The following is a 136,691-nucleotide window of genomic DNA, read 5'->3' as shown; positions in this document are numbered from 1 at the left end:
ATATTTACACAGCAACCTAGTGACTGTCATGTTTTAATAATACATTTATACTTATATTATGTTTATAATAATACATAATACATTTATAACATAAATCAGCAAATTACATTTTTAAAAACACCAAGGCCAAGCCTAGTTTGGCCGGACTGCAACTGGCATCAGCGATATTTCAGTAATGGGAAGGCAGTCATTCAAATGCATACTTTTTATGAGCAGTGCTTGAGAGTAATTTAGATTCCTGGGTAATGTCCTATGTTTAAAAAAATTGAATAAAGAGTGATCTATGTTTTATACAAGAGTCTGAGAATTTAAATGACAAAGAAGCAGGAGAATGACTACTGAATTACAATTATGTGACTGATACTGAGCGCAAAAACAAGGCTTTCCTGTAGCTCACTGTATCCCCGGAATTTGGCTGAAAGCTGTATTTGGAAAAGGTGTGTGTCGCGTGAGTGGCTTAGGGGTTAATCATGATTTCTCTGAATCAGGATCAGAGTGTAATATGCTTCTCCTGCATTCTCCCTACACACCCACACACAGGAGAACAACCTATATACAGCATAACACAACACCAACATGACACTCCCCTCCTCGATTCCACCTCCATCCAATCGCACAACACTCTTTTTTCAGTGAGGATGAAACACACTCTCACCTCTGAACAGAGCACCACACACTCAGCCAGTCACTCAGCCACACACTCAAACCTGTGGACAGTTTCACACACTCACCACTCACACTGTGTCAAACGCTCCCCAGAATCATTCTGGCACTAACATTACTACATAATGATCATATGATTATATGTGGAGCCTCAGGATCACGTCAAAACTGTTTTCTATGCAACAGTTGGTTCTGGCCACGTTTTTGGCTCATGTTTGTGCTGCATCAGAGCTCTGAATTTATTTCACCATAACACACTCCCTCTCATGTTCTTCTGCTGTAATACAACCTCTGCACAACAGCTGCTTTTAGACATCAGTAAAAACAAAGATGAAACAACAGCGAAAACCTTTGAACTGCAGCATTGTGACTAAACTTCCTTCTTTCGTTTCACAGAAGATATTTGAGCAATGAATTACTCTGTTCACCAATCTGACCTTTTACATCTTCACACACACACACACACACACACATACATAAATGTGTGTGTGTGTGTGTGTATAAATATACATATATATATATATATGTATATATATATATATCCACAAATCCACAAAAGAAGAATAAACCTCAACACACACACACACACACACACACACAAATAGGCTCCATCTTTTTGTTTTGGTGCCACAGGCAGAGTTGTAATGTATTTATAAAATGTGTGTAAACATTTACAGCCGTAAAGAGGACAAAGGAGCCACATGAAATAGAGTAGAAAAAAGATGCACACACAGGCGCGCACACACACACACACACACATTTGCATACACACTTGCACTTCAAACACACAGTTTGAAACAGAAAAATCAGTTAATGTGTTAAATGTTTATATACTCAGAAAGACATTACTTGTTTATTAATAAAAATAACAAAACAATGTGCAATCCCTTCTTGCGGTCTTCATTTAACCTGGAGGAATGTCATATTTCACACACATACACACACACACACACACACACACACAAACACACACACACGCAAACACCTTTTACAGTATTCTCAAACATCAGGACCTGACATGTGATATTGTGCTGAAATGTAATCAGGTATGTGTGTGTGTGTGTGTATGTATGCATGTGCATTATTCACAACATTGACTGAATACAATTTAACCACAACACACACACATATTTATCGTTATACACAGTCTAATTGAGTTCAAGTTCAAAATCAGTGTCTTTCTGTTTCAACGCACACACACATTCACACACACACACGCCTGAGGGTATTAGACACATACAGGCTGGACAGCTTTAGCAAGTTTGCATTCGGAACTGCCTGAACAACTATCACTAATAAAACACAGTACTCACACACAGATGGCAGCCTTTCAGGGTCGAGAGATTTAACGTGAGGAGAAACTGTCATTTAAACATTAATTATTATTAATTAATATTGTTGTCTTGTTTGTATATTTTATACAAGTCTTAAAGAACAAGCTTTAATATTCAAACTGGCTCATCTAAATTATCATAAAATATCACCAAATAAACATCCCTCACCATCACCCTCTAAAGAAGTCTTAAACAATCAACAAATAAATAAATATTGCTCTTGCTCATTCTCTCTCCTCGCTTCTGTAAAGTGGCGGATCGCGGTGAGTCCGGACTCTACACAGAATCATTGGTGCTGTGAGGTTTTGTGGCATTTTTACCCAAGCAGCTCTAACACAAAGGTCTCCATTAAGACCCCAGGACTGTGTTGCCTTGTGGTTCTTAATGTGTTAAATTATTAAAGACCACTAAAGAAAAGATGTGTATGTGTATTTCAATTTCTTGAAAAGATGTGTGTCCCCTGACATTTACATAAACACCATTCAGTTTTAAAACCAAGTGAACAGCAGCAACACACTGAGCTTTAAGTTCCTCACATTAAAAAATAAAACTCTTTTAGAGACTTGACAATGCTGACAGTTAATTAAGATCCTTCGCTTTTAATAATTCACTATTTAAACACTGCACTTTTAATGAAGTATCTGTGTGTGTGTGTGTGTGTGTGTGTGTGTGTGTGTGTGTGTGTGTGTGTGTGTGTGTGTGTGTATTTTGTGTCTGTTTGTGTGCTAACATTTGCTTTCACTGCAATAACACACAAAGCTAAAAATGCCTGAGATGGATTTAGCTTTGTTTGGTTCAGACTGAGACAGGGTAAAGCTACTGAAGGGAAAGGTTGAAGAATTGCTGCATGGCTGCATAATACAGATAAAATATTAGTTCACAGCCCAATACACACACAAGTTAGACTCTTTTGGAGCTGCTCCAGAATGTCCCATTTCAAGCTTTTCTATCCCTTGGTTGCACTCACTTTTTTTTGTCATGGGTGCCAAACTGGAGATAGATAACTTGTGTCTAAAACAGCTCCCTATTAACTATTCCCTTATTTACTAACTATACAATGCACTATATGGAACTGAATTCAGGAGAGTAGTGAATGATTTCATGTGGGATTTCACCAAACAACATGGTAAATGATGGGAAATCTGCTATCTGCTAGTGAGATGTACACTACTTTTTGCGGTGCATTGTGGAATTGCAATGAAAATAATGTTTTTTATGAGTTCCTCTGTTAGCAATATTAGCATTTTGTCAAAAGATCTAATGGAAAACTGCTCTTCTGAATGAATTTGAATGAGTTATTTATACACAGGTCATATACTAGCTTTAGCAATTTTACTCCTTTGTTTTAGTGTGAAAGAGACTACACAAAAAAGCCACTTATTCTTCTGTCATTTCAAGACCAAAACTGAAATGTCTCCTTACAACCTCAATAGGGCAGTGTCTATCATAAAATAATGGTTTCTGTAACTGCGTTCCCTTGTGGCAAACGGAAGAATATGTCTCTTTTAAGGTAGCTGAGGTAGTACAGTCCAGATACAGCAGACAGAGATCAGTTACCAGACTGCTGTAATATTCCTTTAACAACACACATTGTCCATTTTCCTGTTCCAACCTATTTTACACCTGTTATAACAGCTACTCTCCACAGAGAGCATCCATTCATTCTCTTTCGTATTCACTCTCTACCACTGTTTCACTCTCACTGTCTGTCTGCCTGTCTGTCTGTCTGTCCTCTCTCTCTCTCTCTCGCTCTCTCTCGTCCTCATGTGTGACTTCACCAAGAAAGAGGACAAAACCAAAACAAAGGCATTAACAAAGCTTTGTATCTGTGCCAAGGGAACTCAAACCCCTACCTATACAGTGCTACTCTTCACGCACATACGCACACAGGCACACACACACACTTACAGATTTGACACAGTGAGTGCAATCTAACCTCTGAGTGGATATCATAACTAACCGGAAATATCTGGCAACCCTAAGCCTTCCAATTAAATGAAGCTTAATTTGTCCACACACACACTACTGAAGGATTAGAAGACATATAATGTGACACAGACAATGATGTTCTCATACACTGACTTACACTCACACACACACACACACACACACACAAACATATACTGTTAAGGGATTAGGGTACATATACAGTGACACTGACAATGATATTCTCATACACTGACTTACACACACACACACTAAATCAGTCACGAAGAAACTGGAGATGAAACAGATGAAGAGAGAGAGAGAGAGAGAGAGAGAGAGAGAGAGAGAGAGAGAGAGAGAGCATGCAACATTAAACAAAAGAGTGTGTCAAGAACAGAGTGTGTGTTGCCTTGCGAATGACTGGCTCCCCCTCCAGGGTGTGTTCCTGCATTGCGCCCAGTGATTTCAGGTAGGCTCCAGACCCACCATGACCCGTAACTTGGTAAGTGGTTACAGACAATATTCAAGAATTCAATTTGATTCATGATTCACTCTATATGACTCAGTTTAATGTACTGTATATGACTCAATAGGATTCACTTTATATGACTCAGTAAGATACACTTTATATGTCTTGGTATGATTTGCTCTATATTACTCTGTATGATTCACTCTATTTTACTCGATATTATAGGCTGCCGTCTGTGTGTGCAGTCCGTTACAGAGCAGCACAGAGGACTGTAACAAAAACACAACTTGGGGTTTAAATGTGTGTTATTCCCAAACACAGCGTACTGCCTTGAGTTGTTTACACCATACGATTCAACACTGACCTCTTGACATGCAAACAGTAAACTGGATGACTGCCCGTCACATGTCTGGAGCAAATTTCATCCACACATCTCTAACCACTCATCAATTAGAACTGATTCTATCTTCCATAAACCAGTGCAGCTGAATGCTGCCGTATGCAATCATTTTCCACACATCTCTTCACATCTCTGACTTCAATAAGTAACAACACAGAAATGTGATCGCATAAAAATCTAACATTTCTCCATGTTCCACTAATCTCACCTCAATCCAGTACCTGAGAGACAGACAGCGAGAGATGGACAGAGAAAAAGAGAGAGAGAGAGAGAGAGAGAGAGAGAGAGGGAGGGAGAGAGAGAGAGAGAGAGAGAGAGAGAGAGAGAGAGAGAGAGAGCAAGACTGAGTGTGACAAATATATGGAGAGACAGAGTGGGTGAGGAGGAGAAGGGGAGGAAAAGAGAAGAGCAGAAGAAATAGATGGGAGTGGGAATGAGGAAGAGGAGAGAGAGGAGAGAAAGACAGGAGGGTGAAACAGAGAACGAGTGAGAACAAAATAAAAGAGAGAAAGAGAAAAAATAAGTGAAGCTGAAAAAGGAGTGAGAGAGAGTAATAGGGATAGAGTGAGTGGGGGTTGACAGGGATACAGTCAGAAACAGGAAGAGAACAAGTGCTTTAACTTCACAAAAGTCAAGTTTGAAACCACACGTACACACACACACACACGCACACACGCACACACACACACACACACACACACACACACAGTACTGTATTTAGGTCTTTAGAGAAGAAGCAGACAGTGCAGCAAACCTGACAGTGGTATTAAATATTAACACAGTTACACAGCACTCGCACAACACACACACACACAGAAGACGAGGAGTGAGAGTATGAAGGCTGTAAGAAAGGAATGAGGCCAGAGAGAGAAAGAGAGAGAGAGATTGCATCACCCTCTCCTGTGCTGTTTACAGTAAAACTCCTCAGTCATAAGAAATATCCTTTTAAACATGTAGCCCTTGAGCAACACACACACACACACACAAATCTTCTGTCATACATGCACATATCTACACATTAAACCTACTAAATGGCTAAACAACACTGAAAATCCATCTTTCACATGAGCACAGTTCCATCGTTCCAGAGCCCCACGCTGGGGAGTTTACGCTCATCTTGCCCTTCTGGGCATGGTCAAGTTGTTTTGTTATTGAGCTTCAGATATGAAGGCAGCACCAATGCTGAACGATATTAACACACCGTGGAGAACAAAACTGCCTTCTGTGTGACGTCTTTTTCATGGGCATTAGAGCTTATTTCACTTTGAAAGCATCAAGTAATTTGTCTACATGTGTTACAACCGCCCATATGCTTGCCTGACATTCCTTCTGTCCAGATCTGTCACCTTGTCAAAGCTTTTGACACAAGATATGATAATGAAGGTTTCGTGTGTTGTACCATAATTACAGAAACATGGCAAAATTTTGCACTTCGAAAAAGAGATCAACTGACGTCTTTAGTCTCCAAATGATTAAAGTTCAGTTAAGAGGAAAGGTAGTGACACAGCTGTAAACACACTCTCTTTCCACTTTTCTGAGTAAAAACTTTAAAGCTGAGAAGTTTAGAAGAAACCTCTAACGTGGTGCTTTTCTACCGATTCCAGTTTAAAAAAGACTTTAATCAGAGCTTAATATGTGTCTTCTGTTTTCATGAATTTTTCACATCTTTTTTGAGAACTTCATGGTACAGATTCTACTTTCTACTGGACTTCACTCCCTAGTATCAGAGCCCCCCCACCCTCAAATGTATCCAGTGTCAGTTCAAAACCCCATCTCTAACGGGAACAGCAGGCTTTGGAATCCACAACAATGGCAGCAGTAACGTTAAGCGTTGTTCACTCATTATCTATTTGCTTGTTGTTGATGTTGTTGTTGTTTGGGATCAAACACAGCTCCATTATCAGTTCAGACAGATCAGTAGAGTTTTTTCCTTCCTTCCTCTCGCTGGATTCTTTCATCAACCACCCATAAAAGGAGTGTTTGAACCATGGTGTAATTTTATGAGCTGCTGGTGTGAGTTGGATAAAAACAAATGTAATCTCTGCTGTAGCTTGGAGATTTCACAGATGGCAAGTGTGTGCATTGCGTGGTGTAGAGTGATATCACTCTCTGGCCAATCAGCACTATGCAAATTTTACACATCATGGTTTAGTCCCTACTCAGCTTGCTTGGAACCACAAAAAGCAAGGACTAAAAAGAACATGGCTCCAGGGACCAGAACCAAATTTACCTGATGAATAAGCAGAATATTTGAGTGGGGACCATGCAGTGGAAAAGCGCCATAAAAAGGCAAGGAATATTTTTTTAGATGTTATGTTATGCTCTTTTTAAAAGAGCCTGCTGTAGTCAATGTGCATGTACAAGCTTTTTCTGATGTTGCTGGACCACAATCTGTTTACACACTTGTGTTATGGGGACTTTTCTTTTGGGTTACAGTTATTGTAGTAGTCGTTATAGTCAAGGAAAGGTTAAAGAAATGCTAGTTAAGATTTTTTTTTTTTGGTGCTCCTTGGACTCCGCAAGTGTAGTTATTTTTATAGCACTGCACTGAAATAAATGTGTAGAGGTCGTTACAAAAACTTTCTGCAGTGTTGAGCCCAGAGTCGCTAAGACAGAGGCTCTGTTCTCTCTATAACAGCTCAGTGAATCGTCACAGTGATGTTGAAGCTGTAATTTCTAAGTAAAAATACCACCTAGTGTTGTTTTAACGTTAGGGTTAGTCAGTGTAATATCGTCATGCAAGGAAACTGTGTGTTTGCGTGTGCGCGCGCGCAGCGGCAGCAGAGATGTTTTGCAGCGCCTCGCTCTGACCCACTTTGCGTGCATTAAAGCCACTCAGAGGCGGCTCTCCCGTGCCCCGCTGTCCTCTCCGGGTTTGACGGAGAGGAAATACCGCACTGGAGCAGGGACCCAGACCGGCGAGCTCGTACCGTTACAAGTTATCTGTTTTTTCCCCTCTTACAGACATGACAGCGCGGGTTAGTGCACTCGCCCCTCCACGACAGTGCAATAAATGCACCGTAAATAAAGCCCAGCTTAAACTAAAGCCTGCGAGATGCTCGTTTACAGTGAACGCACCCGCTGACAGTGAAAGTAGGTTACCCTTAAGGTTGTGCACGAGAGCGCGCGGCGAAACCCGGTACTGTTGCGAGAGAGTTGTTGAAAACAGCTGTTGACATACCTCGCGTTGAGGGCTGGTCGCTGTTCTCGCGCTCCATGCTTCCCTCCAGCTGTCATCCTTTCATTCGCTCCTTCTTTACTCGTTTTTAGCTCGCGCTGTCAGCGTCGCCTCGCGCCGTCCGAGCTCCGACTCATGGAGAGGGGTTTAAAGAAAGAAAACGCGCTCGGGATTAACGGCGGAGTGAAAGAGGAGTGGACGGTGGCTCCGGGGTCTCAGCGCAAACCTCCGTAAGCTGCCGCCGAGTGTAAACACCGGCCTCGGAGGGGATTTTCATTCTCCGCCCGTTTTCAGGCTAACCCCGCCCCCTGCGCTGGGACAGGCTGCCCTCTTATGTTCCCCTCGCTGTGATTGGCTGGTGGCTCATGCCCTCAAAAAGCACGCTGTTACAGAACCAAAACAGTGGATCCTGCGAAAAGTAGACACCAGGTTCTCCAAGCGTTCAAATGAGTTAACTGTAGCCGGACCGTACCAACTCACTCGGAAAGTGTGAATTAAATATAAATATTGTCTTCACTAACTCTAACCTTTCATAATGAGAGTACAAACAGACAGGGTTCTGAAACAACAACAGAGTTCTACAATAGTATGAGGGTTCTAGAAAAGCAGCAGAGTTCTAAAAAAAAAAGAGTTCAAGAACAGCATTGTTCTAAAACTATAACAGACTTCTATGGCATCATTAGGTTTCTAAAACAACATAGTTCTATGACAGCATTAAACATTAATTCTAGAACATCATTGGGCTTCTAAAACCTAAATAAGGTTCTAAACTGCTTTAGTATTGTCGAATGGATTCAGATTTGTAGAACCACTTGAATTCTCTATTGTTAGGGATTTAACATATCTTTAGAGTTGTAGAACACTGCTACAGTTCTAGAATGCCTTTAGAAGTGAATGATTATTTATAGTGGTTCCACGGTAGGGTTCTAGAATGATTTTAGACTTGTAGAATAGTAAGAGTCGTAGAACGGTGTAGATATGAACTGAGGGCCAGTGCTGTTCCAGTTGTGTACAAGTTAACCTCTCAGTTCCTGGAGGCCACAGAACTGTTTACTCTCATCACTGACCGGAATTGGACGTAACTCTGATTTAGGCCTGATTTGTAGTTTCAAAATCGTTATGAACTCAGTAGAATTCAGTAAAAACTAACTGAGCTCGGCGGAGGGGCGGGGTCCACCGTAAAACTGGCGGGAAACAAAAAAACACACCACGCGCTGAGCTGAGGCGAAGTCCTGAAAGTAGGTCAGTCAGTAGCTCAATACTTAGCTAACGACATCATTAGCAACCGGGAGTGCTAAACTCTCTCTCACTCCCTCGTCCTTCTGTCCCTTTAACTCTCTGCTTTTTTTCCCCCTCTCGTATTTTTTTCTGTCATTTTTCTCTCTGACCTTTTACCTTTATAGCTATAGTTGAGTATCGACAAATGTGTTTCTTGTGATGTCACAACCACAACTACTCATAAAAAGTGCGTTGTTTGCAGTTTCTTTTCCATACACAGACTTTACAGTATTTATGTATCAAATCACACTCTCTAATTTCGTTTTCCATTCTTTAACAGTACATGTAAAATGGAGTTCCCAATGGAAAACACACAGAAGAATAAGGGGAAAACATCTGTAAGTGTAAATGTAAGTGTTAAGTGTAAGAGATGGAGGCGAGTGGCGTGGAGAAGTGAAAGCAGTGGAAACCCTGGAGGCCTCAGCAATAAAGTTGGAGTTGTAAACACTGTAAACTCTTGCTGAACCTGATCAGACAGGGACACATCAAAAACAGCTCTGACTTTTCTCAGCATTAAAAAAATCAGCTCAGACAGTGAGCTCTCTCTCTCTCTCTCTCTCTCTCTCTCTCTCTCTCTCTCTCTCTCTCTCGCTCTCTCTGTTGTATAATAATGAGACCCTTGGGTCCCCGGCTGGACGTTGTGTAAGATATGTGAGCTTTATTCAGATCACCGAACAGGTTTAACTCCAACTGTAACTTTACTCTGATCACACCTCCCTCCCTGCTCTCGCACTGTTTTAATTAACCGTTTAGAAATAACGAGGAAAACCACAGCTGGGGCATTTTTCTTTCCTTCCCAGTTTATAAACGAGAAATCAAACTCTTTTTTGCTCCTTCCCTTCTTCTCTCGCGTCCCTTTTCCATCTGGTGTCTGATTTAATTTGATAAAGATTAATGACTTTTAGCTTTAAACACAGCTCTGCTACAACTCTCTCCCTCATTTTATTTATCTCTTTCTGTATCTCTCTCTTTTCCATTTCCTCTCTCTTTCTCACTCTCTCTCAATCCTTTTCTTTCTCTTGCTTTATCCATTGCTTCATTTCTCTGTGTCTCAGTCTCTTATCGATCTCACAATATTTCTCACTATTTTTTCTGTCTCTATTTTTCTCTCTGTTCCTCTCTTCCTCTCTCTCTCTCTCTCTCTCTCTCTCTCTCTCTCTCTCTTTCTCCTCTCTGGTGTGTGATGTTAATTTTGTTTCAAAGGTGAATGTATTTAGCTACACAGCTCTGCTCCAGCACTCATTCTATATCCATATTTCTTTCTTTCTTTCTTTCTTTCCTCTGGTGTGTGATTTTACGTTCATCTCAGTGCTGCTTGTCTGTGGCTTTGCACACTGCTCAACTGAATATGGGTCAGTAGCACAGGAATGAGCGAGCATGCCAGAGTCAGAGAGAGAGAGAGAGAGAGAGAGAGAGAAAGCTTGTTAGATTGCACATTTCAGCTGAGATTTTATTAATGTAAGGCATGTGATTATACTGGTCCTGAGGTGAAACCATGAACCCATTGTGTTTGTTATGATCAGTTATAAACAGTGGTGGACAAAGTACACAAACCATGTACTTGAGTTAAAGTACAGATACTCAATGTAAAATATTACTCCAGTAAAAGCAGAAGTCCTCGATTTAAATCTCCACTTGTGAAAAAGTACAGAAGTATTTAACTTTAAATGTACTTAAGTATCGAAAGTAAAAGTATTATGATGTTTTATGGCTCTGATGTCCTATTATCATTTTTGTAACAAGACTCATGCTTAATCTAAGCATTGTAGGTGAAAAGACTCTTGGTTCACCAGTCTTTTAATAGTGTCATTAATTAGATTGACACTGATGAACACAACAGAAACAATGAATATCAACTGTCACATACACCCCAGGTGGTTCCCCTCCAAAAGCACAGATGTCGCTGTCTCCTGAGTATTAAGCACAATTTATGATTTTGCATCAAACCTACGCCTGTTGTAGCCTGACTCGCACCTCTCCACAAATATAACTAACTACGCGTTGCATCAACGCAGACCGCAGTGACTATGATTGGTCTGCTGTCAGACAAATATGGATCAAGTCCAAAATCCTCCACTACAGAGGCTGGAGACAGCAGCAAATTTATTGGCAGAGATTTCCTCAGACATTGGTTTGGACGTTACAGAATGAATAAAAAGCTTTAACAAAGGAAATAACGATGTCTCCAGAAAAAAAGACAACCCATGTGTGCAACGAGGACCGGGAACACATGGGAAAAATGTGTCTACCTTCCTCTAAAAGTCATCATAGTTTCAAAGTAGGCCTATTGTTTGAGCTATTTCTGCAATTCTGAGCTGTTTGCCTCTTATATATGGTTTTAGTTTATCTGACCTTTTGCCTGATACTTGGTTTTGTTTTTTGGATTTGCTTTTGGATTGCATTCATTTTCAGGTTTTATTTCTGGTTTTGAAACTTGCTTCAAGTATTGTGTTAATATACACTCTAAACCGTTAAACACTTAACGAAACCTGCAACTGATTCTCACCCTCAGTTTGGAGTGATTAATGACTTCTACAGATCCATAAATAATGTAATATCAATGAATTAGTCACTGCTGACTCTAAAGTTATAGTTCTAAACAATACAAATCATTTTGTTAATTCATAACAGTTCTAAGAACTGAAACAAGTGATTAGCTACAGTCTCAAATATTCACCCGAGTTAAAATAAAAAAAAGTCTGTATTATTAGCTACGTGGTTTTTGGCGGAGAAACTTGAGTTTCGCTTGTTTTATTGCTCTGACTGTATCTGTAAGTCTCCTGGCAACGGTGCTGCGCAGAGAGCTGTGCGGAGTCAGGAGATTTGTTCAGACATGTTATGGTTTTACCCACACATAAACCAACACGAACGGCAGATTTTCATAAAGTAATGGAGTAAAAAGTAAGATAACTGACTTTGAAATGAGTTAAAGTAAAATGTTGCCTAAAATGGAAATACTTCAGTAAAGTACAGACACACAAAAACTACTTTAATACAGTATTGAATTACATTTACTTCGTTACTGTCCACCACAGGTAAGAAACTATTAATGAGATTGAGCAAGGCAGCCATTGAAAGAGATGTGGGACAAAAGCCACAGAATCGGCACTACTGTAGAGCTCATAAATCAGAGACAATCAGCAGAGTTTGGTCAGTGATGAAGTGATAAATTGAAAGATGTCCAGAGTCCAGATGTTTACACAAAGCTCTTCAAAACAGTTCAGTCATGACTCCGTCATTTCAGAGAGAGAAGCACTTCAATAAACAATGAAAGAGACCAAAGTGGACCCTCTGGAACTTGTCCTCACAACAGTGGGGTGTTTATCACACAGACGCAGACACACACACACACATATCCAAAATCTGTATAGCTCACATATATATATACAAATATGTATAGCTCTCACACACACACAGATATATATATAAAATCCAACCAAACCAAACTAATCTCCAGAATATACTAAAGCAGTTCCTAAATGTGTTTGAAAAATTATGTGTGCAGTTGAGTGTGTGGGAAGGTTTGTGAGTGAATGAGTGAATAAGTGAGTGTCAAGCCATTTACAAGCCGGAGTGAGTTTCAAGCCAATACCTTGACCTTTTTTTTGCACAAGTCACATTATTTATGATGTGAAGCACTAAACAGATTCTTGTGTTTTGTTAAATCTGAGTGTGTGTGTGTGTGTGTGTTTGTTTGTGGGTATAAGTGACTGTGACTGAGTCAGTGAGTGAATGTCAGTGATAGGTGACTATGGAATTTAGTGAATGACAGTGTGAGTGAGAATGTGAGTGACTGTATGAATGAGTGATTGACAATGTGAATTACATTGAGACTAAGTCAGAATGAGTGCCTTTACGTGTATGAGTGAGCGAGTGTGTTAATGAGTGACTGTGTGAGTGCAAATGAGTGAGTGACTACAAGTATATGTCTGATAGTATGAGTGAGTGATTGACCGTGCAAATGACTGTGAGAGTGATAGTAACTGTATGAGTGAGTGGTTGGCCAAGTGAATGATTGAAAGTGACACGTGTCCTAAAGAACCCGTATATAATGACTGACTGGAACTGAATATACTAAGATTCAAAATATTAACACACCCACACATAAAACACACAGTTACACACCCTCTAAAACAACAATGCTACAATTAGTTTAACCACACGCTCCCTCTCTGTTCCACGCACAACGCCTTATTTACAGCAAATCATAAACAATCACTTCCTCATTGCCTACCAAAAATAATCAACACACTTATAAACTTGCACAACTCTGCATTTTCTAACTGTAAACACTAACAACACCAAAATAAATACCAAATATTAAAACAGTCCTAGAGGTTTTTGGGACTATTCTAAATGTTCCAGTTTTATGGTTTTTGGTAAATACTGAAAGAGAACATATTCCACCAACCACCTCTTCTCCACAGTGGAACACAGTTCTGGATCTTAATGAAACGTCTGTGACCTGCTTTGGTCAAAACCCCACAAGCCCGACAGGAGTGTTCTCCCCCTGTCTAATGAGCGCTGTTCAGAACGCCCGCTTTCAGCACCTGTTCCTTTAAATGATAATGAAGTGCTCGCTGTTCACCCTGACCCGAGTGCACAGCAGTGAGAAACGACTAGCAGAAGCCCTGCTTTTTAGCTGTTTTTGTTCGGTTCTCTTTCTTTTTTTTTGTTCTCATTTTCTTTGTTTATACTCAGTGATCTTGTTTCTCAGCACTCATTGTGTCCATTTTTCTGCTTTTAACCTCGTCTTTGTACTCTCACATAAATCTAGTGCTGTGATTGGACAGACTCAGAGGGGTAATTGTGGACATTAATGTGCACATGCAATGAACATGTGACATTTTTCATATTATGCCTCCTTTAACACAGAATTAAAGACCCAATTGTACATAAGAAGTCCTAGGTAATACTTAGAATGTAGTGAACTCTTACCACCATAAGTCATCTTGCTACTTTTTAAAAATGCAAAAGAAACCAAAAAAGATTTTTCTGGTACAGTTTGGGTGCCGAAAAATGTACAGAGCTGAAAACATGACTTTTAACAGAAGAAGTGAGGGAAAATTCCACTGACACTAATGAATGAAAGAAAAGTCATGGTAGTCATGGCTTGGTTTGTTTTATTTTGTTTTTGTTTGTATGTTTGTGCTACAAATGCGATAAAAAAATAACTGTCCAAAATCTGAAAATAGCACCAGCTCCATAAACACAAGCAGTTGCGTTCAAGAACTAGCACTCACACACACTTTGCGCTCACTCCTCACATCCATTTGTTGAAAGCAAATGAGAGCAGCAGCTGTGCATACTCACCACATCCAGCTGTTAATTTATTCAGGTGTCTCAGAAGAAAATCCACAAGAGCAAGAGTCCAGACAAACTATCCTTTCTTCACTTTAAGGCCTGTGTAGAACAGAGAGGGGAAATGGGGTCGTTAGCTGAATTAGCCGTAGCTCTGTCCCCAGTGCTCACCACTCGGCTTATGGCTTTGTTTACCAGCGCTCTCTCTCTCTCTCTCTCTCTCTGACACACTTCTCATTACATTTCATATCTGTTAATTAATAACTGATTGCACCCTTTTCACTTCCTCCAACACTTCAGAGAAAAGGCCACAAAGCAGGTAAGTTCAGCTAGCATCAAAAACAAACAAGCTAACTTTCCTTTGCTTTTGATCTCTGATCAACCTCAACTAATTATATATGTCTTCATTATTTTATCACTGTATAGTAGATTGGAGGTTAATGTCCATTTGTTGTGTTTTCATATAAACCCCCCCCCCCCCCCCCAAAAAAAAAAAACCACCCACACTTCAATCTCTCTCTCTCTTTCTCTCTCTCCCTGGTCTGTGTTCTGTGTCTTTTCACTTTTAGACAATTGTTTATTCATGGAACTAGAGACTATTCCCGCTAGGTAAAGGAGAGAGCGGAAAGAGTTAGCTGCCTGCTGTTTTGTTTGTCCCCTCTAGTTCTGGCAGTGATTTATCAAAGCACTGATTTCATATCTCAAAACATCCACCTGGCATTGACTCTCCACATCCACCAGCCAATGTGCATGTGCCGCCTCTGTTTTTACATACTGTGTTGATAAAGCTGAAACAGCGAAACAGTGGTAAATCTGAAATAATAAACCACGACAGTACTTTTAAAAACATGGTTCAGACCAAAATGTTTGATCTGAAAACCAGATTAAAACAAAGTCTCAGGGATCCGTCCTGAACGTTCTCAAGAGGTGAACATTTCCACATTTCCCACAAGAACACCTGGACCCTGGCTGTGTGTATGGTGTGTGTCCTGTATACGGTTTGTGTGTTGTATACGGTGTGTGTCCTGTGTGTACAGTGTGTGCCCTGTGTGTATGGATATTGTGAGCGTAGTGTTTTTAATTAAACGAGTGTCTCGAGCTGAGCATTACTCACTGTGGCACAGTGCTGTTTAAATCATGCATTATTCAAGAGCGCAGTTGATTATGCTTTTCAGAAGAGCTATACTACCTTCATTAAAACGTCGAGGGGTTGAATAACAAGAGCGTCGGAATTGATTCGGGACAGAAGGACAGAGGCTCATTCAGTGAAGAATAAAGACTGAAGCTCAAGTCAAGAAGCACCTGAAGCCTCTGAGGGAAGCTGTTGCAAACAGATGCCCCCAATGGGGAGGTTCAGATTTGACTCTGAGATGTGCAGCACGCTGTGCCCTGCCCAGGGTCAAGGAACTGTGTTGGTTTGTAGTGAAAGGTGACAAGGTCAGTGGTCAGACTCATAACGATTCCTCTGAAGCACACACGATTCCTAAGAATGTCGAATTATTATTTTTTTTTTTTATGTGAATACATTAGAACCATCCCGTTATTTACAGGAGGACCTACACATGCGTTCAGTTCACATTCTGTAGAAATAGGCAGTTATTTTGCAAAAAGAGATAAAACCAAAAATTTTCATCCAATTCAGCTGGAAATTCCACTTAAAAAATATACAAATCCTCTGAAGCTGGATAGAAGAAAAACAATATTTAAAGGCATAAATCATTCCCTAAATTTTCTCCCAAATTTATATGAAACTTTAATGGGTCTGCTTTTATATGTAAAATATAACAGACTCTGCAAATAATGCTTTCATGAGCACACACACACACACTAGTGCACTAAGAGCAGTGAATGTACCCTGAGCTGAGGCAGCTGTCCCCAGCACTCAGGGAGCAGTTGGGTGTTAGTTGCCTGGCTTAATGGAACTTCAGCCATGGATATTGAGGGAGGACACAGTGCTGTTCCATTTCTCCCTTATCCACATATTTCCGGCTGTTTGAGGAGATTGAACAGGCACACTTTCGGTCACAAGTCCACTCCTCTAATGACCCTAGTGTTAAAGGAGCAATCTGTAGAATATTTACTGTAATTGGTCATAAAATGTCCAGGGTGTGTGATCATAGATTAAGGAAACAGTTAAATCTAAAACACTACTGCCTCTAACAGCAAGCTGTATATTCTCCTTGAGAAGTGCCCAGTCCGGAGAGGAGCTCCTGTGATCCCACCCTTTGAGGTCCTGCCTGTCATCCCACCGACTGTCAGATCATTTTACCTTCCACTGTGTGGCCAGGTCTACAAACAGTGTCTTGCAGCCATGAAAAGATCGGATCCAAAAAGCCCCATTGCCCTTTTAAAAATCTCCTTGACCAGAGACGAAGTTAAATGAGAGGAAATATTTGCCTTGGGTTTGAAAAGTGGGGCAGTTTACAAGCAGCAACACTACAGAACAGAACCAGAGCTGGCTAATTTTCTACTGAACAAGTAACAGCAGATCATTTCTGAAAGAATACAGAAGTACAGGTGCCTATAGATAGATTAAAAGGAGTAAAGGCCATAGGTTTTGTGTTTCATTTAAAGAAAGAGACATAGTGACATTTGAAATGTGTTAGGACTGTGTTTTGTGTTTTATATAAAGAAGGTGAATAACCTATATTTCTCAATATTTCTCCATGGTGAGTGTGTGTTAAAATAAAAAAAATTAAAAAGTAAAAATTATGTTTGAAAAGCCTCGCATATTCACCTATTTAAGGTGGAACGGGGAAATCAAGCTTGGTAGTACACAGCAAATAACAGCAGATGTGTCCTAGTGTCACGATGTACACTTGGTGTTTTAAATGGATAAAATGGGAAATAAAAAGTGTTTCAAAATTGTTTTTTTGTTTAGCGCTAGGTTTAGCTTCAGATAGCTGTTTAATGTGGAATTCAGTAAGTAGCTGGAGACTCTTAAACTGACCCATTTAAGGTGGAACTAAATGCTTGAATACAAAAAAGGATCTGCCTTCTAAAATGACATTTATGGTTGAAGGGAAAATAACATCAGCCTTGTCTAGTCTAAGTTTTAATGTGGTTTAGACATTACTTTCTTTCAAATGCAGGGAAAATGGCGGTGGCTCTTTATATTTTTGCCCTCCACTTAAGTAGGTAAATGTTTAGTGACATCACATGAAATTGGTTGGTGTGTTTTAAAAGGATCAAGTAGAATAACAGTTGCTTCAAAAAGTTTCAAAAGCTATAGTGCTAGCTTCGGCCCTTAAGGTGGAACAGAGAATTCAAGAGCAAATAACACCATTAGGGCTCATAAACAGACACGTAAGTTGGAACGAAATGTTTGACACTTATGATGGAAAGGAAAATCGATAAATAACACCAGCCTTGTCTAGTCGAGATATTTCAAGTGGATTTGGACAGAAAAGAAATGGCGACCGCATGTTCACGTCTTTGTGTAGGTAGATGTTTGAGTGAAATGATGAACACTTTTCTGTGTAAATATGTTGATTATGGCACATTCTTCTTAGCTTAGTCTCTTGCTTCAGTTTTCCTCAAACTGGTATCCACTTCGAGCTTCACTTCTGGGGAAGGAAATGAGGTCTGTACATCATTTCATCATCTGTCCATCATCAGCATCTCTGTTTTTCTGTGCAAACATGTGTCCAGCCATCCATACATCCACCTGACCTCAACTGGTTTATCCACACCCCTGTCCATAAACCTCTTCTCCCATTTCTCCATTCATCTATGTGCACATCCCTCCATCCGTTCATGTGTTCTTTTCTATAGACACTGAGTTATAATGACACTGAAGTTCAAGTCAGCTCTGGATATTCACTTTTCATCAGTGTCATCACTGTCAGGACAAATTTTTGAGTCATGTCTTTGACTCGATAAAAAATATATATAAATTATAATAACAAATCCCCAAAATATCCTTTAATTTAAACAAAACATACCATTGCATTTTCGTAATCATGATTCTCACATTTCCTAATTATCAATGTAAATATTGTTGTGCTTTTCTGTATGAATGCCTGTGTGTGTTGGTGTATGTTGCAGGGGAGGTGTATATATTTCATAATGACAGGCGTATTTATTCAAACTCATGTAATCATCTCACAAGAGGTCAGCTCTGATATATCCATATGCGTGTGCGTGTGTGTGTGTGTGTGTGTGTGTGTGTCTGCGATAGGTCTTTTGTACACAGTGAAAGGAAGGAAAGGCCCAAACTAATTAATGAAGATAAGAGACTATAATTAAGTTTTCCTGTTTTTAATTTAACATCTTTTATCACTGTGTGAGAGAGAGAGTAACAGAGAGAGAGAGAGAGAGAGAGAGTAACAGAGAGATATTAAATATGATTCAAATTAATAAGTAGGCAGTAAATAATGGGGAAAAGAGTTCAGCACTAATAATTTATCATAAGGAATAACTGTCAATGGAATACTCAGGCTGTTTTATCAGGTTTCTGAAATATGTGAATATATATGTTAACCTGTACTGTGTGTTTGTGTTTGTGTGTGTGTGTGTGCTTGTGATTCAATTCTCCATTATTCATCTGCTCCTACACTGCATTAACTCGCTATGTAGGTCACACCAGAGCACAGCATGACACTGGAGAAACTGTTAATACACACAAACACACACACACACACACACACACACACACACACACACATTTCTATATATTATGTGGAAAATTATTTTGTTACTTTAGCACACATTAAAGATCACACTGGACACTGCTGTCTGAAACTTCAGATAAATCAATGAGCAGCAAACTAACAAAAGCAACAGTAAAAAATACACACACACACACAAACACACACACACACACACACACACACACACACACAAACACACACACACACACACACACACACACACAAACACACGCACACACACATACACACACCACTCCTTGCTTTCTGTCTCTGTTGCCATGGTAACATTGTAAGGTAGTGATGTCTTTTCTGTGGGCTGGGATTAGTCAGCAGTGTGTTGCTCTGACACAGCAGATTACAAATATAACACACATACACAAAATACAGATATACACTAAACACACTGACACTGCAGAATACAACAAAAATAATTAAAATACAGCTAAAAAAATAGCATACCACTTACACATCTTAGACATCTCAAACAAAAATATACACATACTCACACACACACACACACACACTTGTACACACTTAGGAAACATGCCTATATAAATAATATCACGGTTCTATTATGTCATGGCATGACAAGTTCAGAAAAGGGCGGCTTACACACACACACATACACACACACACACACCATAACAAATAGGGAATGCAAAATCTGAGTGTGAATTCACCAGCCTTTATCAAACATATTTCCCAAGAATGCTCTGTGGTAATGGCAAAATTAATGACAGTTGGTAGTAACGGGGGCAGAATACTAGCTAACACAGAAACATAAACATAAACACACACACACACACACACTTTCGCTTCCCTAAAGGCATCTGCGTGTTTTGGGTGCTGCAATATTGATGAAGTGAGATTGAATCTTGTGAATGTAAACCTGAATAATTTACTCGGTGTTGATGCGTTGCTGAAGAGATTGATTTATTTAATATATTTTTATGATTAAAAAACAATAAAGAAATCACAGAGTAACCACTCATTCTGCTCAAACTGAGCGGTAGCCGCAGGCTACCCATATTAACCCATGAAAACAGCAGTGATCAGTCAGTCTGATTAAATCCCTTCAGTTACAAGCAAAATCTAAAGAAGTCTGGTCATAAATCACAGTCCGGTGATGATAAGGGTAAATGTTACAGTGGCGACTGTACTCTCTGACACTGCAGAGCTTGACACTGTACTCTCTGATACTGAACTTGTGGCTCAGGCCTGAGGAGAGGAACAGATTCGGATGGATCTGAGGGTTAAAATCCAATACACCTGTACATGTACAATAAATTGTGACACTCTGGAACAACTGCACATGAGCCAAAAGTCACCATGTCCAGCGCTAAGTGTAGCCTCAAAGGGTATAAAATGTTTCTTCACCCACATTGGAACTGTGTTCTCTGGAGTGAGGGAGTTCCTCAGGGATGAGTTGGAGTGGGGTGTTTGATCCAGAACAGATCACCAGCACCAGCCCTTGACCCTCACTGATGATGAATGATTAATGCAATTAAATAGTCACAGAAATGCTTCAACATCTAGTGCAAAGACTCCCCAGAACATTACAAGATGTTACTGTAGAAATGGGTGAACAAACAATCAATTATTCATTCATTCATTCATTCATTCATTCATCCACCCATGCAGCCATTCATTCATTCATTCATTTGTTCATTCATCTTCTGTAGCCACTTTGTCCTGATCAGGGTCCCCAATGCAGGAACACACCCTGGACATAGCACACTTTTACCTTGTCATTCATACATACGGTCATATTAAAAACGGAGAAAACAAGAATGGAGAAGAAAGAAAACCGAGTGAAAACGACTAAAAACCAGAGCTCCTGCTCCCCGCTCCCACTGCTTTGCACTTGCATCTTGGTGAACAGTGAGCAGCTCATTTTCAGGTTTTGCTTGAGCTATTTCTCTAAAACAGATCACAGATCTATTGACAGCTCAGTCAGAGAGCCGTTGGCCTGGTACACACTCAACCTAGTTCCCTTAATCTAGGAAAGACTGTCTTAACTCGAAATCGAACACAGACACACACACACACACACACACACACACACACACACACACACACACACACACACACACATACACTGTCTTAACTCAGCAGCAGGAATAGAGTGCAAGCTGTTGCTAAAATAGCTTTAACCCAGAAAGCTGTGCTGTATCAGCATTGCTACCTTTACACACACACACACACACACTCACACACACATACCTGACCCTGACCTGCATACAGCACAGAATACAAGATCATTTTACCTTGAACAGCCCCACACATTCAAATTTCGCCCTCTTCCACGTGAATCAGCTGCTAGCTGTGTATCCTTATGACTCAGAGAGGTATAAAAAGAGTGCTTGATTACAGCTAACACTAGCACAATTCCAGCGAGAGCCACTCAGAAAGAGAAAAATAGAAGAGATAAAACAAATTGATCTTTATAACTGGTATCTAGTGCTACGGGGTCATCAGCAAAGTTTGGAATGTAATGAAGATGTGTGTAAATTAAAGGTTGCACAGAAGTACAACAATGTTTGACCTTCATTTTTAAGTTAAAACACATACAAACACACACACACACACAGTACTGATAATGGGCCGTGACAATACACACTGAGACATTTGAGGTTTACTCAAGTACACTTCAGCCGCAGATGTAAGGAAGGAGACAGTGCTATTCCTTCATTTGCCCTGCCCCCGTGTGTCCTGCAGGTCTTAAACAGACAACATGAAGGACAGCTGCTGTGTTCAAATAATGTAGAAAACTGAAAATGGGAACAATTGAGACATGCTTTACCTTGGACAGTACTGATATTTATTAATAAAAATGGAGGGTTGTACTGGGCAGTGTTGGTGTTTTAACACCCCCTTTATGAAGAACATCTCTGACGCAACAGCACATTTTTTCCCTTTGGCCTTCTCCCTCTATCTATCTCTCCAAATTTCTCTGTCCTAGTGATCTGAAACACAACCTCTCTCTCTCTCTCTCTCTCTCTCTCTCTCTCTTTCTCTTCTGTTAAATCTAAGCGGAACAGAGACATAAAAGGAGACAGATTACTGTCCTTTAGTCATATGCCCCCAGGACAAACCAGAGAGAGAGAGCACAGGGGGATTGAGAGATAGAGTATTAGAAGGAGGGAATGGGTGCAGAGAGGGAGAGGGGGGTGACGCGTGTTCTGAGGGTTATATAACAGTGGTTGAGCGTTGCATATGTCATAGCTGGAAGGTTACTGAGGGTGACATGAATACCACACATTCCCTTTGCAGTCATGAGTCTCATACTTCCACTGCTTCACTTGATTAACCTACAGCAGCCCCCCACACACTGTCTCACGACACATCGCATGCAGTTACACATGACACCAGCTCATCACACTCTTTTAGCAAATCATAACTGCTGTAAAATCAAATTTTCTGCCACTTTCCACACTTTATATTAAAACTGAAAGAAAAATCCTTGTTGTATTTTCAAAGTTGTATTACTGTAGAAATTTTGTGTGGATAATTTTCCACTTCGCCACCATTTAGTCTTAGAAACTGGTTGCATATGTAAAATGGAAAAATGGGTAAAGCTTAAAAAGGCACTTTTATTGTCATTGGACAGTCATTATGCAACATGCAATGAAATGTGTATATGCATTGAACCCATTCGTGGCTATGAACACACACACACACACACACACACACACACAGAGTCTTGTCCTTAACCTGACCTTAACCATAACTACTATTACCCTAAGTCTACCCCCAATCCCAAACCCCTAACCCCCAATCCCTAGCCCTAGACCGTAATCCCAAACCCTGTCCCCTAAAACCTAACCTAACACATCCTCACCTAAAAATGTAATGATTTACATCATGGGGACATGATTTTTTGTGCCCATAAGGACAACAGGGCCAAACGGTGTGGGCATGTAAACAGATCCACACAATATCATGAATATCTACGACACAAACACACACACACACACCTTACATCCCAGAGTCAAGGGCGTAGAATTAGTATGGACGGAGGTGAGATGTCCCCACTAATATTCAGCGATTATTGAATTTTCCTGACCAATAATTTGATCCCCTCCAAAAAGAAAAAGAAAAAAAAAAAACAATCTGTCAGCGTCTCATCTTCTCATTAACCTAGAGGCCCGTGTGATTGGCTGTGCCTTTCCCTGCTGTAATGTGAGTCTCTGTAGTTTGGTTGTTAGCAGGGCCAAAACTGGAAGGAAAACTTTCCAGTCATAAGCGAGTCATAAGCGAGTATTAAACTCAGGTGAAACATGGGTGACACATGGGGTCAAAGGCTAGTGAAGATGGCAGCATAAAACAAGAAGGTGAACAAAATGACTTACTTTTCATAGAAAAGTGTAAGTCACTTAAAGTCAAGTTTGCTAATGAAATTAGTCCATCATCAGCAGGTTAAAATCATCTGTAGCAATTCTATGCCATTGCCCAGAGTGGTTGGCAGCTATGGTTGTTCATGGGCACTTCAGCTGTTGATGTTGAGGGAAGAGACAGTGCTCTTCCTTCACTCCCATGCCCCTATTTTCCTACTGGTCAAGAAAATCCAACCACAACCTTTCTGTCCCAAGCCTGCTTCTCTTTCTCTTCTCATTGCATTTATACCTGAGCAGTTTGGTACCTGGCTGTTATTTGGGTGGGGGCCTCCTCCCAGGAAACTTGGGTGGTTCCTGGGGGTGGTGTTGTGGGAGCCAACAGGGGCGGTGTCCCCTCTCTGTCCCTGTGATTTGTATGGATCCCAATGCCCGAGTGCAGTGGCAGAGACACTGCACTGTATAAACAGCATCGTCTTTCAGATAGGACATAAAACCGAAGTCTCTGGAGGGCTTACACATCTCCAGCTTTGCTGTGGCAAAACTCCAGAAGCTAAGTCAAGTTTACGAAATATAGACACTGAGCAAATGTGTGTGTGTATGTTTACATCTGCCTTTACTTCTACACTCTGGACATCAGAGGAGGCCTTGTGTGTCACTGTGGAAGTGAACAATGATGAGTACAGTATTTTTCCACTGTGCAGTGAATCCTTTATTCTCTTATCAGGCGTTTGCATCATAAAGCTTTTGGACTTCACCTGTTTGTCCGCACTGGACTGTGCTGCGGAGGTCTTCCAGTCTTGATAACGATACACAATTACAAATGAGATTTCACAATCCTCTGCACCTTCTATTTATGTCTGGTGTTTTTATTACAAGAAGAAACCCCATTGGTCCAAACTTGTGTGCTTTATGAAACAGTGGCCAACATCTGAAGATACAGATATTGTGTAACCTAACGTCACTTGTTGTTGACTTTTCCGAAGAGGAAAAGAGAAAAAAAAAGGGTCCATGTTTGTGCCCAGCTAAGCTGTTGGAGGAGACTAAGGCTAGACTTTAGTTCCTGGAAAGAAAGCAGGATATAAAGGAGTTAAAGGCTCAAAAAAAACTGTAGATTACAGTAAAGTACAGTATTTCAATACTACAGTGCATCTCCTCATGGCAAGAAGTGCTGAAGGACACCATGAAAAATGTGAATCTGCATACATTATTAGCCCCCTTTCACCCTGTTCTTCAATGGTCAGGGCCCCCACAGAAACCACACAGAGCAGGAATGATTTGGGGAATGGATCATTTTCAGTGCAAGTGGATCAGACCCAGCAGTGTTTCTGTAGTTTATAAACCCCTCAGCCTCACTGCTGGACTGAGAATAGTCTACCAGCCAAAACCATCCAGCCAACATTGTCCATTACACCAACAGATGAGCTTCTGCTTCAGTTTACATCCACAAGGTGAACCAAGATGTAGGAGTGTAAGAGTGGATAGTGAGTGGACACAATTTTTAAAAACCCCAGCAGCACTGCTGTGTCTGATCCACTCATACCAGCGAAACACACACTAACACACCACCACCTCGTCAGTGTCACTGCAGTGATGGGAATGATCCACCACCCAAATTATTATGGTGTAATTGTAGAGAGAATGCACAGTGGAGGTAAGAGAATGGACAGATGGGTATAAAAACAAGAGGGCAATGTTATGGTTCAGGGAATATACCACTGCACTAAGGGGTCAAGATATGTCACAAAGTTAAAGACAATGACAGCATAAATCTTAAATTTTGTTTGTACATATTTTTTAATATAATAATACATTGTATAGAATGCAATAATTGGTGAGAAATCAAAAGTGTCGATGTGGTGATTCAGGAATGCAGTGTGGTTTACACTGTGATAATTTGGTGGAGAATAAATAATTTTAACCATAAACAGATGATTTGAACACTGTAAAGTTGAAAGGAAGTTTATTAATAAACCCTGGAAATCAAATTAGAGATCTATGAAACAAGCATGAGTTCAGTGATGTTATTTTTGGATGGTACAGTTATGGGCATTACATTTGGGTCTCTCCGATATGAATGTCACAGGACATCTCAAAGGACATCACATGTCACACAGGGTTCCGTTTGTGATGTCATAAAGGGATGTAAACAGTAATAGAACAATGGCATACATTCTAGAACTCAGAATTCCAGAACTACATCAAACAGCAAACTAAAGGCCCATTCTGACTATGTCCAATTATCTCAGACATGAAACAACAATGTGATTTTATCATAGTGAAACCTTTATACATAGTCTGGTGAACTTACCATTTAGTTTTAAGCAACGCAACTAAACAACACACACACACTGGGTTCAAACCCCCTACCCCCATCCCCCCACAGAAAAGTCCACAACACAGGGAGTTTGAAGCTCTGTTTCTGCGTGTGGCTCCTCTATAAAAAAGAATGAACAAACTACCAGGTATTCATCGACCCTGAGGATGTTTCTCATTTGTTTGGTCTGCAAACATGACAACAGAGCTCTGATTGGTCAGTCTAATTTTAACATATCTGTACAGCACAGCAAATAAAGCAAACTCTGTCTGATGTCACGGACTCGGTGTGAAAGACCCCATTAACAAACATGTAATCATGTTTTTTTCATCCACACTCAGTGTTAATAGACCTTAATGTGTGATATAGCACAAAGGGTTTGAAAGTTTCTATGAATCGGAAATTAGACACATTTTGGGCCAGTGTTTGAATGGGAGATCTCTTCCTGGAAAAGCATGTGTGGAGCTGGAGGTTGTGTTGGTGGAGCCAACTAAGGGTGCTGTCTTTGTGAACTTTGTGGATCCAATGCCTGGGTGCAGCGACAGGGACACTGTACTGAATAAACGGCCCCACTGACAGAAAGTAAAAGTAAGAGCATTACTTGGAACAGAAACCATGTCTGGCTAAATCTGCCCCTGTGGTCACTTTCTCTGTCCTCCTGATTGTCCCTATGTTTAATAAACTGGCTTGCTTAGTCTCCTCTCTCCCTAATTTCTGGTGTGTGGTGAGGCGACTTGTGCCAATCATCTAGGTGAAAACAGGGCATTGGCTGAGGTCTGTGTGACATCCTAATGTCCCAAAGGATATTGGAAATATAACTACCATTCACCATTTATTTAAAAAAATCCTGCAGTAACTAAACAGATGTCCCACAGGAAACACTTTATTCTTAAAATGCAGACTTTATTAAATATTAAAGTTATTTTGAAATGCTACACTTCACTAAACTATGAGTTTTATATCGATGAAACCCACCGGAGATGGTGCAGGTGACCACACTGATGAGCTCTTTAACCATGTTTGCCACTGCTTCAGTTCCACATGGCCACTCGCTTTGTTAGAGACGTTAACATGATTTTTATGGCTTTGTTTATGAGAGAAGAGGATGGTGTGGTGTGGAGAAGGTGATAATGAAGCAGAATTGACCACAACTTGAGGCCCAGGCTTATCAGACAGAGGTCAGTTATAGGCTTGTGGAACATTTTGCTGTAAATGCAAGAAATCCTACTGCCTTATCTAACAACCCTGAGAACTGCGAGACCCTCTGATAAAGCCTGGCTTGTTTGGTTCATTTATCAAGGGGATTTTAATACAAGGCCAGAAACTACGTGTCCCATGATGCAGAGTGAAACAGAGGGAAAGTAGGTCAGCATCTGACCTCTACTTTCTAATGTGCAGAGGTCGGTGAAGGTGTCAGATTGAAATCAGAAGAGAAAAGCCCAGGAAGGAACCGGGGGTGGGGGGGGTATTCCATTCAGCCATGAAATGGAAAGATTAGAGTGAAGGTGAGGAAAAGAGGAGGAGCATCCAGCGAAGCTCTGAAAAGCTGGAAAGTGGTGATGAGGGGGAAGCATGAACTGAAATAGTGTCAGGTCAGATTTATTTATAAAGTCAGGGAAGGAAGTAATAGTTTGTGAGAGCCCACTTTGAGTGAGATTCAGGGGCCTTTTATACACAAATGGAGATGCTTTGGAAAATACACAGCTTAATTAAAAATATTTTTATTTAAAACTGATATAGGGTGCACTTATTTATCATGAATATTTCATGACTAATGGACAAATAGAATTGTTCCAAAATTACATGGAATAAAATCTATATACATCGACTTCCATTGAAAGTTAAGACGTGAAAGTTACTATTTTGGAGATACATGTCTTTCTCTGGACAGTGACAATATATGAATTAAAAATGAGATATAGCAATGGGGGAAGTTCCACATATGTTCTTTCTTTATTACAGAGGGCATATTATGAACAAATCCCTTGTTCGGTGCATGTTCACATTAATGTGTGGATCTGGAGCCCCCCAACCCACACACTGTGAAACAAGACCACCAAGCCAGTTTTCTGTGTGCTGCCTAAATCAAACAAATACTAAGAGTAAAAACTGAGAAAATAAGAACAGATAAGAAAGAGAACAGAGTGAGTGGCTCGTTATCATTTAAAGGAGCAGGTGCTGAAAGGGCCATTCTGAATGCTGCTTTGGGGTTTGTGGGGTCCTGACCAAAGCAGGTCAGATGTTTCATTAAGAGCCAGAACTGTGTTCCACTGTGGGAAAGAGCAGAATATGTCCCTTTACATTTCTGTTCACTCTTTGTTACCCTGTTTGCACAAGGTGTTGTTTTAGTTCAGAGCAGAAGGGTGTGATTATATATAAAAACATGTAAAAAGGAGATTAATTAATTAATTAAGAATAAAAATCATAAAAGTCCAATAAAACAATTTTTAAAAATGTTGGAAGAGGTTTGTGTGCTCTTTGGGTCGGTGGCCGCCAAAAATTTCCAGTGAAAGTCAAACGCGCAACAAGTAAAACTGATCTGTGAGAACTGAGCCGTGTTCGGTCCAAAAAATAAAAACAACACACGATTACATGATGAGTAAACAGCACCTAACTTTTGCGCTGCCGTTGTTAGAGACAAGGTTTTGCCACGTCACCGGGTCCATTTCGTGGAGGAGCCCTACCAGTGGAAAAGCGACAAGCTTTAAACATGCCGAGCCGAGTCGATCCGTGTAGATTAGAGATGGACACGTGCTGTGGAAAAGCTACATCAGAGGCCTTCGATACATTCATTCATTCATTATCTGTAAGTGCTTATCCAGTTCAGGTGGGTCCAGAGCCTCCCATAGGACTTTGGACACCTTGATCATATGGATTTGTTCAGTTCTGAGCACACTTTTGCACAGTACTGTACACTTTAAATATTTATAAAAACTCTGAGTTGCACCACTGCAGAGATCACTTCTGAGATTAGAGAGTGAGAAAGAGAGAGTGAGAGAGAGAGAGAAAGAGACAGAGAGAGAACTTGAGCATTTATCAGATGTGATTACATGCAAGGATAAGTTGCTGCCATTTTCCACTGAAGCACATCAGTGTCAAAGCGAAATTAGGAGAAAGTCAAATCTCTCTCTCTCTCTCTCTCTCTCTCTCTCTCTCTCTGAAGAGGTTGTTCTGTAGCAGAGCTTTTGCTTTTGTTAAAAGATCAGTGCAAAACCTCAAACCACAGGCATAAGTAGAGCACCACTTTAGAACGGAAACAACACAAAACAACCACAAAAAACTGTGACCACATGAAATAGAGTTTCATTAAAGTAACACTACGTAATGTTTTTACCTCAAAATTACAGCTTCAAAATCATTATGCTGCTCCACTGAGCTGTAATAGGGAGAACAAAGCCTCTGTCCTTGATATTCTGTGTCAGCACTGCATGAACTACACTATGTAACTTTTGGAAGTGTGTAGGACACAGCTGTGAGTGTGTGTGTGTTTCAATGCTTCTTACTTAAAATTGTCACATTCACATCTTTTTAGATGCAACGCACCTTGTTGAACTGGCTTGTAAACACTCATTCACTTATTCATACATACTCACTAACATTCTCACTCAATCAAAAACTCATTAACTCATACTCACATACACACTCACAAACTCATATACTCATTCACTCACTCATATACTCACTCACACATTTACTCACTCATATACTCAACCAGGTCAGTAAGGTTATTTCTTGTCTACACACAATCTTCTAACTTTGATGATACAAATCCATTGAACATAAATTACCTCTCAATTATTTTTAGATTAAAATGTTTTATCATAATTATTAGTATGTTATGGTGACGCCCCCCCACTCCCCCCACAACACACACCTCTGAGAATCAGAAGCGAACGTATGCCAATCTTCAACATCAGGGAGAGGAAGAGTTAGCTTTTAAAGAGACGGCACTCCTCTCGCTGTGTTCCGGCTTTAGCTTTATCTGTCGCTCTGACTCATTTCTGCCTGCATGGTCACACCTCTCCTCTCTGCATGCCTGGTCATGCTGCTGAGGCTAAAGCATGCAGGCCATGTCCCAGTAACCCAGATTCAACAGAACAGTAACAGCACTGTTACCTAACACACACATATACACACACATCCAAATGTTTCTAGGCACCTTTGTAATTAGTACTTTCCGATATGTTAAGATGCACCCATTACTGCCACAGATGTACAACTCCACATACAGCTTGTATAATCTCCATAGGCAAGCACTGTCCAATCAAATAGGATGCTCTGCTGCACCTACACATGAGCCTAAGGTGACGAATGCAAAGATTGGGCTAGAGGGGTATGAAGCCCCTCAGCACTGAGCTGTTACCTTACAACCGCAATTCTTGGTAACACAGAGCTCCATCCAGGACATTGGGAATGAGTTGGAGTTGTTTTTGTCTTCCAGAACTAATCCAGGAATCCATCCTGACCAAGCTAAAATTATGAGGCTGGATGCAATCAAATCCTCACAGCAATTTTCCAGAAAATCTAATGAACAACTTGTCAGAAAGTCTGGGTGTGCTCTGCTCTGCGTGAGAATAAGAGAACAAGTCCTATAGGTTTCTCTGCCCTCTCAAGTGTAACAGTCACCTATTGTGAGACTTGGCCAGACGCCACTGTTACGCCATAATTAGACTTCTGGGTCATCAGGGCATGGCTTCATTCTTTGGATTGAAAGGGTTAATCAACATAAGGGAAATACCACCACATTTTGGAAAATGTTGTTGAGATTTTATCATTCAAAATGAGGGGGGAAAAAAACCTTGCTCAGTGCATCTTTACAATAATGTGGGGATCCTGGATTCCACCAACCCACACCCTGTGAAACAAGACCTACCAATCAGCTTTTTGTGAGCTGTCTAAAAGCTGGGATAAAATGAACCGTTCTGATTGTGCCCCGCCCCCTTGTTGAAGAGAAGGAGATCGAAGAAAGACAGATTAGTGGACATATGGATTCTTGCGCTGTTCTTTTCTCTTCTCTGTTTCAGGTTTGACCCCTGCAGCGCTGCATTGTGATGATGTCTACTGTAAATAAAGCTGAACTAGATTCATCTGGACAAACTGAATGTGTTGCCATTGGTGACAGAAAATACTTCCCCTCACCTCACCTCCACTTCACACCACTCTCACTCACAGAGGAAGGGCCACAGCCCCAAGACACAGCAAATATGTCTGACACCAACAGTGTTTGAGAGACGGCAGAAACATGGGCATCCAATCAGGAGCTCAGCAATACTGGGGGCTTATTAAAACAAAACTGACCAATCAGCAATTTACCAACACAGAACTGACGTATCAGGGGGCCTTCCAATACAAAACTGACCAATCAGGGGGTAACCAATACAGAATTGACCAATCATCATTTTACAAACACTTAATTGGCCAATCAGGAGACAGTCACTAGAGAACTGATCACTAATCACTAATAAAATCTGGTGGTGTGTGTGTGTGTGTGTGTGACTGGGGTGGAGGGTGGGGTGTAGGTGAATCTCTGGCTGCTGTGAGGAGGCTCTAAGGCTTGAGCCCGAGTTAAAGGCGACACATGGAGCTGGCTGGTCTATCTCCAGCAGATGGCGCTTTAGCTCTGAACCAATGGCCTTCCTTCAGGTCTCAGAAGTCCAGCAGAAGCTGGAGAGGAATGACTCAGAATTAAAATGTAGAAGTAAAAATACTCAGATATAGGAATGTGTGCACAAATCGTATTTGAATTAACAAAATAGATTTAAACACTCAGACACAAAAAAGTCCAGATGCCAGGAGCGACAGAAAAATAACTTTACCTAATTTTTTTGAATGTCAGTGAATGCTGTTTTATTTCGCAGGATGAGACTGGACTTTCAGGGATCAACACAAAGAGTTTTATGCTGCTGGAATCTAAAGTGGAGTGCACATTCACCAACCAAAATTTACATCAATAATATCAGCAATGTCAGCATCAATTTTTACACCATGTTAAAAAAAAAGACTACTTAAGATTCAGTACTAGATTTGATCATGTTGTTTCTGAAACTGACACTTATTCCTTTTTTTTCAGATGTCTGGTTCCTATCTTCTCCACTCTGAATGATTCTGACTCTGTATGTTTCTCTGGAACAAAGTGGTTTGCGTCAAATCTCTCTGAATGACCTGGTTCCTATCTGAACCTTTTAATTGAGCAGAACATTTTGTAAAGTAGGTGGAACTCACCTTTAAAGGGAGTTAAACACTAAGCTCCAAAAGTTACAGAAAACACCTGAAGACGGAGAACACGGAACAAGGTGTTCCCTAAGAGAGCGAGACTCATAAATAAATATTGCAAGAGGAGGAAAACATTAAAATGGAAACATCTGAGTCTGACCCACACACTCAAGTTTGTTTTCATGAATTGTCAAGACATTACATAGACTTCCATTCGTATTTTTGGGACCTGACATATGAGACCTAACCTATCCATAAATACTACTAGACTAAATCTATACCTAACTCTTACCCTAAACCTTTACCTAAATTTAACATAAATGTAACATTAACCTCAAAACATGTTTCACCTTTAAATTACATTTTTTACTTTGTGGGGACAGACCTGTGGTTCTCAGAGAAGAAGAAATGTCCCCACAGTGTGAGCGAGTAAAAAGATTTTGGCTCGCCACAATAAGAGTGAAACTTAGTACATACACGTTTGTTTACATGAATTGTGGGGACATTGCATTGACTTACATTCATTCATTCATTCATTATCTGTAACCCTTATCCAGTTCAGGGTCGCAGTGGTTCCAGAGCCTACCTGGAATCATTGGGCGCAAGGCAGGAATACACCCTGGAGGGGGCGCCAGTCCTTCACAGGGCAACACAGACACACACACACATTCATTCACACACTCACACCTACGGACACTTTTGAGTCGCCAATCCACCTGCAACGTGTGTTTTTGGACTGTGGGAGGAAACCGGAGCACCTGGAGGAAACCCACGCGGACACGGGGAGAACACACCACACTCCTCACAGACAGTCACCCGGAGCGGGAATCGAACCCACAACCTCAAGGTCCCTGGAGCTGTGTGACTTACATTAATCTTGTGGAAAGTGTTAGGGTTAGCTTCTACCTAAACCTAACCCATAAACCTGTCTTCACCTTAAAATGTAAAGACTGACGTTGTGGGAATATGCCATTTGTCGCCATAAGGAAGACAAGTGCCCACGTGAGTCTGTAAAAAGATTTGGTGTATGTAAGTATATATGTATATATATATAACTAGATCACACACCCTATGCCTGAGTGAACTTTTTTTTTCTCTGGGCGAAATCGAGGGCATGACGTCACTGCAGCCGGCTCCAGCCATGTGTTACATAACCGGCCACTTTCAGACCGTCGAGTCCTGTACTACCGCCATAAACCCTTCAAACTGGACACACACACACACACTGTCTGACCAGAGTCTCTGTCGTGGTTTTCTGTGTGATTTAAACTCTGGATTCAGGGCAATGTACCGCTGCTCTACTTTCACCACCGAGCAGAACCAACCAGCAGCGCACACACACACACACACACACAATAGAACTCATCCCATATGTATGTGTAGTTTGAGCTTATTTCTGAACGTAAACATGTAGTTTACACCTATATCCAAATGTAACCTTGCAGTTTATACTCATATTTAGACATAAATGTGTAGTTTACACTAATATATTCATGCAAATATGTAGTTTGCGCTAATAATTTATTGTAAATATGTAGTTTGCACTGATATCTAGATGTAAAGATTAATTTAGGCCCTTAATACAAATCAAACATTTTTATGCTAATATAAGTGTATTCTGGTTTGTAAATGTGTACTTCTGCTAATCAAATTATGCTAACACCTGCGTGTAAAGGTTTACCTTGTGAAAAACTCTATATAAAGATCTATTTTGGGGATCGTAATTACAACTGGGGTTTGTGCTAATTTATATATATGAAGTTGTCAGTTATGTTATAATCTCTATGTAAATGTGCATTCCATTCCTATATATAAAATATAGTATGAAAATATCTGTATACCTTTGCCCATAAAGCCCCCAGTAGCCTACTAGGTCATGTAGGATACTTAATTCAAACACTGTTATGAAACTGAGATAAAAGTAACAGCAGTGATTTTTAGGTCAGTGCCAGAAAATAGAGAGAAAAACACAAGAATAATTCTAACAATTACACGGACAGTTATTAAAATAATTCATTAAAAGCTTATAAAACTACTGTCACCATTCGTTAATTTGCATTTGACAAAAACCCAGCCACACACATACATACATATAAATATATTTGCACATAAACACACACGTCTTTCATCTCAACTCGTTCCTAAATCAGCTTTGAGATAAAATAAATGTGAAAAGTACGAAAAACTGAATCCTGTCACATGCACGACCTCGTAACACACTTCAGGGGCATTAGACCACAGTGAAGACAGCGGTAAATTTGAGAACTCACCCTCAAGTCCGTGCTGGAGCACGGTGTCCCCTTCAGACTCGAGCTGGCTGTGACTCTGCGGCAGGAGGAGGGCTTTTTAGATTTTTTACTTTTTCTCTCTCTTGCCTCCTTCTGTGCTTTTCTCGCTCCTGAAAAGCGAGTTACATAACTGGCACCGTTTCTGAGGGCAGTGAGTGACTTTCCTTTTTTTCCCCCTCTCACTCTCTCTCTCTCTCTCTCTCTTCATTCACTGATGTTCATTTTCCAACGCGCACGCACCTCGCTGTATACGTCATCGCCCCCGTCCACTTCTCACGCCCAAAAAAGGAGATGAGTGGGCGTGGCCACAGGGGGAGGATGATGTCTTGATTGGCAGAGAGAGAGAGAGTTTATTCCACCTTTATTTTGAAGCCACGCCCCAAATTCTCTCTCTCTCTCTCTCGCTCGATCTTTTCTATTTCTTCTTTCTCTTCTGTCATTTCTATCTCTCACACACACTTCATCTTTTCTCCCTCCCTCTCTCATTCAAAACTTTAGTAAGCACGAGAGTGCAGCCCTTCTATTTATCCCAAAGTGTGTGTGTGTTTGTGGTTTATTTCTGTCTGTGCTCTGTGTGGGTGTGTGTTTCTGTGTGTGGTGGGAGTCCAGCAGAGGACAGGTTATGTAAAAGGCCGCCGTTTCGTAAGACCTGATTATTTATTTATTTATTTATTTGATTTTTTTTTTGCCTTGGTTGACTTTGACGTAACTAAAAAAGGGTGGAGGAAACTCGGTCGTGACGTCACCAACGAGGCTGCCCCCCCCCCACACCCCACAGACACACACACTAACACACACACTCACACACTTCACCCGCCCTCCGCATGATTAAGGACGGATTCATTCAGTAAATAAATAAATAAATAAATAAATTTAAGGAACAAATAAATGAAATGCCATCGTCAGCATTACATCAGCACTTCCGCTTCATTCCGGGCCAATTTCAGCCGTAGAGATAAAGCGAGAGAGGGAGGCGGTGGAAGGGGGAGTTAGACAGGGAGGGAGGGAGAGACAGAGATAGCAGAAGAGAGGGAGTGAGAAAGAGTAAAAAGAGAGGGTGAATGGAGGAGAGAGCTTCTTTTTCTTTAGTAATAACTGACCCTGTGGTTATGTGGGTCATGTGAAGGGGGTGTGGTCGTATCGCTTACGTCACTGTTCTCATGGCTGATGGTATGTAATAGGAATGTAGTAACTGAAACATGAAAATGTTTAATGAGAAAATAAAAAAGGAATGCATTTTATTGCGTTAGTTAGTGTTTATTTGGGCGAAAAACATTTAAAACTGATACCTTCTCTTAGATTTCATCCTGATGCTCATTACACAATAATAACTCTAAAATGCAACCTAAATAAAATTGATTTGCAGGAAAACTACGCACCTTAGTTTAGCTTCAGCTAATTCTACATCTTGTGCAATGGTCTGAAGTGGGTGGGAAGGGCTGTAGACAGGGGAAGGGCTCAGCTGCGTTTTTTGTTTAGTTTCCATAACAACAAATACACACACACACACTCCAAGGAGACTAACTCTTCATCTGGTGGGGGGTGTGGTAGATCCAGAGCCCACCATAATGACTTAGCACTAATTCACACACTCACCCAGTCACTCACACACTCATCCAGTCACTCACACCCAGGCCAAGAATGGCCATCAGGAGAACCATTTCAGGTTGGCCTGGCCTGTCATCTGATCTGGATGCTTGTGGAAAAAGGCTTTTCATCCTAATATGATGCGAAATAAAGAAATATCGGCAGAAAAAAATGTGAAATGGAGCGTGTTTCCATCCACTTCACTTTTGGGAATACAAATCAGATAACAGCATTTTTGAAATGTATTTGTGTTCTCCTTAATGCTGTTGTATTCTGGGTTTATGCAGCATTTTTTCAATGTTGCATTTTTTAAAATGTATTTGGGTTCTTTTTAATGCTGTTGTGTTCTGGGTTTTTGATTACATTGTAAATGTTGTTGTGATGTGACTCTGGGCCATCATAATTTAAAGTCTGTGGACAGCGCTTCAATCCGGTGCTCTGTACCCAACCAGCCGAAAAATATTATTCAGAACCCCACCCCCTGAATTATGGGCATTTTCCATTCAGGTTTTTATGCACATTTTCATAATTTGCAAAAACGTTGTGAAAGGAAAATACATAGTTTTTTTCTGCAGTGCAGTACCATGTAAAAATAAAAACATAAAAATTATCCACTCTCACACACTCAGTAAAGCTGGTGAGTTTGTGGACAATTTCACACACTCACCAAGTCACTCACACTTGTGGACAATTTCAAATGTACAATTTAGTTTTAAAATAACAAATATTAGTCAACAGATGTTACATAGGGGTGGCACAGTGGCGCAGCAGGGAGTGTCCCAGTCACATAGCTCCAGTGACCTGGAGGTTGTGGGTTCAAGTCCAGTTCAGGGTGAGAAGTTTGTGTTTGCGTGGATTTCCTCCGGGTGCTCAGATTTCCTCCTATGGTCCAAAAACACAGGTTTACTCAAAAGTGTCCATAGATGTGACTGGTGCCCCCTCCAGGGTAGGCTCCGGACCCACTGTGACTCCAGACAATAAAAGAATGAAATATGTTACATATTAATATCCAAGGGTTGAATAGACACAGGGCGGCACGGTGGCACAGCAGGTAGTGTTACAGTCAAACAGCTCCAGGGACCTGGATGTTGTGAGTTCAAGTCCTGACTGTGAGGAGTTTGGTGTGTTCTCCCTGTGTTCGCATGGGTTTCCTCCGGGCGCTCCTGTTTCCTCCCACAGTCCAAAAACACACATTGGTAGGTGGATTGGCGACTCAAAAATGTCCATATATGTGTGTGTGTGTGTGTGTGTGTGTTGCCCTTTGAAAGACTGGCGCCCACTCCAGGGTGTGTCCCCACCTTGCATCCAATGATTCCAGGTAGGCTCCAGACCCACCGCAACCCTGAACTGGATAAGCGGTTACAGATAATGAATGAATGAATGAATTAATTAATTAATAGACACACCTACACTATAAAAAAAAATCTGTAACATTTACGGTAAAATACTGGCAGCTGTGGTTGCCAGAATCTCACCATAAAATATACGGTCACGTTTTTGGCAATCATAAATTTTACATTTAAGGACTGTTTTGTTTACAGTACGGTTAAAAAAACAGATATACACTGTAAAAAACGTGGTATTTACATAAAAATAACAAAGAAACATTGTTTTGCTATAAAATTAACATGTAAATTGTGTGACAAATTAGAGAAAGGAGACTGAGATATAGCCGTATTTAGATATAGCCAAACTGCATCCTGTATTCAGCCCTTAAAAGGAGATATTGCTGAAAGGACTGAAGAAATGTTCGGTATCTGGGTGCCACACGTGGAACACAGGGTGATGGTGAACTTTCCTGACCAACACACGTCTCGACATAATATGCACAGAAACACAAACACACACAGTGATCACCCCAATGCAACCCAAAATCAGTAAGTCTCAAAGACAGAAAAAAACAAAGAAACTCTAAAAATCACAGAAAATATGGAGAAGCAAAGCATGCTAGGAGCTCCCTAATGAGTCTCCGCTCCTCCCAGTCCTTGGACACTTGTACCGTATTCCACTGTTACAGAAACTGTTTTCAACCTTTTTAGAGTTTACAGTCAATTACTGTCATGGTTTTACAGTTTTCCACCGTAAAATTCACAGACATTTTTTACAGTGTAGGTGTGTTGTTGAATGGACACTGGTGTTACTTCAGCACAGCAGGTGTTCATTCACCACTGGACATGTTAGTGCTCATGGTGACCATCAGCATTTTCCCCGTGGACTCCCTCTCTGGTGAAAACAGGGATTTGATTTTGTGGAAATATAAGCAATGTGTTTTATAGTCCCAGCTGCTGGCACCACATGATTTAGACAGGAAAAAAAAAAAACAATGTACAAAATCCACTAAAATGTGAGTTATGTAAGTGTACTCTCTGCAAGGGCTCAGATTTTCCTGAGGAGCCTGTTACAGCTTTGGCAGTTGAACCAAATGATACGGGCCTAATATACTGCTCTAAGTTCACACGCTGATATACTTGCACTGTTCTGTGCATACTCAACTTTTTCCAACCCTCGCAGACTGTTGTTTTGGAACTGAATACACACAGTTTTTTTATATTTAAATTCTTTGTAAAGTCAGACTTTGTGAATAACTTTAATCAACAAACTAATTTATGACAAATACATTCAGGGCCATTTCACAGTGTAATTAAATTTTACACATGTATAATTAATGCAGAATTACTTCCAGTTACTGTGTGTACCTACAGTTATCCTCCCTGTTATATATTTGTTTGTTTCTTTATTTGTTTGTACATTTATTTATTTTCTCTTTATGAAGTTATAACAAGTAAATTGTATCAAATTTTTTTTTATGTTTTTGAACTCAAAAAGCATTAATCAACTACAAACAGAGAGATAGATGCATACATACATAGTACATGACAAAACATTTTAAATGTATAAACCAATTTCCATATTTGCATTTTCTTGTGGTCAGAATGATAAAGCGGATTGTTGTATCCTTTTTTAAAAATTCTGTTTGAACATCGGGTCTCATTACTGCTAAATATTTTATCCATTTTCTACAGTGTTTTTTAAATACATTCATTCAAATATTTACTGAGAAAATGAGCTTTTCCTTTATGTAAATTATTTTAGTTACCTCTATCTAATAATTCTAAATAGTTGGTCTTTCTGGTGGTAGCTATTTCTTAGACTGCCCTGTTATGAAGAGATCAGTGCTGTGTGCAGAGACAAATACACTACTCTCCATAATTGTAAACTTTGCTGTGACTTACGGGAGGCATATGGCCAATGAGTATAGTCGCAGGAAACGTGGATGTAATGTGTTTAAAAGGGCTAGAAATTCTCTGGTCTTTTAAATCTCTCTGTCAATAAATAAATAAATAAATAACCTGGCTGTGATTTTTTGTGGTCACTTTCAGATTTTTTGAGATATTAGGATATGCACACACACACACACGCAGCTGGGGAGAGAGAAAGAGAAAGAGAGAGATGGGCAGGAGGAAGGTGGTCTCCATGGCAGCAGTCGCTAGCCGGTGATTCACCCATGGTTACAGTTGCACAATCAAAATACAGGAAGTGAGCCCAAGCGGTTTCCATGGCAATGCAATGGATGTGTTCTATTTGTGAAATGGGACTGGGCCCCCCAAAACCTCGTCCGGCAGGCAGGGTCATGGTCAGCTTCTCAGACTCCATTACATCGTCCTTCCCCAGTCAAAACACTTCACTTTAGCCACAGACGAGGTTTATTGTGTCTGGAAAATATCACTTTTCACATAAACACTTGCTACTCACTACAGATGACGTCATTTCTGTGTTGCCGCTAAAACAAGGCTCAGCTCTGACTGTCCTGGATGTGTTTAAAAAAATCTTCCTAATTTCTTTAGCCAATTCCACTCTTTAGCTAGGTCTTGCCTGGTCACAGTGTGAGGAGGAGAGTCTAGGTTGGAGCCTAAAGTTAACAGGCTCCAGGGTGTAAAGGGCCAAATCAGGTTAATAAAGGCCCACAGACGTTCACACTGATGTTGATGGAGGAAGACGTTCAGCCACATTTTCTTCTATACTCTATTATTCATAGAGAAGCACATTTCCGCTTCCCTGGTCAGTGTCTGTCCATTCACTGGATCTCTCTCAAAGTCTAGCAGTCTCTCTCTCTCTCTCTCTCTCTCTCTCTCTCTCACAAACACACACACACACACACACACACATATCGGTGAAGTTATTAGTATAAAGTTATATATATATATATATATATATATATTTAAAGCCCCACAAAAACTGCAGCCAAAAAATAAAGTATGGTGTTAATTTGGGCTGAATGACCTTTCCATGATAGTGTATTGTTTGGCTGTAGCAGTGTTTTTTACCCACAAAGTAGAGGAAATGACAGACAAGAAGCATTGTATAACATGCAAGCATGTGTGGTGGGGTGAAGATGGGTCACAGTGAAGAAAGAAGGGTTTAGTTTGGCTCAAACTTACGGTACAATGTACCATACTAAAACAAAATGTGCTGCAAAAGCAAACAAACAGGCACTGACATGTTCGTACAATGTCAGAGTTATGTATACACAGCTATATTCATTCATATTCTATAAATGTTTCATTCTGATCATCATGGGCACAAGGCAGGAACACACTGGGGCATATAAAAAACAAAGAGATTTACTCTAGTTCCAAATGGTTTATCAAGTCTTTCTTGTAGGATTTTGTGGTTAGTCCATTTTGTCTGTGTTCTACTACAGTCAGAAAAATTTTACTAAATGCACAAACACACACACACACACACACACACACACACTGAGCCTAGCCTTCAGAATGACGGCAATGAAAAGATGCATTAGCAAAAAATGTGGAAGAGGACCTCTATAATAAAGGTCTTTTTTTTTCAGCTCTAACAAGGCCTGCTAGTTTTCACAGGCTAGTCGCTAATAGCCCTGATTAACACTTGTGGGTCATGGAGTTATTTAGTTAACAAGTGAAGGAGAAAAATAGAGGGAATGAAAGAGAAGGGCTGAATAAAGGGGTAATTTTCTTTTGAATTACAGCTAATTTTGAGTTATTGTAGTTAGGTTCAGCATTGCTTGATGCTCCATGAACATCATGGCCAGGGGTACTCAAAATCTTTCCCTTAGTTCATGCTAACTGGTCTGAAAAATGGACACTGGGTTCATTCACATTAAAGTTTTTATTGCTCACTTCTAATTTGGTACGAAGATCTGCTTTTTCGGCCTTAATGATTCATATTTTTGTGTGAGAGTGACCTATATTATTTTTCCGTTGCTTTAAAATAAAAGAAATTGCAGCACATTTGTCACAAAGATTTTTTACTGATTCATGTCATCATAAATATTAGCTATATATTAACTAAAAACTATAAAATGTTCTAATTCAAAGTCTGCTGAAAATGTATTCTGTTAAATTGCATTGAGTACTGTGACCTTAGGCTTATACTGCTGCTCCAGAATGTTTACTCTTTTGACAAGAATTTTATGAAAATTACAAAAACTTAAAGCTGAATGTCTGTGTCCACAATATATGGACCTTAAATTCTTTATACGGCAGTGACTATTTGTGCCTGCTAATGTGGTAATTCCAATACTTGTTCGCTCCATTAACAAATTTCAGGTAGTGAACATGTCTCCGATGATCAGCTCCACTTGGATTCATTTCTTTTCTCCATTAAATCAGGGTAGACTCTGAGGTGATACGGAGGGAATGTGATTGGCAGCAGAAAGCGAACGGTGGATGGAACATGGTGAAACTTTGACACTTTTCCTCAGACATGTTCTCAGAGTTTCCGTACCAGCATCACAGACGTCTTCCTGCTTCACTTTTTGCGCCGTCTCTCTCTCTCTCTCTGTAATGTATCATTCCCCGATCTCTCTTGCTGCATTTTCCTTCTTTTTGAAGCAGAGCATTCACCACTGATTTTTCAGCCCTGACTGACTTTGAGAATCTGAGTAAAGTCACAGATGTTGAGCGTTGTTTTAATTAAGACTCAATTTATCTTCTTCAAAAACGTAATTTATTTAAATTAAATAAGAAAAGCCTTAAAACAATAAAAATAACACCATAACAGACTTTCACCTGTGACAACATTGCAATTTAAAGCAATAAACTGAGATTGAACTTAATTTAACATAATTGTACAAACCACATTACACTCTGACAAAAACAAAACAACATTATTATGCATCAATCACCACATTAAGAAAAGAACAAGCCATTATAAACTCCATTCTGACTTCCCACACAGACATGTCAGATGTGATAAAATGGGATTTGACGCTGAGCATTTTTACATTGCGAGATTATGTTGGAAAAGGGAGTGTTCAACTCTTTTTAAACTGTGTGCTTTGATATGAATCTTGGTTTCTAATTGGTTAGATAAATTATAGCCTCTGATTGGCTGCTGCGACACTGAGATGAAAAAAGAGAAGTCAGACCTCGATGTGGTAACCCAATGGGACATGACTAAAAGAATACTGATTTCTCAGATTTCTCTCTGACGTCAGATTAAATCCTGCCATCAAACGTGGAGGCTCTTCTCTTCTCTTAATTGGAGCTTCTTGAAAGATTAAAGAAGCTTTTCCTATGATTTCAAGGTTCTATTGTTCTGGAAGCGGGTGAAACATCTCATGAGTGGTTGGGCGTCTTGGGGAAAATCCTGTAGAAAGTAAACGTACACAAACCCCATCATCACGGCTTTAAACATCTGCCAGGAGGAACATGACTCAGGCCTCGAGGGGCTGCTGATTAGTGACTGCTATTTAATGTCTGCAAATAAAGGCCATTTAAATGTAAATATCCCAAACTGCAAGCTTTTAATTCATGCCATTCCCAGCTACAAGAAAACGAGAGAGCTGCAATTCCCCCAAACGTTCTCTTAAGTGTGTTTAAAGGAAGAACTCCAGTGTTTTTCATCCCTGCATCTATCTGCTACGCCTGTGGTGCACAGCTGATTACCACTGACAGTAACTTTGCGCTTTCCTGTGCTTAGAAAAGAAAAACATATCCATAAACGTGGAAGTCTCTTCTCATAGAAGCACATTCTGAGGAAACATTTACTCTTATTTTTCATGAAAATCTCAGTCAAAGATGACTTTAAGCCTTTAAGAGGAGAGAGAGGGTTTACAGAGGGGAGAAATAATGGCTGTTTCTTATTAGCCTACTTTATCAGTCTTCAAATGATAAAGAAACAGTCTACATGGATATGAATGTTATTTATTTTTATTTGTTTTAAACTAAGGTTTTGGCCTAAAATTGTTTTCTTTTTTTAAACACCTTTGTCACGGTTATTGTGTGGATAAGAAGAATGGATATTTACAAAAAAGCTGATGTCACAGCATCTGTCTCTGTCTTAAACTCAAATAGCTCCTCATTCCCTGTATATTCATTTACATCAGACAGCACTAGATTTCAGATTCCCACATATGAATAAATATAAATGATCATGTATTAGAAATATACAATGCACAATAAAGATCTAGATTCAGTAATTTCATAGTGCATTACGATTAATTTTTGTTTCTCATGCTTTGCAGTGCTTTTATGTCTCTCTTTAAGACAGGGGTGGGCAAACTTATCCACAAAGGGCCGGTGTGGCTGCTGGATTTCAGTCCATTCAGGCCAGAGCCCAGCCAATTTCACTCATTTAATTAGTTGGTCTCAGTAAAACAACTTATCATGTGACCTCCTGGTTGGTTGGGGAAAAAAAATAAAAATAAAAAACAGCCACACCGGCTGTTGCGGATAAGATTGTCCACCCCTGCTTTAAGAGGTACTATGTCCCCCTACTGGACTGGCATGGGAATGCAACCGTTTTCGTATTCATCTGGACAGGGATACTGTCAAACAAAAGAGAGATAAATCTTTGTTTTTGAAACATGCAGAGGTCCTTCTGCACTCATTATTTTAAGCATGACTGAAAACCTCCAATCAGGTGGCAGCTCCAGAGTTAGATACAGTCGTTACCGTAGATGAGTGCTGTGACATCACAACTATAACTATCACTGTTTGCTTCAAGATATTCAGTGTTAAAGCAACACTAGGTAAGATGATTAGGTATTTTTGCTTCTTGCCTCCTACAAGTGCAATTCACTCTTACATCACTGTCCTGAAATCAAAAGAGAGGGTGCAGGGTGGTATCCTACCCTCTTTCAAAGTTACATAGTGCAGTTTTCTGCACTGCTGAGCCCAGAGTAGCAATGACAGAGGCTTTATTCTCAGTTTTACAGCTCAGTGGAGCCTCTCATGATTTCAAAGATGTAATTTTAAATACTACCTAGTGTTGCTTTAAAGCCTCAGCCTGGAAATCGTGGATGTGCTGGTGTTCTTAAGAGTAAAACAGATTGGCACTTAATTTGTAAAATATATCAGTCTCTGAAAAATTGCAATGACATACTTAAATTTTTTTAGCTCTGTCTGCTGCAGCTCTGTCCAGTCTATATCTGTTATCATTCAATTTAAGTCACACTCTACAAACAGACAACACACAGGTCTCAAAATTAAGAAACGGTAAGCTTTGATGAAGCACTGGACAAGGTCAAGAGCTCAGCTTCCTTCTGTTTACTGACAGTTTAGTCTCAACAGTAAACACACATATGGACGTTTAGTTCATTCTCTTCATTTCATTCAAAACCTCCTGCTTGAAGCAATGTGGGAGACGATGGTTACAGCAGATAGTGTGTTTGTGTTAACTCGTCTGTTCCCTCTATAAGGAAATGTTTAACCTTTTGTAAATTCTCTCCCTCATTTGACTTCATCTCTTCTTCTCTCTGTCACTTGCTCCACATCTCCTCCTCTCTTTTCCTCAGTCCTGTTTCCCTTCTCTCTGCTGCCGTGATCCCTCATTCCAGGCTGCAATGACGAACAGCGCCAAGACCATGTGCACAGCAATCACAGCTACGATGGCGGCGTAGAAGTAGCTGTCATTGCTGGAGTAACCCAGAGAGGCTAAGGAAAGGAAAAGAAACTCTGCTCATTAAACTCTGTAAACACAAATCTGAGTGAGTTCATCTGTTAATTCAGCAATAAACATTTGTTTACTGTTTACTCCAGTGCACCTAAGCAGCGTTTGGGGATTAAATACACAGGCTGTGCATATTATAATATTAATGAGTACACATAATTTTAGTGGATCATCCAACTTGGATCATCCAGTGAGTCTGTGCTGTTCTTACCTTCAAACAGATATGCCTTTGATGTGAAGTACAGGCCAATGGGAAGAGTTATCATCAGGAAAGTGAAAAACAGCATTGTCTTCAGTACAGACACCAGGGATCCGTCATTTCTGATGGAGAGGGAGAGAGAAAGCGAGTAAATGTAACTAGAAGTCTATCACATCTGATATTTGATATAACTGATTATCCTCTGTAGTAATATCGTGATAAACAATATTGTGATTTAAAATTTGATGTTAGTCAAAACGTGCCGTTTGCTGGCGACTACATTCAAATATTTTTTTTATTTAGAAGACAACATTACATTATTCAGTGTTTTCCTACATTCACAAGAAAATAGCATTTTGCTATGCACCGTGGAAACTTGGAAAATGATAAGAAAACCAAAATATATCAAACAAATAAGATAAACATGCTTTTATTGTCACTGCATAGCGTATAATGAAATCTTGCCTCATCCGTGGCGATGCACACATGTATACACTAGGGGCAGTGAGCACACACACATCCCTAGTGTCCCAGAGCCCAGGGAGTGGTTGGGATGCTCTAGAGCACCTGAACTGTGGATGTTGAAGGAGGAGACTCTGCCTTCATTCACCCAGCCCCTATTTTTCCTGCTTATAAAGGGGATGGAACCACGAACCTTCTAGGCTGAAGCCCACTTGTACAACCTTCAGGCCACAGCTACGCCAGAAGTTTTTTTTTTTTTAATGTAAATAAAGGGAGCAGAGGCTGTAGTTAAAGTTTGAACTCACCTGCGATTACACCCTGCTGGACTCTCACTCAACTTCCAAACAATTCTGACCATAAGCTGCCAGCAGATACCAAGTTGTCAAATTAAAAGTCCTGTTTTGAATGGCTTGTGTTGAGAAAGCCTTAAATAACCTGCTCCTCTGTTCCGTATTATAGCTAAGAAAGACTTTGGAAAATTCTGCTATGGAGCTCAGCTACAGTTAAGCAGCTTTATTCCCTTCGGATCTGGATCTTTAGTGTTTTCTGTGGAAATTAAAGCTCATTAGTTTAGTTCACTGATCTTTCGGTGCTGAGATTCTTAAAATAGCAGTAAAAACAGAACAGTGATTTATGTTGCAGTTAGAATAAAACCATCCATGCATGTTATGAAATCTAATCTCCAGCATTTAAACTTTTAAATCTATAATTATTTACAGTCCTGGGTGCTCAGTGGGGTGTGAGTACACTGTATGAGAATAAATAGAGACTCTAAACCTACTTCAGAAAAAACGTGTTCATAGACATAAATGTAACTCACAGCTGGACTGATTTTTAAACTACATTTTAAAATGTTAAAGCCAGCATTGTTTTACTACTTGGCTGTTGATACTCAGTAACGACAGGCACAGCCTGGACTCAAATAAACAAACATTGTATGTAATCAGCCAGCAGTGCAAACCTGAGAGTCCAGAATTCAATTAAATTTATTACAAAACTTAGTAGGTACTAACTAAATTTAATTGCATGTGTATGGGAGGGACGACAATAATAAGTAGCTTACTGAGGGTTAAGAGACGAATAGTTTCCAAATATAAATTCCTCTGTTATCTAATAATCTGCACGCACGCGCACACACCGATGGGTAACGACCATTGACCTCCCGCACGAACAGAATTGCCTAGTCCGTGAAAAGAGTTCAGATTTCTGAGAAAGTTGAGGTCGCCTGAGTTTGAACACAGACAGAACACAGTTCAGGGACAAAGGGTGTGTTGGGGGTGTTTTTTGGACACGTGTGGCCAAATGTAATTTAGCAAACAATATTTCTGAACGCATTCGTGCTTTTCTGTCTGCGCTAGAGTCGAGGGCCACATCAGGCTCACACACACACACACACACGAGTGGACACGTCCTTCATAAATTAACCAAGCTCTTATTATTAAAGACAGTGTTTGTCATTTATACATTTGTCTTCACCTTCCGGAGCTTCTGGAGAGAATAGCCTCGAACCTTTTCACCTGGAAGTCCAGCTACAGATCTCTAGAAATCATAAATCGCCACGTTTTACGAAAGATTTCTGTTCATTGTACTGTACTTGTTCCACCTTAAACGAGTCAGAGGTACACGGACGTGGATGCTGCTCTATTTAAGGTGGTACGAACAATTCCAGGGAGAACCTAGGGAAAGAAGCCAACTTCATATTCGCTTTTATTGAACTATGGGCGTCTTACCCTCTGCTGTCTGCCGGAGATTTGTAACCCAGAGATGTGTTTTCGTAGTTTTGCATCTTGTTGTTTGCAGTGAAGCCTCAAAGCGAACTTTAATCGATTAAAACCTTCAAAAGGGAACGACTCTAAGCGCGTGTTGTTGTCACATGACGCGGTCGGATGCAAACACACATCCTCTACACAGGGACCTTCTTCACTTATTGTTCGTTTATTGGATGTAAATAACATTGTATATTTTATATTTTATGTGTCATATTATTTCATAATAATATGATAAAATAAATAGAACTTTTTTATAAAGTAGTAAGAAAATAGGCACATTTACAAAATATTGCCTAAAGACAATTTTAATGTTAATTTTAAAATGTTTTACTTAGACTTCCCTTATATTAAGATTAAAATAATATAATATACAGCTGTATTTACCTGTAATTCCCAAGAACAGTTGATTGATATTTTAACGTCAGCTGTCATTTTAACGTCAGTATTATCAAGAGTCTTAATGTGGTTTAACTTGTACTTACATTTCCCAAATTATTGTTGTGAGTTTACAGAATTGTGTTTATTATTATTATTATTATTATTATTATTATTATTATTATTATTATTATTATTATTATATTTTACTCACTTTACGACTTTTATTTTGCTAGTTCTGCCCGCCAACTGCTCCCTGTGTAGTGCACTAGGTGAGTCATTAAACTACTAATTTTAGCTAAATAAAGTCGTGTACCGTGTGGTTTGATCCCAATTTGAGTTCTAATAGAAATTACTGCATTTTTAGAACAAAATTCGTCATTTGTGACCTACATAGTGTACGTAGGGTGTAGGGAGCCACTTGAGAATTGAAATACAACTGCACGGCTCTCCTCCTGTAGTTTTGCCAATCGCCGCCAAAGGGAGACAGAGCTCCACGCATATGTATTCATACAAGTCCAATTCAATTAAGTTCAACGTTATTAAAATCAGTTATAGGTTTATGACCCTATTTTTAATATTCTAAACTTTCTAAACCTTAATCATGTTTCACCATTAAACAAATTCCACCTGGAATTAAATTAAACCATGTTCTTTGAAGAGATTAGTTTATGAGAGAGAGAGAGAGAGAGAGAGAGAGAGAGAGAGAGAGAGATCATATTGTGTCTTCTTGTGCTTAGGTTTCTTTTATAGCAACCACAGATCCATAAACCATAAATCTCCACCAAGGACAAGATTTTAATTCAACAAGACCCAAGAGGAGCTGTGTGTGTGTGTGTGTTAGAGATGGGGAAAGCAGCTTTTCTGTTCTTCTTTGTATGAGTTAAATATATGCAGGCGAGTGAGAAATTGAAAGGAAAACCTGAATAAAATATAATAAAAGTAAAAAAAAAAAAAAAAAGATTTTCCAAAAGAATTTCCTGGAGTTCTGTTTGGATGATGGAGGCTGGATGCTCCAAAATCACCAGGAGACATTCCGGACTGAGACGTGGTGCCAGTGAGGGTCACAGAATATTTAAACATAATTTTCACAATCAAATAAACCTTTCACTGACCTCCCATGACCCGTGGATGGGGCCATCCCATTTTTAAAATCATCCTAAAACATGGGAAATCAATCCTAGCATTCCCATTAGTGAAGTGGATGTCTGTCAGCTGACTTAAACAGTTAATAATGCCCACAGAGAACAAAAAGACAAAACAATAAAACCCACAAACAATTAAAAATAGATTCATTTTTTTATGTTTCAGCATCAATAAATGCAGTGAAACAATTAACAAACACACACAAGTGGAGGTCTCTTCAACATGGCTACAGCAACATGGTCCACTTCAGCACAGTGAAAAATACAATAGAGAATATACATATATATTTACATGTTTTAAATCCACATTTCAACAAAAATAGACATGTAAATATAAAAAACACAACCTGCATTGAGTTAGAAACCTCTGTCATTAAAATGTTCAGAGGAGGAGGAAATGTTTTGAATAGATGCTTTATTTTTTATAATATAAAGCTGACTGAGGGCTTAGAGAAGACTTCCAGGTGATAATTTATGGTACAAAATGAGACCTGGCTGGTCCAGTTCTCTGCGGAGGTTTTTCTCCCCACAGCAGAGAGACTAAGCCTCTGTGAAGAACTTGCATGTTTTTTCTCTGGAGAGTCAGTCTTACGCCTCCTTATCTGTTACTAAGTAAAAGCATATTTCTGTGGCTGGCTGAGGGCCTGGTGCCTCCGAGGTATTCTGGATCGGTTAGCATGAGCGTTGGATACTTGTTTATATGAGGCTGCATTTAGATGAGCCAATCAGACCCCCACCACCACCACTACCTATGTATTCCAATCTGATAACCTCATCTTTCCCCTGAAGTCTGATAAGCCTGGTATACACCAGGTCTCAGGGCTCAAACACGAGGCTCGTGAGATCAGCACAGAGGCTACGCATGCAGGTGTTAGCACTAGGGAAATATGACATGCTTCTGGTTAATGTGGTTCAAATCCATCTTAAGTGTGAGGTCTATTTCGCAGAAGCTAATCATTGGTTTTACTTACAGGGAACTGCAATTTGTACACGAGGGGGCTGTGTTATAATTACCAAATGATGTGTACATGTAATGTTGAGAAATGCAGATTAGAAACTTGGAGGCCTGTCTTGCTGCTTTAAAGTTCTGTGGGAAATATCGTAACCAAAAGACGAGTGTATGTCAACTTCACCGCGATGTTGAGTTCAATTTTTCAACTAAGCCCTGATTTTCCAAGTTCAAGGTTTATCAGTAACAAAACATCCTGGCACCAAAACACAGTGAATGTGAAAGCTGAAATTCATAGGGGCAGTTGAAAGGGTGTAGCCCCTGTCAATCATTTTCAGCTCTAGCAAATCCTGTATCAGATTTCAGCACCCCAATGTTCCCCGACCAAAGCCAATTGAATGAATATCTGAACTTGTAAGTGGAAACTTCTGAGACTGACATAGATGCTGCATCTGTAAGAGGTTAGAGCAACAGTAGGTAGTATTGTTACCTTAATATTAAAGCTTCAAAATCATTGTGATGATACCCTGAGCTGTAATAGTGAGAATAGTGATTCTGTCCTTGCTACTCCAGGCTCAGCACTGCAGAAACTGCACTGTGTATATTGTAGAGGAAGGCAAGAAACAACCCCTCATTGATTTGAGCACTTATACACTCTGCAACTGTAAGGGGAGCCCAGGAACAAAAATACCATATCTTACCTAATGGTGCTTTAAATGCTTGGCACAGTATTAAGGGAAATTAAAATGCTGCTCCGTTAAGAATATTTTGTTTGTTTATTCACAAGACTGGCAGAATTTTCTCTCCAGTAATTATTTATCACATGTGCCCCCTGTCAGTTAGTCCCCCCAATTGTCCACAGTGCCCCCAGCTTCTGGAGGGAGGGGGTGAGCACCTGTTTCCTCAAAGAGGCTGCATCAGTGGTTCTTTACAAACTGCTTCTAACACAGCAGTGCCCAGATCTGTCACATCAGCTGAGACACGTTTGCCCTGTGCAGGGAGCAAGGCTATTTTTGCTCTGTAGGGCCCCTGACCCCAGATGACATGGCGTCGGTGATCGCCTGCGCACCTTTTTGACAAAGCCATTGAAGTTTTAGTGTTGGTATCACACTCAATTCATCAAAACCTCAAAGCCAACAGAGAACACCTGTACTTTAGTGCTCAAATGAGATGTGCTGAAAAATTAAAAATAACAATATATTCTTAACCTTAATGTATGTTAATGTAACAAGAGTTTGGACCGGTTGGTCATGTCAATTGTTGATAGAAATAAGCAGCAGCTGTTTTCAAATTGTGTAAAAAAATATCCTGAAGTCATGAGGTGGTATGATGTAAATAAAGCAATGGTGTGTGTTGATTTCCAGCACTGTGGGTATGAGCCTGTAGTCCTGAAGCTGCTCAGTAAATAACCCAGACAGCAGACATATTTGGGCACAATCATTTTTATATCTTATGGCTCAGTTATATTTCGGCCGAACGTGGGCCAAATGTCATGGGCCAGGCTTGACTTGGGTTACAGTTTGTAATGTCTGGGCCAGCTGTGGCCTAAATATTGATTTGGCCCACAACATGACTGATATTTGGTCCATAATTGGCATTGTGCCTGAGCTGCGCTAACTTTCATTAGCTGTGAGAGAAAATACACTCTTTAAATCACTGTTAAACTCCCAGTGCTGGCATCAGACTGAGCCCTGATTCAACCTTTCAGCTCATTATTGTATGAAATCTGGCACTAATTTCCTACTAAACTGAGCTGTGCTCCTGGGACTGGAGCCGGCTTAAAAGGCTCAGATCGGATCAGGTTGCGGTGTTGTCTTTATGCTGCGATCTGAACTGAAAATCACTTTAAACACCATGCGCTAGCTTCGACTGATGTCTAGGAAACCTTTGAATTAAAGGCTAGTTTGTAGACATGATAGGCTGTGAGATGCGCGCTAGCTTCTTTGTTGACTGCTGTGTGGGGCGATATGTGAAATTCTGTGTGATGTAGACATAGAACAGGTTTTAAAGAGGTAAAAATTGTTCACATTAGTGTGTAAATCTGGAAGCCACCAACCAACAAACCATGAAAAAAGACCACCCAGTCAGTTTTCTGTGTGCTGCCTAATCAGAAAACATGAGATAAAATGAGTCATTCTGATTCGGCTCTCTCTCTGATGTCAAGTGCAGAGACTTTAGTATTGCCCTGCCCCCTCGTCTGAGTCTGTCCAATCATAGCACTGGACCTGTGTTTATGTGAGAGCTCAATGATGAGGTTAAACACAGCTAAACAGAGTAAAAATTGAGAAAAAGAGATGGGAGAAGAAAGGGAACAGAATGAAAATGGCTAAAAAACAAGAGCTTCTGCTCTTCACTTCTCACAGCTGTGCACTCGGCTCAGTGAACAACGAGTGGCTCATTATCATTTAAAAGAACAGGCTCTGAAAGGGACCATTCTGAACAAGGCTGTTTACACATGGGGTGAAAACTGCTGTGAGGCTTGTGGGGTTTTGACCAAAGTAGGTTTATTAAGAACCAGAAAAAAGGGGGAAATGTATGTCAAAGAAATTAACTTGTGATTGTAGCTACATTTTTAAAATAATCAAAAACATTTTTTTTGTATATAAATTGCTTCCAGAGCTTCTGTGTTGTGGGTGCATGTCTTGTGGCTGTTTGAGATGTGAGCCAGGAATACTTCACTAAGCTCTTTGGTAGTTTGGTTTGTAAACCTGTAGTCCTCGGTTCCAGTCTCTAACAGCAGCCAGGTATGTTTGAGATTTTTGGTCCCACACCCCCTCTCAACCTCACAAATGAGCCTCCACCAGGTTGTTGTTGGTCCCTGCTGGCGACTGCTTGCTCTTGTATGCATCCGTGTTGTACTTGGAGCTGTCGGAGAACAGGGCCCTAGGGGTGCAGAGGGCCAGGAGGATCTGCTTGTATTCTCGCCGGAAGTTCTGGTTCAGGAGGCCGTACACCACAGCGTTCAGGCAGCTGTTGAAGTAGGCCATGAAGTAGCTGGTGACGAAAAGCCACTCCGGTACGTTCGGGGCCACAGTGGCTGGGTCCATAGCCACTGCGAGGCCGATAAAGTTCAGTGGTGCCCAGCACACGGCAAACAAAACAAACACTACAAACATTGTCAGAAAGTTGCGCAGATCTGCGGCTCGAGCCCCCGGCCGTGCCCTCACCCGCCCTTTGACCCGGATCACCAGGGTCCAGATGCGCAGGTAGCAGTAGGACACAACCCCCAACGGCACCAAGAAGTGGATCAGCACCACGCAGACTGTGTAGGAGGAGCTGACCGTCTGCGCAAATGTGCAGGAGAAGATCCTGGGGTCGTACGTCAGGGAGCCCACCAGGAAGTTGGGCAAGGTGGCGAGGGCGGTCAGCAGCCAGGTGAGAGCCAGGTAGAGGCAAGTGTTTCTGCGTGTGTAAAAGCGTTCATAACGCAGGCTGTGGCAGATATAGCAGTAGCGGTTGATGGCGATGGCTGTGATGTTGAACACGGAGCCGATGACACTCAGACCCATGACAAAGCCGCTCAGTTGGCAGTGCAGGTACCCCATCGTCCACCCATTGTGAAAAATGGCCAGAAGCGCCAGGGGGTATGGGTAGAGCGCCACCACCAGGTCTGCCACAGAAAGGCTCACCACAAAGATATTACCTGAGAAAGAGAAGGAGAGATGACTGCATCAACTAGAGGATCTTAGAAAGTTATATAACATCGCTGTGCAGTGAAAAACATATATCTCCAAAATAGTAACTTTACAGGAGAAAAGTAATTCCAAGTAATTTTGGAGCATTTCTATTGGTCCATGCATCATGTGAAGGACATCTGCTGTGTTCAAATAATGTAGTAAACTAAAAATCCACAAAAATTGAGATACATGTTTTTCATTGGAACGCAGCGATATGTTTGTTTTGCATAAAGTTTAGTACATATATTCATTCATTCATTATCTGTAACTCTTATCCAGTTCAGGGTCGCGGTGTGTCCAGAGCCTACCTGGAATCATTGGGCGCAGGTCGGGAATACACCCTGGATGGGGCGCCAGTCCTTCACAGGGCAACACACACACCTACGGACACTTTTGAGTCACCAATCCACCTACCAACGTGTGTTTTGGGATTGTGAGGGGAAACCGGAGCACCCGGAGGAAACCCACGCAGACACAGGGAGAACACACCACACTCCTCACAAACAGTCACCCTAGTACAGTATTAATTACTATTGATTGTGTATGTTAATTTATTTTAAAGGGGATGTATTTTTCCCATCCTGATGTCTCAATGAAACCTGAATAGTTTTCTCCCCCTGTCTAAAAAGCCCTAGTCAGAATGGCCACTTTCAGTGCATGTTCCTTTAAATGATAATGGGCCATTCGCTGTTCACCCGAACCCAACTGCACAGCAATGAGGAGCAAGGGGCAGTAGCTCTTGTTTTTATATCTATTTTGGCACTGTTCTCTTTCTTCTCCATTCTTGTTGTGTTTGTTTTACTGCAACAATTCTTACTTTAACCTCATCTTTGTGCTCTCGCATGAACCACAGGGTCCAGCGCTGTGATTGGATACACTCAGACGAGGGGGCAGGGGACTTGACATCAGAAGTGGAGCAGAATCAGAACGACTTATTTTATCCCACATTTTCTGACACAGGCAGCACCTTGAAAACAGACTGGGTGTTTTCAGGATACTCACATGCACTGTTTTCATATGCCCCTTTTAATATTCCTTTAAAGTCCAGGTAGATTTAGCTCTCAGTGTTAATAGTGTTAAAATTACATACCTGCTTAAAATGTTTTGGAAATGCATTCTCTGTTCATTTATTCTCATAAAAGGCAAGGAACCAAGTACAAGAGTCGTGGCAGCAGACTCTCAGAAAGTGGATCTGAACATAATTCATTCCTGTTAAAGTAGTTTATTCCTGTATTTTTCCACCAGAGATAATTCAGATTCAAGATCCATTAACAACATATCACAGAGACCCCTGGGAGACCTGAGTCTGTCTGGCATCAGAAGGTACAGAGAATTATTCATTAACAATGTAAATTATAGAAAGTGTAGAAAAGTGGTGCCATTATTTTATTATGCAGTTATTCCACTGTCATGGTGATGTTCACATCTGATTTCGTTTGTTATTTGCAAAAAGGAGAGAAATAGAGTGAGTCAGTCAGAGAGAAAGAGAGAGGAGAAAATCAGGAGAGACAGAGACGGAGTTGGACAACAACGACAGGAGTGGAGTACTCAAGCAAATGAAGGGCATAGATAAAAGGAGAGGGGTTAGAGAACAACTGAATGCTCTCTCTCTCTCTCTCTCTCTCTCTCTCTCGTTCTTGCTCTCTCTGCATGAAAAGACAGGAAGAGCTTTCAGACACATTTCTGTTAACTTTAATGTTGTGAATGACTTGTGTGTGTGTTTGTGACTCTTAGTTAAACATACTCAAGAGGGAGAAAGAGGGAGACAGAATGAGAGAGACAGAATCCATAAAAATTGTGTATGTGTAATTTCATATTGAAAATGCACAGATAATTTCATATTGAAAATACACAGATGTCTGCCTTATTAAATATCCTGCATGTAAAAATCATTATAGAAAACCAACATTGACGGCTAACACCACAGTGAACACTATATTGTTCACTGTATGGTCTCAAACACACACACACATCCACATACACACCCACACACATACCCACACACACACACACACACACACACACACACACACACACGTGGTTGTGGAAGATAAGTGTTTGTCCGGCGCAGTGCTATGGAGGGGCTAATCCTGTCAGAATGCTCTCAGTGTAGCAGGTTAATGGGGCTCTGGAGACACAGACACATCCATCAGAACGCAGACGTGTGTGTGTGTGTGTGGACTTGAGGACACTGAGGCAGAAACATGGTTCAGCTTTAAGACCCCTGTCTATACACTCGAGAGGCAAAGCTGTGGATGACAGACAGATCAGTGATGATGTAACTACAGTGTCTAGATACAGAAGTAATGCCAGAGATGCAAAAATCACATCATATCCCTGTAACAGTGGCATTAGTGATGTCACAGTGGCAGTAATGGAGTAATAGCATCAGTAATAATGTAACATGGCCTATAAGTTTTGTAGCAGTGGCAGTAATGATGTAATGCGGTTTGTAATTATTTTAACAGTGGCAGTAATGATGTAACTGTGTCAGTAATTATGTAATAGCATCAGTTTTAATGTAGGGTGGCACTGTGGCTTAGTGGTTAGCACATTCGCTTCTCAGCACTGGGATCTTGGGTTCAAGCCCCATCTGGGTTGTGGTTTCCTCCTACAGTCCAAAAACATGGAAGTTAGGTGAATTGGCTTCTCTAATAACTGTCCTGGTGTGTGAATGAGTGTGTATGTTAATGAATGTCTGTATGTGTGAGTGAATGTGTATGTGCCCAGATATGGATTGGTGCTCTATCCTGGGTGAAACACTAGTACCCGATGGAGTCCTCCAGGTGGACAGTCGTTCCTGGTCAAGAGTGTGCTGTGCACGTTTGGCTCCCGCTTCTCACCAGTGTGTGTGTGTGGATTGAATGTTGAGTGTTGATTGTAAAGCGTCCTTGGGTTTCCAGACAGGCGCTATGTAAGTGTAACTTGTACATAAATAAAAATAATAAAAAAATAAAATAATGATGTAACAGTGCCAGTTGTGGTCTGTAATTATTGGAACTGTGGTAGTAATGACGTAATGTGGTCTGTATTTACTGGAACAGTGGCAATAATGATGTAATGGTGGTAGTAATGATATAACAGTGGCAATAGTGGTGTAATGGTGTTGTCTGTTGTAGTGATGGCAGTGATGATGTATTGGTGGAGTGTGATTCATTTAGGTGGTAGTGTTGCCTACTGGGTCTACTCACTGTAACTTATATGATTAGATCACCACAAATTAATCAGATCCCAGCACCATGTGCAGGGAAATTTGCCTGGTGTTTTCTGAGTCAAAACTAACTATGATGTGTATGAGAGACGTGGAAGGAGAGCTTTGTAAATGTGATTTCTAGCTTTAAGGCCTGTGTGTCCCATGTTGGCGTCTTTCCCAACAGAGCCCTGAGCGTCCGTCAAAAACGTGTCCATGATCCTCCTGCTGAGTGGACAATAATGATATTCGAGTGTGTGTGTGTTTGTATTTTTATGTTTGTTAGTGCTACACTTCCCCATGGTGAGGAAAAATGAAGGGTTTGTATTTGTAGGGACTGCTAATATTTTGGATTTTTAGAGATTAAAGTTGATCATATGGTGGATGAGATGATGGTCACAGTTGGAGTAAGGTGGAGAGAGATGGAAATGAATACTTAAATGAATTAGCCTTTTGAGCGTGTTTGACACTGGCGAAAGCGACTGAGCCTCTGCGCTGATCTGGAATCAGGATGTCCGGCAGATTCGTGTGCCTTAGTGTCCTGTTCCACACTATTCCCAGATCAGCCCTGCCTTCTGAGCTGTGTCCTGATTCTATCATATGATCAGCATGATGACTGGAGCTAACACAGATTTTCTGTCTTCATTCGATGTAACAAGTGCCTGATTGTCCATGTTTAGCGGTTTAGAAAATCTAACACAGGATGCATATTGCGGAAAATTTTAACGCGTTTTACTCTCTCTGATCAGAGAACAGCCAATGATGGGAAACAAACAAACACGCACACACACACACACACACTTTGGTTTCCATATATTTTTGGGACTTAGTTTTGTAGAGATTTATCTAGAGACCTATTTTTATTCATACCTCCACCTTATTTTAAAATTACTACTAGCCTAAACCTGATCCTAACAATAACCTTAACCATAAGTATTACTAGCCTAATACACACACACACACAAAACTATATAATTACACAGTTCCTGAGTAGTTCCTACATAACCATATAAAGCCCTACTGAACATGTTCCTTGATAGAGTTAGTTTAGCAACTTTTGCACGTCTAAATTTACATAGCACTTCTCTCCATCACCAGCAGCTCTTCCCATCAGATGGTTTAATCTAAAATAATCATTGCTGGAGGCCTGCGGCTGGGATGTCCCGAGCTGCCCCACACTGCAGAATGATCACTCTGTCTCTCCCTCTCCATCCCTCCTTCCCCTGCGGACTGAGGGGAGGACCGGAGTGATGAATGAGGAAGATGAAGAACAAGTACGTCTTTATCAGCCAATGATCACGCATTCACTCTGGAAGATAAACGTCATTGAGACCGGAGAGGGAGACTGGGAAAGAGGAGAGATGAACAGAGAGGGGGAGGGGGGAGAAAGAGGGGTGCGAGGGAGGAGAGAGAGTGAGAGATGAAACAGATAGAGAAAAACATGGGAGGCTGGGAAAGGGAGAAGAGGAGATAGAGAGAACTAGGGGAAGAGAAAGGAGAGAAAGAAGCAGGGAAACTCAGAACAGAGAAGGGAGAGATTGTTTTGTTTTGTAGGATATGGTTGTCAGGACAGTGTGTGTGTTTGTGTGTGTGTGTGTGTGTGTGTGTGTATTTTGTATTTAGAGATGGAGAAGTAATATCTGCAGTAATTGGTGAAGACGTTGTTGTTTATTTCTGTTCTGGAATGTGCTCCTACTCTGGGTCATAAGTTCATCGTGGCTGGAGAGGGGGATGAATAAAAGCTTCTCTCCACTGAAAATGTTAAAAGCTTCATGTGATTGATTCCTCTTCCTCAGAGATGAGGCTGAAACACTGCGGCAGCTCACATCCACTCAGCATTTCCTCAGAGCACAAGAACAGTGTTCTGCCCGTTAAAAAGAGATAAAGCCTCACTCTCCATCCAGCTTGGAGCTCTGTTAAGGGCTAGTGTTTAAGTGAGTGTTGGATGTGTTCCAAACATAGAATAAATTCCTTCAGTTACAAGAAAATGGTGGTCATATCTTTTTTACTTTGGTTTTTTTTTGTTTGTTTTTTGTTTAAGTTTTATTTTGGGCTTTCTTTGGTCCCTCATTTTGTCATTTCCGGTGTCCACACACCTTGTCAGACCTGTCAAAACACTGCAACAAACATCTTATCTTAGATAGTCCAATCATACACGAGGAACAAATATAAAGGTGGCCTCTTCCTGCAAGCCTTAGTGTGCAATTTCTAACATCTGCAGAGATTAATGTAAAATATAAAATATACATTTACATGTTTTATGTGTGTGTTCCTTATTTATTTTTATATCTATCTATCTATCTATCTATCTATCTATCTATCTATACACACACATAATGTTATTGTACAGTACCAGTTAAAAATGTGGACATCTTCTTGTTCAATGGCTTTCCTTGTTTTTTTTAAAAATTATATATGAAGGAAAACACAGTAATTTTGTAGTAAACAAAAAAGTGTTAAACAAACCAGAATGTAAGTAAGTAGCCATACTCTTGCCGTTCTCTCAATCACCGTCAGGAGGTCGTCACCTGGAATGGTTTTCAGTGAACAGCTGTGGCTTCGTCAAGAGTTCATTTGTAGAACTGCTCGCCTTCTTAATATGCTTGAGACCATAAATTGGGTTGTGCAGAGGTAGGGCTGGTATACAGCTCTATACAGTGAATAACCTTATAATAGGATCGCTATTCCATGACTAATGAGACGATGTGTCTAAACATTTAATGGGTACTGTATGTTTATTATTTTGGTCATGTATTTTAAGTTCAGCAAATCACCAGTAACTGCACGTGTGCAAAAAAAAAAAAATCATTTGCTCAGGTGCATCCAAACTCACACAACTTATACAGCACATACACGACTTACAACTATAACTTAAAGTGCTGTCTAATATTGCTCATAGTGAAATATTGATGTAGGAATTTTATACAATTATTGAACTTATTTCCAGACATTTTTGTGTCACTTTACCAAGTGAAATTGATTTCCCCGAACTGGCAGATCATTTTTCTGAAGTTGTTTTACAGTGATTTTAAGTGGGGTTTTTACTTGTCTAAGAACATCCCTTATCTGTGATTAAAATACTGTTAAGCACCACCTGAAATGGTTTATTCCCTACATTTGTCTAATCAACATTATCAATACATCATAGTCCAACATCCTTCTCTATGGAGCCGATTTTGACACCGCAGCACACCAAAGCGAAGCAGTTACCTGGGAATCAAGGTTAAAACACCTGCACTGACTTTCTGAAACTCCCCGTGGCCCAGGCCAAGGTTGTTAGAGGCACTTTCCAAACCACACTCTCTGAACTCTCACTCAGCAGGGCACTGTTTGGCAGCAGGACACTTTGAGCTCTGGCACAAACCAAGTGAGAGAGCATGAAAAAACAGATGAACAGCAGTACCTCACAAACAAACAGGCAACTGCAAACCCCCCTAGAGCCACGGGCCCGTGAGGTTACGTCAATATATAACACAGGATCAAATTGCAGTAAAGTTATTTCACACCAGCTCCAGTTTGAGACCCGTTCCAAAGAACTCACAAAGGATAGTAATGACACGTGGAGAAAAAGCTCCAGGAGGGAAGCTGGGAAGCAGGACTGAACTGAGGAAGAGGAGAAGCTTGAAATAAATTCAAGGCGAGGGCAATTCTTTTAAACACTGCTGTCTCCTCCCCTCCTGCTTTAGGGAAGAAACTCCCAATACCTGTCCAAGGCTACCAATGGACAAAAAGATAAACAGGCTATCGCTATCAAATGACCTATTTTATGACACATGCCCTAGAGAGGTGTGGGTTTGTGTTGTGTGTGAGCGATGAGGGCGAAGACATCATGGCACGCAACACTGTCAACCAACCGCTATGCTCATAAACACATGATAGATTAGATGTCAGCCACGATACATCAATGTTTTCTGAGTGTTTTTTTTTATGCAGCCAGTCATCGGGAGAGCCTCTGAAGAATGTGTGCTGTTTTATTCCTTTTCTCCTCCTTGCTAAATTCATTTTGCAGTTAGCGCAGTCAATTAGCATCCATGCTCCCAGACAGGCCCTGAAACAATCAGCTGCCAGCAGGCAATTAAACACACGACTCAGCTAATTATTAGCATTTCAGCTGAGGTTTTTAACGAGGCTGAAATCTCTAGCTGATTTAGCTGGCAGATGTTCTGGCACTTGAAGGTCATAGCATAACTTCCAGGATCTGTTTCTCAAACTCTCGCCTATGAACTGAAACATTTAGGGCTTTACACTCTTAAAAAAGAGGCTCCTAAAAGGGGAATGTTAGCAAGGGCTTAGGTTATATATAGAGTCATGATGCTAATCTGCTTAAATTAGCTAATTTTACAAGGTGAATTATCAAGTTAAATCACAATCAACACCATTCCCCCTCCTGCCCACTCCTCCATAAGCACACAGTAAGATGTGAGGTTGTGTAACAGGTCCCAGTATATGAATCTGTTTCTACAAGGATGCTATTTTAATGGCACTGGCAAGAAGCTAGCCAGCATATGTCTGCGTTATGGGATATCTTTATTGTTTATGATGTTTTAAACTTCTCATAAAATGTACAGTGAAGGTTGTTGATGTTTAGCTTTATGTTAATTGTTTAATAACTAACACTAAACATGCAAAAAAAAAAATCTCATGTGCTTCAGTCCTGCTATTATAAGCAATAAAGTACATTATTAACCTTCTTATTCATAGCAACACATCAACATAAAAGACTGCAGGGCTAACTTTAATCCATTAAATCTAGCAAAATATCAGGGCATATTCTCTTTGTTGTCTCTCCTGTTTTTTCCCCCCTAACTGTCTGTTGTTTATGTTGTCAGAGTCAGTACTGAATAAATAAAGCCTGCTAAGCAAACTTGAACTCTAAAATTAGCTAACTAATTAATTAGCAAAGCTATCCTGTGCTAGAGCATTAGTGGGATGCCTCCAGAGGCGATTGCTCTAAGACTGCAAGGGAAGCTCAGCTTCCCCTAAAATGTAAAAAAATACGTTATCAAATATACACTGTGTGTACGTCATTGAATAAATATGCACTACAACGCGCTCAACTTTTGTTCAGAATCAGCTTCTTATCACTGGTAAAGACGCGGCTTTCCTCTCAATCATTTCCATAGCTTCACAGTGCTTTAAACAGTGTGGACGCTGAGCGTCTAAAGAGTTCAATAGCGAAGCAGCGAAACGAGACGAGTCATTGGATAAATGCTGGGCTTTGTCCCGCCCATCGGGCGCTCAGTGTCTCTGGGGGTCTATGGGGCAGTGGGCTGGCCTCGGCTGGCCCGGACGCTCAGCTTCTGCATGATGATTGGATGATCTGTCTGAGGCTGAATCCCTTTATGACAACGAAACGAGCGAATCGCCGATCCTTTGGTGACCCAGTCACAAAGCACTCACAGGCGGACACACTTCACATGGGCCAAGGCTGTTTAAGCAGCCTAGCTCTGCTGGCCATTGAGAGTCCCTGGAAAAGACGCCTTGTTGGTACGACAGGGTCACAGATCATTTTCTTAAAAAGGAACGGAGGGTAGAATTTACGTATAAATAAACCGACACATTTTATGATGTAGGCCGAAATTGAGCTTCCCCTCCTTGAAAGACCAACATCCGCCACTGGATGCCTCACACTGAGAAAAAAAAAACCCTAGAAATGAGCTAATAAGAATATACAAAATATGAGATACAAAAAAAAACAAGTGAGATACAGAAATAGGGAGCGTAAATAAAAAGGCAGAATAAAACACCATCAGAAATACTGGTATGGCTAACAACAGAAAATATTGGCAAATTAGCATGTACGGTTTCCAGAATGCTAATTGGCTGCTGCTACCTATCAACTTCTTGTTGTTGACTTACTTTACATCAGGTCAAAACTGCAAAGCTCCTCTGACTCTCCACTGGATATTTACCTAGATTTACCTAATCCAGCAGATGGTGGATGCAGGATACTGTGAGACTCTGAGTGCTTCACCTGTGGATTTTAAATCTGTTTTTAAGCTTTTGTGTTATATTTAAACCCATTCTCTCTGGGGAGTTTTCCTCTGAAGCTGTTCTGTCCCATGCACATGGCTGATGGATGTTTTTGGTAAAAGTGACATATGCTGAGCGCAGATCTCTGATGCTGACTCTGCATATCTGTCTGCAACTGGGTAACAGAGGGCTTTCAGCCGAGTTAAAACTGTCAGTGCAGGGGACCTGTTCTCATTGTGGGGAAAACTAAGGACATAAACAGACTGTTAATGAGACAGAGGCAGACATCATATAGATATTTATCTGTATGTTATCCATAGAACTACTAAAATATTTTCTCTGAACAGAAATGTTAGCAAGCCTTAAAGGAATAGTTCAGACAACACATAAACAACAATAAATCAGCTATCAGAGCTAATGTTGCTAACAAGATGACGCTTAAATGGATTATCTTTATACAATGGTGACTAAAATATTGTCGAGAATATCAAAGAGGAATGGTCTATGATACTGAATATGGTACAAAATGAGACAAAATGGTTGTCACACTATCAGAAATCCAGCCTAATATTGGGCCCATATGGGATGATTTAGACATTCAATTTGCACCTATCTAATTAGTGCTAGTGAATGCAAACACATGTTATGTGGCTGTAAAGGTGCTTATTGGAAGATTGTACCCACCAGATGGTTTACTAGAGAAGACTCTTGTTGGAAAAACCTTCTGATTATATTATCATAATCAAAATATGTGCAGTTGGACTGAATGAAAAATTGAAAAAATATATATCTATATAATTGGATAAACAAAGTGAAAGCAGATGCTTCGGCTCAGGGGTACACCATGATATAATTAAGTAATTAACATCCTACATGCTCTGTGGCATGCAGAGGTGTAGCTGACCTTGAAGTTGGATCAAAATGCCAAGAGGAAAAGGTCTAGCCTAAATGACCCTGGCAAAGGGTTTATTACTGGAGCAAAAAAGAAAAAAAAACAGACATACATCAATAAGTATGGTCTCAACATCTCAGTTGTAGTGAATATAATGAGACTATTTTGGAGGTTTTGGACCCTCCAACACCATTTGAAGGAATACGTTTTGGAAGAACATTGTTCTCTCTTTCTTTAGTACAGCTCCAGAAAATGCAGAATTTATGCCAAGACACATTACTCCACTGGCATGTTGATTGTTTCTTTATAAATCCTCTGTAGATATGGAACACATAAAAGCACTTGTCTTCATGTTCAGCACTAAGCTTGCCATTTCCACCTGCAGATAAGATGAAAGAATGCTATTTGTGTCATCCAGTAAACAAGTGTATTGTCTTTAATGCAGAGTTTGGTAGATATGACACACTGAAGTCTGAAAGTTGGTCTGAATATCTCGGCTGATCGATTACATGGTAAAAGCTAGAGTATGTCATTTTCAAACAATAACAGATAATGAGAGTTTGTTTATTCATAGAACTACTGCATTTGTTCATGTACCAAATCAGTTAAATCATTCCAAAAAAGTTTTATTGAAAACTCAGCTGAACTTTACAGAATATGAGTATGCAGATATATATATCCACAAATAACACACATATTATTTTTACTGTTTGCAGTTGGTGAGTTAGCTGGACAATTTGTGTCACTAGTCTCCTGGTCTTGTGTATTTCATAGAGCAATGTGAACTATGAACAGCTTGTGCAGCTTTCATTCAGCAGCTATAGATTCAAGGCTAATGTAGCTAGGCCACCACAGCTAACATTATGCTTTTGGTTTAAATTACATGTGGACACAGAACTGAATCCTGAATATTGGTTCCTCTTTTTTCCTATTGCAACTGTTTCGTTTTTCTTAAATTCACCAGAATCCTAAATGTCCAGACCGAATTCTTCAATGAGTGTGGTGTTATTATCTGGGGAAGATTTCTCTAGATCTGCATGTCTGTAATGATGAATGGCTACAAAAGCTTTCATCCTTCTACATCACTGACCACTCAGTGCTGCTGCGAGGCCATTTCACCTGCTGATTTTATACTGGACACATCAGTGCAGGAGATTACAGACCTCCATTTGCTCTCTTTTTTCTCTCCCTCTTTCTCTGCTGGGTCAGAAATTGCCAGTTGGAAATACTGAAGGTCTCAGTGTGTGTTGTACAATTACAAAGCCTCATTAACAGGGTGACAGATTACTGCATTAGCCATTTAGCCCCCCATCCCCACTCCCCCCAGCCCCGACCAAACCTGACTGTGAGTCTATCCTTCACTCAGACATTTTAAAGGATTCACTAGGTCCCGCATACACAGCCATTTGAAAAACCTATGTCAAAATATGATGGAGCTTTAGCCTGAAATTTAAAGTTTCACATACTTACAGTTCATTTTCCAGTTGTAACTATACAGTTACAATTGCAATTACTTACAATTCAAGCATGATTTTGAGGACCCTGTAATCTCCCACAATACACTTGTAATTTATAGCAAACACGGTAGCTCAATACAAGAGCTGAATGAGGACCAGAATGCAATGCAAGTTTTTTTGTTACTAAGCAACGGACAGTGGAAATGTCACAGTACTAAGGACACAATACCATTACGTTGAATAGTGCCCCCTGTGGAGGTGTTTTTTTTAAATGAGTAATTGAATGAGTATGAGTGAGTGAGTGAGTGTGTCACAAGCCAGTTCTCTCTTTTATTAAAATCTAAAAACATTTATATATTTATGTTCAGAAAAACAAAAACCCTGTGTGTGCAGAACCTGTAGATAGAGTATACAAATCTAAATGAAATTGACTGTGTAACTCACAATGTAATTAATTATATAATACTGTAATTTAATCTTAATAAGATAGCAAAGCAAAAGTAATAACTTCTAGTAGTTAATTCAAAAGAAAGAGAGGTTTTGTATAACGAATTACAGCTGCCTTTTTGTATAAAACCTCACAAATGTTATAAATGCACTTCAGGGAAAAAGTTAAAAACACAAAAATGTAGAATATGGTCCTTTTAATTGAAGGAAATCAAATATAGATGAAAAGAGGCCAGCACAGCTGTAGGGTTCATTAGTTTGTAACTGAGATTCTGTTTCATGTGAAAGGATAGCATGCGGTCCAAACAGAGACAGGGCAGCAGTTTACTCCCTCTTTAGAGGGCTTTTTTTATAGACACTTGCAGATTGCACTTCAGAAATGCAGGTTTATTAACCAAAGCTTTAAAAGATTTAAGCCATGAGTTGGTATTTGTTTCCAGTTTCCCGCAGTGGCCCTGAACCCTCTGATAGTTAACATGTTTAACTCGTCCACACACTCTCCCACTATCTCCTCATCAGCTGAAATATATCTCCATTTTCTTTTCGTTGGGCATGAGTCATTTCGTTCTGACCACTCTGGATCAATGCCAAACACAGTGACCCTCACACAGCTGTTCACTACTGATCTTCCATTTCTTTCTATGTGGTCCATTGCTCGATCACACACTGCTAGATTTTTTTTTTCTTAAAAAAACATTCCCAGCCATTTTTATATTCGTATTCACTCAGCCTCATTTTTTCAAATATTTATTTTAATACAGAATTCCCTGCATCCAAAACACTAAGCAATATATTTACCTTAAAGATAATACAGCTTTAAAATCAATGTGATGCTGCACTGAGATGTAATAGTGAAAAACTCTCTTGTTCCAGGCCCAGCACTGCAGAAACAGCACTATGTAATTTTAGACTGTAGCTATGACATTCCCAACTGAATACTACCCCTACCCTAATGTTTTTCTCAATCAAACCTTTTATCTCTTCCAGTTTGTTTGTGCCTCAAGTCCATGCAGAGAGGACAAAGGGAAGCAAGGGCACTCCTCAAAGCCTTTCAGACACATCTCAGTCTCCACGTCTAGCTTTAATGTCCACCCTGAATCACCTCCACTTCTCCACCAGTGAATTGATGTTTGTTCAGGAGACTTGCCAAGGCGGAACACCAGGAAACAGTCGCACATTCTGTTTGGCATCAACCAACAAACAACTGCAATTCACTCAGTCTTTCTCTCTCTCTTTCTCTCGCTCTCTCTCTCCCTCCCTCTCTCTCTCTCTCTCTCTCTCTCTCTCTCTCTCACACACACACACACACACACCAAGCATCCATTTTATGCATTTCTTTTCTGTATATTGTACACATGGCCTGTGTCCTTATCACTCAGACACACACACACAGCAGGTATTATGTATCTATATATTGCACACAGGCTCTCACAGCATTTGTTCCCATCACTCGCATCTCCCATTAAGCACCAAGTAATATCATTCATACCATGTGTAGAAGAGCGTAAGCCATGGTGCTTTGCTTTAATAACTTTATAAGTATTTGAGATGAATAATTTATACAAGCAACAGGGGTGTAGCTAGCCTGCTGCTCTTTCAGATTTTAGTGGAACATCTCTCAAAAATTATGAAGTGATGCTAGAGTTATTAGCATTCTGACAGTTACTTCTTCTTCTTCTTCTTCTTCTTCCTCTTCTTCTCTAATTTGTCATCATGGACATACTCTAGCTCTGTGTCCAACACTGTTCCCTATTCACCATACAGTGCACTATTAAATCAGTGTCACCTGAACCTAAACCAGAAACCATGATTTAAAAAATGTGTGAAATTTTTGGTGTTATTGAATTATATATTAAAAAACATCTGCGTTACAGTATCTTTTCCTACACTGCAGCACGGCCATATTATCATTTAAATAAATTCCTGTGCAGTTACATTTGTGAGAGAAAATGGAGAACAGTGCAAATTATACCAACATTCTATTAATTTGAGCAGTACTCATGAATGATCCAAAATAAATAACTTAATAAACTAAAATACCTAACCAATAAAACAATACACAGCAGTATCTAACATGCACTTATATAAACAGGAGAAAGAAAAATTCTCTACTACTTGAAAAAACTGTTATCCACCGCTGTTATCTTCAGCCACGGTCGTCTATGCTCATGTTTCTGTGTTAAATAAGGCATTCTCAATGAGCTCTGTAGATGTATTTTGATTGGAAAGGTATGAGTTTGATTAGGTCTTGGTTTTTTTGTCCTTTCCTAGTATCCCAGATGTTTCCCTATATGTCCAGACCTGAACTTAAATTTCCAGACCTGTGTGACCTGAAATTTCAGACCAAATTTTTTTAAAAAATTTTTTCTGAATTTTATTACCTGAATTATTTTTACCTGACATTTTGATTGCCTTAAATTTTTTTAATCCAAAAATATCTGTTATAAAATTCAATAACACCAAATTTCACACTTTTGTTTCGAATGATGATTGCAGTTTCAGGTTCTAGTTACAATGATTTAACTCCATACAAAAATTAGTGTACAACACATGTATACTAGCACCACCCATATTACACTGAGTTGTTGGGTAAAAACCTGCAAGAGATAATGTCCAAAATCATACACTATAAGTGAATATGGAGCCATTTCGAAAACCCTAGCAACAATAAATGATAGCATAGCAACCATGTAGGAACACCCAAGCAGCTACATAGAATACCTTAGCAACCAGCAAAAAATACCTTAGCGACTGCCTTAACAACATAGAACTCAGCTGTGAATTAATTTGGACAGAATTTAAGACACTGAAGTCAGTGAGTAGCTGTGTAAAACGGTCCAAAGGTGTGTGTGTGTTTGTGACTGGGTGAGTGTGTGATGTCCTGTGATTCATTGTGTGTTTCTGCTCTCCAGATGGGTTCATGACCCACCATGAGTTTTGATCAGGATGAATGAATGAATGAACTTAGTATTTCATTACCCTGATAGCAAGGAGACGGCGGACCACTGTTGGTCCACTGAGGACAAAGTTGGGGGTCCACTAGTGTTTTGCACAGCGTAATTTTAGACAAAATGCTAAATATTAGACAAAAAGCACTTTTTCATTCACAATCCAATGTACATTTTTCCCTTCATTAGGTTTGTTTTGGTATTCTTTATAAATAAGATTAGTAAATAATTTTAATCCAGCACAGTGTCAAAATTTTTTATCATAATCATTTTCTCTCAGGCTTATACTCATTATTATATCTCTCATAGTTGTTGGTAATATTTGTATTAGTTTTTATTTCCAGAATAAAAGTCTCTTAAATCTTAAATTAAAATCTGTGTGAGGAGATTATAAATGAGTTATATCCTGTACAGGACAGTAATCTGAGTGGTCCGACGGTGGACCAGCAGTGGTCTTCAGTCAGTGGTGAGACAGCCTTTTTATGCCAGTGGACCGTTATACGCTCGCTTTCTGATTAGTAGAAGTACCGCACAGCTTTTATATATAGACTATATATAGATTTTATAACGTAAAATAATAAAATTAAAATGAAAAGAACTACCACAATTACTACTATATTATTGTTACTATCTCTGCTGGGTGTGTGCAGATTACGAGAGAGTTGTACAGCAGTGTGATTACGTGGAGAGAGCTGAGGAATCCTTCAGCTCTGTTAATGTGCATTAATAATTACGCCGGCGATGTTCTGCTCAGCTGTGGAACGAGGTGCGTGGGAGTTTTCTGGAGACAGACGAGAGTAATGTCGAATGTCAAACTGACAAACTCCCAGCACACACACACACACACACACACACACACACACACTGCTGCCTTCACACTGGAGACCCACCGACACGCCAAAAATCCATGTTTTTAGTTTTCAATAATACAGTGAGTTAAACAGCGACCCCCCACCCCCGCTCCCCAAAACACGGCTTGTACAACTGACGTTGTATTCTGTCTAAAGTAGAGAAAGTAGAATCCTGCTCTTTGTAATATGACTCAGATGAACAAAGATGTTCTCATTTGAATATCTAAAACATCCAGGTCAAGTGTTCTGTCCTGTAATAAATAAATAAATAAATAAATAAATGTATGAATGAATGAAGGAATGAACATAATTCCACTTCCACGGCCCTTTCTAGACCCTGAAAGTTCCTCATGTTCTTTGGGTTGTTAACCGTCACCTTTGGGATTGCCTTCACCACCAATGTGAAGCCTCCTTATGGATGAATCGACAACAGCCGATCTACACCAGTCTCCTCACCACACATCAGCTGTTAGGTGGCATTAACCTTGTCTCTGTGCTCTCATATGAACGTGATTGGACATATTCAGGTAAAGGGGGGGGGGCAATCCTCTGAAACTTGATGTCAGAAGTGGAACGGAATCCGAACGGCTCGTTTTGTCCCATGTTTTTGTCCTCTGTTTCCTCTAGGCGGTAAGCTCACACTCTCCTCCTCCTCCTGTAGCGTGTTTTTGTGATCTGACTCTGCTGGCCACCGTAGCGGACACATTTCTTTCTGACTGTTCCAAAAAAAAATGCACATTCCCGTGATTTGAATTCAGAGCTGGAGCGCAGGGTCACGTGATTAGAGTCGTCAACCGTCCAATATTTGGACACGTAATGCCATGTGGTGTTTTGGACCCATGTAAGACGTGTTTTGTTCCATATATTTGAAGAGAGACTGTTAAGACCATGATTTATTTGAGACATGATGCTCTCTCTTAGAGATGAGGCAGATACCTATGGCCAGCCATTTTAACATTAAATCGTGTGACTGAATTTACATTACAGATTTATGCAATTAAGTTATGAATAGAGGTAATTCTAAATTAAGGTATCTCTAATTACATTTTGACTGGGCGAAATAACTATTTGACCATTTTAACTAGTGTAAATGACGTCAAATTTACCATTGAGTTAAGTGGACAGGGGTTACAGGGTTACAGGGGTTAGTTTTGCAGCTGCGCTGAGAGAAACAGGTCAGTGCTGAAAAAATGCAACTTATTTTAGCACCGTGTCTTGAAGAAACTAAATTAATCATTAATCCCTCAACACATCTGTGGTGATAATAAAGCTGACAGACTTTTAGAATCAAAGTAATTATACAAAAAAATAACATAGGTTGATTTCTTCTAAGGGCAGCACGGTAGCACAGCAGGCAGTGTCGCAGTCCCACAGCTCCCAGGACCTGGAGGGTGACTGTCTGTGAGGAGTTTGGTGTGTTCTTGTCGGTGTGGGTTTCCTCCAGGTGCTCCCACAGTCCAAAAAACACACGTTGGTAGGTGGATTGGCGACTCAAAAGTTTGCATAGGTGTGAGTGAATATGTGTTTTTGTGTGTGTGTGTGTGTGTGTGTCACACTGTGAAGGACTGGTACCCCCTCCAGGGTGTGCTTCTGCCTTGAGCTCAGTGAATCTGGGTAGGCTCCACACCCACAGTGACCCTCAACAGGATAAGCGGTTTCAGACAATGAATGAATGAATGATTTCATATAAGATTAAAAATAATATTTTATATTTTATAATATTTATTGTCAGATTTTCAAAAAGATTTTTAAAAGACTCGGCTTGGGATTGGGGGCAAAGAAAATTGATCGGGACATTTCTGTTCACAACGTATGGGTTGATGGGCTCCAGATCCCTAAATTAAAGTGAACATACACTGAAAAAGGCATTTTTCATAATATATCCATTTAAAATATGAACAAACCAGTAACTGCTATGGAAGTCAAAGTTAATATATAGGTATGTTATTACTGTCATCATTTTACAGATGTATTTAATTGTCTGGTAAGTTTGTCTGACTGCTTAACTCTCCAATAGGAAAACAGTGTTTATTGATGCCTAAAGGTAAATATCTGAGCTCTGGACTAAACTTCCCCAAAGTGATTCCAGCTTTATTTCCATAAAAAAACACACAGTATCTAACATACAGGCTGAAAACAATGCCCCCACCCCACTCCGCCCCACCACCACTAACACCCCCCCCCCCCCCACACACACACACACACACACAAACACACACTGGAGTGTCAGACATGACCATATAAGAGCAACTAACACACACACACACACACATGTACCTGCAGGAGCACATTCACTCTCAATTACAATCAACAGCTGATGATATAACTACACATTTAAACAGAGTCAGTGCTGTGGGGAAAGATGGAGGAAAATAAGGGACTAAAAAGGAAGGAAAGAAAAAGAGAGGTATAGTCTAAGACTGAGCAAAAAGAGAAGTAGTGTGAGTGAGAAGTGAGACGAGGGACCGTAAAGAGTAAGAGAAAGATAATGGAAAAGAATGAGAGAGGGAAGGTAAGATAAGAAAGGGAAAATCAGGAGAGTGTGGAGAGTATGTGAGACAGAGAAGAGGATAAGAAAAGAGAGAAAAAGTAGGGGATATGAATGGGGAATATTAATTGATTTCCCAAAATATTCCAGGCTTTTCCAAACCAAACAAGTTCATTCTACAGTGATGGATTGCATTTCCCACCCAGAGGAATCATCTGCCTATGGAAGGAAAACTAGTCATCATTGTCTCAACCCTAAAATGTCCAACTTCCACCCTGGATTCCTGTGATCCCATGCCAGCTACTTTAAGTGAATTACGCATAGCTCCGGAATTTCAGCAAATGCTTTCTTATTCACAACATTCCCCCCAAAAAGGGATGAACAGCTTCCAGTATAGCTATAGAAAACATCACTTCCCAATTGCAGCCTTAACAATTCTACACAACTGCATCATTTACAACATTCCTGACATTCCCAGTTCAACATTTCCAAACATTTAACATCATATTCCCAGCTACAGCGCTTCCATTTTCAGCTATAATGCTCCCAAAATGTGTGTTCCACACCATCAGTGTTTCTCTCTGTAATAATTCCCATCATTAGCAAATACACATCTGCAGAATTCCCAGCATTAACAATATTGCACTGTACAACTCCAGCATTCTCAAAACTGTTAACTATAAAATGATCAACATTTCCTGATTCTGTATTTCAAAATACATGCTGATGTATGTATTCAACCCAAGATATGGACATCATTCCCAATGATTACATCATGTTCGTGTTCTCCATCACTCAGCACAGATCTGTAAGGGTCCTATCTCTTTTAAACCCAACATTCTCTCACTCTCATCTCACACTAACAGAGGTCTTGACTTATGGCCCAAGCCCTCTCTTCTCTCTTTTTCTTTCTATCCTCTCTTAGCCCTTTTACACAAACATGGAGTCGGTTGGGTTCCTGTTCATGAAATTGATACCATCCTGTATGTTTCCAACAACATATATTGGTTCAAGAACCAGTAATGTTAGTTCCCACCTAGAAACAAAGAAGGGTTCTTAAGCAGCAGGGCTAGTGTTATGATGAGTTGTGCTACCTTCCAGCAGTTAGTGTCGTAGTCACACAGCTCCAGGGACCTGGAGGTTGTGGGTTCGAATCCTGCTCCGGGTGACTGTCTGTGAGGAGTTTGGTGTGTCCCCCCCGTGTCTGCGTGGGTTTCCTCCCACGGTCCAAATACACACGTTGGTAGATGGATTGGCAACTCAAAAGTGTCCGTATGTGTGAGTGAATGTGTGTGTCTTGCCCTGTGAAGGACTGGAGCCCACTCCATGGTGTATTCCTGCCTTGCGCTCAATGATTCCGGGTAGGCTCCGGACCCACCGCGACCTTGGAACACAATCTTAGGTTAAAGTTATTATTTGCTTGAGTGTTCCAAAACTGTACACAGCCAATTAAATGACTATAAAATCACTGTAATTATCTTATAATTTCTTATACTTCTGTGGGCAGCATTTTGTTACTACATTTAGCTTATCAAAGTCTCACCTACTGTTTTTTTTAAGCAACTGTACATAATACACTATGGCAGCACATTTCGACAAGGTAGCACAACTCATCAGAACCCTGGAGATTTCCTCTTAATATAAACTTATATAACTTATAAACACGTTATAAACTTATAACGATAAGAAAACTGATCACATGTTCAACTACGCACCCTATTCCTGAGCCTGTCTCTAAAGGGCGTGTGAAGTTTTTCCCTCCCTCCTTCTCACTGTGTGCTGTCTCTCTATTGAGTCTCTGCTTTTATTTTCTGTTTAGAATGTTGTTAAACTGTCCAGACAGTCTAATAAGAGTATTATGAGGTTTTATTTTGCTATCTGAAGAAATGTTTATGTGGAAATGTTAGTGTTGAAAGACATTCAAAATGCTTATGAGCAAGTGAAAGAGACAAAAACCCAGAGCATTAGAGGTGTCTGAAATATACACAATTTGCAGGGTCTGAATGGATTTTGTACTCAGATACAAACAACAGTGGATGGTCATATATCATTCTGTTAATGAATGCACATTCATCTGTAACTTTGCATCCTGGTCTTTCATCTGTGTCTAAGCTCTCCTCAGTGAACATGGTGTATTATTGATACTGGTCAATACAAACCTTCTAAAGAAATATTCCTAATCCTAAAGTTGAGGTATTATGCTTAAATTGAACCTGCATTTGTTGGCCACATACAAGGGAGTCTTGGAAAAGGGACAGCATAATCACGCTGCTGTGATGTAATCAACCTATAAATGCGTCCTTCGAAGTATAAAGTGTCTGAATTGAACTGGCATCCCTGCTCAAATCAAAACTATAACACAGTTCTAGCTTTCTAAATGAAGACTTGTCCATCCATTATGTTTTGCCTCAGAAAAGCCGTTATGTCACAGTGGAGCTGGACAAGTCATTTACAGAGTGTTATAAAAATAAATTAATAAAAGGAAGTAAAACAGAAAGGATCTTTGTGTGATTCTGGGGCTGTGTTCAGTGCTCGTGGAGGACTGGCTACTTTTCTCCACTGTTCACAAGCTCTGCAGGAGCTTTCCACGTTTACATATATTTTCTCTCACTGATCTGACCATACATGACCCTGTTCTGACTCTATTTACCTCTGGCTTCAGAGCTGAATCCAACCACAGCAATGCTAGAACAAGGTTCCCCACAGAGCCCCCCTTATGGAGTATGATTACTGTTGAAAAGGAAAGGGTGCATGCTCATCTACATTTGCACATAAATATTTAATTTGTACACAAAAGTCTGTTTTGTGTGTGTTTTAGGAATACAACCAATGAGTTTTAAAGTGTGCTTTAACCCTGCCCACACTTCCAAATCAAAATAATGAACCGTATACAAAACACCGACTGTATTGTCTTCGTTAGTTCAAACTGAAAATGAATACATTTTTTTGTTCTCCATTCTCCATTCAGTCCAAGAACCAAACGAATAAAATGTACACAGACCCTGCCACCACCACTTCAAACCAAGGCCATGCATGTGCACTGTATCGAATCGATTGGCCGTCTGCTCTATGCATTTGAGTACAGTGATGAAATTTTGACAGTTTTTTCTCACTTTCCAATTAGTGTTCGTAAACTAGAAGTCGTACCCGTAATAATTCAAGTCGTAGGCGTAAGTCTTTATAATCATATATTTTTGAAGTCATATTCATACAAGATACACAAAACAGACTTTTGTGTACAGATCAAATATTTATGTACAAATGTAGATAAGCATGCACACATGCATTCCTGTATGACTGGTTCCCATCAAAACTGGTGGAAATGCAGCGGGCCATTTTACCTGGGAGCACCAAGGTTCCACAAATCCTGAAAGTAACTGGTTAAAACATAAGACTGCTTTTGCTGGAAAAGTACTATCTGTGATTTCGAGTATTGGTTCTTCTCAGTAGTTCTTCACCTTGATCTGCAGTTTAGAGATTTAGTTCCTCTTAGTCTGCGAGGAGAGTTTTAGTTCCTCGTTTTCTTCATATCTTCTAATAGAGTTTATTCTTTTTGAATCTTGGTTTCTCTCATCAGGTCCTCCTCATGCTGTCCTATAGTATCTTGTTTGGTCTTCTACTTTTAAAAACATGTTGTAAAAATACTTTTGAACATATAGGGTCCAGAAAACTAAAATATGGTGATGCCAACCCTGTACCATGTGATACTGTGCAACTTTTCTAAACTCTGAAAGACACCAAACTTTAATCAAAATAGTGCAGCTCTGTACAAACACAGATAACATGATTTATTTAACACTCGCAAAAGCCAGCACAACACGCACCTCATCCTCCCAACTTAAATCAGGGAGACGTAGCATGTGGGTGGAATTGGCAATGACTGAAGTCCTGGGGGAATCTGGGTAACAGTAGTAGTCTGTGGGCTAATCACGCTAGGTCAGGAAACCCTGAGGTGGAGGTTAAATTTTTTGCCAGGCGTCTGATCAGTGATGTTTTCGATCCTGAACTTCGCTGTTCCTGATCCACAGCCGCTGGCCTTGCACTCAGCTCCACTCTTATTAATATGGAACAGAAAACACGGAAAAGGGCTGAGGCCAGTTCGCTCTCAGAAGATTGAAATTCAGCTCTGTGCTGACGCTCCTTGAAGGACGCTTTTTCGTGCGATTCATTTAATTCATTCGGCTAATGGAACTGATTTCCTGAATTGATCAGTTTGGCCTCAACCTTGTACACTGCAGTGTTTGTTTGTTTGTTTGTTTATATTGGCTAACATTCACATTTTAAAGTCCTTATCAAGCAGCATGGCAGCACTGCAGGTGGTGACGCTGTTATACAGCTGCAGTGTCTCTGGGTCATGGGTAGGATCTCCTCGAATCACTGTCTGTGACGAGTGTGATGTGTTCCCTTTGTGTCTGTGTTTCCTCCAGGGGCTTTGCTTTCCTCCCAAAGTCTAAATGCATATATTAGTAGGTGGATTGAGTGTGTGACATTGTCCATAAGTGTGAGTGTGTGAGGGACTGAGTATGTTCAATTGTTCACAGGTGGGAGTGTGAGTGACAGGGTGAGTATGTGGTGCCTTTTGAATGGACTGGTGTCCCGTCCAGGTCGTGGTCCTGCCCTGCACCCATCAGTTCTGTGTAGGCTCTGGACCCACAGGCGTGATTACAGAATTTGAATGAATCAATCAATCAATGGATCAGTAAATTAATGCAAATCCATGTACATACCGGATTCCAAAAAATTTGGGACACTAAACAAATTGTGAATGCAATGATGTGGAGAGGGCAAATGTCAATATTTTATTTGGAATAGAACATAGATGACAGATCAAAAGTTTAATCTGAGTAAATTTAACATTTTAAAGGAAAAATATGTTGATTCAAAATTTCACAGTGTCAACAAATCCCAAAAAAGTTGGGACAAGTAGCAATAAGTGGCTGGAAATTAGGAAATTGAGCATATAACGAACAGCTGGGAGACCAATTAACACTAATTAGGTCAATTGACAACATGATTGGGTATAAAAAGAGCTTCTCAGAGTGTCAGTGTCTCTCTGAAGCCAAGATGGTAAGAGGATCACCAATTCCACCATTATTGCGCAGAAAGATAGTGCAGCAATACCAGAATGGTGTTACCCAGCGTAAAATAGCAAATACTTTTAAGTTATCATCATCATCAACCGTGCATAACATCATCAAAAGATTCAGAGAATCTGGAACAATTGCTGTGCGTAAGGGTCAAGGCCGTAAAACTCTACTGGATGCTCGTGATCTCCGGGCCCTTAAACGTCACTGCACCTCAAACAGGAATGCCACTGTCAAGGAAATAACAGAATGGGCTCAGGAATACTTCCAGAAAGCATTGTCAGTGAACACAACCCACCGTGCCATCCGCTGTTGCCAGCTGAAACTCTACAGTGCAAAGAGGAAGTCATTTCTAAGCAAGCTCCACAAGCTCAGACGTTTGCACTGGGTCAGGGGTCTTTTAAAATGGAGTGTGGCAAAATGGAAGACTGTTCTGTGGTCAGATGAGTCATGATTTGAAGTTCTTTATGGAGCACTGGGACGCCATGTCATCCGGACCAGAGAGGACAAGGATAACCCAAGTTGTTATCGACATTCCGTTCAGAAGCCTGCATCACTGATGGTATGGGGTTGCATGAGTGCTTGTGGCATGGGCAGCTTGTCTGGAAAGACACCATTAATGCAGAGAACTATGTTCAGGTTCTAGAACAACATATGCTCCCATCTAGACGTCATCTCTTTCAGGGAAGACCCTGCATTTTTCAACAAGATAATGCCAGACCACATTCTGCAGCACTCACAACATCATGGCTACGTAGGAGAAGGATCCGGGTACTGAAATGGCCAGCCTGCAGTCCAGATCTTTCACCTATAGAGAACATTTGATGCATCATAAAGAGGAAGGTGCGACAAAGAGGGCCCAAGACGATTGAACAGTTAGAGGCCTGTATTAGACATGAATGGGAGAGCATTCCTATTTCTAAACTTGAGAAACTGGTCTTCTCTGTCCCCAGACATCTGTTGAGTGTTGTAAGAAGAAGGGGGGATGCCACACAGTGGTAAAAAATGGTCTTGTCCCAACTTTTTGGGGATTTGTTGACGCCATGATATTTTGAAACAACATATTTTTCCCTTAAAATGATACATTCTCTCAGTTTAAACTTTTGATCTGTGATTTGTGTTCTATTCTGAATAAAATATTAGATGTTGGCACCTCCACATTATTGCATTCAGTTTTTATTCACAATATGTTTAGTGTCCCAACTTTTTTGGAATCCGGTTTGTACATGGACATGCAAGTCGAAGCATGCTAACTCTTGTTTTGATGCTGCTGTAAAGTGAAAGGAAGCTTATGTTTTGAGAGAGTGAATGAATTAAGTTTGCTGGTCATTTTCCATGGTGAGATGAAGCTTATAAACATTTACAGCTTGTTTACTCACTGTCCTTGTGTCCACACACACCACACACTGGTTTTAATCATCCTCTTTCTCCACCGTCCCAGAGACACTGTGTTTTATTATCAGTGTCTCCTGTAAATGGGAGAAGGACTTGCGTCTTTTCAGGAAACAACCATCTTAATAAGCGTCAGCTTCATCCGGGGTTTTGTTAACTAGGTGTGGTTTGTTTGAAATCAGCAGTTATACAATCCACTGTCCATCACATCTGTTCCTAACCTTACCTTCATCACACCTACCATGTTCTCTAGGGTTCTAGAGATTCTCATGCACTACTGAGGCTCTATTTCTGAGTTTTGGTTCCTCTCTGGGATTTTCAATCTTGCTTCTCTCACTTCTCCCTTAAATGTTTTTGAGTCTTAAGAACATCTTGGTCTTACCCATGCACATAGGTAAATTATCCTTTCAGTCTTGGTTACTCAGGTTTTCTCATCTTCCTTTTTTTACCCTCAAGTTTTGGTTTATCTCTATGCTTCATCTTAATGCGGTTACTACTGTTTCCCCCTGAATCCTGGTTCCTTGTGTTTTCATCTTTGGCTCTAAGGAAGTTATACCTTTAAGTCTGGAATCTTCTCTGTGTCTTTGAGTTTTGACTCGATTCTGGGATTGTGAGTCTTGATTCCTCTTACTCGTTCATCCTCTCTCTCTCTCTCTCTCTCTCTCTCTCTCACACACACACACACACACTCTCTCTCTCTCTCTGAGGAAGTCTTGGTTTCCCTAAAGGATTTAGTGTTTTTCTACTTCTTGTTCTTCTTCATGCCCTTAGGTAATCTCAGGAACTTTTTCATTTTGGGTCTTGGGTCCTTGTGTTGTTTCCTCATGTGCTTAGTATGTTTCTTTATGAGTCTTGGTTCCTCTCAGTTATTGTTAAGTCTTTGTTCACCCATGATTTCTCCTCATTTCTTAGGGATTTTTCCCTTTGAGAATTCTTTTGCTGTTGAAGAGGTTCTAATGATGAATCTCGGTTCCTCTGAGTTCTGCTTTCTCTGGTTCTCTTACTTGGCAGTGCTCACTAGGGCTGGACTGTATTTTGGGACAGATGGATTTAGGCCAGAGCCTTAGCCACCCAACTGGAAATTGAAGTGAGAACAAGTTCAGGTTTCCTTTACAGGAGCAGAGAGGTTCCTGATCTGAGGCATGTGGCTGTATCTAGTTCTAGGTTCTGGATATTTATCGCTGTGTAGAGTGAACCTGGATCAGATGCACCTGACTCAGGCTAATTAAGCCCTTACTCTTTAGTGATGAGTGGTCAATAATCCATACTCTCCACAGTCTCCCTTCTTTCTCTAAGGTCCTCTTATGACTTCCATCTGGTTTTATGTAACAGAAATAGCCCTTCATAACATGTCTACATGACCATTAACAAACCTTTCTTAAGTTTTTGTTACTGTTCCTACGAGACTGATATATGTAAATGAGCTCTGTTCTTATTGGTCTGGGTGAAAAAAATTATGGAAACATACTATAGAGAATGTAAGATGCTGATCCATTCAGATATGTGAATCATTTTAAAATGCTGCAGTAATCTGCTTGTTTCCTAACAGCCAAGAGCAGGACAACATTTAACCATTTTCCTTCAGTTATTCTAATAACTCTGATACAAACTACATTTTTAATTACTTCAGCAGGAATGGGTGGAATTAACTGCAATAGGTGGAAATTAAATGTCTGTATGTGTGACATCACAACCACGCTAAACTCCAAACCAGTTTTTATAACTTATAACTTAGTTTTTGTGTTAATTTAAGGTTAAGGCAGTGAAACAGCATGTTCTGGTTCCATTGGTGTGTGTGTTTGAGGCCCAAAAGACATTGTGGGGACCAAATCCTCTTTAACTATTTTCTTTATTGGACAAACAAACAAAGTTACAAACAAATGAATAAATGATAATATAATGTAAATTAATACATCTGTTTGGTGTAGTGTTTAGAGTTAAGTTTAAGGTAAGGTTTAGAATTAAAATTAGGCTTAAAATTAGAGTTAAGATTAGGGATGTAGTTAAGTTTAAAGTTTGGGTAAGTCTAGCCTCAGCTACAGATGCTCCGCCCACAAGTTCGTGATGAGGTTAGCCATTTCTCAAAACGTATTCTGTACTTGCGTTCTCGTGTTCTTGGGAAACGTCATCAGTCTCAGCCCAAGTACTGTTTTAAAAGTCTGATCTGCCTCCTTCTACATATCATGCAAAAACAGCAGACGTGATTGGTCCTTTTGCATGTCAGTCAAATTCCTTTTCCTGTAGCAGTAGGTAGTTCTTGGCCATGTAAATTGGTGAAAGGTACCACACTCTGCCTAGACCCTTCCTAGAGAGCCTGGCAATGCGAGACTAGAGTAAGTCTCCACATAGAAGATGAAAGTCTATGTAATGTCCTTGAAACCATGGAGACGTGTGTGTGTGTGTGTGTGTCTGTGTGTGTGTGTGTGTGTTTGAGCTCCATTAGAGGCAGTAGATACAGTGAAAATGAAAACACAAAATGTGTCTTGTTCTCCCCTCGGTGCATCCTATGTTCCAGGCTGTGAGTGCAGAGTTAAAACAAAAAAAGAATTCTCTGCCCCTAGTTTCCTGACCCTGAACAGCTTGAAAGTGTGTTTCATTTTATGTCTCTGTTTTATATGTTGAAGAAAATGGTTTGCAATGATTTCATGGTGATAAAATACCAAATAAAGCTTTCTTTCATGCGCGGTGAAGAGGTCCTGGTGGATGAATGAGAGTGTGGGCCCATATGCTTCATCACACTTGAAGCAATCAATCTCTTGGAAAGAGTCTAGAAGCTGGTCGACCCACAGTCCTCTGAAAACTAATGAGGAGCGATTAAAAAAAAATGACCCCATACATTAAACTCAGTATGTTTGGACAGAATCCTTAAGCTGTGAAGACATGTCCGTGGTCTTTTCCAGAACTATGTCCTTGTTTTCTAAGCTCTGTTTAACCTGTTTGTGGACAGAGTGGCCTTTCTAAAGCCACAAAGCTGGCTTTGCAACTCCACTCACAGCCAGAGCCTCAACCCAGATGGTGGGTACCCCACTCCAGAAGTTACATAGTGCAGTTTCTGCTTTTCTGCCTTGCGCCCAGTGATTCTGGGTAGGCTCTGGACCCACCGTGACCCTGAACTGGATAAGCGGTTACAGACGATGAATGAATGAATACATTTTAAAGTAAAAAACTACTGTTGGTTTAAGTCATACTTGGCCAAAAAACCTCCCCCCACCAAAAAAACAAACAATCAAACGAAAAAAAAAACACAGCATCTGTCAAAAAAACATGTGTATTTTACTGTTCATTTTTTAAAGCCTTATGTAGACAATGTTAAGAATAAATACTGTGCAAGTAAAGGATTTTTTTAATGTAATAAATATAACAACACTTATTAATTAAACAAATCTGTGGAGAAAAATACAGATAATAGAGAATGTACATTTTTCTGAGTCATCTGTTGGCCTTCACGTGGGGCTTTTGCAAATCTCCCACAAAAAAATTCCCATTTCATTACTTATGCTGACCCACAATATACTAAAACCATGATGCAGTAAACTGCGAAGTTGTGATGCGGAAGAGATAACAGTACTTCCAAAAGGGAGACTAATTTGCGTTCACAATGACATCATCACAAAGGACTACTACTGAGGGTCCACTCTCAGGGTCGTGGAGGCAACAGAGTGAGCCTTGCTCAAAGGCATTTCAGCTGTGGATGTTCAGGGAGGAGACAGTGTTGTTCCTTTCCTATTTTTCCTACCAGTCCAGGGGATTGAACCAGAAACCTTTGGTCCTTTAACCTTTAAGACATGGGCTGCCTCTCATTGGTGAATATAGAGGGCATCAGTATCAAAAATAACAGGGATTGTCCAAACTACACACACACACTTCATACTGCTGCCACACACACACACACACACACACACTCACTCACTCACTCACACAAGAGTGTTGAAAAGTATTTATTGTCTGAGGGATAAAGACAGATATGGGGACTTAACTTTAAAGACCCCCGCGAGAGTGTGACACAGTGGAAAACACAATGATAATGTGTGTGTGATATCATGCTGCTCTCTTTAGCTCACTCTCTGTCAAACTTTCTCTTTTTCTCTCTCGCTCTCTCTCTCTCTCACACACACACACACAATAACAACCATCCACACTCAAGATAAAAAGCAAAACTGCAAAAATAAATAAATAAATAAACAAACAACCCAACAGAAGATTAAATAAATAAAGAGGCGTTACATAAACAGAGCCCCGAGAGAAGCGCTGGCATTTTGGAAGGAATGCTAGGCTAAACAACACAGACTGTGGGCGAGAACATGACAAGCACACTTCAATGAACAGGACTTGCTTTAGAATTCTTTAATTAGGTTATCTCTGACTCCACGGCAGTCCCCTCACGTCTGCTCTCAGGTTTACTGAAGTTATAAAGTGTGAACATTTCAGGCCAGTTTCCAGACAACATGGATTTTTTAATGGTAATGTGTCACTCATTGCAAAAAGCAGGTAATACAATGGGATGCTCTGGAGCAGCTGCACATGAGACAGGCTCAAGGTCAGAGGGGTATAAATTTTCCTGAGCACTGGGCTGTGGAGCAGGGGGACTGTCCTCACTAGTGTTCTTGTGGTTGAATGCCATTAAATCCTCATAGAATTGTTCCAACCGTTAATGTAATATCTTCCCTGAAGAGCAGAGAGTGTTATGGAACAGGGTGGGATCTGAGTGGATGGGAAAGAGAGGCTGCTCCGTTACTAAGGTGCTACCTGTGGAAACGTGTGGTCTGATCTGAAACCTGTGTCTGCAGGAGTTCACTGTGTGAAGGTAGTGGGAGGGTGGTGTGTGTGTGTGTCTATGGAGTATGATTATGAAATAATTCCTTTGTGATGTTTTTATTATTTTATGATTTTTGCCAGACTGCCTACCGGGCCGGCCTAGAAGAGCCGCTTACTGACTGACTGACTCCTAATGTTGAAACATGCATAACTACAGAGTTGGAACTGTTAGTTCAGCCATGTTTCACAGAGAAAACTACAGAGGCGCTACTACTGTTGTTAGTTCAGTCATATTTCACATTCCGGTTTGTGAACTAAATTTGGAACAATTTGGCATGTTTCCACCGACATAAACTGGTTCACGAACCCGAAAAATTTGTTTTCCTCTGGAACCAAAGAACAGTATGTTCTTCAGCATGAACCATGTGTGTTTCTGCGGATGTGTTTTGCGCGACACCATGTGCGTTGGCCAGAGCCTCGAGTGGTTAATTCACAAACTCAGCTGGATGGCTTGGAACTCAGCAACATTTACACATGTATTATATCTCACAGAGAGAGGAGGACTGCTGAATTTGTATTATTTCACGAGTCTAAGTCTTTGTCTGAAATATTGGAAGACATTTTGTGGCGTTAGTGTGTTTATAACTCCATATAGCCACATTATGATTCACATGTTTTAACATATTACATTGAATAAATAACTAATTGTAATTCTCAAAATCAACAAAATGTCCTTGGTCTTCTTTGTTCTTTGTGGTAGATCATCTAGCATTTCTTTTTAAGTCAAATGACCAAGAGAAACACTGATGCCGGTGTTACATATTATGAACAAATGTTTGTTCTCTTTTTTCATTTCTTATTAGTCCTGCCCATTTTCTCAACACATAATACAATAACATAATGAACGCCACATGTAAACAAAGAAATTGATATGAAGCACCAAAACTTCTCCAGACTTTGGGCGTTCCTGTTTATGAAATGCCAGAAACACCTCTGTGACAATGGCTATATGGCTAATGGCAGTCCAGCAAAGCTAGGCTTGTCTAGTATCTCTTTGCTTTTGTTTTAAGGCCTGGTGATCAGCACTCGATCTTTTTCTCTCTTGCACACACACACACACACACACATACATTTGTTATATACCACATCAGGATATATCCTGTATCTTCTAAGTTCAGAAGTGGAAATGGCTTGGTTTTACAGAGGGACCCTTCTTGTCTTTTCTTTGAAGAATCAAAAGAAGTTTCTTAATCACCTGATTTTTAAGTAGTTTACATTAAAATAATAATAATAAAAAATATTTATTGCTTTAACTGCACACTTTCCCTGTGTTAAATATAACAGGATGCTCCAGGACCTGAATCCTTTTTTTTTCTGTAAGCTCAAATTTACAACTTTTTGGGTAAATCTGAAATAACAGCTTTGGCCAACCGCAGTGTTTTTTCCTTTCGCTGCATGAATGTGTCTCTCTGTTCATTACAACACACTTCGTCATAACACTTCCATTCAACACACCACTTTAACACTGTTTAGTGCTGAGAATGATTCACCACTTAATCGCTAAGCTACCTGCTCTGTTGGGGTCCTGACTACTGGATGACAGGGAGAAAGGGGGACAACAAAGTATGCAAAGCAACAGAGGAACTACACTCTGTAATTGTAAAACTACAGAATGCGCCTGTGTAGTCAGTGGAGCTGAGAGAATGGACAAAGAGTGCTGAACAGGAGGAACAGGAGGTGGTTTAACATTATGGCTGATTTTATGTAATTCTAATAATATATATATATATATATATATATATATATATATATATATATATATAAATAAATAAACCCCTAGGCTTAACCACACTGGTCTTCAATTTTGAATAAACAGTGAGATATGGAGGATGGAAAAGCTCCTGAAGCCAGGAAAGTTGCGCTGTGGAGCTTTTCTACACAAACAAATAAACAAAGAAGAAGCAAACAAACAAACAGACAAGCAACCTTTGGCTGGAGGGTGTCACCAGCTCCCTCACACTCTGAGAAACATCAAACTCCTCTGACTGTAATTACCCAGTGTCCATCCTAATTATTTATAATTGATCATCTATAATCTGTTTTCTATAATATATAATCACTGCCCTTTTCTTCATGTGCAACATGTGGCACTTGGCATTATGAAACCCAGTCTATGTTGCTATGCAGGCTTTCCTGTGCTGTGTTATGTAATAATGCAAAGCGTGTGTATGTATGTGTGTGTGTGTGTGTATTTGGAAACACAGCAGCCAAAAGGGACACACAGCAGAACGCTGGAACACTGTTCATTTCTGTACACACTCCATTCTGAGCCTCATTATTAATGCTGCAAATGTTACATTCAGATTTTATACTGAATCAGTGAATGGGGTCCCCGGGGGTTTCTTAAGGGGATTATCTCTGAGTCCAAGTGACTTGTGCCAATCCTCTGCACATCTGGCATAGCTGCACACACACACCCTTTTGTGAATAGGTGTGTGTGTGTGTGTGTGTGTGTGTGTGTGTGTGTGTGTGTGTGTGTCTGTGTGTGTGTGTGTGTCCAAGCGGGCATTTTCAAAAAGTCATAACTACTCATGAGCCTGAAAAATGATATAACACCGCTGTCTGGCTACTTTTAAGTCCTTCGTCCTTTCTATTTCTCAGTGCAAGGCACGTGCACGTCCTTTCAGACCCAGTGTGTATGTGTCCAGGTCTGAAGTGAGATTGGAGCTGGACAAAGGTATAAGGACAGTTTATCTAATGGTTTGGGGGAGACAGCAGGGTTTTGAGCCTCCTGTTCTCTGCTTTTGTTTATCTAATCTCCTCTGAAACATGTCCTGAATCAGTTGATACATAAAGACTATTGACTGGGGACTAAAGTGGTGCAGGGGTATGTCTGGCTTGTGTGTGTGTGTGTGTGTGTGTGTGTGATTGTGTGTATGTGTGTGTGTGTAAAATCTCAGTAACTGAAAGAGCTCCTTCAACCAATAAATCCTTAAATAACGGCTAAAAACAATTAAATACTAAATTATGATTATGATAGTGTTGACCGTTCCAGGTCTAAATTATGCCCATCATAAGGGGTGGTCCACAAAGCAGTTCTCAGTTTAATAAACAAAGCCCAAAGCTGAAGACAATAGGATTCTTTCTCATCTCTGTTCCCCAGAGGCAGAGACACTGACCCCTCGACTTTCTGTTCTCACTGTCACAGCTGACTTTGTTTGTTTGTTTGCTTTCTGTATTCTTCTTTAGCTTGTTTGTGTGTGCTCACCCATGTTTATGTGTCTGCTTTATTTTTTATTTATCTGTGTTTTCTATTTTGTTAGTTTGTTTGTGCATTTGTTGGTCCAACTGCATTCCTCAAGTATATTTTTTTGTTGATCTGTGTTCCTCAGTTAGTTTATATACTTTTTTTGTATGTGTGTGTTTTTTGTTTGTTTGTTTGCTCACCTGCATTCCACAATTTGTTTAGATGCTTTTGTGTGCTTTTTGTGTTTGTTTGATTGTCTGTGCTCACCTGCTTTCTTCAGCGACCTGTTTGTTTGTTTGCTCACCTGCGTTCCTCAGTTTCTTGTTCCTGCAGACTGAGAGAATGACCAGCAGGTTTCCCACGATGTCCGCCACGATGGTGAAGATGAGGACGCTCGCGAGCGTGCCACTCACGGGGCCCGAGGCTGCGCTCGCGCTGCTGTTCCGCGCGCAGTCCGTGCAGCTCGCGTTACCCTCGAGCGCCATCCTCTTCGTCCTCTACATCACCATCATCATCATCAACAACAACATCATCCCCGTTACCCTCAGCCTCGCACCTGAGATTCCTCTGTCCGCGCGCTCCTCCTGGCGCGTCCGCGAGCCTGTCCTGGGACCGGGACCCGACGGCTCCGCTCGAGCTCTCAGCGCTGCGCCTTTTGACCGAGAGCGCGTGCGCCTCCACATCTTGTCCTTGCTGTGAGTGGCATGAAGCGCGAGGCGGAGAGAGAGAGGGTGCACTGCTCACAACTCAAAAGACTTTCCCCGAGAGCTCGTGCCCCTTCCTGCTCGCCTCCACGCGCCTCCCTCGACTGACTGAATCACATACACACACACATACGAACAAAAATACATACACACACTCATGGCTGAGGACAATTTTACACACATACAAACACACATTCTTTCTCTCTCTCTCTCTCTCTCTCTCTCTCTCTCTCTCTCACACACACACACACACACAAATACAAATAGATTTTTAACTGAAGTTGTACATTTTTATGGAGTTTCCCATATTTATAAAACATATATAACTAATTTTCAACAGAAGAGGATTTATTTTGTCAACCTTCTTTGGGAAACTAGGTCACTGAACAGTAACACACTCACACCTGTGGACCACTTCCCACACTCACCCAGTCACTCTCACACACAAACGCCTTTCTACAGAGGCAGAAATCTTGTTCTCTGGCCTTGAATGACTAAGTGAATTTTTCTTGAAAGATGAAAGGCTTATTATGAAATGTGAACCAATCAATATTTTGCTTGTGGCCACAACCATTCTGCAGCTCTCCATTCTGCCATCTGCACTTGGTCCTCAGATACACCAACATGATGAATTCCCACACGCCAACTAACAACACCCTATGTCTGATCTTCTGCTGCTATGTACTCACTCTTTTTATTCTGATGGAGGCCAAAACATGGCTCTGTGCATCCAGAGCTATGCTGCCTCCTCTTGGCTAACAAACGGGACAGTTAAAACAGATTTTACTGCTGTATTGAGGCATGAGTCCTTCTCTCTATATGTTCTCCATCAGAGTCAGACCACACCTGAGGTTTCAGGTTTAACCTCCAAGGATTACTGCAACCTGAAACCTTGATTTTGTGTGTATGATGAAACATAGAAGTAAAACTGCTTTCAGTCCTGGCTGAACTGGTTCATTTTAGTCTGGAGAGAAATCCCTGAGTGTAAACTAATATTGCTTTTCTACTGCATGGTCCCTACTCTACTCTACTATACTCAGCTTTTCTGCTTTTCCATCAGGTGAATTTGGTCCTGGTCCCTGGAACTATTTTCCTTTTAGTCCCTGCTCTCTGTGGTTCCAAGCGAACCAAGTATGAACTAAAATGTAATGTGTAAACCTTGCCATGGTCTTTTGAAGAGGTTCAAATGCTCCTTGGTTTGGTGGCCAGTGAAAGAATCCTGTGAAAAAACTGTACTGATCTGTCTGAACTGATGACGGAGCTGTTTTCAGTCCCAAACTACAATAACAGCATGTGAAAACATGATGAGTAAATAAGGCTTAATGATACCACCACTATTATGATTTCCAAAGCCCGCTGAGTTTTGAGACATTACTTGCTACGTTTTGGGGTGAGTTGTGGTACTGGAAAATGAACCAGGGACCAAACAGAGAATCTAGTATCATAGGTGTCAAGACATGGTGCAAACCAGGTAAGTGCCCTTGCTACAGCCTGTAGAGAACAGAGAGGAGGTACAGATAGGTCACTACTGAAGATATACAACGTGGCAGGAGCTTTATCACTATAGCTGTGTTCCAAAGCCTAGGCTGTGGCCAAGTTCGGTTGCATTTCTCAGCCGATACATCAATGTGAAGGATCCTTCCTATACAGCCGAGAAATGCAGCCTACTTTCGGCGCAATTTGAAGGACGCAGCAGATATATGCTTCAAGTCTCTCAGTTACCCACAATTCTCTGCAGACGTATGGTGCATTGGAGAAAACAAACAAGGCACGGCGAAAAAAGCGGACCTTCAGGGTGCATTTACCTTGTAAAGTGGAAAACAACTAGCTTATTGGCATATTACAGTAACATATATGGCATATATTTAGTAGTATTTTATTTTTAATCTCAGTTGAAATGTAAAGGTTTAAAATTGAAGTTTCAGTGTTTAAGGTGGAAGTATGAGTTTTAATAAAATTGTTTAAATAGTATTGTCTTGCAAGATAAAGCAAATACAATTTATTTTAACTTACAGTTGTGTTAATGCTTCAAGACCTTTCCAGTGATGTCACGACAGAGCCTCCTTAGACCGTTCCATTTTTGTGATCAGGTTACTTACTTACTATCTATCTATCTATCTATCTATCTATCTATCTATCTATCTATCATCCATCCATCCAGCCATCGTTACACTTATATAGGGCCTTTCTAGACACCCAAGGATGCTTTACAATCCACACTGCTCAGAACACTCAATCCACACACACTGGCGAGAAGCGGCAGCCAAATGCGCACAGCATACTCTCAACCAGGAACAATCGTCCCCCTGGAGGACTGCATTGGGCACTAGGATTTCACCCAGGACAGAGTGCCAATCCATATCTGGGCACACACACATTCACTCACACATACAGACATTCATTCACATACACACTCATTCACTCACACACCAGAAGAGTTACTAAGTTACTAAGAAGGAGTCTTCATAGGAGAGTCCTACGTAGGCCAAAGCCTAAGCTTTGGAACGCAACTTGTGTTGCAATGTCCTCTTCAATGCAGGTCACAAACATCCACTTGGCTACACTCCTTGTTGCCTCCCTTCAGTAATTGAGCTACAGGATATTTACGCAAGGTTGCCCAACTTCAGAAGCTCTGCATCTGTGCAGAGTCCCTCTAACACACCTGTCTCCAATATCCAGAAGCCCCTGAAGGCTTTAATTACCTGGCTCAGGTGTGCTAAATTGGAGATGGATAGATCTTCAGAACCGTAAATTAGCTCTCCTGCTGTAGCACATTCTTGGCTTTTTTGGCTCCAAACCAGTCACTGCCAAGTTGGCAAGTTCTTTCTCTATGAAACACAGCAGACCATCTTGAGCTGGAATCAGGAACTCAGCCAGCCTTAGCCAGCCACTGATACACTAATTTAGATTGTGTGTGAAGCCTTACTCGGTTTGGCATGGTGTTTCAGGTCTATTTAATAGCAAGGCAGGTTCCAAGAAATGTAGTTTCCTGTTCAGCAGAAGAATCAGTGAAGATGTAGATGATACTATTCAGCCTGAGGTGCTTTGTGTTTGGACCACACAGAATCAGGTCTGTAGGTGTGCATATTACACACAACTATTGGGTTCTGTTGTTCCAAATGAATGCATTCCAGTTCATATCCAGCAGTGACAAGCTTTCATTACAGAAATCTGAAGTCATTTTGTAGTTGGCACCTATGTGTGAAACAACTAAACACATTGAACAGCTCATACATATAAATGTGAAATGTACTTTTTGTTGTCATTGCCCATCAGCAAAACTGAGCCTCTACATCTAAGTAATCTGTGGCTGTGAATACACACACACTGACTTAGACATACACACATCTGTGAATTGTCTGGACATATATACACTTCCATTCATTTTCTCGAGATTTACCATTATCATTACAGTTAATACTACTAGCTTAATCCTAACCCTAAACTTAAATTTAATTTAAACCTTACCCTAACCTTAATACAAATATCTCTTAATTTTAAAACGTAATGATTACTTTGTGGGGACCAGATAGTGGTAACCACAAGGAAGACAAGTCCCCACAATGTAAGTCTGCAAACTAGGGTTGCCACATCTGAGTAGGGGTTGTGGGGGGTGGTTGGGGCGGTTGTCATCCTATTGAGGGTGTAGAGGTTGGAGACTAACCCTAGCTGTGTAGGGAGCGAGTTGTCACAACGTTTTCGAAAACAGCCTACATAACAGCCAATCAAATAAAAGCATCCATCCGCTACAGCAACATAGAGCTCAGCGCCCCATGCCTATGTAGGTGTGGGGAAGAGAACACTGACGCAACAGCAGAATATATGTTTATTTAAAGGTGAATGAATATGTGAATGGAAGTGCGTTTTCACAAAACCAGGACAATAGGCGTCCTGAGAAGGATGATTAATTTTCCGGGACAGACAGTAAAAAAGAGAACAATCCCGGGAAAACCAGGATGTGTGGCAACACTACTGCAAACAGGTTTTGTTCCCCCACACACACTCTCACACACACACACCCAGAGAGAAGTTTGTGGTTAGCTGCCTTTCCCAAGTGCATTTTAGCTGTGGATGTTTATGGAGGAGAAACTGCTGTTCTGCCCCCTCTGCCCCCATTCTTCCTGCCATTCCCAAGCACTCTTCTCTACACCTGACCTCACACAGACTAGTGAAGAACTCACCAGCATCATCAAATACAGTGCCCTGAAGCCAGGATCGATCCCGGAGCCCCAAGATCCTGCAGCAATGTAGTAGCAACACCACCTACCTGTATATTACAGAGGCATGTACATAAATTATTTGTAGTAAAACCGAGTTTTGTGAGTTTGACACATTTTAGCTGTTGGTATGAAAGAGTTTTACAACCCACACTTGCATAGTTTAAACACAGGCATGATGACTTTATTAATTATATATAAACAGACATGTATTTTTTAGTTCCCAGATATAATTGGCTCATTAGGTGAGGGTTGCTGATGTGTTGTAGTTGTAAGAGATGCTCATTTCCATGTACCTGTTATCCTTGATGACAGGGAGATCCTCTGGACTGGTCATCAAGGCATTAGTTCAAAGTTCTGCCCTGTGGCATTGCACTAATTGGTGTCTGCAAGTTTCATCCAGAAAATGATGAGAAGGTGCATCATATTGTGTAATCCTGTGTGGGTCCCTTAATGAATCCAATTATGCCCTGTTTTTAATGAAGACGTTTAAGCTCTCTGAGACAGTTTAACACAAAGCAAACACCATTAAACAACCCTGTGGCCATTTTACTACGATGCTATGAATTCCTGCAGAGTCATGCTCAATCTCTCAGGGTCACTTGTGGTATGAAATTTTGATGTAGTGCCCTTCTTACAACCAGCTCCTTCAATATGCATTATACAACCGCTTCTTCGGAACTGCAGCTTTGAAACCATGCCTCCTGTTTCAGATTTATAGACACAAGGCACCTCAGGGAAATGGTTTACGACTCAGTCTCTCACTCACTGACATACTTATTCATATTTAGGTAATTCTGCACAACAGGCATTTAACCACTGATTCAGTGCTTTTAGATACACCCCCCCTTCTCTCTCTCTTTCTCTCTCACCCACTCATACATAGGCAATGTGTAAATGTCTTTAAGTTGGGTTAGCCTATTTAGCTTCAACCATAGCCAAGGAGTTTCAAGTCTCCAAAAATCCAACACACTGCATACATTTTGTATTTGCAAACTTACATAACCAAAGAGGTTTCGAAGATGTATAGAACATTAAAAAAAATTTGAGTAATGTTTAAATCTTTATAAATTTGGGCGGCACAGTGGAGCAGCAGGTAGTGTTACAGTCACACAGCTCCAGGGACCTGGAGGTTGTGGGTTTGAGTCCCACTCCAGGTGACTGTCTGTGAGGGGTTTGTTGTGTTCTCCCCGTGTCCGCATGGGTTTGGTGACTCAAAAGTGTCCATAGGTGTGAGTGAATATGTATATGTGGCCCTGTGAAGGACTGGCGCCCCCTCCAGGGTGTGTTCCCGCCTTGCGCCCAATGATTCCAGGCAGGCTCTGGACCCACTGCGACCCTGAACTGGATAAGCGCTTACAGATAATGAATGAATATTCTACCAATAATTACTGTCCAAATCTCAATTTGAAATGTTCTCAGCTGTCTGCTACAAATATATTTGTGTGTATATATTTTTTCATCTTTACTTTTGACTTTTTTGCAGTGTTCAATACAAAATAAATTCTGAATTTTAATGAGGATGTTACATATTTGTGAATTAAACATATCAAGAAAAAGCAGAGCAACAGACCAAATATTTAACATTAAAAAGTAATATGCTTTAATAAATGATGCATGTATAATGAACTTACCTTAATGTACTTTTCAGATGTTTTCTCCTCATTATTAACCCTTATATTTTATTCCATTGGGAATTTCCACTGGGTAATACATGCTTATGTATAAATATAAGAAAAAAGTGAACATTTTTTTCTTGAACTTAAATTAGTCAAAATAGTACAAATAAAGTGTAAAATATGAAGAACAATATTCAAAACTTATTTCAGAAAATGCATCAACAGAAGTGCCTTCTGCACTTGAGAAAAAGAACAGCACTGCTGTCTTTGTTGCTGTGGTCAATCTTCTTGGCTTGAATTTCAACCAATGCACTAGTGAATTGTTCAGGATTTGGAATGTGCAACCTCTGGTAGTTGTGTGGCTAAATGACAACAACACAGACAGGCACTCCAGGGAAAGTGACTACTGCGCCTTTAAAGGGAATCTAGGATCTATGCTAACAAAGCAAAAAAATATATATTTTAACAAATAAATGCGATACTCACCTTAACCTCCATAGTGAACAACTTAGATATTATAGTATATTTTTCTCAACAGTCACTTTATTCTGTTTATATGAAAACATGTCTTTTTAAAGGTGCACTAAGTGATTTTACTTCACTTTTTGTACCACATAGTTGTAAAATATAAGAGAACATGATCTTAAATAGATATTTTAGCAATAACATCAACACAAGTGCATTCTGGGCCTGAGAAATCTTGTTTGGAAAACTGCACTCTGGACCATGGAGTGGTGGTATTTGCAGTGGTAACTTGTCTGCTGTAGGTCGCCTCAATTAATGCGTTAGAGCAGATTTGGGATGCGGGACCTCTAATAGCTAGGGAGGAAATCTACAGTAACGCTGACAGGCACTCTGGAGAAAATGTCTAGTGCACCTTTAAATATTGTTTTGGAATGTTAAAGGAAACAAACTCAGGTGTATTGATAATTAAATTTAGCATTGGATTTAGACTTGTTATTGGATCAAAGAGAAAAGTAGTATTTAATTTAAACTTTTAATCAGTTTTTACCAGATAGAGAAGAAAAGTGTAAAAAAAAACAACAATAAAAACTAGGCTCCTTCGGTTGTTTTTAAAGGTTCTACGCATGCGCAGCGGCTCTACCGCCTTTTTGTGTGCAGCTAAATGTAGACATGTAAACAGTGCAGATTAAAGCTTAATTCGGGATTCTTTTGAGAAATTGAACAAGGCTGTTGTTTCACATGTCAGAAATGTGTGATGTATTTTTGAGTGTTAAATCCGCTGAAAACATTGCCGTTACTGTCAGTTACCTGAAGAACTGAAAACACTGCCGTTACTGTCAGTTTAGCTGAAAAAACTGTTGAAAGCACTTTAAAAGATGAACAGAGGCTCAAAGAGAAAATCCAGCACAGACGAAGCCAAAAACTCAGCGAGAAAGAAACGGAAAACTAAAGAGGAGCAAGAGAAACAGAAAAGTGACGGTAAGTTTCACTAACTGCTTCGAATCAATAACCGCGAGCAAAGATGAAGAGAACTCTCCGTTCCACCTTAAATGGCGCATCAACGACTGAAAAAGAGGGATAGGGTAAATGAGAGAAAGTGTGAGGGAGAGAATAAATGAGTGAGGGGTGGAGAGAGAATGAATTAGTGTGAGGAAGAGAGAGAACGAATGAATGAGTGAGGGAGAGTAAAATAATGAGTGAGGGAGGCAAAGTGAAATTGAAAGTGTGAAAGGGAGAGAAAGAAGAACAATATGTGAAATGGGGAGGAAGAGAAAATATTAACTTTTTAAAAGATGTCACACACTTTGAATTGAAACCATTGTCTTGAAAGTTATAGAAAGAGTGGTGTCTGAAAAAATGACAGGCTTTTGCCACATTAAACAGAAATAGATGAAAATCTGTGACAGCGCTCTTTTGCTTCTCCTCCATAGCTTCCTCACTGTTTGATTTCATATGAAAGCCTCCTTCAACTTCCAAAAAAGCATCATCACGAGCATCTTGCTCAGGAGATCAGGCAAAATACTGCTTTGAAACCCAGTCCCGATTTAACACATAATGATCTTATCACTGTGGTGCTCTTTAAACAGTCCTTCCACCTCAAAATAAAAGTATTCTTTGAAATCAACATTCTGAATTCAAAGGGGACATACCCCCCATCCCCCGCCCACTCTACCACCTCTCCACCTCTCCACCCCTTCTCCACAGTGGAACACAGTTTTGGTTCTTAATGAAATGTCTGTGACCTGTTTTGGTAAAAAGCCCACAAGCCCCACAGCAACATTCCCCCTGTCTACACAGCCCTGCTCAAAACGGCTGCTTTGAGTGCCTGTACCTTTAAATGTTAATGAGCCGCTCACTATTCACCCTGACCCAAGCACACAACAGTGTGGAGCAGAAGCTCTAGTTTTCAGCCCTTTTCGCTCAGTTCTCGTTCTCCGTTCTCAGAGTAAAAGTACTCTTTTACTCAGTACTCTCCACGCTCTGACTTTTCTCTCACATAAACAGGGTCCAGCGCTGTGATTGGACAGATTCGGGGGGCAGGGGGCAATTCTAAAGGCTTTGCACTTGATGTCCAAACCGTAGCAGAAATCACAGGGCGGCACACAGAAAACTGATCAGGTGGTTTTCTTTTAGTGGCTCCAGATCATACACTAAAAAACATTTTTTCATTATATGTCGCCTCTAGGACTTTAGTGTTAATTAAAGCCTGAGGTTTAAGTCTGAGTTTATATTTTCTTTCTTTATAATCATTCATGATAAACAGTCACATGACAGTTTGTGTTAGGATTAAATAAATGATTACAGGAATGTTGGGGTTGGAAGAGAGTAGGGTGGGCTGTATGTGAAGATATTTAACATCTTTTCCTGTGTATAATTACAATCATATGTCTGTCTTGTCTCTTTTATAAACTGTATTTCAGCTCCCAGTCCTAGAGATGTGTCCCCATTGAGTAGAAATGTGAAGGGAAAAGCAGGTGGGAAGAAATTTGTGCAGAAGACCACCCAGAAGACCCACAGGGAACGATGTGCTGGATCCCAAAGTGCCACAGAAGTGAATAGAAACAAAAAAGGACAACTCGTTTTTGAAGGTAGCCTACACTGCTAATGCGCTGTCTCTCAGTGTTTTCTGAACAGTGTGAGCAGTTAATAATGCAGCAATCTAATGCAACTTCATCCAACTAAATACAGCATCCATGAAAGCTACATGTTGTGATTAAATCTAAACAACATGTAGGGCCTGTTTACACCTGCCATAAAGTTATGGGGATTGGCTCAAGTTCGGATTTCACAAGTCCGCATGAAATGTCAGATATAAACACCCCTTGAGACGCATTGTGATCGGATTCACTTAAACAACATTTGGAGGTGGTCAGAGAGGATCCCATCCATATTTAATACAAATGTAAACAATGCGTTTTCCATGTCCTGAGAGGAGGGACAGCTGATCACAGCAGAAATCACAGTGGCCTTTTCCTCGGCTGCTGCAAACGTTTCCCTGCCTGTTTTAAAGGTTTATTCCAGAGGTTTGAAAGTGTATAATACACTTGAAGCAGCAGCTGAGAAACCACGTTTACATCAGGATAGTGGAAGAAAACAAGATGAGCAAAAGCAGCTTATAATTTTTGCAAAGTAATCCTAGAAATTCTTATGTCTTGAAAAGCGTAGGAACCCTGACTTGGCTACAGTAACTGAGATAATATTCACTCAGTGTTCTGGGCCGTGCTGTACTCTGGCCTTACTGAGCTTTTGGCTTTTCTGCTCACCTTGTGATAAATCCCACGAGGCCATGCATTAGAACTCATTGAATGTGTGGGCATCTGGGATTAACTGGGAGGGCACGGACGTTGGGGTTTGCTGCATCTACAGCTTCATACAGATACTTTTAGCACACAGAATAATATAGAAAGATGAGGAATGAACTACAAGTGCAGCCAAACATTAGGCTGAAATATGTTCCTTAAGTGATGTGAAGTTAAATTCTGATGCACCACTTTTAAGGAGGAAGGGCAGAATTGGTTTTAGGTGGGATCCTCTCCTTTGGTCACTGTGAATAGTGTGGTGTGTTCTCTCTGTGTCACCATGGGTTTCCTCCCACACACGTTGGTAGGTAAAGTGGCTGTGTGATATTATCCACAGGTGTGAATGTGAGTGACTGGGTAAACATGTGAAATGGTCCACAGGTGTGAATGGATGAGTGTGTGAAAGAATCCAGAGCTGTGAGTGACTGTGTGAATGTGTGAAATTGTCCTCTGGTGTGAATGTGTGAGTGGCTGGGTGACTGTGTGATGGAGTGGCCCTGTGTCAGGTGTGCCCAGTGATTCCAGGGAGGCTCCTGACTCACTGTGACCTTGACCATCATGAAGTGCTTGCAGAATATGAAGGAATGAATGCACTGGTGATTTCATTCATTCATTCATTGTCTGTAACCGCTTATACAGTTCAGTGTTGCAGTGGATTCGGAGCCTATCCGGAAATCAGAGCACCCGGAGGAAACCCAAGCGGACTGCACTGGTGAATAAGTAGCCCAATTTAACTAGTCTGAGCTGTGTTTCTTTGCTTTTTTTTCTCTGCATGTGTGACGTGTTACTGATTGGATGCTGTGTTCCTGTGCCTCCAGCCCATGACCTGATTAAAGTCATAATGGTTTCAATGTTGACACTGGTGTTCATTGTTTACATGAAGTGTTTAGTAAAATTTTCCTCACTGCATCAAATCTCTATTCTACTTCACTCTTTGGCTCAGTGCTCTTTCTGGAGAATTAGAGGAACCTGTATTTATCTAGAAGCACTGCACCCTTAATCCCTACTTAGCACAGGCCCTGCCATGCATATTCCCAGAGTGCTGAGAGGGTTGAATCATTGTTCCACACATCCTTGAGTGGTTCAAACATCTCTAAGCCACGTCTTAAAACTCCAGCTGTCTATTGTATAATCATCAATTCAGAGCTAAACGAGAGACTATAGTACATGCAGTGAATGATTGTAAAGACAGAAGAAAGTCAGTGTGAAGGGAGGAGTGAAGAGGACTATATATTTGGGGTTTTGTTTCAAATAAACCCCACAAGCGATAATTTTAAATCAGACCAAATGCGCCCCCCTCAGGAGGATTCTGTCTATTTTGTGATGCACCAGGTTTCAAACTGCAGCATTCACACTTGTACAACAGTAACGGTGCAATTGCACCAGGGTGCATTTAAAGTAAACAAACTCCACTATGAGTAAATAAATCTGTCCAATTCAGTCACGCCATGTATATATTACAATATAATAACAATATTACAAGTAGTTACATCTTTACTCACATTAGCTTTCAGTTTACACTCTGTGCAGACTAAAGTTTTATCGCTGGGATGACTGTTCTCTTGTTTTTAGGTCACCCAGAATTTCAGCCCAATATGACCCCCAAGGAGGTTTTGCAGGCCGGCAGTTTTGGGGGAACCTACTTCAGACCCATCTACTCCAGCATTACCAGTAAGCCACAGTTTCACTCTCATTCATCTCCTCACTTCATGTCATTCTTCAGCTTCAAGACGCAGAGCCATAGGATATAGAGTGATGGAGATATAAGGGATTTTCACACTGGTAGTTGGTGCGCTCTGGTCTGAATCAGTAAAAGAGTTTGTAAACTTGGAGCATTTTCCTCTTGGTTTGGTTTGTTTTCACACACGGAAAAATGCAAGAGCACCACAAATAATGTGAGAACGTTCTCTCCACGGATTGGTCAGACAGATCTGATTAGCGCAGGGGTGGGCAATCTTATCCGCAAAGGGCCGGTGTGGCTGCTGGTTTTTGTTCCAACCAACCAGGAGGTCACATGATCATTTGTTTTACTCAAGCCAACTAATTAAAGGAGTGAAATCAGGTGTGCTTGAGCCTGAATGGACTTAAATCCAGCAGCCACACCGGCCCTTTGCGGATAAGATTGCCCACCCCTGGATTAGCGGCTACTATTGAGCCAGTGCACCATTTATTTACCTGCTCTGTCCAATACACACAGTCCCCCCTGGCTACAGGTGTCTCTTAGCACAAACCTGATAATTGGGTTGGATTATGGAAGCAAACCTGTCTCATCAGACTTTGAAATATTACCACCTTTGAATTTGTAGCACTGAGTTTTTTTGCACTGAAATTATGCATCTGAATTTTGTTGCTTTTGAATTTAAGTCTTCAGATTTACACCTCTGAATATTTTGCTTCGAAATTATGCATCTGAATATAATTGCTATTGAATAGAACTCGTGAATTTTCAAGAACACGTTTTCACTGTTATTATTCAAGGTTAATAAATTCAGATAAAAAAATTCAAGCTCAAAAATTCAAACAATATATTTCAAAGTTGCTCAAATTCGGTAGACATATTCAGATGCCAAAATCCGAGTTAAAAATTCAGATACACATCCGGGATACAAAGGATAAGCAATCGATTCATTTGGATTTTCTCTTTCACCTTAAATGGTGCTGTAGTTGCATTCTGTCACCGCTAGATGACGTACACAACTTTCCTTCTGCGGATATTATCTCTTTATTTTCAAAGTGTCTCAAAAATCTAAAAGGCTCACTGAAGACACAATATAACAGACTTTTTTTTTTTTTATCTGAGTATATTAATCTTGAATAATAACAGTGAAAACATTCATTCATTTTCTGTAACCGCTTATCCAGTTCAGGGTCGCGGTGGGTCCAGAGCCTACCTGAAATCGTTGGGGAAATCGTGGGAACACACCCTGGAGTGGGCGCCAGTCCTTCACAGGGCAACACACACACTCGCACATTCACTCACACACTAACACCTACGGACATTTTTGAGTCACCAATCTAACGTGTGTTTTTGGACTGGGAGGAAACCGGAGCACCTGGAGGAAACCCAGGTGAACACGGGGAGAACACACCACACTCCTCACACACAGTCTCCCGGAGGAAACCCACACAGACACAGGGAGAACACACCACACTCCTCACACACAGTCTCCCGGAGGAAACCCACGCAGACACAGGGAGAACACACCACACTCCTCACAGACAGTCACCTGGAGGAAACCCAAGCAGACACAGGGAGAACACACCACACGCCCCACAGACAGTCACCCGGAGGAAACCCACACAGACACAGGGAGAACACACCACACTCCTCACAGACAGTCACCCAGAGCAGGAATCGAACCCACAACCTCCAGGTTCCTGGAGCTGTGTGACTGCGACACTACCTGCTGCACCACTGTGCTGCCCCAGTGAAAACATGTTCTTGAAAATTCACGAGTTGAATTCAAGAGCAATTATATTCGGAGATGTAAATCTGAAGTCTTAAATTCAAAAGCAAAAAAATTCAGATGCATAATTTCAGTGCAAACAAATTCAGTGCTACAAATTCAAAGGTGGTAATATTTCAAAGTCTGATGAGACAGATTTGCTTCCATATTGGATTCAGGTATTTCCACATTGTTTCCAAATACAGAATACAGATATAGCATTCCCCAAATGTCCCTTGAGTCCTGTTGAAGGGCCCTGAAGTGACTCCTCATGAAGCTGGAGAGGTTGGACACTGGTCATGTAAAAATGAATGATGCTTGTCATGTACAGACACTTGTTTGTGAGATGTTTTATCATCATAGCAGAAACAAAGGGTGTTTGTGCACAGGTTCACCACAGCAGGGGAGACCTCAGGATTTTAAAATCTTTGGCTGGTTGTTTTATTTGATGACATTTGGCAGCCTGTCCTTACCCACATAGATAATATGGGCTGTAATGTTGACTAAATAGTGAAATAATACTCCTTTTGCAAATTAGATTAAACACCTTTATTAGAATGTGGCTGGGCTGCATCACACTGGGCACACAGTTCTCTTACTCTGTGTGGATTTCAATTGGTGTTTGTTCAAAAGGCTCCTGTTAAATCTCAGAGCTGAGGTCTGAGGTCCACCATTTAGGAATGTCTGATCTTAATCAGACTTCTGTGTTGCAGAGCAGAGCTATAAGGACGTGTGGAAGGAGCTTCCTCAAGACTGGCTCCAAGGACTTGACATCCCTAAACAGGTAAGCTCACTCTACACACCTCAAAATAGAGAACAATATCATGAGCTAATGATTTGACTAATGGAATACAGAAAGTGTGACATGAAACTTGAGTTGTTTTTGAAGTCCCCCGTGTTACTGTCAAGTTGCACTAAAATTATGCACGCAGATCTCAACAGGCAACTAGAGTAAAGCCAGCCTGAGACAGTGTTCATTAGCCATTGTGGTAAAAACCCTTCAAACACAAAGTCTACCGCTCCAGCCTGAGGAAAAGACAGCGTCCCATTTCCTCGAGTTTGATCCCTGTCAGCTGCGCAGCCATTATAGCTTTATGGAAGGGACAAAAGAGATCCTGCTCATTAGTGAAGGAAGAATGCCATCTCTCCTCGGTGTGGCTCTCCTCCCTCATCCTGGGGAGGTGTACCACTGTTGCTATGGCGACCGCTCCCACGGGTTGTCATGGTTATTAATGTGGTTCTTAAATTTCTCGGATGGCCTTCGGGGTCCAAATAACCAGAACCTGAAAAGTCAGACACGAGTGTTGTTAAAGGTACAGTTGGGTCAAACATCGATACAGAGTACAGCCTCAGGTAGCCCATAAACAAGGTGCTTGTCTGATGTTTGCTTCAGTTAGATTTACATTGAAGATACATTCTGTGTCCAAATATTTGTAGAAACCCTTTGTAGTTTATTAATTCATCTGCTTTAGCTCTCCCCCATCTATGGAAACACATTTTCACTTCAGCACACACAGCCTGTGTAGAGAATAAAATGAAATAAGACACTCCGGAGCAGCTGCCCATTATCATAAAGTCACCAGACTCAGCCAAGAGTAGGCGGCATGAAAGAGTATAAAGCCCACAGCCCATTGTTGGACCTTGGAGCTTTGCAGCTGTTTTCTCTAAATTGACAGATCTCCATCCAGTAGCTTTAGGATGAGTTGGAGTGGTGTTTGTGATCCGGAAATATTCGTCCAACACCAGCACCTGACCTCACTGATGCTCTTGTGGCTCAATACTATCAGATTCACAGACAAAATGTTCCAACGGCGAGTGTAAAGCCTTTCCAGAAGAACAGAGTAGTGTACTGACACTTCACCCAGCTGTTATCTATAAACACTGACTCAGGTACATTATATAGCTCAGAGGTATTCAGACTTTCAGGAGCCACCTATAGCTTGTCATTTGAGAAATTATCCCATTCGTATTATTAACCAATTACAAAATAGGCTAAAAGCAGCACATGACAACAAGATCTTCTCCTCTTTTCTTTGGGGCTTTCTCTCCTCATCCAGGGTTCCGTCAGCCCATGAAATCCATGAACACACACTCCTAATCTTGAGGGTTTTTTTGCTGATCCAGGGGCTCAGCAGCAGCCCCTAAACTCCATGATGCTACATTTCTCACCTGACATTAATATGGACTCTTATAAAAAAAATTAATTAATTAAAGCATCTGTGAATTTGGTAAAAAAAAATAATTAAATTGTAAATAAATAAATAAGTCAATGTGAAAATATAAAGTTGTATTCCCCCCACTGCTTGAATACCTCTGGTACAGCTAAGTACAATAGTGGTATCCAAGGCTGTATTTTGTCTTTACTTACAGATAAAAATCATTGAATCTGTTCTAGAAACCCCTCATGGTTAATACAGTTTATAATCTTCTGTTACGTGTTAGCTGCTTGTACTTCCAGTAAAAACTAGCACAAGCAAAACATGTGAATTTAATTTGGAATAGAGAGAGTCAAGTATATGTTTTTTTTTTTTTTTTTTTTTTTTGGCAACACATATCCTTAAATCCATCAGCTCATGTTCTTTATATCAGAGCTGAGGTTATGCAAGACAGATTCTGCTGGAAGTGCGTCATTCGGGTCACTGTCACCCGTTACGTCAAGTGATGCCATCCGTGAGATCTGGCTCTGTCAGAGAATGGGTTTATTACCTTTTTATTACCGATCACATGGGCCCAGTACATCTGAGCAGTCCAGACAGGCGGCTGCGCCTCCGTGGTTCAGAGAGGTCAGTGCCGACTGGTGTGGAAAGCCAAAACAAATACTTGATTAATGGGTTTGCTTCCCAGGAATCTTCTACTGAAAATGAAACCTGAACGGAGCTGTCTGCCGAAGCGCAAACACAAACCCAGTTCAGACCTGCAGATGGGGCTGTGGATTTAGCTTTGCCTGCGAGCTGACACAAACTTACTTTCTGTTTGTGCTCTATGAAAGAAGGAAATACCCTCAGAGCGGTTCTGCTGTTCTGTGAGTTGGGTTTTAAGAATGTTCAGTACAAGCTATTCCTCAGGGTGTACAGACGGCTGCTGTGTTTACAGTGAAATACAGTGGTTTTGCTTTAGGCCTCTGTCTTCATTGCTATGTAAACGTTCTCAGGGCTGAACAAACACGCAGGATTTTGACTGTGATCACAGCAACATAAAATAAGATCATAATTGATACGGCTTAACTAAAGTTCCTCATGTAGAAATGTAATTCATTTTTAGGAATAATTAACTCTTCAAATCATAAATAAAAGTGGGGGGAAAGGAAACTTCCTTGGTCAACATGAGGAAGATATGCAATGTCACAAAATACACTACAGATCACTACAAAATTGACTGTACCTATACGCGTGTGTGTGTGTGTGTGTGTCTTGCAGGTGTCCTCAGCAACATACAGGGAAGACGTTAACATCTACAAAGTGAAGTGTGGAGGCAGTTTGGAGATGTGGGAGAGCAGCGGCTGGATTAAACCTCAGGATCCATACGGCTGGTTCCAGTGGTACTGCAGGTAACTTCACACCCCATAAATAATTAATTTGTTTATTTGTATTTACTTATATAAATGCAGAAATATTTATATAGAGTGACAATAGTGCATAGTGACATAAGAGTTAATTGTAATGAAGAGCTGTATGTTGATATTAAGGGTGGTTAATTTACTGTAGGTTTTTCGAGGGTCGCCGAACAGAGGATGACTCACGGCAGATCAGTCGCTGGGCCAAATGTGCCGGGGTCAAAGGCCGCTGGAGGAATAACCTCATCTCAAAGGTGGTGCGTTCTGGCCAGAGGTTTGATGATGTCAGCGTGTCTCCGGTGGTCCGGCAGACCCTCCAGCACTGGGGCTACAGGCTCACTGAGGAGGATTACAGAGAGGGAGCAAAAAGAGTGACCAACAAATAAACAAACAGCAAGAATCCACTCTGATTTTAATGTCCAACACTGGACTTTCGCTGATAGTGGTGTCTTTCTTGTGCTGAGATATTCTTTTAAATTCATGACAACGCTGCTCCTCTCAGTTTTGGAAAAGCGATGGTCTTTGATTTTTACATTGATGTGTTGGAAATGTTTTAATATTAGATTTATTACAAATTGTATGAAATGTGTAATGAACTATGGAATGGGTTTAAATGAACAGAATTTATCTACCAAACACATGAAATTGAAATATTATTGTACATCAGGATATTGGTAAATATTAAAAGGTTTAATGTTACTTATTATTTTATGTTAATATACTCTCAAGTACCATGGACAAATTAAAAGGATTTTTGTAAATCTGAGTATTCATTTTTGTCTTAATTCCTCTGTACAAGACTTTGAACTGTTTGAACTCTGCCTTCCACTTATATTACATATAAATTTATGATTTTAATACAGTGAAACTAAATGTGCTGTAAAATAACTCAGAATATGAAGACAACATAATTAGATTTGCCAGACAGTAACTCAAGATTACATGTGTGTATATTATATTTTTTTTGGATGAAATTGTAACTTATTTTGAAAATTTCCAACCTGAATAATCCCACCATTTCCCTTCAGCCCTAGTGTTCCAAAGCCACTAACCCAAAACACATGGAAGCAGAATGGTTGTGTTACCTTGTCGAAGTGCTGCCATAGTGTACTTTTACATGTACAGTTGTAAATAAAAATGTTAGGTAAGCTAAATGTAGTGTATCAGAAGATGCTGCCTACGGAAGTATAAGCAGGAGATATGCACAGCCCAAATTAATCTCCTTATTAAAGAAATTATAAGATTATTAGGGTGATAAGAAATAATTTGGTATTTTTTTTACATTTAATTCGCCGTGTACAGATTTGGAACACTCAAGCAAATAATAAACTACGATTGTGTAATGCACCGGAGAAAAAAAAAACATTAACACGAAATCACATGAAAACCTTAAATTTTTTGGTCTGAGCATGCGCAGAGCTGCGAAGTAGCCCACGTAAAATGCAGAGTGGCAGGTTATAAGGTAGGTAGGGGAGCAGGTTTTATTGGGTCAGAAAAAAAGTTAATAACAGTCCTCTGACTGTCACATTTTTTAAAATTCCATATTTGGATATATTGATCACTATCAAGATTGTTTATTCATTCATTCATTGTCTGTAACCGCTTTTAGGGTCACAGTGGGGCTGGAGGCTGCCTGGAATCACTGGGTGCAAGGTGGGATCACACACTGGAGGGGTTGCCAGTCCTTCACAATTTGAAATACCCTCACATGTTCACTCACACTCAAACCTATGGACACTTTTCAGTCGTCAATCCACCTTTCAAGGTGTGTTTTTTTTTTGACTGTGGGATGAAACCGGAGCACCCGGAGGAAACCCATATGGCCACAGGGAGAACACACCAGCCTCCTCACCGACAAGCGTCTGGAGGGTGGCTTGAAACTATCAAGATGTATATAATGAATTCATAGAATAAAAACATAAGAAAATCACCTAATGCATCCTTATTTATTTATTTTTTTTACATTTATTTTATTGTATTTATTTTTTTAACAGAGATCATGCACAAATGACATTAATCACCAAAAATAAAATATGCTTTGCATCAGCTTTCATCTGGAGTATTGGGATATAAAATATACAATTTAAAATATATAAATATAAAATAAGAACAAAAATTACATAAACCAACAATTTAAAATTTGACAACACCATATGACACCATCACACCCCCAAATGAATTACTCCATGCGATACATATACATAGTAAATACTAAAAAAATTATAACGTACACATGTATTTCCTGCTGAAAGTGAAAGTGATTAAGCGGGAAAGATAATAATGATGACGACATATCTTTATAATTAACTATTTTCGTGTACAAATGTAAATCCCGTATCTTCACTATTTTATCACCAGATAGTGGCGCTGTAACAGCAGCGCGTCTCTACCTCTCTAACTAACTTTTGTACGTCACATTCACTGTCACACATCAGCGACCAATCAGAGTTCGCGCTGGGGTTTGAAACCGATGCGTACCAATGGAAAAGCGGGAGCTTCTCGAGGTCAGTTGATTAACATCTCACTGTCCAATCAGAATGTAAATATTTGCATACGTTGAAACGTGTCAGCCAATGAGAGGAGGGAATGAAGGACTGTTGAGATTGTCCCCGCCCCCTCCTAGTCTTCTTTGTGGTGGAGCTGCTTTCTGTGCTGCGGAGTATTTCAGCGTTGTTAAGGTAACGGAGCTGTGTATTAACAGTTTTAATGTTGTATATATTGTTTTTATTGGTGCGTTTAGACAAATCATCACGCTGCTAATAATTAAATAAATGAAACGACGAGCATACGCTCTACATATGAATGAGCGAAAGAGGCAGAGAATCTCTTCATGGGCGCGTCTCAAGATGCTCCTTGTTCCCTATATAGTGCATTTAAAATGTTATGTAATTTTTGGCTTTTTCATTATTAATGTATCGTTTGCCCTTTTAGGATTGCGTATGATTTTTATAGACTATTCGCGAATGGCAATGTGCCCTGCTGGTTGAGTGCAGAACCGTTTATTTTAAGACGTACATAGTGCACTATGTAGGGCTTAAAGAGCCATTTGATACATTACCTACTTAAACCGTATGGCTGCTAAACAATGTGGACAAAAAAAAACACTAGTCACGTCAATTGCAAATATTATTTTAAAGTACACTTCCCAAAAGCACTTAATTGTCTTATTTTGCGTGTGGTTTTTATCTTAGGTTTAATATGGTATTTTAGGTTTTTAGCTATCGCTAACTGTTCTAACGTTAGCGTATTCGCCTACCAAATTTAGCATGTTAGCATAAGGAGATCCGTCCTGAAAAAATGTCGTTTTAGTGAATTTAAACGATAGTTTTCAGGTAGTTGGGGTAGGTATGACTTTTTTTAAATGCTCAGTCCATATGAAAACGTTTGTCTTTACGCAGCTAACCGCTCTTTTATTGTCAGAGAATTGCTTGTTTTATACAGCTTGGCATTAGAGGTTGATTTTGTCTCTGAAAGATTCTTGTTCCCTACTCACAGTTGCCTACAGTTTAGTAATAAAATCACGGCTTCTGTAACTTTATAGGCCTCAAGGAAGATGTTTGGGACGCAACCCGTCACACTGCCTAATTAGCTAAATACCCCAGGGACTCAATAAATAACATCAAAAAATTCTAAATAAATATTTGGAACTCAGTCCTTGATAAGGTAGCCTATCTATCTATCTGTCTATCTATGGACAGCAACACACCGAATTTAGGCAGTTTAGGGAGTGTGTGTATGTATATAATATTATTAGTAGTATTTATTTATATCTAAACCTGATTCAATAGAACTATATGAATTCTAATTATGCTCCCTGCCGGAAGCTCAGTGTTTTTCTAAAACAGCCTTTATGGTAAGGGAATCGCTTATTTCTATAAGACTGGCTTAATTTCCTAGGTCTTAGTAATGAAATAAAAGCTTATGCACCCTTCTAGTGCACTAGGAAGCCATCTGGGCTACGATCCTTTTCAATTCAGTAGGTCAGCTGTGGGTCTCCCTGCACCAGCTGGACCTGCTCTTTGTCTTAGGCTGCAGAAGAAAGGTTTAGATTTAATATCTGTCCTGTTTTTGTGATAGTTAGTAGATTTTAAATTATAGTGACTTTTTAGTCTTAATTCAACAACTAAAGAGGTTAGTTGGTTTAAGTTTTGCTGTTTTCTTTGTAGGGATATAAACATCGGCAGGTGTTTTACATTTGACAATTTTTTAGAACAATGTTTGATTTGTTTTTGTACTTTGGAAGACTGCTATGCTCTTACACTGAAATGAAAAAGGAAAATGAATAGGAATCGGGCATTTCATTTTACTATAGTACAACAAAATTTGACCTCTGCATTTAGCCTATCTGTGGTTGTGAACACACACTATTGATTAGGGTCAGTGAACACACTCGACACCGAAGGAGAATCTTGGGGGTTGGGGCCTTCCTTAATGAACATTTTGATGTTTTTCTATTATTTCAGATGCAGGGAAACAGAGGACCTCGTCCCGAGCACCATAACCATGGCCCCCCAAGACAGCAGGGCCCCACGCATCACGAGCAGCAGAGGAAGATGCCCACAGGAGGGGACAATAGCAATGGACAACACGCTGACCCCACTGACCAGACAAGCCCCAGTAAGAAAACGTTCATGTTGGAGAAGCTGTGTTTACATTAAAGAAGCTAATGTGGCAGAAGAGTTTATCTTATTTTTGGATTCTTACAGCACACAACAAACACTGTGATTAATTAAAGACTCATTTGCATATCACAGCCTATTCTACAGACCACTGTCACTAGAACAATTTACAGAGGATTTTCTATTTGCCTCATTCTCAGATGATGCTCTGACTATAGACCTGCAGAGCTTCAGGAAACCCGGAGAGAAGACGTACACTCAGCGCAGTCGGCTGTTCGTGGGCAACCTGCCGGCTGGCACAACTGAAGAAGAGGTGGAGAAGCTCTTCTCCAAATATGGCAAACCTTCCGAGGTCTTCATCAACAAAGACAGAGGTTTCGGCTTCATCCGCCTGGTAAGAGCAGCCTGGTGGCCCAGTGTGGAGCTGGTGTTGTGGTCCACCATATTTAGCGAATTTCCACCAACATAAATACCTTCTGGAGCCACACAAATTAATTCCCAGCTGGAACCAAAGATAGTAGGTCCTTCAGCACAAACTGCGACAATGTCTGTTGATGTGTCAAACTAAAGAAACTCCAGAAAGGGACTGAAGAGATACAGTGCTCCAGACCTGTTTTCCTGTTCTGATTTCAAAACAGTAAAGAAATTCACAAGGAAATACAAAGCAGGAAATTATTATTATTATTATTTTTCCTTCCTAGGTCTGTGGACAGCATGACTCAAGTCAAGTTATCTTTTACTTTTCTCCTCTGCTGTCCACAAGGCTCTGGAACTGTACTCATAAATTTTCACATTTCCAAATTTGTATCATATATCAATGTGATCTTAACCTGCTGTAAACAGTGGATAAACCGTGACATGTTAATGATTCTCTCTGTTTATCTCTCTCTCTGTTCTGGTTAAAACAAGTGATGCAGCCTTGGTTCCCATCAAAACTTGTGTAAACATGGGCCTGGTTTGCTGGAGAGTACCAAGGTTTAAAGAATCTTTAAAGGACCAAGTTACAAAAAACAACTCATTTAGTTGAATAGGGCCTTGAGGGAAGGGGCCTTCAGGTCCATCTGATACAATGGTTGTGTGGAAGCAATAAGGGATATGTCACATTACTACAAGACAAAAGCCAGTTTTCATTTTCTAGTTGTGCCCCAGGAGTGGCTGAGGTCACATCATTTGTCACACATCTCGTCACCAACAAAAATCAAGACACCAGATTATTATTGAAGTCTGCATTTCCCTCCTTAACATCAGCATTTTTCAAGTAATTTCTACTAAGGTTTGCCCCTACTTCTGCCCTGTCACCCATTCTATTCATTTCTCTCGCCTCAGGAAACTAAGACGCTTGCTGATATCGCCAAGGCAGAACTGGACGATACAGTGTTCCGTGGCCGTCAGATCCGCGTTCGTTTTGCGACCCACGGCGCTGCTCTTTCTGTGAAGAATCTCCCTCAGTTCATCTCCAACGAGTTGCTGGAGGAGTCCTTCTCCATGTTCGGCCCGATCGAGCGTGCCATTGTGATTGTGGATGACCGTGGCAGGCCTACTGGGAAGGGCATTGTGGAATTTGCCAACAAGCCGTCTGCCAGGAAAGCTCTGGATCGCTGCAATGATGGAGCTTTTCTAATGACAGCGTGAGTTTATCAGATACTACTGATATTACAGATCCTAGATCAAGGGAGCTATATATTAGCTTGTGGATTGAAGCAGTGTTATTAAGTGTGAACTACAAGTACATTTGCTACTGAACCCTCACTAGAGAATAACAGATGAATTTTTTTTTAATATCAGGATATTTAAGGATAAGTGTGTTTGTAATGTCAGGTTTCCTCGGCCAGTGACGGTGGAGCCGATGGAGCAGCTGGATGAAGATGAGGGGCTCCCAGAACGACTGATCAGCAAAAACCCACAGTACCACAAGTGAGTCCTACACACACTACTTTACACATATTACACAGTACAAGACATTCTGGTATTCCGCTGCATTCAACAAGTCTCTTCAGGCCAAAATAGTTTGTAACGGTAGTAGAAAACTTAAAAAATGGAATCAGTTGAGGTTGAGCACTGCTGTTCATGCTGTTTATTTCTCATTAGGGAGCGAGAACAGCCTCCTCGCTTCGCTCAGCCCGGATCCTTTGAGTATGAATACGCTATGCGCTGGAAGGCTCTGATGGAGATGGAGAAGCAGCAGTTCGAGCAGGTGGACAGGAACATTAAAGAGGCTCAGGAGAAGCTGGAGCAAGAGATGGAGGCAGCCAGGCATGAGCACCAGGTCATGCTCATGAGGCAGGGTGAGTCCAAATAAACCTGGGTAATTAACTCACTCCATTTAAATTTAGACGTATATCTAACCCGAGTAGTTCTCGTGTAGAGGTACTGCAGTGGAAATGTAGTCAATTTCTGAATTGTGATTTGAACTTACCTAGCATTCCTTTAATGATAACTTGTCATAACATTGCCGATGTGTTTTTGCATGTTTCTAAATCTTGTTGCGGTTGTGTCTCAGACCTGTTGCGAAGGCAGGAGGAGCTGAGGCGGATGGAAGAGGCTCATAATCAAGAAGTTCAGAAGAGGAAGCAGTTGGAGCTGCGGCAGGAGGAGGAGCGGCGTCGCAGGGACGAGGAGCTTCGGGCTCACACAGAGGATTTAATGAGGAGACAGCAGGGCCAGGCTGGAAACTTTGCAGAGAAGGTACACATTTTACTCAGTACACAGCCTTTCTGAAGAGGGGAAGGCATCTTATTTAGAATATTTACCATAAGACCACACACCACGATAATTTACTTGGTTTCCTTCAGTTTATTAAAATGCAGGTAATGGCTGTGCAACATGGTGTATTATAACTTTAAATGCTAGCTATCATGATAAGCAAAAAGTTCTTGAAAGCACAATGCTGAATCTGTATTGTTACATGATGATATGTGAAATAAAGAATACCTTTCTGTGATATTAAGACCAATGTATTAGTGAAAAGATACAAGGAACGGTAGACCTCTCATATGGGTTGTGCATGTAGTTCTTTTTGTAAGAAAACAGTTCATGCACTAGGTTGAGGTTGATTTTTTTGGGGTTTTCTCTCTCTCACAGAGGGAACAGGACATGAGGATGCAAGATATGAGGATGGGAGGTGAGTCACTGTCATGATGCAAATAGTCTTTTTATATATCTGCCATAAAAAGATTGTCCTAGAAATTTGCTCTTAAGCAAAAACGATGAGTCTTTTGAAAACAGTATAAAACTTCCATGACATCTATTAGTGTTTTTACACACTGCACTAACATGTGCCTTTACGCCTGAGGGATGTATCGGGATTCTGGAGTATGTAAATGGTTATGATCTTTTTGTCTAAATGAGTTTTAGATGCTATTGTTATACATTCCCATATTAAAGGACCTTGAGGTGTCTAAGCTCTGTACTCTACTAGAAGGCATTGTGGAGCCAGGGTCTTAGGTTTTGCTCTGACTTTATTACTGGTTTATTCCAAAAGAGGGAAAGATTACCATAGCAAATTTTTTTTTAATTAATCTATTTATTAAAACAAAATATTTAAATGTCAGTGATTTGACATTTAGCTATATAAATCACAAACTCTTTTTTAACTGTTTATTTTCTGTCTGTGATTAAAGGGCAGGGTCTGCCCATGAACAGGACCCCCATGGGAGGAAGTGCTGCGACACCAGGCGCTCCGAACCTCTCCGCCAGCGAGGTAATGGCATTTATGTCTCTTCTTTATGCTGTAATTCTGATCTAATTCTTATGTCCCACACACATTTATCACCTACAGTTATTAGGCTTATAATCACCTCAGGAGTTAAATGAGGGGAAAATTTGGCACTGAATTCTTTTGTTGCTGATTATTTATTAATAGAATTATTTTTCCTTTTCTCTTAGGGGACTGGTGGGAACCCTGGTGGTCTTCCTCTTCCTTTCCCTCGTCCCGGACCTCCAATTGACTTTGGCCCCAACAAACGCCGTCGATTCTGAGACTTAATAACACATACAAACACAAACCTCTCTCTTCTTTCTCCTTCCCTAGCTTTATTTTTTTAATGTTTTTTTTTTTTTTTTTTTTTTTTTTTAATAAACACACCCACAAACTGTACAATATTTTAAAGTCCAATTCATGTATTCATAATTCCTCTGGCACACATTTTAAATCGTGTGGCAACTGTATGAAGTTTATTTTAAGCTTAGAACAAAGAAGTAATTTCAATTTACCCATGAAAATTTATCTTGTTCTTTATGAAAATTTTGTTTTGTTTTTTGTTTTTTTGTAAAGTCTTTAGTTGTTTGTTTTTATTGTGATATTTTTCTTTTTGTATTTCACCCAGTGTACTTTTTATATAGAAATAGTAAATTCATTTTGTTGGTTACATTTTCTGAAATACCTGCATTTCTAAACGCCTTACAATAAATCTGAAATTCCATGTTAAGAACTTACACTTGGTTCTGTTTCTTTCTGATGAAAGATCAGTGTAAAATGTATTACGACCAAAATCCACATGTATAGGGCACATTTTATTTGTTTCCATTGATTTTTTAATTTTTTTATATAGCATTATTACACCAATTATGTTGAAATATTTGACATTTAAAAAGTAAACTTGTTGCCAGTATTAAAAATGAAGTGTAAACTTTAACAGAAGGAATAGTTTGTATTATAATAATTTTCATGTAAATTAGGCCCCTGTATACATTCCAAGACTGGTCAGAAATGTATATTATTAATTTTTTCTTTATATACACACCGCTATGATGTTTAATACATACATTAAGCACAATAAATGGGTTTCCTCTCAGATACTGGTAGGCAGAGTGGCTGTGTGAGATTTACTGGCCCCCTCTCCAGGGTGTGTTCCGCAGTCTCAGGACCCACCAGGATCCAAATCAGGATGAAATGGTTAACATCAATTATAACAATAATACAATTTACATGAAGGTGTTCTTGAATTGTATATGACTTTTTCCATTCCCCTTGGTCCATTTTTAACATGAAATGTTTACATTCAGATATGAATTTCTTTCAAAATGTAAATGGATGTTTCATGTTTTGGACGATGTGTGATATCTAGTAGTGAGTTGTGTTGTTAAAGTGGATCAGTGGTAGTGTGTGTTTGGTCACGTAATGTGATTTTTTTTTTTTTTTTCAATAAAAGTGAATGCTTCCTGTACAGAGAACACACCTAAATATTGTTGCTTTCTAATTAAAAACATTTATCTCCAATTCTGTGAATGTTCGAACACAGCAGCTGTCCTTCGCATCGAGTAATGGACCAATAGTGATGCTCTGAAACTACTTGGAATACATTTTTTTTTACAGCGACTATTGAAACTTTTTATTTTCCTTCCCCAGTAAAGTTCATATTTTGGGAGATGCATGTTTTTAATTGAACAACGATAACTCAAATTTCACATCATTTGAGAGTTCATATACTTTCTATATGCGCTGTCCATTTAAAAACATTAGAAAAAGAAAAGATCTACAAAAGAATGGAACCCAGTAAATATTTAGCCGTTGATTCAACGTAATGACTGCCGTCTAATCGACGTTCTCTAAAGGCTGAAAATGAACGTTGAAAAGACGTCCAAACACAGACATTGAAAAGACGACTATTAGACGTATTTTGGACGTCCATTGACGTTATCGATTGCTCACCACTTAACTAACTCATTAAGAAGGATTTTGGACGTCCAAAATGACGGACAGACTACTTTTAGACCTTTTTTGAACGTAAAGGGGCGATCCTTGTTTACTGGGGAAAAACCTAAATGGAAGTCAATGTAAAAAGGTTTTATTCCAAGTAATTAAGCATTTATATGGGTTTATTCACCATGAATACTTTTTATATAATGTAATTTTGGCAAATGGCACAGTCTTAATGCTTTATTTTTTTTACATTTTTGCGTTAAATAAAGCAAATAAATATCGGTGTTCTCCACAGATGGTGCGTTCACTTCAATGGCATTGACCGGACCTCCTCAAAACCTCTCCTTCAGCTGTAATCAGTCGATGATGAAAGCGCCAAAGTAAGTAGACTCAGGAGGGAAGCGCACGTTATCCAGGTTAAGAACGTAAAGTGCAAGTCTGTCGCCTCTCTGCAGGTGAAACAGTGCCCCCTGGTGACTGGAATACAGCTCCACTCCGGACCCTGAATCCACACAGCGAGTTGCTGTGGATCTGGAGAGAATCGCCGGCTCCGGACGCAGGGCCGAGCGCTTGAACAAATACTGCACAAACCTCAGGTCGCGCCCTAAAGCAGCGCTTTCAAAATAAACCTGAGAGTAAACAAAATAAATCCCGTCCAGTGGCACCACAATCTCTCCCTCAGGACTAAAGCCCATCAGACCTTCCCTCCAACTCTGTCCACTCTCAGCCTCCCAGTTTAAACGCGCAACACCCAGAGAAACGGCCTCGGGGTCACCTACAAAAACAATACACAATCAAAACAACGTCAGGTCTATAAGAAGAGCAAATTAAAAGCCACTGTTCACTCATTCTTCTGACCCATATCTGTGTGTTTTATGATGAAATACTCTGAAGCACAGAAAAAAACAATGAATCCTTTTGTCTTTAGAGAGATTTATATTTATATTTTAATTTCAGGATATTTAAAAATCACATAATACAACGACACAAATAACAAACTCAAACTTTTCTACCCCACCAAGCCCCGTGAGCCATTCTAATATAAATGGCCCTTATTCCAGAGATTTTAATGTTATTTGTTTTTGGACCTAAGCAGGTGAGCTACACTTGGCTCAGGTCTGCCACAGAACAAATCTGAGTTTGAGATTCTTTTATGTCACTTGCCACAAGCAATACTCTGCCTTCAGTGCAGCCACTCTCTTGCATCTGGCCTGTATTACAGGCATTAGGGCAACATGGAACATATCGCTTTAGTAAAGTGTCATGTGGGAACAGTGTGTGTATATTCTTTATATTCGAACCCATACTAACCTCAGGGTCTTTTCCCCATGGTTCTTGATCCAAGCATCAGGCGAGCACAATTTTTTGAAACTTTTAAACACTATCAAACTAATCTTGGGTGAAATGTTTATTCCATGATATATATTAAATATGTGTTCTCCCTGTGTCCGCGTGGGTTTCCTCCGGGTGCTCCGGTTTCCTCCCACAGTCCAAAAACACACGTTGGTAAGTAGATTGGCGACTCAAAAAGTGTCTGTAGGTGTGAGTGTGTGAGTGAATGTGTGTGTGTGTGTGTTGCCCTGTGAAGGACTGGCGCCCCCTCCAGGGTGTGCTCCTTAGTAAAAATGTCTTACAGTACACCAGTAGCGTCAAGTAAACTGTGCCATAATCATTACATAATCTTTCTAAATGCATAAGATATACTGGTCTTCAAAAACAGACCAACCTACACACAGTATGTTAATGTATGGTATGCTGTACTTTAGTTCATATTTACAAATAACAGTGAGGTATAAGGTGTCATAAACCACATGATAAATTATATTAGAGATTACCGAGAACTCCACCTGGTCTGAAGTGAGTCTAGTGATTTAGTTACAGGAAGGGTCCAGCGATTACTGAATTGTCCCCATCAACAATTTGATCCCCTCCAAAAAAAGAAAAGAAAAAAAAAAAGCCCAATCTGTCAACGTCTCATTAACCTAGAGGTGCAGAAATGGTTAAATCACGTTCTCTACTCGAGTCCTACCTCCCCGTAATGCATACGTATTATTAGCCCGTGTGGTCGGCTGTGCCTTTCCCTGCTGTAATGTGAGCCTCTGTAGTTTGGTTGTTAGCAGCGCCAGAACTGGAATGAAAACTTTCCAGTCATAAGCGAGTGTTACTGTGAAAGACTCAGGTGCATTGTGGGTGACATATGGGTGTCAGCAGCTATTGAGGATGGCAGCAAAAGAGAAGAAGTTGGACATAATGAGCTGTTTTTCATAGAAATGTGTAAGTTACTTAAAGTCAAGTTCGCTAGACTCATAGGTCCCCACCAATGTCCAATCTATGCCATTGTGTTACAGTTAGCCTGATGCTAATATTTGTGCTTTAGTTTCTATTACTTGTTAGCTGCATTAGCCACGTAGCTCAACTTAAAAACTAAAGAAGCTAATGTAAGACATGACACCTTATTTGAATGAATACTATGTAAAGTAGATTTTTCAACAGATAATTGAAACTGACCTGTATCCTGCAGATGTTGATACTGTTTGAGCTTCTGTTTGGCTCCGAGGTGAACGGCTGGTTTGAAAATCTGAGTAACATTGTGATCTGGGGAAAAACACATGGAATATAAATGCAAAAAAACATGAAAACAAATGTCTTTAATATAAATTCATTAGTTGGCATTACCTCCTAATGTCAGCCACAAGGAGTTCTGGATGTCCAGTAAGATTCTCTGCAGGGGCCAAAAATAAAACTTCACTCTCAGACATGTGCCATTTAAAGTTTAACATTCAGTGAGGTCCCGGCTGAGTGAACCTATTACTGAATTAACTTTATTAGCTGATTCTGTTGTCTGTTGCCACAACTGAAACAATATCATTACATAAACATTATTATTTATTCTCATTCATGTATTAAAAATTGCGAATCAGGACAGAACCGTCACTATGTCCCGGTCCAGACCGATATAACAAGTTGAGGATATTTTGAATATTCAATACAGTATGCACTCTTCTCTCTCTCTCTCTCTTTCTCTCTCTCTCTCTCTCTCTCTCTCTCTCTCTCTCTCTCTCTCACACACACACACACACACACACACACAGGTGTAGCATTTTAACTGTCTATAATCTAGAGCTGTGCAAGCAGTTCCGTGGCTCACATTGGTATATGTACTATGCCTTTAAAACTTGTACGTAACTTGACTTCATTCGGATTGGATGTCCTGTATTGCGTCTCATTCTAAAGAGCTCCAGTCTGAAACATGCCTTACAATTACAGTGTAAATGGGTGGGGCTAACTCGTTTAGCCTAAGCAAATATACTGCATTTAAATGTGTAAGTATATTATTGTTTTTATAAGATCACAAAAACAAGCTCAGAATGGACTACAGCTTAGAGTCCATAAATGGAGTGTATAGATTCAAATCCTGGGGACATGAGAAGTGAGCTTTGAAGACTCACTGAAATATTTTTGAGGTGATTTACGAGCCCAGTCAGTACCTGTTGAGCGCTGTGCTCAAACTCTCTCTTCATTATCTCACAGCTGTCCATCCCTCCTCCATTAAACTCTTCTTTACCTTCATCTCCATCCAGAAACTGATGTAGACACTCCATGGGGAAAAATCCCTGCCTCAGAGACTCATTTGTCTGAGAGAGAGAGAGAGAGAGAGAGAGAGAGAGAGAGAGAGAGAGAGAGAGAGAGATGAAGTATGACCAGAGGCGACTGCTCTAAGATTGCAAGGGAAGTTCAGCTTCCCCTAAAATGCCAAATAATAAGTGATCAAATATATACTGTTGTGTGTACATTTCATTGAATAAATATGCACTACAACACGCTCAACTTTTGTTCAGAATCAGCTTCTTATCACTGGTAAATACGCTGCATTCCTCTCAATCATTCCCGCAGCTTCACAGTGCTTTAAACGGCGTCCACAGAGTTCAATAGTGGAGCAGCGAAGTGATTGGATAAATGCTGGGCTTTGTCCCGCCCATCGGACGCTCAGCGTCTCTGGGGGTCTATGGGGCAGTGGGCTGGCCTCGGCTGGCCCGGACGCTCAGCTTCTGCATGATGATTGGATGATCTGTCTGAGGCTGAATCCCTTTTTGACTGACAGCGAAATGAGCGAATCACCGATCCTTTGGTGTAAAGCATTAAATTTTCATTCTGTTCTGAGTTGAACCGGAGATTTTTTTAAACCTTTTAGCGGCATTTTCTTTGTTAAAAACGACTAGCGACAAATCGAGCTTCTATTTCTGGTGGGGCTTTTTGTAGCTGCTTGTGTTTGGAGACTGACTTCACTCTTTCTGACTTCTATCGCAGTTTCTGTCCAGCGGGTGCTGCTGAGTCCCTCCACCGTCACAAAGCACTCACAGGCGGACCCACTTCACATGGGCCAAGGCCGTTTAAACAGCCTAGCTCTGCTGGCCATTGAGAGGACACTAGTCAAGTCCCTGGAAAAGACGCATTGTTGGTCCGACAGGGTCACAGATCATTTTCTTTAAAAGGAACGGAGGGTAGAATTTACGTATAAATAAACCGACACTTTATGATGTAGGCCGAAATTGAGCTTCCCCTCCTTGAAAGACCAGCATCCGCCACTGAGTATGACTGACTGGGTGAGTGTGAGACTGTGTGTGTGAAATTGTCCATAGGTGAGTGTGTGAATGTCAGGGTATGTATGTGGTGTTCTGATCAGTGTGCTCCTGTCTTGTGCCCGATGATTCTGGGTAGGACCTACTATGACTATTAGGATGTAATCACAGTCTCGTTAATAGCAACAATCATGTTCTCCAGTGATCCTTCTTTACATTATTAAACAGCTATTAGACTGACATCTACTGGCCTATATGTGTCAGAGATTTTTTTCTGAACATATATATTAAACATGGTTGCCCCCATGTGAGGACCCGCTCTGGAGTATTAACTGGTTAGGGATAAAAAAACAAATCTAATTTTAGATATTAATAAAAGTAGTGTGGGTTTTAGCAGTGTACTCTTTGGCATTACCCTTAAATAGAGTTACTCACTCCGTGTAAATCAGAGCTGAAGTCGTAGAGGAAGCAGATGGTGAAGAAGGTCTCTGCGGCTAAAACCAAACTGAGGAGGAGAAATAAAATACTCCATCTTCCACTGTGCTCGCTCTTCTCCTTTTCCACGGAGAACACACACTCGCTCTCGGTGTCAGAACCCGTCATTCTCCACCGCACAGACCGAACATGCTGAACTGAAAGAGAAAGTGAAAACAACTCTCCTTCTCTCCGTCCTCTCTCTCTTATACAGTATTTTTTTTTTCTTTTCTTTTCTCTCTCTCTCTCTCTCTCTCTCTCTCTCTCTTCTCTCTCTCTCCCTTCCTCTCTCGTGTTGTTTTCCTTGGTTGTAAAATGTTGGAAAGTCCCAACGCACCGCCCATCGACACGCGCGAGTTTGCTTTCATGCATTGTGGGAGATTACTTACATTGGTCTCTCCTTTCTTAAGAAGTACTATTAACCCAGCCCTAAACCTAAAAGAGCATTCACCTTAATTTTTAATATGGTAGGAGAGATAAACCTTTAAAACCGTTTTAGAATATGTTGTCATTTAATTTATTTTGTTTCAGTGCAATGAGAATTCACTTTCTGTGCACACTGCTTGTGTTAAAAGTCCGGAAAAACATGTTGAAAAGTTGAGAAAATTGTAAAGTGCGACACTGTAGTCTTGTCCTCCTGTGGCCATTTATTATCGCAGGCTGCCCTTGGACCGTGTTTATATCACCATCATGTGGCCAATAATGTTACTGCATGCTGCACTTGAACGTTGACCTATGAGAAATAAAGTTTTTCTTATCGTTGACCGTTTTATTAACCTTTTTATTAATCTTTCACGTAGTGACAATGGTATTACGTAAAAACACAATAATAAAAATGTGAAGCACTAATTTGCTTTCCTCAAAAGCCATCTTCATGTACACAAAGGAGAATTAGAGGGAGATATTTTGGTGAGCGTTTTAAAATATTTATCTTATATTCTACTGGGAATGAGTTAATTTTAATAATCAGTTCGAAAATGAAAAACTGTAAAGTTACATTTGACCTCTAATACGTATGAGGTAAAGCGCGCTGTGGAAACCAATGCGAGGCTTAGGGAGGCTTCCATTTACCAATGGGCTACGAGAGTTTGTGATAGACGGATAAATTAACCAATAAGTTAGCCCAGCGTCAGCAAATCAGCCAATGGGTGCCGGCTGGGGGCTGGGCCTAGAGCGGATATCAGAAGGTGGTGCAGTAGTGTAGTGACCGTAAGGAGAAGGACTTAAGGCGGCGTGTTTCAGTCTTGTTCCCTTTCTCCCCGTTTCTCTGGTTTTTCAACATGTTTAAGTGTAAAGCAGCGCTTAATAAACTCGCTCCTCTCGCCAGGGCCTCCTCTACATTGTACCGACAAAGCGGGAAAAGAGCAGCAGGCAAGTGCCCCTTAAAACACAGCTTTGGAATCTTAATTCATTCATTCCACCTTAAATACTGCAGCAGGTAACGTTACATCCAGCCTCAGGTGGGAGCTAGTGACTGGACATGGCGCTTTAGTGTTTTAATTGATCCACTTATTCACAACACACAAGACTACAGTATTTTGGACCATCTGTTGCTCTGCATACTTTGTTAACCACATTTCACCCTGTTCTTTAAGGGTCAGGACCTCCACAGAGCAGGTATGATTTGGGTGGTGGATCATTCTCAGCGCTGCAGTGACACTGACGTGGTGGTGGTGTGTTACTGTGTGTTGCGCTGGTATGAGTGGACCAGACACAGTAGTGCTGCTGGAGTTTTAAAAACCTTTGTCCACTCAATGACCACTCTGTTACAACCTCCTATTTCGTTGGTCCACCTTGTGGATGAAAAGTCAGGGACAGTAGCTAATCTGTTGCTGCACAGTGTGTGTTGTTCATTCTCTAGTCCTTAATCAGTGTACACAAGACATTGTCGGCTGAATGCACATAGAAGTACCAACACAGACACAGAAAATATGCACCGCGATCTTCACAGACAGTGACCAGTCAAGGATGTGGTGAGGCTTGAAACTGTTGTTCCACAGTGCCACCTGGCCAATGTGTGTGACAAAAAGCAATCAATTTGATTCGTGTTTAGTGGCTGTAGGGACTGGACTGTAAGAATTTTCAGTTAATCAAACAGTAGCTCAGTGCTGCCCTCTGAAGGTGTAATTGCACCTGTTGTAATAATTTTGTGGTTATTACAAAGACACATGATGTGAGAGTGTGTTTTAATAGATTGATTGATTGATTGATTGATTTTGCAGTGTTGAGACATGTGAATAGGCCACTGTTAGTTCCACAGTCCCACATGTCATCTGGGCCAACTGGAGGAGGTGGGGAAAACACAATTTACTTCGTTCTGGTTGGAGCTGCGTGTCTAGGAGGCGGAGTCTATGTGAGTATAAGATCCTACTTTACTCTTTGTGGACACCCGAAAGTCAATGGCTGAGGCTACAGTATATATTTAAAGGCTAAGCACCACTTAATGGACCTCCATGAACATTTCACATTATTTTAGTTACTGACATATATAAGTATGAATTAAAATGAAAATAGCTGCTTAATGTGCTTTAAAACTGACAATGTTATTAAATTGACGGAAAAACCCGAGCTCGCTATGGAAATTCTTGAACGCAACCGTGACGTCACTGGTGGACAACAGCTGAACAACGCAGCGGTAAAACACCGTTATGAGCTACAGATAACAGAGTGAGTGGATGGTCCTTTCGAAAGTGCCCATTTAAAGTTGACAAATTTAGTCCATTTTCTGGATATTGTGGGATCTTTGGGCCATTTGTGCACAGATGTCCCACTGTACATTGAATTATTGCAGCCAAAAGCAACACACCCTTTCGTCATTTTGCATTAAATTAAGTGCAACTTCTAGAGTTGTTGTCCACCATCTACGTCACAGGCAAGACGCCTATTAGAGTTTCCGAACACCGTTGGTGGGGGGGACCAACAGTCTTTTAAACCTTATTCCTTGAATTAGTAAGAAATAACATGTTTTCTGACTATCAATAAACACAAAGCTAGGAACTCAAATTCCACTGGATTTATTTGTTTGACACTTTCATATAACTGGTGCTTAGCCTTTAAGTGAATTATAGAGAGCCTGGAAACAGCAATTTCATGTAAGTGGAAAAAATACTTAAATAACACACAGCTGATTGAATACCAGTTTATTTTCACACATTTTGTTAAGTCAACTAATTTAGCTCTTTCATGTTCGGCTTTGTGTTTCATTTATTTTTAAGGCTTACCGCACTATCTCGGGAGATAAAGTGAGGTACGAGGACCGGATCACAGAGCTCGCCAGCAGATCCACAAAACCATCAATACAGTCACTCACTCCTGCAGAGAAACCTACACAGAGCACAGGTAACCCCCAGTGTTCATATCTATATGTATATAAAACTCCTCCAACCACAATCAGACCTGGTCATGGCAAATTCTCAAATATTTTAAGCCCAAATTAAGTCTATATGATTAGAGAATTATTAAGGAAAGTTTCTGTTGGACTTGACTTTAAATTTGATCCAGTTTATCCAGGTCAGACAATGCTAAACTGATCCTAGATTTAAAATGCAGTGATATCAGCATGTATAGAAAATTCTTTAGATTTGCATAATGTAATTCTGTGCTATTTTTGTGTTCACACAACAGAAGCAGTGTCAGAAACAGCAAAAGGTGAGGAGTTTTTTGTAATTTGCCGCTATACAGGCTTTCCATGTTAGTCCTGAATTAACCCGCATGAATACAGGTACTGCTCAGAGAGAGCTCATACAGCTCTAGGTCAGCTGTGACTTAGAATTCTCTTGTCCTGTTCTGATTGTACAGTTATTTTCCGGTCCCACAGCATATGTTATGCTTTAATAACTGCTTGATTGATACTTGTTAAAGAAAAATGTTGCTATTTAAAGGGGACTTAAGAAAAACTCGCTTGTACAGTACATATTGACATTAAGTTTTGATTCTGGAGCCCACTAACACTCACAATGTGAAACAAGACGCCCTAGTCAGTTTTCTGTGATCTGCCTAAGTCAGAAAACATGGGATAAAACGAGCCGTTCTGACATCAAGTGGAGAGATTTTAGAATTGCCCTGCCCCCTCTGTCCAATCCCAATGCTGGACCGGCATTTATGTGAGAGCAAAAAAACGAGGTTAAACGCAGCAAAACAGACAGAATGAGTGCAGAAATATAAGAGCACTGAGTAAAAACAGAGAAAACAAGAAAGGAGAAGAAAGAGAACAGAGCAAAAACAGAGCAAAAAGAGCTTCTTCTCCTCAGTCCTCCCTATTGTACGCTTGGGTTGGGGTGTACAGATTTCATTATCATTTAAAGGAACATATACTGAAGGTGGCTGAATGATTAGATGGGGAGAACGCTGCTGTAGGACTTGTGGAGTCTTGACCAAAGCGGGTCACAGATGTTTCACCCAGAACTGTGTTCCATAGTGGAGAAAAGGGAGGGTATGTACCCTTTAAAACATCAATCAGGAATAGCAGAAACAACCCAGAGGACGGTCAGAGAGGATTAACTGAGAACACGAAGTGTGAATATGTGTTCTGTAGATACATTGCTGTGTTGCTGGGTGTTTATCATGACACACAGCAGCTGATGTTAGAAATCTGTTGTGGTTGCAGTATAAATCAATGGGCTGCCAGTGATTCCTGATTGGTCGTTTAATCAATACTGAAATCTAAATCTATATCCCGAACTGTAACACAATTACTCCAGATCCCGAACCAATAATGGTTTCTCAATTCAGGGCATAATAATCAATAATAATCCATAAATGAGGTATTTGAGACTTGGCCTGGGTCCCTCTCCACTGAATCTGTGCCTCCACCAAACACACCACGTTCATGAACCTCTGTTAGCAGCTTTTCTGTGCATGCATCAAAGGGCACTGTGTGTTGCATGTAGATGTCTTTTTTCCTCTATTCACGTTTTGACCTTTGTGTTTCTGGCCAGTGTGGTTCACCATCAACATCAACTTTTGTGCAGTGTCATTTTCTGTGATCTCTTCTATATTAACCTTTTTTATAGTGTATATATATGTTTGTCATTGTAAAGTATTATTGTTGTCTGCTATGTATTCATTGACGTACCTCACCTAACAGTAGCAGTGCCACCCTTTCCTTAATTATCATTTGAGAAATGTTCAAATGTAAAACGCATCTTGGAATGGGTCAGATCTCACTGTAAAGGTTGGTTTTTCGGAAATTTCCTTACTGTCCTTCGACTATCCTGGGTTCTCCTTGCCTTGTCATATGAAGTTTCTCCTCCTGTCACACAAAATCTTTCACAGTCACTCTTTTATTCTGATGAAAGTTTGTGAGTAACACCACACACAAATGTCCTCCTCCTCCCTAATTTCCCTCGTCTCTCACTAACCACCGAATGTCGTCTGGAAAATGTACATATTTTGGCGTCAAGTTTTTGGGACTTGCCTGGTCTGTTTTTAATTTGATTGTTCTTTTTATTACAAGCTTGTTTTAAGCCTCCTCATTTGTTTAATTTGTTTAAGCTCACATTTGTTTTTCATGTGGAAGTTTCTAATGTGTCCCAACTTCAGAACCTACACAAGCTGCAAAACAACCTGTTGAATTTACACTTGCTGAGAGTGGTAAGGAAAAAGGAAATGGTGGACAACACTTTTCCAGAAAGAGAATATTCCTTTTATTGTAGTCACCTGGAAGAATCAAAAGGTTGTTGTCTCTGCACCTGAAGAAGCTCTTGTTGACCATGAGGATAGTTTAACCCAGTGGACATGATAAAGATGATGATGCTATAAGTCAACAGCAATTACTTGTCTCTGAATAATTTTAACCAAATCCTCCATGTAGATGAACCCAGACAGCGCCTGTCCAGCTGAATGTGGTAAAGTGTTGGAAACACCTCTTAGAGATGCCTTTTTCTGTTCTGTTTCTTTGGTCTTGTTTTGGATGATGGCCTTCATACAAGCTAACAACATGCACCAGTCCTTCAAGCATCTGGTGAACAGCACATTTTGAGAGTGATGAGCATTTAATAAAGCTTAAGAGAAGTGGTGTTTTGATGATGATCTCCATTATACCTGTTGGCTGTTCTTCTGTATGATCCATGTGTGGCATTAGAGCCTGTTGACGAAGCTGATCCTCCAATCGCGGAACCCATCCAAGAGGCTCTTCCAGATTCGGTGCTTGAACCTGTCCAAGAAGATGTTGTGGAAGAAGTTACACCAACTGAACCTGAAGCAGTTACAGAAGCACCTGCCATTGAAGAAGTACTGGAAACTCCTGTATCTCAAGCAGTCCTAGAAGGTCCCACTCTTGAAGCAGTCCCACAAGATCCTGCACCGAATGTAGCTTTAGAAGCTCCAGCTCTTGAAGCAGCTCCAGAAGAGCCTGCACTTGAAGCTGTCCCAGAGCCAATCCTGGAAGCACCTACACCTGAATCAGAGCCAGTTCCTGAAGCTCCTGTACCTGAAGTTGTCCCAGAAGCAGTTTCTGAAAAGGAACCTCTTGTTGCAGAAGCACTTGTAGCTGAAGCTGTATCTGCTGGTAAGCCTGAAGCATCTGCATGAAGACCCAACGATGTGTGTAGATAATTGTAGACCAAATGCAGGACCTCCTTTTGTAAATTCATTTTTCTACCTGAATTGTGGTTAATCATTTCCCTCTGCTTTTATATTGGGGATAAATATCAGCAGAGCCGCCTCCTGCAGCCACGGCAGAAAGTGTGTCTGAGCCTCCACCAGTTACTGAACGTGGTAAGAGTCCAGTTTCAACTGGATGGGAAAAGATTAGATTTTTACACATACCGATAAAGCTACCGCTAATGCTTCACCACACACATTGTCTTTTCAACTTGTTTTTCTTGGATACTTGAATATTTTTGGGCACATTTTACTGAGCGGGTTTGTGTGGTTAAGTTGGGTTTGGGGTGTGTGATCTTCACAGGGTTAGACTTGTAAATTTATATTATTTCATTTTTCTCGTACGGAGATGGTCGTTTTCTCAGGTTTTGCATCTTCCCTTTCCTTTGCTCCAGCCTGCTAAACTGATCTTATTTAAATTTGTTCCCCTTGTTTGGACTGTTAACACTAAAGCTAAGAGGTCATACCTGGTTTGTGTGTTTTTTGTCTTTTTAATTTGACATTGAAAAATGTGTGATAATTGTAAAGATAACCGTTAATGCTATGAACTCACACATGGGATTACAAGGACTCTTCCCAAACTCCAGTTTTCCTGAAAGGACCCCCTTCTATTTCCCCCCTCCATCATATGAACCTTTCTGTTGCAGATATGGCTGGGCTTGATGTTTCAGACAGTAAAGTCTGCCTTATATAAAGTCTCCTGACCAAAAGTCTAAAATTGTTTTTCTTTGACTTTATTGTAGCTGCTGAAGCTGAACCTTCCCCTGCCCCTACAGCTGCCCCCGCAGAGCCCTCACCTGCCCTCCCAGAGTTCCCTGGACATGCTCCCTACCTCCTGATTGGTGGAGGCACAGCGTCCTTTGCAGCAGCTAGGTCCATTCGAGCCCGTGACCCTGGAGCCAGGGTGAGACATTGTGTTACAAAAGGACTGTGTTTGTCTCTTGCCTGTGTTTTGGGTTCTTAACCAGCGCTATGTAAAATATTTTTTTATATTATTATTATTTATATTTTTTTTATAGCCTAATTGCCTTAAATCTAAATGCCTCAGAATAGAGCCCTGAGGAACACTGCTGGATCTCTCTGCATTTTTGGGCCTTATGCTTATTTTAGGCCAATATATATTAATCTTTAGACAAAACATTAAACTAACTTTGATACAGTGCTCATTATCCAGTTTTATTAGCTTTACAATTACAGAAAGTAGCACCAGACACTTCTGTGTCTGATACACACTAGTACAAGCACAACTCATTCTAACTAATGATACATACTCTGCGGGGCTGCTAAACATTGAACAGGTTGAAAGGGGCTAAACGATACGCAGAGTATCAAATGGACTACAGTCCACTTGTGAAGACGAAGAATATGGAATCTAAGTGATCATTAATATTAATATTATGACTGATAACTGTGTGTGTCTGTAAGTGATTAGGGTCTTGTTTTATTCTCAGGTGCTGATTGTGACAGAAGAAGATGACCTGCCATATATGAGGCCTCCTCTCTCCAAAGAGCTTTGGTTCTCTGATGATCCCATTGTCATAGAAACGCTGCACTTCAAACAGTGGAATGGAAAGGAGAGGAGGTGTGTTCATGGGACACGAAAACACAAGTTTATCAATTGAAATATGTTTCATATTGTTATAAACTGTGCAATAATTATATTGTGTTTGAAATTGGAATTGTCAAATCCAAAGAGCTTTGTGGGACATGTCTAGGTTTGACCACTCTTTATTTTTAAGCCCCCTTTTTGGAACAGCCCTGTTCAGAACAGCCACTTTCAGCACCTGTTCCTCTAAATGATAATGAGCTGCATGCACAGCAGTGAGGCGAGAAGAGCAGAAGCTCTGGTTTTTAGCTGTTTTTCACTCTGTTCTCCTTCTTCTCCATTCTCTTTTTCTCCATTTGTACTCAGTGCTGTTATTTCTCCATGCTTGCTGTGTCTGTTTTGCTGTGTTTAAACTTATCTTGTGCTCTCACATAAAAGTGGGATGGGAGATTCAAAAGGGGAGTGGGGCTGTTCTAAACTGAACTGAAGTGAATTTTTTTTCCATGTGCTCTTCATGTCCTCATACTGCTCTTTATAATTTTGAAAGGTTTCTTTTCAAAGTGTCAGGAAAGAACCAGATCAGCATTAGTTTTTCTTACAGTTTCTTCTCAGCTCTGTTGAAGGGGAGTTTCTGCAGTTGTCACATTGATTTAGACATCCTCCTTGTTTGGCTGTAGTTTACTTTAAGCTAATACAGCTGTAAAATGCTTGGAGGGATACAGTGCTATGAGCTGACTAATCCAGTCATGGAATTAAGGTCAGTGTGACAAAGTCTAGCAGGACAAGCCGGCAGTGTCCAGCTTTCTACATTACAAAATAATGATGTTTAAACTTTAATTCATTTCCCGGGCACGTGTAAAAGTCTCTAAATAATTACTCCATAATGCATTTGCCTTGTATACACCATGCACATGTATGTGAATCCTTACATACAGAGGGGCACGTGCCATGTTCTGTCATAATCTTCCCTGAGATGTGAGCTCTGCGTGTTATGAATGTTGAGGAGGTTTTTAAGTAGGTACTTTTCTCGGTTGTGTTTTTCAGTATTTATTTCCAGCCCCCCTCATTCTACGTGAGCCCTGCTGAGCTGGAGTCAGTGGAGAACGGAGGTGTGGCAGTGCTGACCGGGAAGAAGGTGAAAAATGCCAACCTCAGCACTTTCTCAATTTACTGCCTCTGTTTCCTCAGGACAGGACCTGACACTTCTGATAAAGTCTGAAAAATATTAAACTCAGCAAAGAGCTGTGTGGGAATGTGATTTGTGTGTGTGTGTTTTCTCTAGGTGGTGCATATGGATGTCCGGGGTAATAAGGTTAAACTGAACGATGGTGCTGAAATCTCATATGACAAGTGCCTCATTGCCACAGGTGAAAAGAAAAGCTCTCACGCATAAATACACACACACACACAGAATAGTACATTGTTAGCCTGTTTTGACCATGAATTCTTGTTCTTGAACCGGATTTGTTTAGAATTCATAAACCTTGGTGCTATTGAGCGAACTGGCTCTCGTTTGGCTTTTTCATCAACAGAGGGTGTTGCAGGTTTCCTCATTTCCACCGGTGCTGTGGCTGAAGTGTCCCAGTTTTCTGGGTCTGTGTTCCTTTCAGCCATTCAATTTACGCTGTGTGAAAGGAAAAATGGGAAACAGCATATGAACCATTATCAATTTTCTGTTTTGAAGACAATTTCAAATAAATTGCTGGGGCTGTCTTCATGATTTAAGGCATGTTCAATTTTACTGTTGGCCTTTTGTCCAGCACAGCATCGAGGACAATAAAAACATGTTGGAAATGACCCCGTCCAGCTCAACTGTGTGATTATTATTGCTTTTCCTTGAGCTTCTTTAGCTTGAAACATCCATAGATGTTGTCATGGTTTTTGCTGAAGGATCTACTCTTATTTGCTTCCAGAGATTGTTTATGTTTGTGTAAATGTGCTGAACTGTTCAAAACTAGACATGCAATCTGGAACGAATATAGGACCATGTTTGTGGAAAAGGGCTGTGTGTACTCAGTTCCCTAGATTTGAATAAATGTTAACGTGTGTGTGACAGGTGGCATTCCCAGAAATCTGCAGGTCATTGAGAGGGCAGGTGAGGAGGTAACAAACAGGACAACACTTTTTAGAAAGGTATGTAAGACAGACAGACACACACATGCACAAAAAAAACACAGTGAAAGTATACCTTGATCTTTTGACAGTAGAACCATAGATAAAATTATAGGTTCATATAGGCTTTTATCTTTAAATATTTTGTGTGTGTGCATGCCACTAGAAGGCACTGTCTCTCATATTTTGTGCCATCTGTATGCGTCCTTATGAGCTCTGGCAGTGTTTCATTTATTACATTAATTTTTCCCTTTTACTAATGCATTAAAGCATGAAACTTCAACCCAGCTCACAATTCTTGTTATTTTCCTCATTTGTTTCCTGTCTGAACATGATTTTTCTGGTTTTGAGCTCAGCTGCTGGCAGTGTGTGGTGGTGTTGTTGTTGTTATTATTTTAAAAATATTTAGTTTTCATCCTGGTTTTTTTTTTCCCCAGATTGAGGATTTCAAAGCTCTGGAGAAAGTGTCACGTGAGCTCAAGTCCATCACCATCATCGGAGGAGGCTTTCTGGGCAGTGAACTGGCCTGTGCCTTGGGCAGGAGATGTGAGTCCAAACACCATCACTGAGCTGTCAGTCAAGCAGCCAGAATCGGGTCAACACACCCGGATCACTGCTAACAAAAAAGTTTAAAAAAGGAAATCAACAAGAGGGAAATTAATCACAGTGGGTGTCCCTCATCAAAGCAGTAAGGGGGGGGCTAAAATGCTTGTTTAGAGCTTCTTTAAAGTGTGTCAGCTTCCAGAAGTCAGAGACAGTTTAAAGAATTTGTTGGAGGGGAATTCCACACAAAACTTTAGCTTGTGTTATTTATCATCCTCAGCCAAACCTTTTAGTTTTATTAATTAGTGTTTGTTTGCTAAAATACCCAACTTGCATTGCACAAGGATAGCATGTATTGGGAATCCCTGTCTCAAACAGAATCATAAAGAAAATGGCTGGATCTCTTTGTGTTTCTTTCCTGTCCTCTTTTTGCAGCTGCTGAGCTGGGCCTGGAGGTTGTCCAGATGTTTCCAGAGAAAGGAAATATGGGGAAAGTTCTACCAGAATACCTAAGCAACTGGACCACACAGAAAGTCAAGAAAGGTAACAAATTCACAGCGTGTAACTCAGGGACACTGCGTATGTCAGTGCAATCTGGTGTTTGGTTTAACTCTCCTGAATATGTTTATGTGCTGTTTTGGCCGGTAGCGTGTTTGACCAAAGTTAGTGATAAAGTGGTGCCAGTACATTTTTTAAATTTTAAATTCAAACTGACCTTCCTCTCTTTTGACCTGTGCAGAGGGAGTGACGGTGCTCACGGAGTCTGTGGTGAAAAAAGTAAGCTTTAATGACGGAAGAGTGGAGATTAAGCTGAAGGACGGCAGAGTGGTGAGTGTGCAAACATTTTTATTTTTCATTTCTAATATATGCCAAAATATTTATTATATAATATTCTTAATAACTAGATTGTTGCTAATAGTTTATTGCTCTGTAATGTAATTGTATTATTGTGCTATTATACTATCATTGTATCAGTGGCATAAAATGATCTTATATTGACAGTTATATCATTTATCACAATTATTTCTGGGACCAAGTATCAAACCAAAAATGGCTACTGTGACAGGTCCTGCTTAGTATTTTATAATGAAATATTCAAATAAGGCACATGTAATTTGGAATAAAGGATTAATTGGGTATTGTATTTATTTGAAATGCTTGGTTAAAATCAACCATTGTGGCATATCAGACATTGGCAAATGGCCAAATCTAAGCTGAGAAGTACATGGGAATAATAAGGTGTACACTGTGAAGTTGTGTCAGGATCAGCTACAGGTACAGATAGTGTCCTGTGCTGCACTCTCAGCAGAAAAAAAATGACTGCCAGGAATATAAATTGCTGTAATTTGCCTGGATTCTGTGCATCTGTGAATAGTGTCTTTATCCCCTCTGTTTTTGTCCCTTTCTTACTGTAGGTGAAGACTGACCACATCGTGGCAGCAGTGGGTCTGGAGCCCAGTGTGGAGTTGGCTAAATCAGCCGGGCTGGAAGTCGACTCTGATTTCGGAGGATTTAGGGTCAATGCCGAGTTGCAGGCGCGCTCCAACATCTGGGTGGTGAGTGTGACTCTCAGCCTTTTCACACCAATTTTCACATTCCTCATTTTCTCACTGAGCTCGTGGTCAGCGTTGAGTGTTTTCCTGCTAAAATACACCAGCTAGAAACAAAGCAATTAATCCAATTTATCTCAATAGGGCCGTTGCAGTGAAAGAATTTCCTGTGCGGTGGATCTGGAGTCCACTAACACACACACTATGAAACACCCAGTCTGTTTTCTTTGTGCGGACTAAGTCAGAAAGCATGGAATAAAATGAGCAGTTCAGGCCGGGGTGAACTGAGAGCGGCTCATTATTATTTAAAGGAACAGACGCTGGAAGTGCCCTTTCTGAATAGCGTTGTTTAGACAGGGGGAGAATGTTGCTGTGGGGATTGTGAGATTTTGACCAAAGCTGAACACAGACATCTGATTAAGAACCAGAACTTAGTTCCACTGTGGAGAAGGAGGAGAATATTTCCTCTTAATTAGATTTGTTCATCAATTTGAGTCTTCTAATGGGGCGGCACGGTGGGGCAGCAGGTAGTGACACAGCTCCAGGGACCTGGAAGTTGTGGGTTCGAGTCCTGCTCCGGGTGGGTGTTTGGTGTGTTCTCCTTGTGTCCGTGTGGGTTTCCTCCGGCTGCTCAGGTTTCTTCCCACAGTCCTAAAACACAAGGTGATAGGTGGATTGCAGACTCAAAAATGTCCATTGGTGTGAGTGTGTCCTCCTTTGAGGGGTAGGCTCTTGACACACCATTGAATGAATGTCTTCTAATGTTTGGATCATGTTTAATGATTCTTACATCATGAATTGGGCAGCCCAGCTGTTTTCACAGTCAAAAATACTTAAATATATCTAAAATATTAATGTAGTTGTACTACACATGGAACATTTGATGTGAAATCTTGATTAACTGTAAATTATAGCAAATAATATGCTATGTATTGTGACCCCCTGTATTTGACTGTATGTGTATGTTTGGGGTGTTGGGGTGGGTGGGTGTAGGCAGGAGATGCAGCGTGTTTCTACGACATAAAGCTGGGCCGGAGGCGAGTGGAGCATCATGATCATGCGGTGGTCAGTGGGAGACTGGCTGGAGAAAACATGACCGGGGCCAGAAAACCCTACTGGCACCAGTCCATGTTCTGGTATGCACGCACACACACACACACACACACATTGTAATTTTGAGGTGGTTGTAGTGATGTGCAGACTTCAGTGTGCGTGATGGCAGGCAAATGAGCTCACACACCCCAGGAGCACCCCCCTGGCCCAGCATGAGCTTGCCTTGTCGCTCCACAGAAACATTTCAAATGTGGAAACAAAGTCCAAACCATAGCGCTGTTTCTGCGAATGTTTGTTGCAGGGCTGCAGTTCCCTTGGGGTTCATTTTAATAAATAAACTGAATTATTTTTATATATTGTGGGTTTTTTATTTTGTGTTTTTGTAGGAGTGATCTAGGTCCTGATGTGGGATATGAGGCCATTGGTATAGTGGACAGTAGCCTCCCGACTGTAGGAGTGTTCGCCAAAGCTACTCCCAAGGACACACCCAAAGCGGCCACAGAGCAATCAGGTACACACACGCTCAAAGTATAAAGATACACACTTTTTCAGGTTTCCCTCTTCGTTCCCCTCACATTTTTTGTATCTAGATTTTATATCAACTCTGTCACTTACCTTTAACACACACACCTTCTCATACTGATTTACCACTGTGTGTTGTGAGGTACGGGAATCCGGTCGGAGAGCGAGACAGAGGCAGTGGCCGGGGCAGTTGCCGTGGGGACAGCATCACCTCCTCCTCCCACACAGCAAAAGGAGGATTATGGAAAAGGGGTGATTTTCTACCTAAGGGATAAAGTGGTGGTGGGCATTGTGCTGTGGAACGTCTTTAACAGAATGCCCATCGCTAGGAAGGTAAACACACACGCGCACTAAATTGACTTAAGTTTAAAAGTAAAGCATTATATGAACCTCAGCTATGTTTTGTGCTCACTATAGCTCATGATTGTGGGGGGGGGGGTACTTAAACCATTCTTGTTTTTGGTTTTAAGTCATGACAATGTAAATATACAGTGTGGGGCGTTTGAATACTGTTCATTTAAAAGTGGATTGTCCAAGTAAGTAAAATATTATCATAGATGCACATTACTGCACTGGACTACATTACCCAACTGCACTGTCCATCTTCATTTCTACATAGTTTAACCTTTTAGTCTATTACATTTACAGACATCTATCTATTCATCCATCCATTCATTTATTCTCCTCTTTTAATTAGTCAGTGTTGTTAAGATCTGTATAAATTCACATCTGGTTTCTTTGCACTCATTTATAGATCATTAAAGATGGAGAGGAACATTCTGATCTGAACGAGGTGGCCAAGCTGTTCAACATCCACGAAGACTAAAACAAACACTAACACACACACACACACACACACACATTCTGTTTTACTCATACACACACACAGCCGCTGGCTGGTTCCAACCAACCTGCCGTCCCTCCACTTTGGCCTTGAGCTGTGGTTCTGCTTCCAGGCCTGAAGGGGGGCACTGCAGCCACAATGTGCTCAGACTCATCCATTCAGTTGTTCACTGTGTGCCGAGGGAAGACGTCTCTTTCTGTCAATTGTATGGAAACATTCTATACATGTTTTCTATGGAGGTCAGTAAATGTACATTGAAATGCGAACTGTGAACGCTTTAAACCTTCCTGAAGCTGCACTCTCCTCCAACCCTCCCTTACTCCACTTTCCCTATATCTTCCCTCCATCCTCTCTCTGTCCTCCCTTCATCCTCCTTAAACTGTAGTGCAGTCATACAACCCCAATCAGGAGCGGTTTCCTAAGGTGGATCACCACCCTGGAACCAGCTCAGAGTTTAATCACATGCTAATGTTTCCTGTTTGAATGTGGTGCTATTTTTAAAGCTCCACTTGAAGATCCACTCAGGGCTGATTCCCGTTGTTCTGATTCTGATTGGGGCCATTGACCATTTACGGACTTTGAAAAAAGAAAAAGTAAAAGCTGCACCGACTCCTCCCTCGTCCAACTGGACCCTGCTTTGTCCTTCTGATTTCAGGATCGATAGCTGAGAAAATGTTGATTTCAAATAAATTATTTTTAAATGTGTACAAAGGCTTTGTGAAACATACATTGGTTTTATTACTTGGTGCAGGGGCTGTGTGTGAGGCTATCAACAGTTGATTCAAAGCTACTTCAGTTTATCACAAATAACTATAAACGAGACAATAAAAACAATGTTTAGACCTTGAGGTGGCTGGGGCTAACGTTATGTTTTGCTAACAGAGTTTTGTCAAAGTATATATACTGAACAAATATATAAATGCAACACTTTTTCTTTTTTTTCGCTCCCAGTTTTTATGAGCTGACCTCAAAGATCTAAGACTTTTCTATGGCCACAATAAAAGGCCACTTTAAAATATGCAGTTTTATTTTTACTGTTTTGGGGGGGTCACGGGCAGAAAATCAGTCAGTATCTGGTGTGACCACTGTTTGCCTCATGCAGTACAACACATTTCCTTCGCCTAGAGTTCATCAGGTTGTTGCTTGGGCTTGTGGAATGTTGGTCCAAATGGCTGTGCGAAGTTGCAGGATATTACCAGGGACTGGAACACGCTGTCGTATATGCCAACCCAGAGCCTCCAAAACATGCCCTCAACGTCTGGGAGTATGCTGGCCCTGCAAGAGGTAGTATGTTTTCAGCTTTCAGGAATTGTGTACAGATCCTTGCAGCATGGGGCCATGCATTATCATGCTGCAACATGGAGTGATGGTCGTGGATGAATTGCACAAAAATTGGCCTCAGTATCTCGTCACTATCTCTGTGCATGCAAAATGCTATCAATAAAATGCACCTGTGTTAATTGTCCATAACATAATCCCACCACCACCATTGGCCACTCGATTCACAACGTTTACATCAGCAAACCACTCGCCTACACATCCCCATACACACAGTCTGCCATCTGCCCTGTACAGTGAACACTGGGATTCGTCCATGTAGAGGACACCTCTCCAACATGCTATACGATTGTGGGCATTTGCCCACTCAAGTCGATTAAGATGACAAACTGCAGTCAGATGGAAATACTGCTGAGGACGACAAGCAAAGCGATTGTAGGTGAAGATGCTGGATGTGGAGGTCCTGGGCTGGTGTGGTTGTGAGGCCAATTGGATGCATTGCCAAATTCTCTCGCTGTGTGACAAAACTGCATATATTATTGTGGCCAGCCGGAGGCACACCTGTGCAATAGTCATGCTGCCTAATCAGAATTTTAATATGCCACACCTGTGAGCTGGATGGATTATCTCGGCAAAGAAGTGCTCACTAACACATTTAGACAAAACTAAGAACAATATTTGAGAGAAAAAGGCCTTTTGTGTACAAAGAAAAAGTCTCAGATCTTTGAGGTCAGCTCATGAAAAATGGGAGCAAAAACAAGTGTTGCGTTTATATTTTTGTTCAGTATAGATAACATTAGATTATAAGAGGTCAAAACCCCACAAGCTCCACAGCAGCATTCTTCTCTATCTAAACAACAGCCTTGTTCAGAGCAGCCGCTTTCACCGCCTGTTCCTTTAAATGATGAGCTGCTCGCTGTACACCCGACCCAAGCGCACAGCAGTGAAGAGCGAGGTAGGGGTCTGAGGCATTAATGACTGCTCCCACCCACGCAGTCCCCTTTATTTCACAAAAAAAGAATCTTCTTTGGGCGGCACGGTGGTGCAGCAGGTAGTGTTGCAGTCACACAGCTCCAGGGACCTGGAGGTTGTGGGTTCGAGTCCCGCTCCAGGTGACTGTCGGTGAGGAGTGTGGTGTGTTCTCTCTGTGTCTGCGTGGGTTTCCTCCGGGTGACAGTCTGTGAGGAGTGTGGTGTGTTCTCTCTGTGTCTGCGTGGGTTTCCTCCGGGTGACTGTCTGTGAGGGGTGTGGTGTGTTCTCCGTGTCTGCATGGGTTTCCTCTGGGTGACTGTCTGTGAGGAGTGTGGTGTGTTCTCCCTGTGTCTGTGTGGGTTTCCTCCGGGTGACTGTCTGTGAGGAGTGTGGTGTGGTTCTCCCTGTGTCTGCTTGGGTTTCTTCCGGGTGACTGTCTGTGAGGAGTGTGGTCTGTTCTCCTTGTTTCTGCTTGGGTTTCCTCCAGGTGACTGTCTGTGAGGAGTGTGGTGTGTTCTCCCTGTGTCTACTTGGGTTTCCTCCAGGTGACTGTCTGTGTGGTGTGTTCTCCCTGTGTCTGTGTGGGTTTCCTCTGGGTAACTGTCTGTGAGGAGCGTGGTGTGGTTCTCCCTGTGTCTGCTTGGGTTTCCTCCGGGTGACTGTCTGTGAGGAGTGTGGTCTGTTCTCCTTGTTTCTGCTTGGGTTTCCTCCAGGTGACTGTCTGTGAGGAGTGTGGTGTGTTCTCCCTGTGTCTGCATGGGTTTCCTCCGGGTCCTCCGGTTTCCTCCCACAGTCCAAAAACACACATTGGTGACAAAAATAAAAAGTTGGTGTGAGTGAATGTGTGTGTGTGTTGCCCAGTGAAGGACTGGTGCCCCCT

The 136,691-nt window shown here is 40.6% G+C and overlaps 6 protein-coding genes across 13 annotated transcripts; 3 read left to right on the top strand and 3 right to left on the bottom strand.

Annotated features, from left to right (window-relative positions):
• Positions 1-41,914: 41,914 nt before the first annotated feature.
• On the bottom strand, positions 41,915-47,431 carry vma21 (vacuolar ATPase assembly factor VMA21). Its single transcript, XM_066662265.1, has 3 exons — positions 47,263-47,431; positions 45,083-45,192; positions 41,915-44,855 (listed from the first exon to the last, which is right to left on the bottom strand). The coding sequence occupies exons 1-3, from the start codon at positions 47,316-47,318 to the stop codon at positions 44,713-44,715; spliced, it is 309 nt and encodes a 102-aa protein (XP_066518362.1). The 5' UTR covers positions 47,319-47,431; the 3' UTR covers positions 41,915-44,712.
• Positions 47,432-52,524: 5,093 nt separating this feature from the next.
• mtnr1c (melatonin receptor 1C) lies at positions 52,525-86,683 on the bottom strand. Its single transcript, XM_066659366.1, has 2 exons — positions 86,476-86,683; positions 52,525-53,413 (listed from the first exon to the last, which is right to left on the bottom strand). Exons 1-2 carry the CDS (start codon positions 86,654-86,656, stop codon positions 52,554-52,556), a joined length of 1,041 nt encoding a protein of 346 aa, XP_066515463.1. The 5' UTR covers positions 86,657-86,683; the 3' UTR covers positions 52,525-52,553.
• A 7,128-nt stretch (positions 86,684-93,811) lies between these two features.
• zgc:113208 (uncharacterized protein LOC550591 homolog) lies at positions 93,812-104,210 on the top strand. Its single transcript, XM_066661683.1, has 6 exons — positions 93,812-94,154; positions 95,597-95,764; positions 98,048-98,146; positions 100,635-100,705; positions 103,338-103,468; positions 103,626-104,210. Exons 1-6 carry the CDS (start codon positions 94,052-94,054, stop codon positions 103,858-103,860), a joined length of 807 nt encoding a protein of 268 aa, XP_066517780.1. The 5' UTR covers positions 93,812-94,051; the 3' UTR covers positions 103,861-104,210.
• A 1,857-nt stretch (positions 104,211-106,067) lies between these two features.
• On the top strand, positions 106,068-112,527 carry nono (non-POU domain containing, octamer-binding). 3 transcript variants are annotated; one of them, XM_066661315.1, is made up of 10 exons: positions 106,068-106,152; positions 107,938-108,091; positions 108,312-108,487; positions 109,420-109,721; positions 109,912-110,007; positions 110,182-110,378; positions 110,594-110,778; positions 111,175-111,214; positions 111,714-111,793; positions 111,979-112,527. In XM_066661315.1, exons 2-10 carry the CDS (start codon positions 107,938-107,940, stop codon positions 112,069-112,071), a joined length of 1,323 nt encoding a protein of 440 aa, XP_066517412.1. In that variant the 5' UTR covers positions 106,068-106,152; the 3' UTR covers positions 112,072-112,527. The 3 variants fall into 3 exon arrangements, with proteins under 3 accessions (XP_066517412.1, XP_066517410.1, XP_066517411.1); XM_066661313.1 differs by having other exon boundaries at positions 108,294-108,487; XM_066661314.1 differs by lacking the exon at positions 106,068-106,152 and adding an exon at positions 106,741-106,815 and having other exon boundaries at positions 108,294-108,487.
• Positions 112,528-113,054: 527 nt separating this feature from the next.
• Positions 113,055-119,064, bottom strand: tnfsf10l4 (tumor necrosis factor (ligand) superfamily, member 10 like 4). Its single transcript, XM_066661316.1, has 5 exons — positions 118,750-119,064; positions 117,223-117,369; positions 116,411-116,456; positions 116,243-116,329; positions 113,055-114,509 (listed from the first exon to the last, which is right to left on the bottom strand). Exons 1-5 carry the CDS (start codon positions 118,915-118,917, stop codon positions 114,091-114,093), a joined length of 867 nt encoding a protein of 288 aa, XP_066517413.1. The 5' UTR covers positions 118,918-119,064; the 3' UTR covers positions 113,055-114,090.
• A 918-nt stretch (positions 119,065-119,982) lies between these two features.
• On the top strand, positions 119,983-134,411 carry aifm1 (apoptosis inducing factor mitochondrion associated 1). 6 transcript variants are annotated; one of them, XM_066661294.1, is made up of 19 exons: positions 119,983-120,159; positions 121,011-121,141; positions 122,004-122,127; positions 122,413-122,436; positions 124,871-125,296; positions 125,446-125,505; positions 126,135-126,295; positions 126,843-126,973; positions 127,982-128,072; positions 128,220-128,304; positions 128,994-129,070; positions 129,487-129,595; positions 130,028-130,135; positions 130,332-130,420; positions 131,008-131,148; positions 132,136-132,278; positions 132,582-132,706; positions 132,860-133,050; positions 133,472-134,411. In XM_066661294.1, exons 1-19 carry the CDS (start codon positions 120,069-120,071, stop codon positions 133,541-133,543), a joined length of 2,379 nt encoding a protein of 792 aa, XP_066517391.1. In that variant the 5' UTR covers positions 119,983-120,068; the 3' UTR covers positions 133,544-134,411. The 6 variants fall into 6 exon arrangements, with proteins under 6 accessions (XP_066517391.1, XP_066517390.1, XP_066517394.1 ...); XM_066661293.1 differs by having other exon boundaries at positions 125,443-125,505; XM_066661295.1 differs by lacking the exon at positions 119,983-120,159 and adding an exon at positions 120,273-120,405 and having other exon boundaries at positions 125,443-125,505.
• The last annotated feature ends 2,280 nt before the right edge of the window (positions 134,412-136,691 follow it).

Source organism: Hoplias malabaricus, chromosome 2, assembly GCF_029633855.1.
Source record: "Hoplias malabaricus isolate fHopMal1 chromosome 2, fHopMal1.hap1, whole genome shotgun sequence".
Lineage (NCBI taxonomy): Eukaryota > Metazoa > Chordata > Actinopteri > Characiformes > Erythrinidae > Hoplias > Hoplias malabaricus.
The sequence above is the reverse complement of the archived record's forward strand: the minus strand, read 5'-3'. Positions and strand labels throughout refer to the sequence as shown.

Coding starts and splice junctions, on each gene's coding strand:
- tnfsf10l4 (XM_066661316.1), bottom strand. CDS start 118,917: ATGACGGGTTCTGACACCGAGAGCGAGTGTGTGTTCTCCGTGGAAAAG. Junction 117,370..118,749: donor TCAGCTCTGATTTACACGGA/GTGAGTAACTCT, acceptor TCTCTCTCTCAG/ACAAATGAGTCTCTGAGGCA. Junction 116,457..117,222: donor TTGAGCACAGCGCTCAACAG/GTACTGACTGGG, acceptor TGGCCCCTGCAG/AGAATCTTACTGGACATCCA.
- aifm1 (XM_066661293.1), top strand. CDS start 120,069: ATGTTTAAGTGTAAAGCAGCGCTTAATAAACTCGCTCCTCTCGCCAGG. Junction 126,296..126,842: donor CCCGTGACCCTGGAGCCAGG/GTGAGACATTGT, acceptor TTTTATTCTCAG/GTGCTGATTGTGACAGAAGA. Junction 130,136..130,331: donor CACACAGAAAGTCAAGAAAG/GTAACAAATTCA, acceptor TGACCTGTGCAG/AGGGAGTGACGGTGCTCACG.
- mtnr1c (XM_066659366.1), bottom strand. CDS start 86,656: ATGGCGCTCGAGGGTAACGCGAGCTGCACGGACTGCGCGCGGAACAGC. Junction 53,414..86,475: donor CAAGAAACTGAGGAACGCAG/GTGAGCAAACAA, acceptor TCTCTTTCTCAG/GTAATATCTTTGTGGTGAGC.
- vma21 (XM_066662265.1), bottom strand. CDS start 47,318: ATGCAAAACTACGAAAACACATCTCTGGGTTACAAATCTCCGGCAGAC. Junction 45,193..47,262: donor TCTCCGGCAGACAGCAGAGG/GTAAGACGCCCA, acceptor CCTCTCCATCAG/AAATGACGGATCCCTGGTGT. Junction 44,856..45,082: donor AAAGGCATATCTGTTTGAAG/GTAAGAACAGCA, acceptor TCCTTTCCTTAG/CCTCTCTGGGTTACTCCAGC.
- zgc:113208 (XM_066661683.1), top strand. CDS start 94,052: ATGAACAGAGGCTCAAAGAGAAAATCCAGCACAGACGAAGCCAAAAAC. Junction 100,706..103,337: donor GACTTGACATCCCTAAACAG/GTAAGCTCACTC, acceptor TGTGTCTTGCAG/GTGTCCTCAGCAACATACAG. Junction 103,469..103,625: donor TGGTTCCAGTGGTACTGCAG/GTAACTTCACAC, acceptor AATTTACTGTAG/GTTTTTCGAGGGTCGCCGAA.
- nono (XM_066661313.1), top strand. CDS start 107,938: ATGCAGGGAAACAGAGGACCTCGTCCCGAGCACCATAACCATGGCCCC. Junction 109,722..109,911: donor GGAGCTTTTCTAATGACAGC/GTGAGTTTATCA, acceptor TTGTAATGTCAG/GTTTCCTCGGCCAGTGACGG. Junction 111,215..111,713: donor GCAAGATATGAGGATGGGAG/GTGAGTCACTGT, acceptor CTGTGATTAAAG/GGCAGGGTCTGCCCATGAAC.